Source organism: Epinephelus lanceolatus, chromosome 6 (genome assembly GCF_041903045.1).
Source record: "Epinephelus lanceolatus isolate andai-2023 chromosome 6, ASM4190304v1, whole genome shotgun sequence".
Classification (NCBI taxonomy): Eukaryota; Metazoa; Chordata; class Actinopteri; order Perciformes; family Serranidae; genus Epinephelus; species Epinephelus lanceolatus.
In genome coordinates, this window is record NC_135739.1 from 31,962,104 (window position 1) to 32,086,932 (window position 124,829).

The 124,829-nt window shown below is 40.4% G+C and overlaps 1 protein-coding gene across 1 annotated transcript; it reads right to left on the reverse strand.

The window, feature by feature from the left end:
* Window positions 1–6,423: 6,423 nt before the first annotated feature.
* Window positions 6,424–120,963, reverse strand: LOC117253907 (ephrin type-B receptor 1-like). The gene is made up of 20 exons (XM_033621770.2): window positions 120,718–120,963; window positions 74,849–74,913; window positions 73,867–74,157; window positions 72,782–73,000; window positions 72,491–72,671; window positions 61,070–61,225; window positions 53,305–53,567; window positions 49,433–49,508; window positions 47,977–48,101; window positions 35,709–35,874; window positions 35,399–35,504; window positions 33,172–33,233; window positions 32,867–33,064; window positions 23,368–23,615; window positions 19,794–19,861; window positions 19,078–19,225; window positions 17,213–17,362; window positions 10,346–10,542; window positions 10,076–10,234; window positions 6,424–6,929 (listed from the first exon to the last, which is right to left on the reverse strand). The coding sequence occupies exons 1-20, from the start codon at window positions 120,809–120,811 to the stop codon at window positions 6,818–6,820; spliced, it is 3,084 nt and encodes a 1,027-aa protein (XP_033477661.2). The 5' UTR covers window positions 120,812–120,963; the 3' UTR covers window positions 6,424–6,817.
* Window positions 120,964–124,829: the final 3,866 nt, after the last annotated feature.

Here is a 124,829-nt window from a genome sequence, read left to right on the forward strand (position 1 = left end):
TGTATAATAGATATGACTTTCTAAAGACTTGGTATTTCACCTGGATGGGTGGGTTTTGCAGGACACAACAGTGGACACTGAGTGCACTTTTAAACTTTTTGTTATAACCTGTGTGCACCTTTGTAAAAATACAGAACAAAAATCCTGAATCATTTTGGGTTGATGAAAATGAGAAATTAGATGGTGGGGCTAGTTTTATTTCTAAAGCTTGTAAAATTAGGCAAACTAGACTGAACAGTACACACAGGTTTTACGATGCACGTCAAATATGACAGCATACTGGACATGCTATTCATGTTGTCCCATAATATGTATTTTAGGTCTCACATGTCTATGTGGAAACTGATAGTCTGCCATGTAAGCTTGTTTGCTAGCTTGATAGCTATAACTGCGCTCTAGTGTGCTCACCTGTGTGTGTGTGTGTGTGTGTGTGTGTGTGTGTGTGTGTGGGCATCGGGGCGAAACTCGAAACGCGATACAGAGGGCAGAGGACAATTGTAAACGTGCGACCATGTAGAGACAGACATGACATGCCCTGGTGCAAATAAGATAAATAACATAAGGCTATTTAGTTTGTTTAATAAAAGGACAAGGTATAGACCTGTTCTATAGGCCCGGATATGAACGTCTGAAGCACCAAATAGGCTAATATAACGGTAGTTTCTAAAGAAAACAAAGGAACAAGCCCCCAGACCCCCCTACAGGCTTATTTATTTGTTGCTGTTGCATTACTCTTGCTAGCCTAGAATTTGATAATAATCACACGCAATAATTCAAACCCTTCATTCCAAATTATTATAATGTAATGTAATCAATAAGGTCTACTGATGTGAAAATGCATATATTTTTCTAGTCAAATAATGTGAACATTTTCTGCAGGTGGGTCAAATCCTTCATAATGTATAGAATACCCTTCATCTTGAGCTTACCTGCTCATCAACTGATTACCAAAGCCGATCGACTTGATTGATTTGTCTTCTTTATTGACAAACAGTGCATCGTAAATGTAAGACTCAGAAAGTTAACAGCTACAAACTCACACACGCACAATGTACAAACATTTTACTGCACACCGAACAGCACACACACATTATATTACACACACGCGCGCGCACACACACACACACACACACACACACACACACACAAAGATGCATGGGCGTGCGCATACTCACATTATATTACAGCATTATAATACATTACAGTGGGATGCTCTGACTATATGAGCAGGAACACCTAACAGTATCGTAGGTAAACAGAGAAAGGCAGACTACAGCTGATTACTGAGCTGTTTTTCTTTCTTTTTTTTTTAAGAGCAACCAATACACATTAAATACATACTGAAAAGTATGGCAAGCAATAGGAAAGGAAATAAATTAAACAAATAAATAATTAAGAAAAGAGAAAAACAAACTTTTCTGCATGTCCAGAAGTGTTACAGCCAGACTGTTTTAGTTCAGGTTAGTTTGATAAAATATTGTGAATGACTGGACACATGGACCAAAGGCTAAAATGAGATAACAAACCCTTATTTTCTGGGTAGAGATGACCTTTTACTTTGACAGTCTGGGATAAATACTCCCCTGAAAACCCACAACAACACATTTCAGGGTTTTTTGCATGAAAGTGATCATTGCCAATACATCATCAAGAGATACAAGTTAAAATGTTTGTGAAAATAGTGCATCTAAGAATAAATTGAGAGCTGAACTTGCTTGCTTTTAAACTGTTAGTCAGTGGAGATGCAGACTGGAAGCAGAGTGAGTTGTACAGGGAGGTTGTGGGCATTAGGAGAAGAAAGAGGACAGCCGAGTAGAGCAGGGAGAGAGAGGGAGAGAAAAAGAGAAAAAGTAATCTCTCCACACCCAGCCTCATTTTTATTCAAACGCGAGTGTCGAGCTTTGCCTCTCACGCCCCCCCCCCCTTATTTCTCTCGCTTCTTCTGTTATACTTCCATTCTCCTCTTGCCCCTTCTATTACCTATTCCCTTTCACTTTTTCCCTCTCATCTTCAGCCTCACCTACAGTAACCATTACACCAAAGCAACAGGAGAGGAGAGAAGCAGCCGAGTCGATCCAGCCTCGAGAAAAAATAACTGCAATTAAAAGATAAACCCACCCTAAAGCACTCGGAGGTCTTTCTTGTGACACGCCTTGCAATTCTGGGCCCTTTTCTTGTATTTTAGTGAATTTCTCCTGTCTCAGTGGTTAGTTGGCCGAACACAACATGCCATCATGTTGATATATATCCAGCACAGTTACAGTGAAGACTGAACGGAGTTCTCTATCTGAAGCATCTGTAGTAAATGTCAGGTTTTGGTGTCAGTCCCTCAGAGTCAAGACAGTGAGGGCTTTTGTCTGCCACAGTCATTTGAACCGCCATTCAACACTGACAAATTCATCACAGCCGTCCCTATTGACAGTAGTCCCGGCAGACCAGAATGCACTGCAGCTGCATAATGTTGGGTTTTTACAAAGAAGAGACTGTGGTCACAGATATATGCCAACCTTTTCTCAGAGCAGCATGTTTTCGCAACACTAAAGTATCATGAAACACATTACAAAAGTAAATAAAATATCCAACAAAAAGAGAAACCTTAAGGGTTATTTGTGGCTGGGTCTTTTCTTTAGAGGGGGAATCCACTTTAAAATAGTAGCTGTGTCCCAAATCATACTATATAGAGTGGCAGCAGCTCCTGGTGATGCAAGTAAAAGTCCCATTCATTTTTCCCACAGACAAGAGGGGCCGTTTACACTAAGTCACTTCATGCATTAGAAACATTTCGAATATTGTTTAAAGAAAAATTTGAAATATGAATAAAGGATGCGAAAAACCACAGACTGTAAAATAAAAATGGATGACATGACAGTTCCCCCAAAGTGAAGCCAAAACTGTTTGCTCTCCCCCTGGTGGCTGGCTGCAGTACAAGCCGTACGGATCCGCCGTTAGCGGATCGGATATAGGCCAAACTAATCGATCAAAGTACCAAAGACCGTTTAATTTTGTTATTTTAGGTACTTCTTATCACGCTGATGTGTTCAAGTGTTCTTTTTTCTAATAAGTTTGGTTTTAATTAGTTATATGATACTATAAAAACGGGGTTCCATGTCATGATTGATGGCTGTGTGCGCTGATCCAGTGCTTGCAATCAATGGCGCTGCTTGTGATTGGTCGGACTGCAGGAACTCAATACCACGGAGATCACTTCTGCATGGTCTCTGGTTTCAAATGACGTGACCAGTGCAAGATGGCCGAAATATTTTGGCTTCATTTTGTACAGTGGGCGAAAGCAGACACACCATCATCCATTTTAAATCCACTGGAATCGCAGTATGGAATTGGGACACAGCTCATGTCTTAGGGAAACACTGAATCTTTAATACAGTGACTGGCAGATGTTTCCACTGATCACATTAACAGAGTTAACCAACAAAAGTTGGGTTTACTTTGGATGATTAAAAAACTGTTTATGTGTGTGGAATAGTCAAGTATTGTAATTTCAGTGGTTGCTCTTTTATTAGAAGCTTGGCGGTTTGCAGTTTTCAACACAAGAGCCTTTGGAAAAAAGAGAAACATTAAAAAAGCCTGATGTCAAAACTCCCTACTTTAAATAAAAAGGATTAAAAATGCAATTTAGCCTTGAACTAGAAGCTACCCAGACATTCAGCACTGATATAATCAGAAAGCGTATTAATTCTGGCTACTGTTCATTACCTAAAAGTGTGTCTCTCTGTTTTTTTTGTATAAGAGTCTTGTTCACATACACAAATAGAAAACTCTCAAAGGATTTAGTGATGTGTACGTCTCTTTTAGGGGCTGGATTTAGAGTGGATTTAACTTTTAATAAGCACTTCAGAAAACTAACATCAAACAGTTTTCTCCATGAACTCTTAAGCACTTCATCTTGTAATAATCGCTCTATATAGTGCATGGTTTACCAATAAACCATCCCATATTATGCAGGAATGTGGACAAAACTCACATCTGTTGTGTTCCTGAGTTATCCTCTCTGTGCTGTGTATTTGTGCTCAAACCAAGACATGTCGCAGTATTAATACAAGACGTGCTGTAGATCATTTATTCCTTCATTGTCTTTTCACAAACACTGACACAGAAACGTGAAATGCCTCTGAAAGCTCACAACTAACCTTGTTAACTGGAAGAAAGAAAAAAAAAGGATAGACACATCACACTTAGCTACATGTTACATAATGTATTAAGAAGACTGTCTGTGCTGACAGCTTTCAATTCTTCTGCATGACATATTTTTTAGATACCGTTCAATATGAGCTTTTAGGCGCACTCATCGGCTCACTCATTGTTAAACCCCCGAGTCAGTGCTCAAACTGTTTTTCCACAGGCATCTATTTACAACGAATTATGCCTCTGAACCACTGACACACTCCCAGTTGATCTCAATACTTCCTGATAAAATGTTCAATAAGCTATCGTTGCCAGGCAACAAATGCAATTCCGGTTCGTGCCGGCGGAGCAGACTTTTGCCAAAAAAGTGGGAATGTTTGGAGGTTTAGAAATGGTCGCGGACCTCTCAACGTTCATAAATGAAAGAGTTTGGGCCGCCCCAGCAGTGGAGAGCAGCGGTGCGAGACAAACACAAACACATCGTCCTGTAGGACATGTCAGCAGTAAAACGTGTTGAAAGCGAACGACTAAACACTGTCACTTCTGTCATTGTGAGCACGGCTCGAAGGGGATGACAAGTAAAATCTCGACATCCAATCAGCGCTGCAGACTGGTAATCCTCGGGATGTGGGGGCACACGCATGACCAGAGGTTTGGGCTAAAGGCAGAGCGAGGCATGCTGTTGTTTCACAGCTGGTAATCTGCTCAGTGCTGAGATAAAAGAGATCTCCCAGTGCTTCTCCACCAGTGTGCCCCAGAGTGAGATCAGGCCTTCTTGATATCACATTTTGTGAGGACTAGTGAGTCAGACATCACATTCCCGCACCAAAACATGATAAATATGCCGGCAATTTCCTTCTTGACCCCTCCAGCATTTGGTATTTTTACTATCTCTTCTTGTTAGATCTCTTCTCTGACGTGTCTGAAGAATCAGTCTTTGTTGCTTGTAAATCAGTGTTGCGTAACGCCTGACACTGAAAAGGTTGCTGTCCACAGATGTGAACGTGGATAGGTCACTATATGTCATCTCATCTGCAAACTGACACAACAGTATTAATCACTGATGTCAATAGGGAGGAAATGTGGCTGTCAAAACAGACAACAATGACATGTCCGGCAGCCAGTGAATAAAAATGAATTGATACAAAGGCCCCTGCCTGCCTGCCTGCTGTAGAGTGATGATTACCATCTGGATGGCAGCCATACAGTTTTGACAGAAATGAGATTTGCTTCATGCGTGGACAGTACATGAGCATTGGATTTCTGCTTTGTTCATGCGTTATATTAATGCCTGACTGGCAGTCAGCTTTAGGATTTGCAGCCAAATCACAAGAACGTTGGATGAGAATACCTTCTCTGCCTTTTGAGATTCTCTGGCCACTGCTGTGTGTTCACAACAGGTGCGTCTCAGCAGCTGGTAATGACTCCATATCTACAGTCTCCTATGCTGTTTTGTCCTTCTCCTATACTTTCAAGTCTGCAGCTGCTTCCCAGCTTGAAAAGAAAAATACTTATTACACTGCAATGGTTTAATATTTCTTTATCTGATTTTGTTTCAGTTTTCTACTCGGTAATTGCCTTTACTCAGAGGGCATACGTGCTGATTGTAAAACATCATCCATTATGAGTAACCTCTGAATTAAGTATTTTAAGTAGGCCAGGCTTTGCCAGCTCTCTGCTTGAAAGAGTATATCTTTTCACGGCTGCATGGAAAGTACAAAAAAAAATAGAATTATGAAACCTTTTCTTCCATTTTGTTTGAGTCTGTAGTCCACAGCACTTTAAAGTCTGCTCCAGTGATGAGTCAGGCAGAGGAAGATAATCATAGAGAGCTCAAAAAATACTCCAGTGACAATTTTTCGATGCTGTTGGCAAAAGTGAAAGCAAATGAGCAAATAGGAAATAAAACATCCCATATCATACTATGTACAGACTCTTCAATATGAAGATGGATTCACAAAGTCCCATTAAACTGTTGGCTCTTGTCTGGATCCAAATGGTAGCAATTTTCACCAACACACTCAAGTAGTCTCAACAAAACATACTGGAGATAACAGCCTGCGATGGGTTCCCAGGGACACTGTTTGACAGACCTTTAGTCAGGCTTTTAGTCCAGTTTCCTTCATATAAATGTCTGGTCGGTTGGTTTCCTCTCCACAGTAGCATGTTTGTGTGATTTATCCTTACATACCAGGCCATGTCGTCCTTGACTCAAATAGTCAAACTGGTAAAAACTGGTTTATGGATTTCAATGATGGAAGTTATCTTGCAGGCAGATTTCAGGGGAGAGGGGGTGGGGGGTTGTGATTGTACCCGTTATAGTCAAATAGAAAAGTCCAGACACTATTTTTCTTGTTTTGCAGTCACAAATCATGTCTGCCTTGTTTTTCCTCTTACGATGAATTCCCTCCAAGAGGCCATTTACTTTCAATCAATTTGCTAAATGGTGTGAAAGAAGTCTGTCCAATGACTGAAGGAGGGACCCGGTGACTGCTGAGGCCACACAGACACACAAATGGCCACAGCGAGGATTAAAAACATGTAAAGTGGTTTGGATCTCCTAGAGCGGCGAACTGAAGTGTATGAGGGTAAAACAGACGTGTAAAGATGACAGCCTGCTCATTCAGACTGTACACTTGTCAAATATTTCACACTGTGTCACTCCCCTGTGAGGTTACACAGATTCAGTAGGAGACTGGTCATCAATGTTGTGCCTCATCGACTGAACACTGGTCAGGATTTTCTTCTGGTGTCCGGCTAAAGACACTCCGATCCTCTGAAGATCTCTGGAAAAACACAGAAAGAGAGAACACGCAGGAGGTCTCATTATCTTCGTCAGAGGAATCTCATATTACCACGGCTACTTTGAAACAGGGCATATGCAGGTTTTTAACATCAATAAATTCACATGAGGGGTGCTTGAATTGGAATCACAAAAGGCTCTAAATTAGCACAGCAAGAACACGCAGCATATATGGGTAAGTGCTGTTTTTGACTGGTTTGATTAAATAATGACAAAGTAGTAGCCCAGGTTTTGCTAATCATTTTTGGAGAGGAAAGTACAGATTTCCCATAATTCCTTCTCAGCTTTATAACTTTTTTGTAATTTCGTGGGTAAACTGCTTTTCAAGAGCTGTATACAGCATTCAGAGCATTAATACAGCAACAAACAACTATTTCCTATGGAAAGATATAGTGGAGTAACGGCATCCTGAACAGAGAATAAAGTCCTTTTGGTAGTGTGTGTATGTTAGTGCATGCAAGTCCCTGTAAGTGTATCCCACAGGCTAGCTAATCGCCGCTGCTCCACACTGTGCTTATATGACAGTTACTGCTGATAACACTGTTGCGACCCAGAGGTTGTCCTGAAAGTGTAGAGCTGTTAGAACTGTGTCTGAAATGTCTGAAAATAAAGGCGACCTCAGGTTGTGTCAATCACGTTTGCACACTGACTCCGAAAGTTTGGTCTGTCATTTAAGTTTTTGGAGCAGGTTCCATTTTCTGCATATTTTTCTGCATCCATCAAAAGCCTTGAAGGTTGTTTCACCAAGAAGCAGTGAAGAAAATATGGCGTAACCTACAGTATACATACACCGATCAGCCAAAAAAATTTGAACCACTGTCGGGTGAAGTGAGTAACATTGATCATCTTGTTACAACGCAATGTTCTCCTGGGGAACCTTTGGTCCAGAAATTCATGTGGATGCCACTTGACATGCTCCACCAACCTGAACACCTCTGGAGATCAGGTATCTCTCCTGGCAGCAGCACTCCCTGATGGCAGGGGCCCCCAAGCAGGAGAATGCACCATGCTACACTGCAGAAACTGCTCAGGAATGGCCGAGGATTGTGAGAAAGAGCAAAAGGCATCAACCTGGCCTCCAAATTCCCAAGACCCCAATCTGATTGAGCATACATGGGATGTACTGGTACCCCAGAAGTACCCCCAATCCACGGTGGGGCCTCCCATGTCAAGGCATGGATGCATGACCTCTGGAGGGTGTCCTGTGGTGTCTGGCACAGGGGCATTGGCCTGTCAGTTGCGAGGTGGGGTACCAGCACGTCCCAAGACGCTCAGTGAGATTGGTGTGTGGGAGATTTGGAGGCCAGGTCGACACCTTGAGGCCTTTGTCACGTTCCTCAGGCAATTCCTGAGCAGTTTTTGCAGTGTGACAAGATTTCAAAATTAAACTTATAAGACTTAAATAACTAGGCATGCAAATAAGTACAAAAATACAAGAAACGGCAATAAATAACAATAATAATAATAATAATAATAATAATAATAATAATAATGATAATAATAAGTCAAGTGGCATCCACATGAATGGTTTCCCAGCAGAACATTGCACTGTAACAAAATGATCAATGTTACTCACTTCACCCACCACTGGATTTAATGCTTTGGCTGATTGGTGTGCATCTACAACAACAGAGAGGAACAGGGCACACAGTATCATTTCATAACTCTGTTGACCTACTTTAAACAGGTCAGATACTAATATCATTGATAAACCCATTCGGGTGGATGATAATGAAGAGGAAGTGGAGTGCACACAGACAAAGAGAGAGACAGCAACAGTGAGGAGACAAAGAGGGAGGACAGCTCAGCCCCTTAATGTAGCAGATGCGCCAAATGCAAGATACAGGGAGTGACAGCCAAATAGGTAACGTGAGAGGTGAGAAGCAAGGGAGGGAATGTGTCTTTTCATTTTTCTGTGCGTGACTTTTTTTTCCAGATAACTAATTAGCACCGTTAGCACCTTTAGTACCGTTATCTCGTAGCTGCCCGCACAGCCACCTCCATGTTAGTGAGCCGCGTGCAGACAACCTGAATCAACTCAAAGATTAAAATGAGCACAGAAAAGTCTTATTTTTCATATTTAAATGTAAAGTTAGAAACTGTATGTTTTGCAGGCACACTGAAAAACATCATATACATCCTTTCACATGAGCAGATGACTCCTTACAAGATGTCACATGTAACATTTAACACACAAAACACAGCATGAATTTGTTTCGCAGTTTAGTTTCAAATTATTAAAAACTGTGTCCCTGTATAGCAGAGCCACATCCATGAGCTGCGTTTTAAATAAAGTTCACTGGCACCTAGCCCATTCTGTGTGGCTCTATCTGCTGTCTCCACTCAGGCACTATGTTAAAGTACACTTAATTAATCCCTGTGGGGAAACTCATCCTCTATGTTTGACCCACAGAGCAGTGGATAGGGACCAGCTCCAGGTCTGAGGCTGGTGCCTCGGTCAAAAATAATGGCAGGAGCAGAAGCCACATTTTGTAGCTCTCACACAGAAGGAGTGATGCTAATTTGCCTCCTTTAAAGGCTTGCTTGGGCAGGAAAAGCACCATTTGACCCATTCTTAAAATAGCTGACAACAAAATACATACTTACAGTGCATTATACTAAGTAAATGAAGCTAAAACTCCCAGAATGCCTCACATTGGCAGATGGTGAAGAGAGTGAAATGCAGATTAAAAAGTTCCCACTTCCAACACTTTCACTGGAGTAAGAAACAGAAGAAACCACAAACAAAACAGCTGGTATGTCAAGTACGGGAAATCTATGCATCACAGCATCACTAATGTTGGAGGAAAAATATTTACTATTTTGATAATGGTTTAAATTGTTAACAACAATTACAGTTTATTTGACAGTGATATATTGATGTTCTTTATTTGTACTCAAAGTATTTTATATCATGATAAAAAGAGAAAGAGGGGCCGGAAGTAAGGAAGTCTGGGAGATTGTTCAGAGAGACAGACAGGCGTACACATGGACCAGCAGTCAGCCAACCAGCCGCCCTGCCAGTTGTCCAACTAACAAGACACTAACTTGGCAGGTGAGCAGTGTGAGACGTAGGCAGGGAGAGACAGACGTACAAAAACACAGAGGCAGTTAAACGGGTAGACTTACTCGGCTGTGATTTGTGTGACGAGCGGCAAAGAAGTGAAGCCCGAGCCCAGGAAGGAGTCTCGATACTGGGTCATCTTCAACGCAGCCAGCCAATCTTCCACGGAGCTCACCCTGCTCAGGTCCGGAGCTCCACGGTCTAACAAGGGATGATGGGAAGGACTGCAGACAATGGAAACAATAGGAGAGACGGAGAGAAAAATATAACTGTTTGTTTCACTGACACAGGGAGAGTGTGTTTGTGTATGTAAATGAGTTTGTATCTCTCCTCACCCTGGGGCAACATTGTTGGTGCCGGCCTTGAGAGATGTAGGGTTGCGTATCATTTTGTCCAACATGCTGACAATATCGGGGAACTTTGGCCGTGCGTTCCTGTCTTTCTGCCAGCAGTCTAGCATCAGCTGGTGCAGCACTACTGGACAGTCCATGGGAGCTGGCAGCCTGAAGTCCTGTTCGATGGCATTTATCACCTGGGACACAGTGAGAGAGGACAGGAGGGGAAAGAGGCAAGAAACAAACAAACAGAGAATTAATAGCCGACTCTCTGCTCACTGTGTCTGCTTTACAGCCAACAACTTTACTGTCTGGGTCAGTCTCTAATCGTTGTTGTTGTTGTCAGACACAGCAGGCAGATGTTTTCAGAAAAAATCTATCTGTGAACTTCCTGCTCAGCAAACAGCAGATAGTAAAAGTTTGAGACTAGCTGGTGAACATAGTGGAGCATTTAGCAGCTAAAAATACAGTATTTCCATCTGGGATTGGAGGAGACCAAAATAGAGCTAAAAATAGGGTCATTATTGGACTTACAGATTCACATCTGAAATAAACGCTAATGTTCTGTCATTTCTGCTGGATGTATAAATAGGTAACTGTTTGCTGACACATTCATCATATGAACTTCATGGGGTGATAATATGTCATTGTTGTGTTGCAGCCAGTGACTGTATATAAAAACGTACAACACGTTTCCACTTCCTCCCACAGAATGAAGCTGAAATTTTAGATACAGCCATTGTCATTTTGCGCTGGTGATGTCATTTGGAGCCAGAGTTTGACACAATCAGCTGACAATCATGACCCCCTTTTTATAACATCATCATCATCATCAGCAGCAGCAGCGTAATAAAAACTACCGAAAATGACAGACACCATCTACGAGAAAACGTTATTTGACATGTACTTTGCTCTTTTAGTTTGGCCCATGTCTTAACATGAAGGGGGCGGGGTTTATGACCTATAATGTAGCGATCCACTTTTGCATCACTTTTGAGGAGCTGTTATTTTGTCCATCTTTATAAACTGCCTATGGTGGCAGCTCGTTCTGCTGCCTCCAGACGACTCACTGCTTTATTCATTATACTATTAAAGACACAGTGAAATGGCAGTTAAAACACCTTACAGCCTCTTGTTATATTATATTATTATACTTATATTATATATTCTTGTAGCATCCCTAATGTGACAGAGCTCTAGAGGTAATGGAATATGTGGGCGGTGCATCATTTTGAAAGGGATTTGATCAAATCATTTGAGTATTTCATTGCTGTAAAGTGATTTAGTGTGCACAGAGTCTCTAGAGAGCCACTACAGTTTGAAACTGGGTTCAGTTGTACAGGAGTGTTTGCCTCCACCCACACCTCCATCACCCACATTGTTGGATGAGGAGGCAGAGAGAGAGAGGGAGAAATGAATAAATTCCAGCCACTTAGACTGCATCCATGGCGGTTTTGGAAATGCAAACACCATATTTGCACACTGATATCCAAACATTCCACTGTGACCCATGATATTGTTCTGCGAGCTGCTACAGCCCATACGTTAATAAGGTAAAGTGTGATGGGATGTCATCACAACTGTATATACAGAAAGAGAAAATACAAGTATTTTCAAATACAAATCTGACATATATAGGACACACTATGAGAACTTCTTTTCTGTGCAGGTTTAAACAAACCCACTTTTCTAATAGGGCAAATGGTAGTTATACATGACAGAGGGAAGAAAATATTTTGAAAGAAATTTATTTTTTGTGATCAGACATCAGTAAATTGCACACAGCATGGTGCTGGTCTATGATGCTCAGGATATCAAAGGGATGAAAGATCCAAATTTGAGTCCAGCTTTCTCGCTGCTGTTTAGGGGACACTTTGTATTTTGCTCGCAAGTTTTGATTTGTGACTTCTTCTTGGCAGAGAAGAGCTCTCTGTTACAGCTCCTTTGTGATTTTGAAAGGTGTATTTCTGCAGAGGAGTCTTGCCTCGTTCAGCTTTAATTAAAACCACAAAAAAGGAAAAACTTGGATTAGTTAAGAGGATTCAATTTCCATTTGAGAACTTCATCCTGACACAGCGTGCAGTCACACAGAATATCCGGATATTCATCGCTAAGCAGCGGTGACGCCTGCTGCAGTCTCTGATGTTGAGGCAGGTAGTTTTACACAGAGGAGCTTTTGATTTCATTATGCAGATATTGAGAATGATAAGGATCTGTCGAGGTTTTATGTGAAAACTTTCAGGCAGGAATTTTCTATCGCAGAGATGTTGTGCTAAATACGCTGGCATACCTTTGAGTGCAGAATGTAATTATCCAGAACATCACAGAATTCAAAAACTCCTTTGACTGAAAGAGTAACTAGCTGCGTTGCCACCAAAAAAAAACAATCAAAGAAAGGAAAAAAGTTCCATGATCATTATCTCAAATTATTCGGCCTCCTGTGCTAGGGATGTGTGAATCATTTTTTAAATGTCTCCCCAACTTTAATTATGATAGTTGCAAATGTTTAAAACTCACATTGTTGTCTGACCTGATGGTTCAAACCACAAGTAGGCTATAACATGTACTGTGTTTGTAAAGACTTCAGATATATCTATCTGCCAGATATTTTCACACATCGCATATCCAGCTATTGTTATCTTTCTCTTTCTCAGCCCAGTGATTATTTTTCATGTAAACACATCCTTTGTAACATCAGGAATCAGAGGGGATTAAACATTTTGTTGTGACAACAGTCTGGAAGCTGGAAGAGTGTGAGCATCAGTACCATTTGAATGTAACCATGATGAATAATAGGGAAAAATACTGAAGGTTATTTGCTTTCTGGGCAAGAGCTATATGAGAAGATCAATGCCACTTTCTCTGTACTATTCATTCATTCATTCATTCATGAATCTCTCTGTACTAGGCTTGGGCAATATGACGAGATTATAGTTAAACACAATATTGGTTTGCCATTATAATGCTCCTCACACGATATTTAATTATGCAACACATGTTTTTTGCTTTCTTTATGCTTCACTGCATTGTTGTAACTGTTAGCATATGTGTCACGCTTTAGGTAATTACTGATGTAGCCCTAACTCCAGCAGGAGAGGTGTCTCATTAGCAAAGGGAATGCAAATGGGCCTATTTTCTGATCCTTTGGTTTTAAACCTTACAAAAAAGGAGAGCCAGAGAACATGAACTTTGTGATTTGTAAGCTGTGTGATAACAAGTCGAGACTAAAGACAGAAACACAAGAAATCTCCATGCCCATCTTAAAAGTTATCACCTAACTGAATTCACAAGTCTGCCACAAACAACAAAATACAAACGTGACAGTCAACGGTGGCGTGACTGCACGAGGGCAGTTAGACTTGTTATTGAATAACTTCACCAGCTGACTGATCTGATTTGCCATACCTTTGTCTAAAAGTAGTACTTACTGCAAATACATCGTGGCCACTTTATGGCCATTTAGGGGTACTGCAGCATACGCGTCTCAAGTCCATAGAAATTATACCTATGTGCATCTCTCTCCTCGCCTTTTTATTGGACAATAATTTCATATATTTTTGTTTTTCTTAAATCAATATGGTTAGTAGGAGAATTTCAATATCGCCTGACCCTATTCTGTATAGTAAGTATGTAGCTACCGCCAGCAGCTGGCTACCTTAACTTAGCACAAACACTGGCAGTCACATGAGGTTGTCACACAAACAGAGGACATGCCAGGAAATCACTGCAACCAACCAAGAATTAGTCCTGCACAAAAACTCCAATTAAACCACATTTGTATTTTTCACACTTACGATTTTGTACGAACAAGATGTAACGTGTTAATTTGTGAGTCTTAGAGGTGCTGTTAGGCGGCTTTAGTCAACTTTGAAGTCTTTGTGCTAAGCTAACAGGCTGCTGGTTGCCGGTAGGTCTTCATTTTCTCATCTAAATTGGCAAAAAAGCATTTTCTTTAAATTAATTTAGTTACAATAGTTAACAATCCAGAAGTCACAGATGGTTTAGGTGCCTTCTTGTAAAATGATCAACCTTTATTTAAAGGGTGGCTCCATTATTTTATTAATTTATTTGTTTTTAGGTTTTTACATCACTCTCTATCTTTCCAATAGTGTTCCTGATGTATTCAAGTCCAAAAATTCAAATTTTGGTCAAAGTATGAATGTTTTAGCCTTAAAATGATATTTTCCTGAGCCCTTATAAAAAACTTTTTTCCCACATGATGTGACATAGGCTTGACATTGTTGTTGGCATGACACTGTTGCTACATATACACAATGTTAATACAGTTCCGTAAGCGAACCTGGGGGTAAAAGTGCTGCAGCTGATGTCAGTGCTTTCTGATAAGGATTAAGGGGGAGTTTCAATTTGAAAAACACAAAAAAATGCTGATGGACCTGCCCTTTCCATAATATACGTTAAATTTCCTCCCTGCTATGTGACATTGTTTCATAATTTTACATAATTTTTAATGTTTTTTTTTTATTTGTGTCTCTTCCATTTAATACCATACCATTCCCTCAGTTTTCCCCATTGTGTTCCCACCATTCCCCATCAGCTGACCTCTATATCCCCCTGCACACCTGCTCATTACCTTCCTGAGTTTACCTGCCCTGTAGCCTCAGTGCTCTGCCAGGTTTCCTGTTGTGCCGTCCTGCCAAAGCATTCCATTTTTTTTTTCTTATTTTCCTGCCTTACTGCATGACCTCTGCCTGTGTCTGGACTTTTGCCCGCCATGTTTTTCCCTTTTGGATTTGTATGTTTCTCTCTGCATTTATTGTAGACCCAGTAAACATTGTTTTCACTCCACCTGTTTCCCCTGTAATTCAAGCTTTTGAGTCCCTCCAAATCTGAGCCGTTGCACTGTGTCTTGAGTTTTGGTGCTGCTGCTAGCTTTTTTTAAAGACGCATTCTACCTTCAACAAAGCAGATGTGCCATATAATTCCTTGAAATAATATTTCAACATGTTTTTTTCAGCCCTTCCTGTAAAATTTGAAGTTACTAGCCCGTGTCAGTGTACTTGTAAGCCTTTCTAACGGTAAGCTGAGGGGATGCGGTGCTCCTACTACTGTAAATTCAGCGCCGGGGATTTGTCTGCTCGCTGGGTGAACTCTACTTGACCCCAACACACTTCTCAGGCTTTGTGCCGCATAAATTCTCTCTAAGCACCGCTGTCAATCAAAATAGCAGCGAGTGTAGTAAAACATCACAGGTCTCTTTCATGATTAATTCATGTCGAACACAGCACCTGTGGTGGCTCCGCTGACAATTTCACTGTTCCGTGTTCTTTGAAATCGCATGTGTGCATGTGTGTGTGTGTGTGCCTTTATACATGTCAGCCTGCATGTGTGTGGTTCAGCATGTGTGAGTTAAGGGTGTGAGGTTCATGCATAGTTAATGCCCCAACAGACCCTCGTTAGCTATAGTGGTAACACACACTTTCTCCATCATTATACACTGTCTGTGCCATTATAAAACTGTCTCCGTCATTATACTGACTCTCTGTCATTACTGCTGCATAGACTGCTTCTATTGCTGCGGAGCAACCGGAGGGGGAATGAGGGTGAGGCTGCAAGGGAGGAGGTGAGGAGAGACAGCAAGAGGGAGGTAAGAGACGTAGAGGGGGGAGTAGTGTGAAATAAGGGGAAAGAGATGGTTAAGGTGATGTAGGTTAAAGTGATACACAGAGAAAAGCTTCTCTACTGATTTATTTTTATAGATGAACATGTGTGTCTGTCTCACAGCTGGAAAGACATCTTACTACTGATTACCTCCTCATCATCGGAACAGCCAACCAGGTATAGAAAACTTCACATATAGTCCAAGTTAATGAGGTCTAAAGCAGGTTACATATTGCTGGGGTGGAGCTGTGTTTTTGAAAAATGTAGTCTTGGAATTTTATATTTTCCAGTTGACAGACACAACTGAAGCCAGTCAGCAAAGATCTGAAGATTTCCAGCAACAAAATTTATGTTAAAGTTTAAACTCAAGACAAAATAGAGGCTTATAGAATTCCCAAGCTCCTCTGTGTCAAAGCTATTGGATATATAGTTTCCGAAAGTAGAAATCGGGATTTAAAGCCTCTGCGCTTTGAAGTGGGTTTTAGTGCCAAAACTAACTATAATCTGAGTATCACATTTCTTCTCGGAATAGAAACCTAAAAATAAAAATGTCAGCAATCCGATCTTCTGGAACCTCCTTTTTCATGTACTGTACGTGATCCCCGTTAGGTTTAAACAGTAAAATTGAATACTCAGTCTAAAGAAAGGATGAGTACTTTTTATGATAAATTTTAGCACATGAACAGCAGAGAAATGTGCACTTCTTTTTAAAAACCTGCCAATCATTTCTAGCCTAACAAAAACATGGATAAATGTAACTTCAAACCACTTATTAACATCATTTTGATGCCAGCACGGAGAAAAAAAAAAATGCTGCAGCAAACTGATCATACTGTGCAGGTAATTGGAATAAAGTCGTCAAGACAATGAAATATTCCCCGAAGAAAAGATCAGCCAGAAAACAGAAGCCTGATGCCTTTTGGTCGGATGTTTCAGGGAACAAACATTTCTGTGACACTTAAATTGATGTCCTCACTTTCCGTGTGTTTTCCAAGACATGCAGACACCCCGCTGTGAGAGACGGCAAAGGAAACAAACAAGCCTACCCCCAACCCAAACACACACAGGCAGACACACTCCAGAAAGACAGTGAGCGACAAAAAAAAATGGGTAAACGTATGCAATCCCATACAGTCACGGACATCAAAGAGAACACAAGGAACAAGAGACAGACTGTCTGTCTATTCCTTTATTACTCCCTCTCCCTCTCACACACAGACACACACACACAAGCATGCAGTGACTCACATCTTGGTTGCTCATGTCCCAGTAAGGCCTCTCTCCGTATGACATCACCTCCCAAGTGACGATCCCATAACTCCACACATCTGAAGCCGACGTAAACTTCCTGTAGGCGATCGCCTCCGGAGCTGTCCACCGCACTGGGATTTTACCTCCCTGTGAGACAGAAAGAAGAAAGGGAAGAAGAGTGTGGGGGATAAATGATGGAAAGAAAGGAAAGAAAGGAATATTTTGCTGAACAGTTCAAATCGCGACATGAAGGCGTACATCTTTATTACAAAGGCCATAGGCAGCATATATCTGCAAGAGTACGCCATAAACATAAAGGTGAGGGTGAGGACTGACTATTAACGTAATGGTCATTACAGTCCTTACTGGGTACATGTATCTGTATACTGTATGCCACCTCATACTGTCTGCAATGGTAGAAAGATAGTTAACAGTGCTGAAAGACAATTAGGCCTACACCTGTCTTTGCTTGTATCCTGTAAAGAATGAATCTTATAATGAGAATAACAACAATTAGGAAAACTGTTTTGTCATTTTCTATCATACTGTATGTTATTTCAGTGTCTGTCTTACTTTCTGCATGACCTGTCTTACACACTGTCCCTTTTTTCATACACCAGAATACTTTGATTGCTTTGATTGAAGCTATTATTTGCTTCAATCACTGAACTCTGGCGTATATTTGGTACAGGTGTCTGTATGAGAGAGAAACAGAGGGTCACGACGCTCGTTTTACACAACTCCAGGACTACAGCCGCTGGCGTACTGACATAACACCTCTTTGTTGCTTGTGTCTAAGGTTTTAAACACTCTGGAGCCACCTTATCTAGCAGAACTACTGTATCTTCATACTCCAGTTACAGCACTGGGGTCGACCAATCAGATGCTCCTGATGTTCCCAGAAGGGGGCACAAAAACAGCAGCGACCAAGCCATTGCAGCTTACCTATTCAAATAAAAATTGCTCTGACAACAGCAACCTTTAAGTCGCAACTGAAGACGTTCCTCTTTTTGTTAGCGTATGATTGACTCGAGCTTGACACCGTACGTAAATTGATTTCATCTTCAGTTTTGCTGCAGTTTGCTCTGCTACGTTCACATCTTCTTCTGTTCCTATTGTTTGTTTGCTTCTGTGTACATCTGTTTTATTGTATTTCATGACTGTTTAGCACTTTTTTCAACTTTGGTTGTTTTTAAATGTGCTCTCAAAATGAAGTTTGACTTTACTTAACTGTTTATCTAATTAAGACAACATTTGCAATTTAGATAAAGAATCTAACCAAGCTAGCAATGTGTAGCATGTCCATATTAACACAAGTTTCTATCTGTATCGCAGATCTAAGCAGCTTAGCAACTTAGCGTGCTCAAGCAGGTGGCCAACAACACTGTGGGTTTTAAGTGGTTTTATACATCAAAATAAAATCTATAAAATAAACTGCTTTGCATCAATGGCAACCTGCTGTATAACTGAGACTGGTGTTTATTTGTAATAATGTGTAGCCACACTAGGTAGGTAGTTTCACGGTACATAAACACCTGTGTCATATTTAACAGATTTCTCCTTTGAAACTTTCAGTTATCACACAAATTCAACAGCATTATATCATTATTTTTATTATCATAATTATAATTACTGTGACTTAACTTTCACCCTGATTTGATTTGTTTTGTTTTGAGCATATATTATGTTACATTTTGTGCATCACCCTGTTTTTCTTTGTCTCTCCTTGTGTATTTTATCTGTGTTTCTACCGTGTTGTATCAATACTAAAACTAAATAAAATTGCAGCATCAGTGTGTCCTCTTGAGTGTGTATTTATTTGCTCTTGCATGTTTCCTGTATGTGTGTGTGTGAGTCCTCACCAGTGAGCTTGTGTAGGTGGGGTCAGAGGTGTCCTCCTCCAGATATCGTGATAATCCAAAGTCAGACACCTTACACACCAAGTTACTGTTAACCAGGATGTTCCGAGCAGCCAGGTCGCGGTGAACATAACTCATTTCCGCCAGGTACCTGTAACATCAACAGGATTTACTGTGTGGATGTGTGTGTGTGCCTGTTATCCATTGCCAGATACCTGGGCTACTATAAAAAGCTGATGGGATTTAGTGTGTGTGTGTGTGTGTGTGTTATCGCTGCCAGCTACCTTTGATAAAATAGAAATAGGATTTAATGTCTGTGTACATGTACACGTCGGTGTGTTATCACAGCCAGATACATGCAATAAAACACAGATAGGATCTTGTGAGTGTGTGTGTGTAGGCAGTGTTTCAAGCTGCCAAGCAGACAAGTTGTGGTTCTCTTAACTTGAATAAATAGAGTTTGTGTTTGTTTGTGTGCGTGCGTGTGTGTGAGAGAAAGATATCTCAAGCTGTTGATGCCTGATTGTGTAAAACACACCACCAAACAGACAGTATTGGATATCACAACATGAAGTCTCAGTGTGGTAGAATTGGTATTGTTACATAAAAATCTAATTTCACACAACAATCACTAAAACATCTGAAAAATTCTCCTCTTCATCTTTATAATAAAAATGGATTTCTGTAGCAGGAGTGTGTGTGCGTTTGTGTGCGTGTACCTCATCCCAGACGCGATGCCCCTCAGCATACCAACCAGCTGGATCACTGGGAACTGCCCATCATTTTGCTGCAAAACCACAAACCGTGACAGGATTATTTTTATTTTTCTCTTATCAGACCTTTTCACTTTAGTTATTTCGAGGAAGTCAAAGATATGTCAGTATTTCACAGGAAATGTCATGGCAGATGCTATAACAAAGTTAAGAAAAAAGTACCTTTTATCAAACCAGATGACAGTTACATTTTATAAAATGTGGCTGCGATGTGATGGAGATGATGTGAGAAAATAAAGCACAGACACACAGTCTGATGAGTGCTGGTGTTGCATGTTTTAACTTATTCGATTCTCTTGATTATCAATTTTTTATTGATATTACAGACCTTGGTCTTAGGTTAGGGTTAAAACAGAATATAATAGAAAAAAATAGAAATCTTTTTTGTCCACTCTCACAGAAATGTGTTGTCTGCTTCACAGACATACTGTACATACATTTAAACACATCCCCTGCCATCTATTAGAACAAATCAGATGAGGACAATGCATATTTAATTAATAGGCCAATCGGTTGGGATTAAAGCTCGAACTATCAAGGATTCATACAAATCTTAAAATATAAATCATAAAAAACAATAGCACTCACTAATAGCTATTTAGTAAGATGACAGATGATAGAATAAAAGATCTTCAAGATATTTGTCATTGCTTTAGTACCATATATAGTGGTGCAGGGATGACTTTATTTTTTTAAGATCAACATGGAAGTCGACAAAAAGCCAATGGGATGTTTCGATTAGATTTTGGATTATTGCAAAAAAAAAAAAATTGAGCATAGTGTTAGTTCAGGAGGGACATCATGTCAAGCTCAGCTCACATCCCAGATCAGCTGATCTCAAACAGCCCAATCAACTGATGGAGTCAGCTGATAGATCACATGATTTCTTTCTAATCAACCAATTGGTGAATCTCATTCAGGGCGCCCTATTTAAACTGCTCTGGCCTGCCTACTGTCGCTGCTTCCTCTGCAAGCTGCTTTGCAACCAGCCTCCACCCCAGCTCCTCCCTTTCGTGCTGTGTCTGACTTATCAATGTCATTTCTGTTTGTCATTGATGCTGGCTCTGTTCGGTTCCCTGGGGGTCTTTGTTGCTGCTCTCCCTGCCTTAGGCTTTCCTTGTAGGCACGTGGAGGGGCAGGGAGGTTTGCTCTCTCTGCCTTAAGGCTTGCCACGTAGGCACATGGAAGAGCAAAAGTGCTAACTAACTTCCGTGTTTTAGGACTCATTCCTGAGTAGGTAAAGCTGCATCTGGAGCAGCTGCGTGACCCACACACCAGCTTCATTGCTTGTCCACCATCAGTATGTGATCAGCTCCAGAAACAATCTTTGCATTGCCTTCTTAAGAATGTAGTCTGAGTGTTCATTAAAATTTAAGTTGGTGTCTACAATCATTCTTAATATTTAAACCTTAAGGAGTGAGTATGCTTCAAAGTGCTTGAAAGATCATTAAGCAGTGTCTAAATCCGCCCTCCCAGACTTGGAGGGCTTTGTCTGATAATTTTGTAACAGGCACCACATCTTTGTCGCCTTAGTTTGAGCACTCATGTTGCATGTCCATAGATTGTCCCATACAGAAGAAGAAGCTAATCAGTTAATCAGATATTTCATCTTTAAATTAAATGAAGCAGATTGACCAATGCCATACACAAGTGGCTGTAAAACAGGCTTGTACAGTTAAGAAAGTAAGAATTAATTACGCTGTTTTCCCCCTTTGGAGAGCAGCTCAGTTAACCAAAGATGTTTTTAAGATGGAATAATTAAACAGGGACTGATTCTGCGTCAGGCTCTTTGATAATATTCACAGATGGGCTTTTGCCGTCCCAAAGATGTGCAGTATGTGATAAGAAGTAAAAGTGGTTCATCCTATAATTGCAATGAATTAAATCAGATTATTAGGAGGAGATGTTTTCATTATAATGAAATATTTTCTGATAATTTTTGAAAGCATCTCCTTAATGTGCACAAGCAGACATAAGATTCCTGAGCTGAATATGAAAAATCTACAGAAAAACACATAGTTTCAGGAGCTGGAGGCTTGTTGTTGTTATGAGACATGTTGACGAAACTCAGAACCTTTTTGCTATTTCACTCTTTTCACCTTTGGGCCAGACAGTCTCTGTCTCTTATAAACATCACTGACATCCCTGCTGACATAGTTGCAGTCGAAGGTGTTTGTGTGTCTTTTAATTCACTTTGTGCATCAAACCGTGCCTTTGATGCTCCTCTAGCCTAATCCTCTGCCAGCAAAACCTTCTTCTAGGTACACACAAATGCACACACACATTGATCCTCTGGGTCTTGCGTCTGCAAGATGGTCACGCTAGGACAGCAACACCAGTGAGATCGATCATTGTGTGTGTGTGCGTGTGTGTGTGTGTGTGTATGAGTCAGCGGATGATTTCTGAGTCAAAAGGGGTCACGCTGTGAGAACCAAACATCAAAGAGTTTCTCTTTCTGTCTTTAGAGGCGCCTCGAAAAGGAGGGCAGGATCAAAGAGACGGACAGACTGACAGACAGACAGACATGCTGGCAGGATGAGGAGGAAAGAGCACAGGAAGGAAAAGAGAGGAGAAAAAGAAGAGCAGGAGGTTGTTTCTGTCTTTGTGTCTCTTTTTCCACAAAACTCCCACTCCTCCCCTCTCCATCTGTTGTGTATATACGGACTGTAGGCACATGCATTACCACATACAGTATGTACAGTGTGCTTTGTGACATTGGTCTCCTAATTGTTTACTGACATTATTTCCTTCCACAGCTTTTGTTTGTGTGCAAAACTGAACCTGTCCTACTTTTAGTCAAGGAGTGTTACTGACTGTCAAAGTGCTGCTCATAAGTTGACAAAACAATCTCAGCTCATTCTGGTGCTTTCAACCAAACCATACAATTCAATCTGCTGATGAGGATCATGTGGTACAGCAAAATAAGAGTGCTACTGCATTTTAAAAGGCCCTGATAATATCTTTTTTCATCAGCATCTTACTTTGAATCACAGGAAACTAAATCAACAGACTATTTTACACCAGATTTTTGCATTAACAATGGGAGAATCATGTGCACTAATTACAAATCTGTCCTATAATTTTGGTATAAAAATAGGTGAAGCTGGGTTGAATAAAGGCAATATCACATACTTCAGTGCACAAATCAGGATTTAGCAACATCTGAATTACATCTGTTGAAAGTCGGTGGGCTACTTTTGTCAATCAAATCTAATCACACTACACTGTGTTGCTTTTATGATACTTATTATTATCATTATTATTATTAATTAGAAGTAGTAGTAATCATATAGCTTTACAAAATAGTATGGCTGTACAGCTTTAACCCTAAAATGTCTGTGTTGATATCATTGCTTGTGGTCATTATAGAAGTATAGTATGCAGCATTCCTGCACTTCCATCGCATCTGCCCAACATTAACACTGTTGATAATTCTGAAAGTTACATTAAGTGTAGTATAACAGCATTAAGTAGCTACACCTGCATGTGTCTGTGTGTACAGAATGCATGTGTTCTTTACCCTGAGAAACGAGTCAAGCGCTCCGTTTTCCATGAACTCTGTGATGATCATCGTAGGTCTGCTCTTGGTGACCACGCCCTCCAGTCTGATGATGTTTGGCTGATCAAATTGGCCCATGATTGACGCCTCAGACAGGAAGTCCCTCCTCTGCCTCTCAGAGTAGCCAACCTTCAGGGTCTTGATGGCCACAGGAATTTCTTTTTTCCCAACAGGCTTCAGGCGACCTTTGTACACCTCCCCAAACTCGCCTGAAAAAGGAGATCACTTAAATTTAAAGGGTACAGTATACATTTAAGGCTCTTCAGAAAACACTATGAGCCTCAGCAGGGAAAAACAAGTGCATTTTTGGGGATGGTTGTCTTTTTAATGCTCCTTCGAATTCAGAGCCCTTAAATAAATGATTACATTATAAAAGGGGTGAATAAATAATTGGATTTTAATCACATTTTATGTTGTAGAAATGGGTCACCTGTGAAATCAGATGGGCTGGAGTTCATACCATTTGGCCTGCATGCATTATTAAAAATCCTACATCAATCAGACAAGAAGGAGCATATTGTCCTTTGCAGCAGCTGAGTTGGGCAGTGGCGAGAGGGGCAGGGCGTGTTAAACACATAAACACTCTCTCAGTCGTGGGAGCTACCCTCTGCACACTCAGCCTCATACTGATGGCCTTTCAGCAGCTTTGCTCGAGCAGATTGAGGTCAAGGGCTTTGCTCAAGGGGACACTGGAGGTTTTTTTGGAGACCAAAAGAACAACAAAAATTGAATCCCCTCAATAGCTCCTCTCAGGGGTAAAGAAAGGTTTGTAGCAGAGGTGGCAAACAAGATAAAAGGGACAATGCCATTATTATTGTGAAGGTATTTGGCTTGGCATGCCATACCTTAACTTTCATCTGGTGGTTTAAACAAAGGCGGCCAGGTGGCCTCATGGGTAAAGAGACTGTATTGAAACATGAAGTTAATATGTTTAATCCCTACCTGCAGTTTAATTAGCCATATAGGCTTAAATATTTTTTAGCTTTCTCTCTATATAAAAGAAGTGTACAGACTCTGGGTCTGAAAAGTTAAGCCTTTGTAAGTGTACATGTAAACATGCATTCTTTCTAACAGCCAGTAGGGGGCAACTCCACAGGTTGCAGACAAAAATCAGATTGTATAGAAGTCTACTTGGATTTATTACCTCAGTAAACATTTTTGTAATAAGTTTATATGCTCAACTGCTAGTTTTAAGTCTTCTTAATTACAGCATGATGTTCACTTTGTATATCATATTCCAATTTAGAGTTAAACAGACCCTAAAGCAGGGTACGTTTTATAGCATGGATCAAATCAGGCATGCGACATCTCAGTCAGATTCTTCCCTTGCTCCTCCACAGCTCCACTCTCTTGTTCAAATATGGTAACTTAAAAAAAAAAAAAAACACTCAAAAAACAAAAAAAAAAAACCCAAGATGGAAACAGCCAAAATGCCTGTTCCTGTGCCCTGTTGTTGGGTAGGTAGGTTACTCAGCATTAGCTACCTGACAAGAAATAAAAATGAATAACTACATGATCACAGTTATTTTGTCAAACTTTAAAAATCCGTCAGAGACACAGAAGAATTTAGGGTTGGGTTATGCTCAATCAGAACTGTGCGACTAAAATAAATGCCCACCCTGAACAGTAGAGCCAAAAATAAACAGCCATTCATAGGGGGGAGGTGATATCATTCAAACCCTGGCTCCCGTTTTACCTCCACCTGCCTGGTGTGAAGTTGGTGTGAATGTTGGATCACTGGTTTCCAAAGTTACAGAAATGTCCAGACCCCCTACCCCAGCTAGCTATTCGACCATCTGTCGAGCACTTCTGATGGAGTATGCTGGCCCTTTTTATACAAGCTGTTTTAAGTAAGTAAGTAAGTAAGTAGTACTTGGAAAGAGTAAACTGATTGCCACATGCAAAATTGGTGTTGTACCCCTTTAATCCAAGGGTTTTACTGCCTTAATGGATTTGATTTCCTAATAACATCATATTTATTTATCAGCCATTATGGTGTTCCAAAAAGCAGTGCTGTACTCGAGCAGGTGTTCATTACCATTTGGTTTTTTAACTGACATTGTATGCTGCGCAGTTAAAAGTGAGACATGTTCAAGTTGGATGAGTCAGTACAGTGTCCCAGAATGTAGCATGTTCAAAAGAGAAGACACACAGTGTGGAGGAGACAAATGCAGCCCTGTGCAAAAAAAGTTATTCTATTTCAGGATACTCCAACTCTCCAACATTCCCTTTCATAGATTTTTGGGGGGAAGAACTGTGAGAACAAATTGAGAGTATCAGGAGGATACCGTCGTCATATGTATTTGCTTGACCTTTGAATTGGTCTATCATGGTTAGTTACAATATCAACATTATGAACTGTCTTGAACTTGTTCAATGTACAGACACAGATGTCTTTTGTCAAAATAAATGCGGCCATATGCTGCTTGGGGACATGAAAATTGAATATCGCTTCAAAATAAAAGTCCTCATCTCAGAGATATAAATCATGTGTGAATAATGGATGAGTGATGGGAATTGGATGACAGGCTGTGTCGTCCTGTCTCACTGTGATCTCTGCTCCACATCTCACTGCTCATTAAAAACCATCTACTGTCAGTGCTGTAAACCAGCTGAAGAAGAGATGGATGGAGGGCAAAAAGGGAAGGAGAATGGAAAGAGAGGATGAGGGGAGGAAGGAGAGATGGGAAGGGGTGTGCAGAAATAAAAGAATGAAGGATGGAAATGAGACAGCATTGATAATAAGGGGGAAGAGGGGGAGGAAGTATGGAAGGATGGACGGAGACGGACGAAAGCAGCAATTTTCGAGGCAGGATCAGGTGACATGTCACTTCCTCTTTTTCTAAAGTAGAGGTGGTCAAGGAGAAGATGGAGCATTAGGAGAAATAGTCATTGATTTTGCTCTGACAGCGTGTCTTAAATCAACAGTATATTTAAATACAGTGCAAGTAAATAAACCGGCCTGTCGTGTGAGACTTTATTACCCCTTTCCATTGTGAATTAAAGTGTTTCAGGACTTCAAGTGCTTTTAATGAATGACTCTTCTTACAGTGTGGATGATAGTAATAATGAAAGAGGAAAGGAGAGGGGTGTTTTCACAGAGAGAGGAAAAAGGAGTGAGGTGAGATATTTTTATCATCTCCTTAGGGTGCTTCCTTCTTTTATCTTCCCTCCATAATCTGTTGTTCAGCTTTTCTCTCCCCTTGGTTCTTTGTTTTAGCATTTCTCTATACGCAAACAAACTCTAAAACTCCAGAGGGGCTGAATCACAGAGAGAGATGAAGATAGGAGGAAGTATCAAAGAAATACAGAAAGAAAAACAAAAAGAGAAAGTCGGAGAGAGGGGAGAGCTGTGGATAAATTTTTACTTTCTACCACGGCAGAATGGGAGAGATTCAACCGTTTAAGGGCTCAAAGTCCGGCCACATCTCATATCACCGTGGCTCAACTCTTCCCTGCCCTCCCCGTGGTTTTCATCCCTCCTCTGTCACCTCTGGCTGAGGTGAGAAACCCTCCCCTGAGAGAAATAAAGCGAGAAAGGCAGGGATTACGGAAAGCCTCTCAGAGTGGCTCAACAGACCAAAGCCGAGAGCACATACTCTCAGCGGTGAGAGTCTCAATCTGGTTCATGACCTTTATCACCCAGAGCTCCATGGCCATTTGGGTTTAATTGGTTTTGGTCAGAGGAAAAAAAAAAGTTCCTCCATCTATTATAGTTTGAAGTATAAGACAAATATCACTAATTAATCTGCACAAAATAATAAATTATTGTAAATTAGAAAAAAAATGTAAACTGGTCACATAAAAACATGAATGCACAGACAGATGATGGCAATGGGGTTGGGTGATATGAGAATACACACCATGAAGCAACATAAATTTGGCCGTACCTTATATTGTGCTAACTATCCTTTTGACATTGTTCTGATTTTTGCATCATTGTGATGAACTTTGATCTGCCACTTTGGTTTAGACAAAAACAGTGGGTCATTTCGGTCATCATTCTCTCATCTGTTAACAATTTTTTAAATTGATTTTTCTGTGGATTTTATCTGTATTGCTAACCCATGACCCAGTTAGGGGGCTCCTGGCCAACAATTTTGCTGTTGGAGCCCCTTGATCCCCTATTTACTGCCCTTTGTGTAAAGTGTATGTACTGTCACCTTCAAATCCCCATTGAGCCTGGCGTATAATTACCTGCTGGAATAATACTTAAAGTCCCTGAGAAATGGAAATTAGAAGGTTTTCAGCTTCTGCACTGTGATGTATGTTCCAGGCAAACAGAATATTTGAACAGTGTACAATTACAACAGGGATTTTGATAAAATCCTTTGCATTTGATTGGACCGCTAAAAAGTGGGCTTAGACTTTATTGTGATACAGCAGATTCTGCTAAGTGGATGGTTGACTTCACACACACTCAACTTGCTGTTACATCAGGGGAAGGATGATGGCGAGATGAATGAGTTACACCACAGCCACATTGTTTTGGAAATGAAAACAAAGGTTTTGCCCACTGAACTCCAAACACACATCTCTTCCTATCGCTCTCTGTATTGCTCTGTTAGCTACCACAACCCACAAACAGTGAGATGCAGTTTTATATGACCGGTGTGGCTAGCTGGTCGCCGAAAGTCTCATTTGATTGGATGAACTTTTGTAAACGTGCCTGAGTGCAGGATGAGTCATCCAACGTTATGAGCACAATATGAACTAATAGAGAGTTCTCAGAACTAGATTTTGTCACTAAAAGATGTCCAAAAATGAAATAATAATGCTGGACCTGTATATTATACTGTAAAAGTACATATAACCAACAAATTTACAATCGACCTTTGTGATGGTCAGTGTTGGGTAAGGGTTACTTTAAAAGTAATCAAAGTACGTTACTACGTTACTTTTTAAAAAAGTAACCAGTTACTTTACTGCATTACTCCCTGAGTAAAGTAACTCAATTACTTTAAAAGTACTTCCAACGTTACTCCTTGAGAAAAGTAACTCAAGCACTTTTAAAGTACTTTTGAGTATTCTACATTTCCTATTGGGCAATGGACCACAGGGCGCTAAGCCTACATTTTTTTGTCTCCAAAATTAAAGTTATGGACCACTTGCCCTTCACTGAGATCCAATTCTCCCATCACAGCCGTCACTTTGACCAGTAGAAACACAGAGCGATCTGCTGCCGTAGACAACTGTATGACAACAACACCCCAGCATTTTTAATGTTTCCTCTAGGGATGTTACCACACAGAGTAAAAGGGGGAAATGATGGTGTGAAACAGCAGAGGCACTTTGTCAACCCGCTGAGTTAACGTTACTGTCATTAGCATCAAGCTAGCAAACAATGTTACATCCTCACGGTCGGACATAAAGTAATAACATTAACAAATAGCGGCGGGGCTTTTACTCACCACAACCGCAGAGGCTCCCAGCTTCATGTGAAACAGACTACATTATAGACGGTCCGTTATTTATTAATCCCTCTGTGTGTTTATATGTTTACTTTTTATCCGCTCTGTTGTCTTTGTAAAGTTAACATATCACACCGTCATTTCAAACTCAACAGTTGTTTCAAATTAAAAGCCCCTTATAACCTCGGCTGAGAGAATCCCTCCATTTTCTAAATAGGCTTTTATTCTGAAACATTTGTCAGAACTTCCTGTGGAAGATACAGTAGCTTGACAGTTTAGTATGGCGCTTCAAATGTAGCTCCTGCCATCTGCTGATGCTTTTAGGTGACTACAATAACATGTCAGCTGGCACATGATCAGACACAGTTCTGGCAGTGACTCAAATAATAGTGAAAGTAATAAAAATAGGACAAGAATAACCCGATGACATCACACACGCCGTGAAAGACGACCGGGGATAATTGGTGAGTACAAGCGTGCAGCGTGTACCAGGCATAATGAAAGTCCTGAGTCTGAAATATGTCTGTCAGCGAGTCCTACTCCACCTATTTAGACTCCTACATAGACAACGGCAGCATTTCTCGGACCACGTAGCGAGCCACAAGCTCCGTGGCTTCTTTCAGACTGATAGGTTTAACGTTATCTCCGTTATTAGAACCAAACGGCAGCCGTTGCTGTTTCGGAGCTGAAGGACCAGCGTTCTAAAAGTAACGGAAGTAACTGATGTCTTGTTTGAAAATGTACTTAAGTATTTGTTTACTCAAAAAGCAAACTATAGGTTACTGGTTACTGTAAAAAGTAATCAAAGTACTCTAACGCGTTACTTTGTAACGCATTATACCCAACTCTGGTGATGGTCCAACAAGCTGTCAGAGTAAGCATGGAGCCCACACTGTAACTAACTGGACTGAAGAAAATTTATCACATTTTTGGAAAACTGAAACAGTGATTCCAGAGAGAAGCAGACAGAGGGGTCTACAGTCTGTGTTTGAAGGATATATCCAGGATGTCAAACTGACTCAGCAGCAACAACAGGTTAAAAAGACAAAGATAGTTAGAAGCTAAAGCTGAACTATAGGCTACAGATCACAGTGTAAAAGTGAACCACCACATCACTGCTGATCGCCACAGAAGACAATGAATATAAAGGGAAACTTTGCTGATAGTGAACCAGTTGCCAGCACCCGCACCTCCACGACCGAATGGGCAGGCATGTCTGGGGGAAGTCAATCAACGTTCATCTGCGGACACTGCGATGACACACAGCTGGTTGAATATCAGCAGGGTCGGTCTTTATGTTATAATCATTAAAAAGCAAAAGCAGCATGTGTATACATTCAGTAAGGCTATATCTTCAATAGCTAGCTAGCTAACCCTACACTTTTCAGGGTTTGATTTTGGTTTTGGAACAGGGAAGCAATGTATTTATTTTTTTAACCTCTTCAGGTAACGAGTATCATTAATACGCAACGTAACCCAGGCACAACATTTAGCTCCAAATCCACAAAACCAGCCTGGAAATTAAGGAAATCCAAAACAATTACAGTCAATGGAGCACAGCTGTGTTGTTGTCAGACCCTGGTCTAATGTTACGTTTTGATGGGCCACTCTGGGTCCGGGGGTGGTACTTAGCAAAGCGTCAATTAAAGGAGCTATATGTAAGAAATCTAAAGCAAATAGTCATAAAATCCTCCTAATATGTCACAGAGACTAAGGAATAATGTTCATATAACATACTGATCTCACCGACAACAATAGTACAGCCAGAATATTCACATTTAAAAAAAAAATTTACAGTTCGCAAATCATGTTTAAGTTTTGAATTTGTGTTTTGGCCTGTTGCGCCACCCACCGCTGTCTACCAGTCACACAGTCAGTAGAGTCTCAGCATCAGTTAAAGTTACGACTGAGCTACAGCAGCACAGCAAGCAGCATTAGCAGTGTCCCAGTACATAGCATTAGCAGTCTCCTCCGCTGTATCCCGGCAGCAGCATTAGCAGCAGAGAAGCCGGACTTGATCTAACGGTCCGCTGGAAAACGTGGCCCTGCCACGGCAGCCACCCATGGGCAAACAGATCAGTCTCCAGCGTGCCGCTGTCCAACAACCTCGAATCTGTAGGGGAGGGGGGGCGGACATGACTCGAACACTTGAATTTGAGTGCAGTAACCGTTTTGGCCACATTCTTACATACAGCGCCTTTAATTCAATTATTAAAAAACAAAATATGTATTGGACATGCAGTTAATCTGGGACTTTTGGAGGCCTGGGACAGTTGACCAGGTTGCTGAAAAAAGCCATACAGCTACCCCTGGCCAGATTACGCTATTACTGCTACATAAAAATTAGCCTACTGTCATATTTACTGGAACTATATCCACTATATCCACACAGTAGTACATGAGACATAGTCTGTAAAAAAAAATCATGTCCCTCTGCCTCCTAGCACTTCTAATGGCATTTGCGAGAACCTGCCACGGCTGAAGGAAAACAACCAAAGTTGAAGAGTATTCAATGTAGCTGTCAATCATATCAGTCACTGCTCGTGAACTGTGGTCAAACTGTCACAGTAGGCACCGCTGATCAAATATGAATCAAGACTCTGTTACTGCATCACTTATTTCTCACCACAAATGTTTTCAGAAACATATTTCACTTTACTGTTTAGCTGTAAAATGAGAAAGTTCGTCCAGCTGGTGAGCGGTGCTCTGATTTGGCTTGACTGTTTTCAACACAGCAGCTGATTCACAAACTTTCTAATAGAGCCTTGAGGCAGTTCTGTGCTGTGACCTTGACCATTCAGTTGGCAGCGTTGAGCTTTCATGAAGAAGAGATCAAACTTAAATGCAGAGATGACAAGCAGCCTTTGTCTTTGAGACCTTGAATAGGTTATTTATTCCTAATTTTGATGCAAAAATCTGCATCAAGCATTAATATCACCTACAGAGCTTGAGGTTCTGCTTAGGTACTGTGTGTTTTCAACAGCTTTTTTAGGCAAATGAAATAATGAACAAATGTGAGGGCCACTTCTGCCTTTTTCATAGAGTTTTAGATATCTAAGTGCATTTTTCTTTTTATGTGCAGATCTACAATTTATGGCTGGGTTGGATGCTGATGGCTGGATGTTTCCCTGGTTTTATATTGTGCTGTTATTGGATGTACACTGCATTTTGTGAACCTATTTATGACTTTGTGTTGTGGCTCTTAGCATACGTTTTACATATCTTTATGTTTTATGTATTCTGTTAAGGTCTAAATGTCTCTTATGCTAAAATCTGTGTGTTTTGTGTCTCATCTTACCTGGATGCCGTTGGGGCAATACAGCTAAAAAGAAATGGTTGACGACGTTGCAAGGAATCAGTGGTAAAATAAGGTATTTCATCTCAGCATCTGTAAAATGTGTCTTTATTTTTTGTTTCTTCTTTCCATCTTTTTCTCTTTCTTTCCACCCAGCTGACAGCTAAAACTCTACTCCCCCCTGCCCCCCAAAAAATTTCAGAGGATGCTCTGGGACACCATTTCATATCCAACTTTCTCTATTTGCCAAACATCACACAGCGTTTTTACAGTTCAGCTCAGATAGCCAAAGAGAATGCACGAAGACAGTTTTAATTTATTCCTGTGAAAGTTTTCAGCATGAATAAAACATCTCTCCTGACTTCAAAGGAAAAAAATAAAGCAAAAATAATAAATTGGCATTGCACGTTTCCAGATCTCTCTCATTGACACAGACGTCTGGCACAGTTGAAGAACTTGATTAATTTACTGTAGAGTATCTGTTGTTTCAAGTGACAGTTGGTCTCATTAAAGGAAACTAAGGTTTACTTTTCTAGCGTTCCCTTTTGAAGCAGTTTAGAGTAGATATGAACATGGACTGTGAGTTTTTTTTTCATCACACTCTTGTACAAATAGAATGCACAGTGACACTGAAGACATGTTAAAAAGATGATGGAGTTTCATTTGTTGAGTTTTTAACATGTTACAGACAACATGAAGGAGAGAAGAAGAACAAGCTGAGGGTCAAAGACACTAAGTCTATGAGAATCTCTACCTGATCCAATGACTTCCTCTATTTTGACACACGAGGGGTCGATTTCCTTTGCAAACTCCCGCACAGCCTCGTTGGGGTCCTCGTAGGTGAAGGGGTCGATGTAGATCTTGACCCCCGGTGAACTGTGACCCTCAGACAGGGTGGGAAAGGTCACAGTCGGGGTGGGACCACTGAACATGTCTGGTCTCAGAGTCACTTCTAAGGAGAAAATTAGAGAGTGTAAATATAAAAACTGTTTTGGAAGTTTGGTGCATGAAAGCACATATTAAAGTAGAGCTCATTTAAAGTTTCAGAACTGGTCGTACCTCCTCCTCCATTGTACTGCTGCAGCTTGTCACCATACACGCTCTCCTTCAACTGCCTTCTTCTGCAGACAGAAACACAAACAGGGAGAATTTGGGGGAAAGAGGCAAGCAGACAGAAATGTTACACAGAAGTTAGGAAAGTTAGAAATGCTAATTGGTTGTCTTCTCTTCAGCTGAGCTGAGGTAAAATAAATAGTCTTCTTGAATGTCGAAAAAAGTCTGCCTTGGAGAAGGGAAAAGTCTTTCAGGAATTCATTAGTATTATATGGCTGGTTATTGTTCTGTGTTGTCAGCTCTTGTTTCCTGCTTTCATCTGAGACTGGAACCAAAGAAATGCACTCTGTAATATTTCAATACGTCAACTGATCTTCACAATAGACACCTGACACTGCACACAGGAGAGACAGAGTGTCGCTTGCTATTTCTGGGAGGTCACAGGGTCACAGAAACTTCAGGAATTTCAGAAAGTCCAGATCTATTTTAAAACTGTTATCAGTAATAAATCATTTTTGTCCGAAGCTATGTATAATTAACATATAATTAAAATGTTGTTTCCTACAAATTATAGCAAATTACCACGTTTAGCAAGCTTTGAAACTCTGTCGCTTACAAAGGATATTCTGTCTCCATTAAATTATACATTTTTAGTGTAATGTCAGTAAGTAAGTCTTAAAAATGCTAAAAAATGCACCAGACTCCCTCAAGATGTTGTAAAAGAAACTATAAATGATAATGTAAAAATGTATTCTTGAGCCTGGAAACATTACTTTTGACATAAAAAGCTTGACTAAACTTACCACCTGTCCACTACATCTCACAGTGTTCGTCACCAGGTACAGTTTGCTCAGTTGTCATGGTGATGGCTCAGTTATCATCACGTGACCAAAGTATGGGGCCTCACATGATAACAGATGATCATATGGAGGGAGGGGATCGTAAACCTGTTGTCATGTGACTGAGGTTCAAAACTGCAAAGTTGCTGCAAAGAAGTTAAACGTTTGAGTTCTTGTCGAACCATGTGACTGTGGCGAGGCGTGAAAGTTTTGTGTTTCACCATGAAACAGGAAGAGGTTTGTAACTCCAAGGTTCACGGACCAATCACTCCCAAACTTCATATTTGATGGCAATCCTGACCTGAAGACATCTACATGCCAATGTTTAGTTGCAGTTGTAGCGCCACCTACTGGCAACAGGAAATGTCATGTTTTAGACTTAAAAGTACATCTCCTTCAAAGATGACCAGATTCTGCATGAGAGCCATAAGACGTAGAGGATGCTATATTGTGAAAACTGTGAGTTTTGTCAAAGGGTGTTTCCACGGTGGCGTGGTGTATTTCAATGCTTCAACGATACACTAAAAGCTGTTGTAACTTCACTCCACATGCGCATATCTCTTCAAAATTTGATGATAGTCCAGTTCATGAAAACAATAGAGGAATTTTGAATCATAGTCAGAGCGCCACCTACTGGCAACAGAAAATTTCTATATTTTGATGTCCTCCTGACATGATGAAGCTCACAGTATTCGTCACCAGGTACAATTTGCTCAGTTGTCATGGAAATGGCAGTTATCATCACATGACCAACGTGTGGAGCTTAACATGATAACAAATGATCATATGGGGGGAGGGGGTCGTGAACCTGTTATCATGTGATTGAGGTTCCACACTGTGAGGTGTGTTTGAAAGCTGTGAAAAATTCTTGTGAATGAAATTTCAATCAACGCCTTAGTTCCAGTCAGACATTTATGTAAATGGTAGCTGAATTCCATTTAACTGCAGCTTCAGAGTCCTGGTATTGTGCGTGCTGCTAGCTCACTGTCACACTGTCACTGCTTACCGACAGAGATATTATGACACAGTACTTTTACTGTAATGACAATCAAAATCTCTGCAGTATAAAAAAGTGTTTATACTGCAAAACATTCGATTTTTACCACTTTTTTATTCTATTCCATTTTATTTTATTTTATCATTAATTTTATATCTAATTTTCACACACGACAAAAGAAATCTTATTTATACAGCTACATTTCCAGATTAAAAAAAGGAAAAAAATTAGCTTATTGAAACCTATCAAATCAGAGCATGTTCAATGCCTTGTTAAGGATGTTTTGATTGGACAATTCCGCATATGTAACAAATGCATATTCCTGTAATACACATGAATGCAGCATGTGCGTGTGCGTGTGTGTGTGTGTGTGTGTGTGTGTGTGCCTGTGCGTTACCTGGTACAGATGATGGCGATAGCTACCAATGAGACAATACACACTCCTCCTACTAAAGAGCCTGCAATCAGGGAGAGCTGCTGTCCTAGCTCTGACTTGTACTCATCTGCAGAAACACACACACACACACACACACACACACACACACAAAGTAGAGCAAAATTTAATTACTTCACAGCCAGATTCTCACTCTTGCTCAACCTCTCACATTCCCCCTCTCAGTCCTGCACTCTCTTTCCTCTCCACCTTAAACCCCCACCAACACACACACCTCCACACACTCCAGCCAGCCAGCCAACCACCCACTTACCGTCGGTGAGCGTTTGAAAGAGCATGTCCTTGCTGTAGGCTCCGTAGCCAGCCACGGTGCGGGCCCTCACCTGGACCACGTAGCCGGTCCCAGGCCTCAGACCCTCCAGAACAACATTGGGTGTTTCGCTCTGGACCACTGAACTGTTCAGCAGTGACGACTGGGACTGAGGAGGAGGTTGAGAGAGAGATGAATATGTTTCACAGTGAGCCAAGTCAGACGATAACACTTCTTCAGTCACAGACTAAGAGAGACTAAATTTAGTACTCAGTTTTGGCCTTCAGCTCAGACAAGATTAATTCTTCCAACGTTCCAGTCCAAACTGAGACATTCAACGTTTTCAAACCGTGACTCCTGGCAGGATGTTGCAATGCAACATCTTGAGTTTGAATTCATCTTGTCATTCATCTATCTTGTCTCACCATGCCAGTCTCAATCACATGCCTCATCTTTTCCCTTTCCCAACAATAAAAACAAAAACAATTCAAACTACATATTGTTTCTGTGCTACACACACTTGAATTAACCGTCTGTTTGTCTCTGTTTATCAATTCACACCTTAAAGGGACAGTTCACCAACATTACTAAAGTCATTTTCACACACACTGGGTGCTCTTAGCGTCATCTACAACATCTCCCTGAGTTCATTGTCTGTGAAGCAGCTCCAGACTTTACACTTGATGACATCACAAATTTGCACCTCTGACACAAACTCCACAACTCCAACACAAAACTGTTTAAATGCCTTTAAGCAGCTTATGTTTAATTAAATGTCACAATAGAGAACTCTCCAACATTGTCATGAAAAAAAAAAAAGACTTTAATGCATGTATTGCTGTTTGCCTTCCCTAGTGTCGTTACTGTATGTGTAATACTCCCATAGGTCTACTGCACTGTTAGACCTTTTCTTTAGTGCATCTATACTAATAGTGTCTATTACTTTTCCCATTTCATTATTACCTGACGCTTTTGGCAATATTGTCTCTGTTAGACTCATGCCAATAAAACATACTGAATTGAAAACTGAAATTGAATTGAGAGTGAGAGGGAGGGAAGTGGACTGAAAATTGGACACAATATAAAAACATTCTTTGATCTGTAAGTCCAGTGTTACTATATAAGTCTCTGGTTTATCAGTAAAGTGTATGAACTACACTGCAGACTTAAGTCTGTAACAGTGACAGACAGAGTGACATCTGTGTCCTCTGCAGGTTAATAACATTACATCAACAGGTCTTATAGAGTTACGTCTGATGTATGAAAATTATAGGAGCACATTTTTAAAAAAATATTTATCAGCTATTTTATGAAAAAATAATGATTCTGCTAAATGTAAAAATGTTAAATATTGCGTCAAAAAATTAAGCAGGCTGACAATCCGTCAATCCTTAGTCAGCAGTTTGCTCTGTTGCATCTGTTACCACACCCAACAGTGATGGTGTAGTCACATAGCCAGGAGTACTGTTATATCACAGCTGTAAAGTTAGCATTTCTTTTAACATTTATAAAAAAAAAGAAAACTCAGCAGCAAGGCATCTTTGTCAGTTATTCTGGATAATCCACCAACCTCTGTGAGAACAGATTTGACTGGAACTACTATACCGAATAAGTTGTCCTAGTTAAAGCAAGTTCAGAAGACATACTGGGTCATTGTTTCTGGAGAGACACATCACCGTTAAATTTTACAAATGTCATTTTACAGTGTTTTGTGTAGCACATACAGAATACAATTTATTCCCATTTTACTGGAGTAGTGACAGAAAGAAGGGAAAAGGGGGCATAATTCAAAGCTGTGGCACATAAAATTACTCTCAATGCAAGACACCAATAGATGAAAGATAGAGTTTTGTTTTTCTTTCACTTTGTCCACAAGTGCCTGCTCAAAAGTCTCTTCAGTCCCTTTCTCTTTGATTTCTGGCTCTTTTTCCCACCACTTCGACCCATTCTTTCCTCCATCTCCTTCAAATATAAAGTGATAATGCAGTTAATTAGCTATTGCCCACAGAGACAGGTCTGCCAGAGCATTTGGACCTCTTTCCGCCCCATCTTCCTCCTGAGGTGAATTAGGCATCAGACCTATCAGGCCTATCTTATAAACCCAAGGCTACAACCTTTTAGCTCTATCTTTTGTACGCCTTCCCTTCTACGCTTCCTCTTACCCATTTCTTTCAGATAAAAAGGTTTTTGCTGCGGCAAGATCGAAACGGTCCAGGGGGAACGACAAATATGGTGTGGAGATGGCATGAAAGGACGGGGGAGGGAATCATGCCGTGAGGATGAAGGAGGTGGAGGGGTCGACGGCAGAGCGGTGGGGAGAGGGAGAGAGATGACGGTGATGAGGAGAGTTCAGGAGGGAAAAGACCAGAAGAAAGCGAGGGCTGGGGGTGGAAAGAGAAGGGAGGATGGAGAGCGAGAGCAGTCAAAAGATGACATGCACATGAATAAAAAGGGGTTAAAGATGATTGAATTTTTATTCATATTATCATTGCAGTTCTTAATAACAAATACCTGCTCCTCACTTGATGGTCTTAAACACCTTATGTTGTTGCTTGAGGCTATCTGTCTTGTTTCTATTATGCAATGTCTTGTGTAATGCATGTTGTTCCTGTGTACCCACAGTATTTTCATATGCTATATTTAATGTCAACTGGCTCTAGTTTATTTCAGTTCAATACTGATATACTGTACTAGGAGCATTCAGACTCCTACTGTCATAATTATGACACGACACATGGACGACTACAGAGTTTGAGGTGTTAAAAGCTGTGAGAGAATATGATTGAGCTATATTTGGAAGTGGACACAGAAATGGGGGTATTATGTCAGAGTGGGTTTTAGATTTGGAGGTGTGTGTGTGTATGTGTGTGTGTGTTGGGGGGGAGCTCTATGCTCACCACAGTGAAAAGGTTAGGGGGCAACCCATCTGGGAAGGTCTGGGAGCTAGAGATAAGTAGGGGGGAAAAATCCTGCCTCCCTGTGCCATATCAAATTTACAACATTAAAACCTCATTATCTATAGAGTGGCTATGAAGGGAGAGGGAAGGGGGGGAGAGGGGGGTGGAGTAGATGGAGGGAAGGAAGGTGGAGAAAAGGAGGTAAAGTACAGCTGTCTGCTAAGAAAAACCTGTCCTCCCTCTCTCAAGGCTTATCAAACCGCTCCCCGAGGACTTCTTCACTTGAAGCTAAAATTAGTCACTTTATGGGGCTGGCTTGTCTCCAGTGTAAAGTACAGTATTTCTCCCTTCTTAAGATGAGCATCAAGGAAGAAGAGTGAAACGAAGAAACAATGAGAGAAGAAACTGCCAGCTTTTGATTCTGGGTCTTAATTGGCCTCCATGTTAAATAATGTTAGCGCAAAGGCAGCGGCGAGTAAGGCCGGCTTACTGTAAAGTCGCTGCCCTGATTTTGACAAAATAAGTGTTTTATCTGTGACTGTCAGACTGCAGCTACAGTACATGTCTCAGAGACTGCAGTTCCTCTCACTCTGTCCTAAAACTCACTCTAATTGCTCTCCGAGAGTCAGAATCACAACTTGCTCTTTCCGCTGCTGCTGTTTTCTATCTTTCCCTGGAACTACGCTTCCACCCAAACCGTGGGAAGTAGCACCTTCACAGCCAGGTGCAGCACCCCCGCCACTTGAGCGGGGGTGAGATGTATTTGTATTGTTGATTTTTTTTTTTTATGTTACCTGCAACATCTTTTGTTTTTTAAATGATCTCTGGCAGCATGAGCCTTCCAGATGATTCCCTGAAATATTCTGTGCATTATGCTACAGATTCAGAGCAGCATGAACATGATGTTAAATTTTAAATGCAGTTTTCAAGCAACACCTGAACTTAAAAAGTGTGACTATCGTGGTGGTGGTGACGCTGTGCTGCCAGTGCATTGATCTTTATGCCATTGCCATTGTCATACTGGCATGTTGTTTGCCAGCCACAGTATCATATGGTGTTGTCAAAATGTGATTTACAATTGTTGTAGCCATTAAAAAAAGGGTTTAACTTTGCTTATATGTCATATTATATATCATTTTGTTATTGCATCTGTTTATTATAGCTTTGGGTTGCATTTATTTGAATGAATGAATGAATGAATGTTTATAACACTATAAGGACTTGGTGCATAGGGCATGTATGGCCCCACCTGTAGCTGGTAGCGGTTTCAGAAAATGTTGGGCAGCTGAAGTCTTGGTTAAGATAAAGTCTTTTGATTATTGTTTGACTCATTTTTGTGACATTTCTCGTTTTCTTTATTTATGATGTTAATTGAGAACAATGTTTGGAAGATGTTTGAGTCAGTTGAATAAATGAATTTAATTTTAAAGTGACAGGGAGTATGTCTTCAGTGCCTGCGGCTTTAACAAGGAAAGGGTCACAACATTGTTGTAATGAACCCATACCTTGTTTTTTTGGCGTTAAGTGATAGGTTTGTCTAACGTTCCAATATATGTTCTTGCTCAAGTAAAATGTCTTTTTTTTTGTTTGTTTGCTCCAGTGGCTTTTAATGTACGTGATCATTCCCACAAGCCCTTACACCACCACAACAACATTATTTTTCAGTGCCCTCTAAAACTTCTGTTTCATATGAGTATTTTCTGATCTGCCAGGTCTATAGTTGAGGTTAGGGACAGATAAGAAACTCTGTTGTTGACTGTTGGTAAGAGACCGCATGTAAACTGTGGTTTCTGCTGACAAAGTCGGACACTTTTTACAGCCAACTTTCCACCTGAGCTCCTTCCTAAAAGGTTTTGCAGCATTAAAACAACATCACACTATTTCTTCTGTTGCTTGTAAGAGATGACAGTGACTGCTTGCATGATCGCAAAAGGTTATTTGTCAGGAAAACTTCACCATATAGATATGCACAGCTTCTTCTTTGAGCACACATGAACCACATTCTGATGATGGCATAAATGCATTTCACTAATTGGAGAGCAAATCTTTTTGATCTTTTTGAATCACGTTTCACGATAGAAAATCAGCATGGAGAGTTACAACACATCTTTCATTATATTGACATTTTACTGATTAGATACTGTGTCTGAGTGTGTTGACAATTTGTGTAGCATTTATAAATGTAAGAAATATAACAAGAAAGAGTCTGGTTTGAATATATTGTGCAAAAATAAAACAGTGAGGTAATAAGGGCAGGACTTCTGTAGCATACCTAGATTATACTATGCGCTATGTCAGCGGTGTGTTTCATTTAGTTATAGGATTTACATATTAACACATAGCACATACTGAACTAAGAGAAGCAATAAGAACCACAATAATAAAAACGACACACTCTCTTTCCCTTGTGCAACACAGTGAAATTATAGCCATACACTATGCTGTGCTGGAAAATTGGAATCTGTGAGCAAGCCCTCTGGAGTCATGGACTTTAGGACTGAGTCTTTTCATCAAAGAGAATAGATAAGAAAGGGAGTTGACAACAGTCTTGAGCATTTACAGTGTGTTGTTATGATTGTATCTCAGAACTTTAGTGAGTTATGGAAGCAGCAACTCACTGACAGTATGTATTAAGAGGGGGGAAAAAATGAACACAAAGACTAGCAGCGGTATCCCTCCAAAAAAGCCAAAAACTATTTTCTTCAGTTTTATGAAAAAGGATTGGAAGATGGCAGGAAATCAAATGTGGGCTGTGAATGAGGAGGCATGTTGTTCTTTTTGGTGTATCTCACACAATCCCTTGTAGGTGCTTTGCTCTTTGTTTTTAATCTGTCTGCAGTGAAAGTCTCTGAATCTGTTTTTGCAGCTGCTGGCTCAGCTTCAGAAAAGATGAGGATATTCTTATGTTTTGCTCTGGGTGATAGATACGCTTTTAATTTAACTTTCAGTCTCCAAATGCATTGCTTCCCACTGACTGAATTACAAAGAAGACAAGATATGCAGATGCAGTTTGTCCTTTCTTTGGAGTTTTTTTCTGTCCTGGAGCAGCAGTCTTTGATGGGAAAGCAATCAGGTCCTGCACGTTTCACCCCTGAATCAGGGGCCCTCATTGCAGCCCCGGGTTTGACATTTTTTATGCAGGCTTGTTCGATCACTGGGCTCTGGCAGCAAAGTGTTTTGTGCCTCAGTCTCCTGGTTCATACACGTTAGAACCTTGTCTACCACAGGACAGCTGGAGGCTTGATTGCTTCAGTCAGACAGCCTCACAGAGGAGAGTGGTTGGAGTTGCGATTTCAGCAGCATCCACTACTGAATAAATTGGTGCTTTGGTCTTCTGGTCTTTAAGTGATTCAGCTAGGGAGATAGAAAAATCCTCCAGTGCTCTCAAAATGTTGACATACACAGCGAAAAGCAGAGGAGTGACATTTTTTATCATCACATTCACTCTTTATTCTCTTTTGCAAAACACTGGAAACAAGCCCTTAGAGAGAGAGTGAAGTGCTCAAACACGTGCGGGGAGATCCGCGTAGAGGCGCTACTCCTTCACATACAAAGGAGCCAGTTGAGGTGTTTGGGCATCTGATAAGGATGCCACCTGGGTGCTCATCTTGGAGGCTTTCTGGGCATGACAAACTGGTGGGAGCCCCTGGGGATTGTATATCTCATCTGGCTTGTGAAAGCCTTGGGATCCCCAGGAAGAACTGGAAGACATTGTTGAGAGGGGGGAGTTTCGGACTACTTTGACCGAGGCGGTAGAAAAATAGATAATTGGATGGAGAAGCAGTGGAAGTGCCTCTTGCACAGCGATTCAGCATGGGTAGGATAAAGCAAACTTCCAGAGAGTTTAGTTCAAGGACATACTGGCACCTCTCAAAAAGCACAGTCATCAATAGAGCTGCTAATCACTGGCATTGTCAAAGAGAATACAAATAATCATTACGGATATCTCGTTTCTTTTCAGCCTCAACAGCCTGAGTCATACAGATCCTAAACATCCAAGCCTGGATGAATGGATGGTTTACTGCAGAGATATGTAGTCTCTGTGATAGTAGGGCATTCAGGACTACTGCATTTTAGTAGTCATCAACTACTCCAAAAAAAGTAGTCAACTAGTCGATTAATCGCAGGATATACCATATATTTTTCCTTCAAATATACGTAACAATGATCGGCTATCGTCAAAAAGGTCTCAAATACAACCAGTAATGTAGACGGAACCCACCTGGGGGTAGTCCTCAATTGGCTATGAGAGGCTGTTCACAAATGAGCTGCAATTTGATTGGATGATTCGACTTGTCTGAGCTGGAAATACTTAAGCTGCGATAACAACATGACTGTTTTCTTGTCGGGATAGCAGAAGTCTTTCTTTCCCTAGATAACCTAAATTCTGTTTATGTAACGTGGCAGAATGTAACGTAGAAAATGATTCTTTAAAAAAAGAAATCAATGTCCAACCAGGGCCGTCGCAACTGGACAGGCAAACTAGGCAATTGCCTAGGGCCCCGAGCTGGACGGGGCCCCCCAGAGACGGCTGACATTGGTCCATATCAATGACAATATGAATGGAACCCCTATAGACACTGCAGCAACGACAACACGTCGGAATCCCCCCTAATCCCAGCTATGACATTAGCTGTGTTGCCATGGTTGTGTACACAGAACACTGTACCTGCAATAAGTTAGTGCCAACGACAATGTTAATTTCTCCCATTAGTAATGCATTTGTTGTCAAATGCTAACATTAATGAAACCAACATCAATTCTGCTGTCAGTAGAACATCTTATTCTGTCCAAACTGTAACTAATTTGTATTTAGAAGAGGAAGATAATATGTTAACATGAAGCATTGAAGTTGTTACTGTTGTTCATTAATTATTTCATACAGATCTTAAATGTTGAGTGTTTGTGAAGCACACACACAGTTCTGTACTTGCATGAAGATACTAAAGCAAACTCACCAAATATAATTGAGCTTTTTTTTTTCTCAAGGTGCTTTGTTGAAATATTTTGGTCCACAACAGCATACATCTACAGTTGCCTCAACAGATGAAGGTAGGAGAAAGTTATTCTAAATTCACAGTGACTTAAGAAATAAGAATAACTAAGAATAAGAATAACTTCATTGAGCCTCAGAGGGATCTGCTCTCCAGTTTAAATCTGTCATGATATTATTTCATTTAAAATGACTACACAAATATTTGTCTTACACAATGAGTTACTGTATTTATTTTTGTATTTTGTTGTTATTGTTTTCTTTGAAAGGAAGCATGTTATGTGTTTTTGTTATTTAAATAATGTAAGGCAATTTTGCTTTGTTTTTCTATTTTTCTATAAATAAAGGATTTGTTACAAACGCTTCATGTCCTCTCAGTGTCGGAGACGGGTGCCGGCGGGGGGAGGGGCCTCCAAGGTGCCTCTTGCCTAGGGCCCCCAGAGGGTCTTGAAACAGCCCTGTGTCCGACAAAACCAATGTCCTCTTTCAGATGTTAGAAGACCATTGCAATTGATAACTATGACCCATCAACACTGACTACCCACAGCGCCCCCAGCTGCATATCTGCGGTAAATGCATTCCTACTGCTTTATTAAGGCACCATGCTAAAACCACAGATGAATTACTAGTCAGTAACACTGCACAGTGTCAACTAGTGGTTTTGATTGACTATTCGACTATTCTGTGAGAACGGTATACAGTGCTGGAGGCAACGCCTTGTTCATTCTTGTGAAAGTTGCTCAGTAAAAAGATTTACCTGAAAAATTACCCGCATCTTTCACATCCTGGGGCCCACAGAGCAAGCACACAAGAGACTTTCGCCAGCCGAGAGGCTAACTTCCAGTTTAGCCCTCACATAACTTGCAATACAATTATACAATACAATACAGTAGCCCAATACAACACATACAGTTATTTAGTCACACGGCTCTTCTCGACTATTGAAAAGTTATCAGACCAAATGGATCAAATTCTGATTATGAAATTATTCATTTCGCAGGGGCTGTGACACTCAAAAAATGTTATCACTGATTTAAAGACATCTCTTTTACAATGTAAGTCTATGGGAAATAGTCTTTTTGGGCCCAATAGCATCAAAGCCTGGTGCTGTTCCTAGGGGCTTGTGTGAAACCCCTCTGCAGCCGTGAGTTTCTCTCTTTGGGAGGAAAGACTCTATCCTTCATGAATAAAGGTAACTTTCTGTGATTTCATCTGGCAAATATCAAAACAGCAATGTCCACAGAGCCACATCCACATTGAGCTGAGGAGATGAATCTCGGAAATGATCCCACTCAACAAACAATACAGCAATATTGCTGGCTGCAGTCCACAAACAGTGTAACAATCCTCCCCGCGGACACAGCATGTGCAACCATTGCCATGAACAGCATAAAGATAAAGACTGCAACCAGGCTGTAAAAATGTGTCCTGGTATCACTGAGAAAATAAATAACACTTGATGTGATTATAGTCACATAAAACAGCTATAAACCATGTAGCTTCGTCTCCTGAAGGCATCAAAATATTAAATAATTCAACTGCGACAGAAGTACATTTTTTGGTCTAATTTATATTTGTCTAAATCACTGTCTGCGATTGTCTGAGGTTCTGTTTCTTCGAGCGATTAAAGTGAGGAGTGGCCTGCACAAGACACACAAGATGAGCTACTTGACCAATTAAACGGTTTTAATTGGATCTTCCAGAGCCCACAGATCTTAATTAGATTCCATTTTGTGTGCTACAGCTTATGAAACTGTGGCAACTCAAACTACATTAGTTGTTCATGGAGGAAACACACACAGCTTTGTTGAACTCCATAAATCAGTAAACCTTTCTTTCACAGTTTCATTGGAGCAATGCAGCTTTACAGTTTGACAGGATCCCACTGTAGCCACTCATTAATGAACGGATGCCCGTCTTTGCTGCATGACTACGATCAACAATGGATGTGTGCTGGAATAAAGAGAGGCTCTCCATCACTGTAAAACCTTGTCAGTATGACTACAGGCTCCATGAAATATGCATTGTGGCTCTGAGATCAATCCCAACTTATTAGGGAATAATATGGTATAAAAGATGATGCATGAACCCAACTCTTTAATAGACATTGAGCCCAAGTGAGAGAGAAAATACATCAATTTCAGGAATTATAAGTCTGAGAAATATGTTGACACGTTTCTGCTTTTAGCTGTCATTCATTAATCATCATGTACATAATGAGCAGCATTCACAACACCCCAGCCCCTTAACTAATAACAACAATAATGATTTCTTTTTTTTTTTTTTTTATCAATTATTAGTACTTACGTTAAGTGACAGGATATAATGAATAATAACACAGGGAATATTACAAGAGCATTATTGAGTGATTATTTTGAAAAGGAAAAAAACGTAAGTGAATGGATACATTAAAAACACACATTGCAAGCACACCATATTGTCATGTGTCACTGTTTTGTATGGGCATGTGCGATGGAGCAGTGGACATTGCTGTAATTAGTTAATCTTTTTTTTTTTTAAATTTGTTCAAATAGCTGAAGAAATATCTCATAATATGAACACCTGAATTATGGCAGGTGCCTCAGAGGGCAGCCACTTAAACACAAGTGAGAATGACGCAAGAAGAAGTCTTGCTTTTAGGTCAACTCCAGTTGGGACATTGTGCTGTCAGGTATGAAAAACTTTGGCATGCTCTTGCATTGCTGTGTTATAATGCCTGTATCTAATTATTTTGGGGAGTTTGGGTTATTTTATGGATGAAAAAATGCATTCATTTAAGTTTGAATCGTTGTCTTTTGTCCCCACTGACCTAACAGCCTTTGTTTCTAGTCCAGTGACTGAAGGTTCGTCTCTGCAAAATATGACAGCAACAGATGCTTTGAGTACAGCAATATGGGTAGCTAAAGTAAAACTTTGCATACACAAACAAAACACATAGATACATAAAGGAGGTACAAGAGCATCAAAACCCAACATCCTGCATCTAAGGAGATGGATGAGAGGGGGCAGAGTTCCTCTGTGTTTTTTGGCAGGGGTGGTGTTCAAAGCCACTGAGGAATGCACGCTGTGTTGTTTCACATGGTTCCCAGCTATAGGATGCCTCTTTAAACCAGCACCAGCCTTCCTGTGTGCTGCAGGGAGAAACACTTTCTTAAACTCCAAAGACTGGCAGCCAATCATCATGCGGAAGTGGGCATAGTTTCATCTAAAGTGAGACAGTTAGCTTAGTTTAACATAAAGACTGGATACAGAGGGATTAATATTCAATAGATATGAGAGTGGTATCGTTCTTCTTATCCAAATCTCAGCAACATATAAATTTATTTTGTTTTTTTCCCCCAATGTGATAAGCTATTATTTTAAAGGTGAAGTGTGTAAGATTTAGGGGAGATTTGTCAGAGTTAAACAATGAATTGAAGATTGCAACCAGCTAAATCTTCCCCCGGCTAGAATTCTGTCAGTGTTGATTGTTTAGGAGTGTTCTTACTGGGAGCCAAATTATCCCCAGAGGTCATTTCCTCTCCAAAATAAACAGACCAGATTTGTCGATGAAGATTCTCAGTCATCCAGGTCATGGTAATCATAAGCATTATATTGTAGCCAACTGGACTTGCTTGTGTTTCTTGAAGACGTTTTGCCTCTCATCTAAGAAGCTTCTTCAGCTCTAAATGACTGGTACGGAGCTGCAGGCTTAAAACCCTGTGTGGGAGTTAACCCTTGCAGAGTATAGAAACTTTGTTGTACAACACGGCAATCTCAATAAATGAGGACCCGCTCCCTTTTTAGATACAAATGGCTCGTTCTATGGTAAGGAGAACACAATTCTTATTTTCAGGTAATTATACACTAAAGAAAACACACTTATTATATTATATTCCATTTCTGCCAATATAGCCCCCTAAATCCTACACACTGGACCTTTAAGTAAAGATTTCTTTTTCTAATTAATTCAATGGCAATGTGTATGTTTTCTTAATGTGTTTTATTCACCAACTGACCAATGTTTTTGTGGTTCTCTGACTGGTTAATTGTCCCATTTATCTGTGCATAAATAATGAACTGTTGTGACCTCATATGCTTGTCGAAGATGGCGTAGACATAAAAATTGTGGATCAACTTATCAGCAACAAGCGTTACAACAACTTATTATGAGCTAAGTAGTTTAGAGGCAGTGAGACTGTTGCTGCCACTCAGTGAGTGCTGATAATAGATGACTTAGATGAAGTTGATATTGATTTGCCCATTTTATTGACTCTAATGGATTACTGTCTGTGACCATAACACCAAAAAGCACAAAGGCAAACACACACACACACACACACACATGCACACACGCACACACACACGCGAACACTCACAGACATTAATCATCCCACTCTACCTTGTCAAAGTATCGTATCTCGTAGTCGAGGATAATTCCGTTGGGCTGCTCGGGCGGTGGCCATGACAACGAGAAGCTGCGGCTCGTTGAGCTCACTTGGTGCATTATGGGAACTACTGAGGGAGCTGTTAAAAAACACACATACGCACACACGAGTACACACAATCAATTAGGCAGTTAAAAGATCCGCTAGCATGCTTAAACTCCATAAATATGGAAATATAGTGTGTAATGTAATGACATATTGCCAAGGATTATTTACACCCAAAGGAGAAAAATGTTTCCTCATCCAGGCTCATGAAAACAAATTACTGCACTTGTCACTGATGGGGAAGCAAGAGTTATGTCTGTAATGCATTTTTACTCATAATTTTAGGAACCACAAGCTCTTGGCTATAATGTATTTCTTGGTTTTGCCTCCCGGATCTCTTTATGAGATGGTTTTCATCACATTCGTACTTCATTTAATAGCGTACAGTGAAGAGAGGAAGGCATCAAGACACGGAGATTAATGCCACACCAGTAACTAGTATCAAATTGATGTAAGTTATATTGAGGACGTATGGATCTTTCACAGCTGAGTCATCAGGACATCATATAGTTGCCACAATCCTCAGTAAATGCTGTGATATCTCATGAGCCAAATATTTCCTGTAGTCATAATTTGACAGTGTGAGCGGGCTGTCACCTGAAAACCTCACAGTCATTTTTAATATCGCCACAATTGACATTTTACAGGGTTCTCTATATGTCGAGTGAGTTTCATATCCTAAGGTCCCATGAATACGCTAAACCTATTGCATAATTTAAACCCCTCCCCAGTGCAGTCAACCTGAAAATAAATCAGTTTTTGTTGAGTCCTAAAAGATTTCAGGGATAAGAGAGTTTTGCATCCGGCAGCAGTAACAAATGTGCTCAGAAAGCGGCAGGGTGACAATGGATCATGTTTCGATTAGGAATGAGCCTGGGTTGCCGTAGATGAGGTAAATGATGTGTTTTCCATCAGAGCAAAGCGGCTTTTAAATCTAAATTTGGGTAGCGGTGGAAATATCACTTGTGTCTGTCTCTATAAAGTATTGATGGAGCAGTAACTCAGCTCACTTTATAGTCTCTAAGAATTACACTGTCAGAGACGGAGAGAGGGGAGGGCACGGAGAGGGGATAAAGGCAAGAAAAAGGGAACAGAGACAGAGAGAGGCAGAGGGAAAAGAGGAAAACAGGATGAAAGCTGCGGATGTGCAGGAAAGACAGAGGAGAGGGGAGCGAAAGGGAGACAGAGGGAGAGCGATGACAAGCTTATAACATGTTTTATGAATTAAAAAGCTGTAGCTCAATTTCCTTTATCCCCCTAGCCATCCCTCCCTCGCATAATCCACTGTGCCCCAGGGCATGCTTACACACACATACACAGATGTTTTCACACACATGCACACAGCTTCTGCACTTCCACACTCACCAGCCTGATTGGTTGTAATGTTGATTGACAGTTGCTGGGCGGGGTAAGGGCTCTTGTTGGAGACTCCGTTGACTGCCTGTGGAGTAAAAAGTGTAATGATCAGCTATTCCACCTCACAGACGTTAACTCTCTTAGTTACTGTTGCTAGGCCTGTCAAGCTTTCTGTTCTCACAAAGCACATGTGCAGTTTACACTATTAGCAGTGGCAGGTTAGATGCACAAAAGACTTAAACCTGATTTATGAAGGCTGCACAACACTTTTGATGGGCGCTCCACAGAAATGATGTATTTTTGACAAAAAAGACATTGTTATATTTTGTCGCGCAATATGAATGGGTAGTCACATTGCATCACACTAACATTTGACTGAACAATTTGGTATATAACTGTAACTTCAGATAACTTGGAGATTTCAAAAAATTCCAAAAGCATGACTCTCAGTCCATGTCCTGCATTTGTTGGACCAAAACATATACACCCTGTAGCTCCCTTGTGTGGTTTAATGGATGCACTGACCCCCTCCTTTCCTTGCGCAGCTGCTGTCTTTTGAGTAGAAGTGAGTTTAAAATCTCTTTCTCTTTAATTAACTCACTTAGCAGAAATCAAGACAAAAAACAAACAGCTGTCAGAAGAAGATGGGTACATTTTTTTTGTCAAATCCATCCATCCATCCATCTTCTAACCGCTTCATCCTCTTGAGGGTCGCGGGGGGGCTGGAGCCTATCCCAGCTGACATTGGGCGAGAGGCAGGGTACACCCTGGACAGGTCGCCAGACTATCGCAGGGCTGACACATAGAGACAGACAACCATTCACGCTCACATTCACACCTACGGACAATTTGGAGTCACCAATTAACCTAATCCCCAATCTGCATGTCTTTGGACTGTGGGAGGAAGCCGGAGTGCCCGGAGAGAACCCACGCTGACACGGAGAGAACATGCAAACTCCGCACAGAAGGGCTCCCACACCCGGGATCGAACCGGGAACCCTCTTGCTGTGAGGCAACAGTGCTAATCACCACACTACCGTGCCGCCCTTTTGTCAAATCATAAATTGAAAATGTTGCACAGCTGTTGAATTACTGTCGAGCAACACCCATCAAAAGAGCTGTGCACCCTACCATAAATTAGACTTTGGTAATTCTTAAAACAATAGGCACTTGATTTCCAACAGAGGTAGAAAAAGCAGTTCCCTTTCGGTTGGTACACACGGACGCACTCCCCATACATACATGTTATACCGTAGTTCCATCCCTCAGAGAACGTTGGTTATATTAAAAACCTCCAGGCTCCTTGTTTCTAGCCAGCAACTAATTTTACCAGCTAAATTAACACTTAGTTGGTTGAAAACTCATAGACTGACTTTTTAGTATTTCCTGCCAACTCATTTTAAAAGGAGAACTCTGTAAATGGATGTTTAATATGCATTCAAAAGAAACATACATAGGGCTAAAGGCAAAAAACGTGCAACTTCTACAAGTGATGATCCATGTAGGAGACATGGAAATAAAGAAACAGCATTGTTCTTGTATTTCAGCACGATAAAGTAAATGTAAATTATTACAAATTGATATTTCCTTCTATCATAAACCTGTTTGGCTGCTTAGCTTACATACTGAAAGTCTGGTATGGGTTGCCGGGGTGTTAAAGAGCAAGACAAAGCTGCTGATGTTACACCTACACTCTGATACAATAGCAGTCCAGGTCACACGGTGGGGAAATATGTCTTGTAGGTAGTAGGCTAGTTAGCTGGACATGCCAACTAGTGTAGGTTAAATTAGAGCAAATCAACACACTGCTTTCCCTACACTCTTGTGTTTTTGGATTCTATTATGATAAAAAAAATACACCAGCCTCCAAATTATATAGGGTCATCACTCTGACTACAGCCATGCAGAATTCTAGCTGCTAAGCTGTGATTGGACGATCACTGTTCATGGGAGGGACTCAATAAAAAGTCAATTATCAGCAATAATGTGATGGTTTTCATTTCACTGCAAAAACGCTGCCACGGTCTTCATGAAACTGTAAAGTCTCACCGTCTCTCTCTTCTCACCAACACAAAGACGCAATTAACAGGTTCCAAGTGCGTTTTAAAGACCACCTAATTAGCTGCCACATATTGTTTGTCATGAGCTCGGTTAATCATTTTGACGGTTGGAACAATGTCTTCAGTCACAGCAAATCATTAAACAAAGGCGTGGTAATTAGTGACGCTAGCTTAATGGCTTATTCGGAGCTCGGATTCTACATTGCTTTGTTTATTTCTTTGTCATTTCACATTTTATTTTGTGTTTTCCCTTTTCTTGAGCTTCTGAAGATTCAAAAAATATCAGTTTTGTCAAAATATAAAAAAAACATACTTACGTTTCACCAGTGAGTATTTCATAAACACATTAATAATTCTATAATCTAATCATGCAAGTCAAGGTGACACACCACTTTAATGTTACTGTTTATTTTGTTTAAATAGCTGTTAGTGTATCCCCTTGGTGGATAATTTAATTTTGGGAAGCTGGACTGATATCTCAATGGATATTCAGCTCTGTGTTTAATGGTGGCTGCTTTCAGTAAACACATCAAATTACAATCAATGCATTAACAATCAGGTCAGTGTTTTGGTCACTCATTCATACATCATTATTGATCTGTCCGTCCCACAACAGACTGCTTTCAAAATGGATCTGTTCACACACCAGGCCACACTATTGAGTAGATCTAGAAAAGAATCATGAGCTACTGTACATGCTGTAATCCTACAAAAATCCTCTTTTATTATTAATAGGTCCACTGAACTGTGACGTTTACCAGAAGGAGAACTGTTCATATTTTAAGTGCAAGATTGGGCGAGATTTCAAAATCAGGGACTGAATAGAGACGATAAAGTAACACGCTTCCTTCCTTTAACAATTACAACGCTGGTGACCTTGATTTAGACACCCAGCCTTGATGGTTACAGTGTGGCAGCTGATAGTAGAAGATTGAAGGTCCACCATCGCGCTGGCTTTATGAGCATCAGGGTGGCCTTGTGTTTTGAGAGAGCATTGATATAACTGGAAATTGTGCATAAAAGCCTCAGTGTCAGCAAGCATCTACTGTGTGTAGCCTCTGTATCCTTGGGCACCAGGGCGAATATCTGGCAACTATTTGCATTTTAAAATAACAGTTGACAACACACTAAGCACCAAGGTTGTTTTTAGTATATTTTAGCATAAAATCTAACTACTCCTTTGAGAGGTAATTTTATATTTTGATGATTATCCAGCTTTGTAAAAGTTACATTTTAACGTAAGTGGTGTGAAAATATTAAAGGACTTCTCCACTGATATAACTGCCATCTGTTGCCTTACAAGGTGGTTTTGTAAGGTTTGGTACTTGCTTCTTCGTGGAGGGCGGAAGCTGTAAATATCCTGGATTCACAACAGTTCCAATGCATTTCACTGACGACCCTCAGCCAGGGCAGAGTCTCTTTGCCAATACTGTTCCTGCTGCGTCGCTTTAGAGCTTTGAGGAGGCAAGAGTGTTGTGAAGAACTGAGTATGTAGCTATAAAGTTGTGAAGAAAAATACAGATCAACAGAAGAGGTGTGAATAATGCTGCGGGAAGAGTTTGAGAAGTTTCTTAAAGGTCTTTGATACATGTCGACACATTTTCTTGCTGTGATTCTGGGTAGCCATCCGTGTCCTTTGCATCTGTTGTGAATCCAAACCTAACTACAGAAGAGGCAAGTTAACTTTCAACACACCTTATAAGCCTAAAGGGAGTAAGCGAGATACTTAAAATAAAGATTTCCATTTGAGTGTTCCTTTCACAACACCGAGCAGCATGCATGAATAAATAAAAGGCGCTTCTCTCTGCCCAATGAACAAACCTGTATTTCGAAGGTGTATGATGTGTGGGCCCGCAGCTTGCTGATCTCCACCCTTGTTTCCTTCAACCCTTGCTTGCCTGGAACAAACACCACGCTGTCGTCACATGGCTGACACGCCCGACGCTCGCTGCTGTGGCACCGGCGGCACAAGACATTATATGACAGGTCGTCACGGTGCCCGGTGTCACGAGGTGGGTGCCACTCCAGCTGCACTGATGTCTGGTTGACAACTGAGACCACGTTGCGAGGAGCAGAAGGGACACCTAGAGGGAGATGATTGGCGGTTAAAGGATTGACACTGAAAGCACATGTTTCCTGTGTCTGCTCGAGGGTCTGTCAATTTAAAGCAAATCACTACTTCACACCTGGACGCAATCAAACTTCATTATGGTAAGCACTTGAGAAAATAATTTGGTTTTCCATTAAGCAGTGCCTACTAATGGATTATATATGGCTACTTTTTTATTATCGCAGGATATCTGGCATTTTATAGCTAAGAAAGCTGTCGGATGTGCAGAATATCAGTGTGTGTGTGTGCAATAAACTGTCTGGAAATGTTTCAGCTGATATAATATTACAGTTACTAGGCCAGGCCAAGATGTCTCACACTGTCAGTAACATAAATGTGTGATGGGATGGCGCCATATCAGATTTACTGGTTTGTTTGTACAGAAGCTAGAGTATCACTGTGCTGTTACCCACAGTCTTTTCCATAAACAAGTCTGACCTATTACGGAAATGATGTAAAATACAACCATAGAACAGTTTGTGTCCTGTGGCTCAGATATAGGAATACAGGGTGTATTAACTGGGGCTGCCAAAGGAGGCAAAAAACATTGACTTAAGAAGTCTACCGGTACTAACTTCAGAAACAGCTGAGGTACAACTTTACACCTCTATGTCTTTAAATTCCACAGGGAAATATGTATCAAAAGGCAGTATAGTTACTAGCAATTATTTATGATTATACTGCTTTCTAAGACTTGACATTAGAGCAAACACAGTTAGAGACTGATCACAGACTATCACAGGGCTGACACATACAGTAGAGACAGACAACCATTCACACTCATATTCACACCGGACAATTTAGAGTCACCAATTAACCTGCATGTCTTGGGATTGTGGGAGGAAGCCAGAGTACCCAGAGAAGACCCACAGGGATACGTACAAACTCTGCACAGAAGGGCTCCCCTAACAAGGTTCGAACCCCCCACCCTGGGTTTGACAATGCTAACCACAGCACCACTATGCCTCCTTTTTTAAACATTTTTTTAAATGTATCTTATTAAATTGTTTGTCAATTTTTTTTACCACCTGAGTGGTTTAGATAGTTAACCACATCTGCCATCATTGAGCTTCTCAGCCTACTGGTGTGCACTATCTATAAATATGGACATGGTTTCAACTTCACACACATTCTGACCTGACGAAGATCCAAGTAGAATTTCTCCATTCAAGTTTTGTGGCATTGATTAAGTGTGCAGCTGTTACTTTTTTCCTCCAAGTGATTAATCTTTCATATTTTAATTCCAAATTTAAAATGCCAAAATTCAGAGGCTCTGGCATATCAACTGTGAATATCTGCTGGTCTTTGTCCTCTATGATAGACAACTTAATATCTTTGGGTTATGAATGATTTTTTTGGACAAAATGAGTGTCTGAATGTTTCAACTTGGGCTTTGGGAAATTGTGATCCATATTTTTCACATTTCTCTGACATTTTATGCACCAAACATTGATCAATAATGAAAATACTAATTAGCTGCAGTCTTAGTTTACATGCAAAATATAAGGTCAATTTGCTGAAGCTGAATACTTCTTACACCCATGGGATCTGCAACAGGAAAGAACATTCTGTCCCATCCTATTTTGGGTATTTGAGGAACTTCTGCTTCACCCTGTTTGCCAGGATTATATTTTTGCATTAGAGTTCAGACAGTGGTACACACTCCTGGCTACAGAAAAAGTTAAGAACCAAATCTTAGCTTAGAGTGCTCTAAGCTAAGATTTGCCTTTTTGCAGACTGACCAGTGAATATGAGGATGATTACTTTACTTTTACTTTACAGATATCAACTCAGGGTTGTCAGTTTTCAGAGTTTAAACATTGGTTTCTTTTTGCCTCCATGCATAGTTTCCAAGTGCAGTTTCCAACCAGTATTGCTTGTACAGATGTAGGTAATTCAGCCAACCCTGTCTCTAACAGTCAGGGGGTGACCTAACAGCTCACCTCCTGCCAGAGAATCTTTTTGTCTGTCACTCTTCGCTCACTCACTCAGTTTCTCTCTCTTGCTGGCTCCCCTCTTTTCTGTCAGCTCATCTCTTTGATCATGGGGAGAAACTCTGGCTTTTAGGGTGTTATAGTGAGTCTTAGACGAACACCCAGAGTTTTCACAAGGTTAAACCTAGCGGGTTCACTTTTCCTTGACTGTTCACACACATCACAAACCAACTACACACACAAAAGCCTACACCCACGCGACATGTTGGAGCAAAAAAATGGATATTCAACCTTGGCATATGTTAAATTGTGAGAAACGTCTGAGATGGTCCTGAACGCATATGTGTGTATCACACCCATGCTGCAAGTGCTAACAATCAGTGACAGGTTGGAAATCAAAGTAGCATCATCTTATAAACATTTCTACTCAAAGAGAGGATGCGTCAGAAACTGTGCATTCATGATTATACACACACACAGTGACTGAAGTAGATATTCACTAAATCTTACTTTGGATCCACAGATGGATTATTGAACATTCCTACCAAATACAGGCCCAGAGGCCAAGTGTCAAGGACCCCACTGGCCATCACCTTCAAAATGTCTCAAATTAACACACATTGGCCTGGAAGATACTTAAAATTACCACAAGAGTCACAAAAAGACCACAAAGAGAGGCAAAGGAACACAAAATAACTACGAAAACCGGCACAACAACCATATAAAGACACAAAGCAACTACAAAGAGACAAAAATGACTACAAGGTGGCACAAAATGACCTCAAACAGACACCAAATGATTTTAAAGAGACACAAAATGACTATGAAAAGACACAAAATAACCACAAAGATGCCCTAAATGCCTACAGTGTGACACAAAATGGCAGAAAAAAGACCCAAAATTACCTGAACCAGACACCAAATGATTTTAAAGAGACACAAAACGCCTATAAAAAGACACAAAACAACCACAAGGAGACACAAAATGACCAAAAAAGACCCACAATTACCTCAAAAAGACAACAAATGATTATAAAGTGACACAAAATGACTATAAAAAGACACAAAAATAACCACAAAGACACACAAAATGCCTACAAGGTGACACAAAATGACTGAAAAAAGACCCCAAAGTACCTGAAATGGACACCAAATGATTTTAGAGAGACACAAAACACCTATAAAAAGACACAAAACAACCACAAGGAGACACAAAATGACCAAAAAAAGACCTACAATTACCTCAGAAAGACAACAAATGATTATAAAGTGACACAAATGAGACTCAAATGACATAAAAGGAACAAATTACCTCAAAGAGACAGAGAAAGATCAAAAAAGATGGAAAGGAACTGCAAAGAGACACAGAATATTTACAAAAATAGGCTTAACAACCACAGTGACACACAACATCACTAAAAAGAGACACAAAACAGCCAGAAGACACAAAATAACAACAAAGTGACACAAAATGACCAATAAAGACAGAGAGTTACCTCAAGAAGGCACAAACATACCTCAAGAAGACATACATTTACCTCAGAGAGACATAAACTGATTTTAAAGAGACACAAAATGACTACAAAAAGGCAGAAACCAACCACAAGAAACAAAATCACATAAAATGCATAACGACTACAAAGACATGCAAAACATCTGTAGGAGAGGTTGTGGGGCCTTTTGCATATCTGTGCCCAGGGGCCCACTGTCTCATAATCTGCACATGTTTAGATCTGGATATCATAAATACAAAATCTTTTATACTGTCAGACACCCACAGAGATCACAGCACATAAACATTATGACACAAAAATGAAAGAAAAGGGGCAATAATCACATTCTAAATTGACCACTTTTACTGCTGCGACAATAAAAACTGCTCCACTTCAAAGAGTTATCTGTGCTGTGCACTTCCTCACTGTGTTATAAGTGGCTTTTGTAGAATCAATCTGACCTGTACACAAAAACAAACGCTCAACAAAAGCTCCACACACATACACCCACACCTTCTCCGTACCTATGCAGCCCATGAGGCATAGGTACGGAGAAGGTGTGGGTGCACCTATGCAGCCCATGAGGCATGTTGAGGGAATGATTTTCTGTCAGGCACCTATCCGCACACTGCATGCTCACTCTTCCATTTCACTGATGTGATTTTATATCTGATTGAGTTTATACCAAATAAAAATAAGCTGAAGCTCCTCCATATATTGAAGTTCTATCACACTGTTTTTCAGAGTTTTCACTCTTCTTTTTTTATTGCTGTTATGTTTGAAATAACAAACAAACTTGTGACTCAATTTGTTTTTGCCCTTGAATTGAAAGTACCAAGGTAATTCACAGAGCTGTGTAGGCTGAGTAGGTTGACACCTGACACCTTTTCACTGGGAAAGTAGATTTTTTTTCTTCTGTCAGCATCAATTTGAGAGTGTGCTGTTGCTGTTTGAGGTGAGGCTTTTCATGTCTTTTCTCTGTTGTCAGAATAGGTTAACCCCATAAATTGTTCCATAAACACTGTGGCAAAAATCATTTTCATTTCTTCAAATCATTTCAACAGATGATCAGTAGCAACACGGTTTGATTGCAATACAAGTAAAGGAATAAAAACAATCACACATATTGCAGCATGTAGCCCCAGCCATATGAGTTTTTAGTGTGAGGCATGAAATGAGCTGGATTACATCTGTGGGTGTCAAATCACTTTATTTATTGCCTCTATGGATGTTTTCATGGATCATGTTGTCACTAGTTTACAACAACATTGATTATGCCTCTCAGGCTACTTTCACACCAACCCTTTGGTGCATTTGACCTTTTGGTTCGATTTATATAGACCGGAGAGGAAGCTATCCATCGAACTGTAGGGCAAACAGAACAACTGAACAAATACGGCCTGAAAAGTTTGTTTGTTTGTTTGTTTGTTTGATGGTAATCCAAGAATAAACGGTAACACATTACTTGAAGGTATCTACATAAGGGTGACATGACACTGTCATAACTATGACATGACACTGTCATGAACTTGTCATAAACATTATGTACATGTCATAAAGGTTTATGACTGCTGTCATTCAGTGTCATTTGGTTTTTGCAACGACAAGTTGACATTGTTTGGGTTGTCTTGATTATGACAACTTGACATTAATTAAAGTTACATTAACAGAAGTTGTCTTTGTCATGACAAGTTGACATTAAATTTGTTTGGGATGTCCTTATAATGACAACTTGACATTAACATGAAGATATCTTCTGGTAATGTCATCCTGGTTAATGTCAAGTTGTCATAATCAAGACAATCCAAACAATGTCAACTTGTCGGAACAAAAACCGAATGACACTTAATGACAGCGGTCATTAATGTTTATGACATGTACATAATGCTTATGACAGGTTCATGACTGTGTCATGTCATAGTTATGACAGTGTCATGTCACCCTTATGTAGATACTCTCAAGTAAAGTGTTACCGAATAAACTCTATCTGCTGATTGGTCACTATCAAGAAAGGGATCTATACCGCATAGGCTATACTTCTGGTAACCATGGTAACACATTTGTATGTCAGTAGGTGAATCCAGGGATCAACCCCGATACATCAGGAAGTGAAAAAGTTAAAGCTAATCCATGTATTTTAGCAGTTTCTTGTCAAAAGCTGAGTGAATCATGGATGCCAACAACTATTCCCCCTTACTATGTTGGTACAACATATCTCTTTTTCATCCTGCCTCTACCCATCTGAGGTCCAGCTGGGGTTTTGACTTTTAACATGAAGAATCAATTATTTCTTCCTAAGCTCTTTTTGACCATCATATAGCATAAATAAACACATAAGAAGCAATACAGTGCTGCCTGACTTGCTGTCAGTCACCAGAATTTAATTTCCCTGAGGGCCCATATAGTGCAGGAGAACAACTATAGATGTTTCAATACCATCTTTTCCTTCCTAATTCTGATTACAGTAGTTGCCAGTGGCTGCACAGGGCAGCTTGCTGTGTAGGCTACTGTTTTATAGTGATGAAAAATTGATTTCCAGGAAAACTGCTGTCAAATCCGTGCGTGAAACTACCTTAAAGCTTAACAAAAAATTGGATCTGTACTTAGACTTTTGTACTTGCCGATACCCAATCCAGCATTATAGGCGGTATCAAAGGCATTTCGGAAACTAGTATTGGTGGCAGAACAACTTTAACAACAACAACATATGACTTCATGTTAACATCTGTTGGTTCATTTGTAATTAGGGCTGCAATGATTAGTCGACTAATCGATGACGAATCGACTATTAAAATAATCAGTGACTATTTTAGTAGTCGACTAATTGATGTGAGTCATTTTTCATATTAAAGTACTATAAAAGTACCCCAAAATACTCTTATTGCAGCTTCTTACGTTTAAATATTGGCAGCTTTACACACTCTCCCATGACAGTGAACTAAAACCCTTTGGCGTGAGTACGAAACAAGACATTAGATGACATAATTTGGGGGTTTGGGAGACACAGAATGACATTTTTCAACATTTTAACACATTTTTCGATAAAATGATTAGTCGACTAATCGAAGAAATAATCGACAGATTAGTCGACAGTGAAAATAATCGTTAGTTGCAGCCCTATTTGTAATCATCCATTACTAACACAAAACAAGCTAGAAGTAAAAGGCAGCAATGTACCATTGTTTACCCTTGGTCTTCACCAACTGAACCAAACTACAGGTGTGGTAAAACATCCAAACTGTTTGCAACTGAATGAGTTTGTATAAAATTAGTCAACACTGGAAGCTCAACCCTGACAAAAACACAAACTACAAGGAAGAGATGATAACCAGCTCTGAAGATGAAAACAGGGTTAAAAGTAGGGCTTCACCAACATTCACTGTCATGATTCCTACAATCACACTGCAAGAAAACTGTTTTATTTTCACAGTTTTTGGGTTATCTTCATATATTCTTCTGACAGAATGTTGCAAATTCATTCATGAATGTACAACAGTAAAATAATGATCAGCCCATGAATGAACCAGAGCTTTTTTAGCCTCGGAAAAAGCATGAAGTTATATCCAGGTCACAAGGACGTGCGCAAATGCACACACAGACACAGACATACACACTCTCACATACACACAGTTTCACAATTTGAGACTAGTTACAGAGACAGTCCAAAAATGATTCATGTCTCAACCTACTTACACCATCTCTCTGTGGAACGGAGAGGCAGCATTTTCCAAACTCTGCGCCTCGCCTTGCATAGCAATATAGCCTCTTCGACATGCTAAACACATATTCACTTCAATGGAAAGCCTGAGGAGTGTGGCAGTGTTATTACTTACTGCTCCCCAAATCCCCAAACAAGGACAGGAACAGTGCGGCACACTTGCTCTGAATGAGGTGCATGAAATTAATGTTGGGATGATAAATCAAAGGAAATATTGGCCTTTAATTCAATGATGAGATACTGGACTGTCGGTGATGTCAACCACTATGTTTGTGTGTGTGTGTGTGTGTGGTTGTGTGTGTGTGTGTGAGACAGAGAGAGACTGACTTACTGGTACACACGTCCTCTGGTTTGTCCATGTCTCCGCGGTAATAGCCGTTGCGACAACCGCAGAGGGTGGCGGCCTCGATGGTGGAGCGACTGTTGAGCGGACACTGCTGACATAATCCTGCCCCCTGGAACGACTTAAAGGTGCCCTGAGGGCAAGCTAAAGGAAAGGAAAGAGAGAGAGGGGGGAGAAACACATAAAAAACCAAGACACAACTCAGCCTCTTGAACATGAATGAAACACGACCAATAAGCTATCTGTGCGCCTTTTGTTTGTCTTGATTGCGAGACATTTGGCAAACTTTGTTTTAGAAAGACGCCACACCAGTGGAGTTATTACTGGTAGTATGAGGTTGACAAAGCACAGAGGGGGATTTTCTGGGGATAGAAGCACATTATTTTGTTCAGACAAGACACACAAAAACATTTTGTGTACTTCCACACACGCTGATTATCTATGGTGTAGATTATGGTTTCATTTCTCTGGTTCCTTTATCTGGGTCACAGTTGTTTCTGTCCATAAATATTAACTGAATTATTCTTTATGATACGAAACACAAATAGGAATTCTTAAATACGATGTCCCGCTTTATCCAGCTTTTATTCGTCAAGGCACGGCTCGTACTGACCAGGCTTGTTATTTGGCTTTTATATACATGTGTGGACTTTAATCATTTGCACTGCCGTCCTCTTGGGATAAAACAAGCCCAGTATTGGAGTTTAGAGTCAGTGTGCCACTTCTGTAGTGAAATTAAGGCAATGCCTGTCTCACATCCCTGTTTCAGTTCGTTAAAAGAACAGTGTGTAAGGTTTAGGGAAATTTAGGTGTCTAGTGGTGATGATAGCAGATTGCAACCAGCTGAAACTTATCCCACTTAGAATTCCATCTGTGTTCATTGTTCAGGAGGTTTTAAGCAAGAGTCGAGTTATCTGCAGAGGTCTCTTCCTCTCCAAAGCAAACAGCCCAGGTGAATAAAGACCAGTAAAAACCACGCTGTTTGGCACGTCGCAGATGGGCTGCTCACCCAGCACCTGCTAATGTGTGCTCACCTTCTTTCTCTGATAACTAAATGTATGCTAATCTGATTTCTGATCCAGATGTTCAGAAGGTTTTTACTGTGAGCTGAATTATCCGCTGAGGTTTCCTACTCTCCAAACAAACAAACCTGGTGATTTAAAACAGTGAAATAAACCCTGTTTGACACTGTTTAGCATGTTGAAGACAGGGCCGTTGCGAGCTCACCTGTTTTCTCCAATAACTTATGATAAAGATGTTAAGAAGGTTTTTCCAGGAGCAGAATTATCTGCAGAGGTCTTTTCCTCTCCAGTAAACAAATAGAAACGCAGAATAAAGTACTTCCACATTAAAAAAAACGGTGTTTTCCAATGCTGCTTGTCATGAGGGTCTGCTACCCACAGTGGCCAATACCAAAAGACAAATGACTTCATCAAGAGCAAATGTAGCAAATGTAGAAACATGGCAGTGCAAAATGGTGATCTCAGTGGACAAGGACCATCCTTATGTAGATATAAATAGCTTATTCTCAGGTAGAAAACACAACAATTCTTATGTTATATTCATACTTATTACATTACTAGTCCATACCCATTGGTAGCTTTGTCACCTTCTACCTATGCCAATCTTCAATGCCTATGTGCAGTTTCACATAGATTGACCACATCAGTGAGTAGAAAAACGTGGGACAGACAGAATGACTGACTGACAGAATGACCCACTGACAGTTTCCGTGATTATGTACAGCATACCATACCATGACTTAGTCATACCAAAAATTAGAAGAAAAAAACAACAACATTCGGCCACAGGGGGAGCCACAGCGATCAGTCGCATTTTAGCTATTTTTAAGCATTTTTCTGTTGTTATAGCGCCACCCAGTTGTCAATTAGAGTTAAATTTCTCCAGTCACCTTGAGGCGTCCTGTTCTACATATCTACCAAGTTTAGTAAAAATGGATATGGCGGTTAGGCCTAGATAAGAAATTAGCTCTCTAGCGCCCCCATTTTGTTTGATGGGGTCAATAATGGAGGGGTCCCCTCAGATTATGTGTGGTCATATGTCTACAAAGTTGCGTGCTGATTGGTGAAACCCTTGAGATGTTATACACCTTTATGTGATGAGCCACGCCCTCCGCAATATTCATTGCCTTATAGAAGCTCAGTTTTAGTAAGTTTTCCAACTTTTGCCAAGAGGGAACTTTAGATATTGGTCCCTAGATTATGTTCACCGAGTTTCATGCAGATCGGTCAAACTTCCTAGGAAGAGATCGATTTTAAGTGTTTTTCAAAAAAGTCAAAATGGCGGAAAATCTATATAACCGGAAGTTATGGGTTCTTGAGGCAAATTTGTTCCTCATGAGGAGAGGCATCTCTGTGCAAAGTTTCATGTCTCTACAACATACGGGGCATGAGATATGCCCAGTCAAAGTTTGCAATTTCAATCGGTTGCTATAGCACCCCCCTTTGGCCAATTGATGTAATATTGCTTCATTTGCATTCTCCCATGACCCTCTACCACTGTGCCAAATTTCACATGGATTGACCAAGTCAGTGAGGAGAAAAACATGGGACAAACACACTGACACACACACAGACAGAGTTTTTGTCATTATATAGTAAAATAATCCATTCCTGCCAATATTTACCCCTTAAATCTGACACACTGGACCTTTAAATGTGAGTGCCACAGCAAGTCTTGTATGTGCCCCTCTACAGCCTTACATTTGTGAAGGAACAGCAACCATTTTTAAAGCAATTACACATCCCTGAGTCTTTCCCTTCCCCGGACCATGTGCATTTAATACCAGTCTGTTACAAGCAAATCTATTAGCTGCGCAAACTCATAGGCTTTTAAGCACTGGTCAGTTATAAATATGTGTTGTGCATTGTTTCCCAGGAAATCTTCGGGAAACATTAATGCAATTTCACCAAAAACAAACAGTAAAGTAACTAATAGTGCTCACTTAGAACCATTCCTACACTTTCTCAGTACTGCCCATTCACACCAATCCACTGTCTGTATTTTTATCTAAAGACACTGAGTTTCTGTGATGCCACAGATGTATGCATCATTCCCCTTTTTTCCAGCTGGTCTGGTGAAAGTAGTGTTGCATTTTTAATTTTTGGCATTAATTTTTCAATAGCAGTAAAGCTAGACCTTTGCCTGAACATAATGTCATACACTAAAATCATGGCTGCTACTACTTTTGTCAATATATTTTACAGGCTCTTTGACCAAAATCAGCACAGTGTGTTAGTAATAGCTGCTGATGCAGAACAGTCATGTCTCTGCTGCCTCAAAGATGTTTTTGAAACACAAACAGGGCTGCCTAACTGTGTGTTTACTGGGAACATTAGTTTAACCTTTATTTTACTAGAAGAGCCTCTTGAGATCAGACTATCTCCTTTTCAAGGAGGTCTTTGCCAAAATAGTAGCACAGTGTACACATAATATACAAAGCACAGCATTAATGAAATCTGTAAAAGCTCTCAGAGAAGCTGCTATAATTTTCTACTCTCTCAAGTAAAACCCAAGGACAGCTCAACAACACTGTATCTAATCAGGTGCGGGAAGAGTTCATGCTCATGTTTCAGGCTGGAGTGCTTAATATTAGGAGCCTTGTTTAAAGCATTTTGATAGTGGCTCATGTTTCCCATTAAACATTCGAAAGCAGGTTAGCAACTGAACTCTTCAAAGCTCCAATTTGTGCAGGAACACCGCTACCACAGCTGCACTACTACGGCTGAATGTGTGACTGACAGAGTACTAAAAAAAAAAGGTCTTACATCTAGTTTGAAGCTGAAGAAATTAAGATTTACTAAACAAATTAAATGTAACATCATGACACTGTGAGACATCTTAAGTTAAAAATATTGCATGTTGCGTCAGAGTACTTTGTATCCCAGAAGGACACCTGCTTTTAATTCACACGTGGGATTTCATAAGTGCCTTTTGGGTGAGGGCAAACACATTCTAAATTATGACTACAAGTAAAATAAAAAACGCCAAACAGGGAAACAGAGAGGTGTGAAATGAGAAATTAGACTGAAACGAAAGCTCTGCCAAAAGGCTGAAGGAAAACCAAATGAGGGTTTTAAATGTTACTTTTTTTCCAGTTTTGATTAATCTTTAGCACTTTGTTTTCCCTTCCTCCGCTGTAATGAATGTTCACTTTATCTCGGAGATGCTTCAGATGCTTGTAAGACCAAAATGCAAATGTTACACAGATTTATGGTGGAAGACGGAGGAGGACCGCACGAGCAGGCTTTTACAGAGTCCGTACAAACTGCAAGTCCAAATGATAACATGAATTAAGTGAAAAAAGTAAATGAGACAAAGTGCCAGCGAGTTAAGAGCCTCAGAGTGTCACTTAATCAAATGTTCAAGGGTTTAAGGGTCAGGCAGGTTTTGTTTAAGAGCGAAAAAACAAAGCAAAAATGGAGACAAACAAGAGAAAAGACAAAGTAATTTAGAAGTAGAGAATAAGGGGAACAATGAAACTGCTGGGGTTTTTTCCTCCCCTCTCAATATCCCTATTTCTGCAGCACTGTTCTATGGTGTTCACTCTCCTGAAATGTTATACTGTTATTTCTTGGTTTTGCTGATGCTTTTGTTCTAAGGTGATTTACAATGCTGTTCTTTGGCCCCATGTTTTACTGCATATTACATCGTACATGAACCCCAGAGCTTGAAAAATATACTCTGATCTCACATATGAAGTACACTTCATATCATACAGCAGGACTTGATCAAGCTTGTATTAAATGTGAATGCCTGTATACATCGCTGGCCCCAAATGATAGCATGGTATAACTGTTTCGCCACTTCACAATTATGTAAGATCAGTGAACTGCACATTTTGCTCTGAGTGTCCTCTCCTCATGGTGTGCTGTGAAGTAGGTTGTGAGTCCTGGTTTCTGGAGGAGACCAATTTTATTTTTGCTGGTGCCACTTAGAAACTGGGGGTGGCCTAAAGAGCAATTACACAAGAATGTATTTCTTTGACTGCAAAGATCAGGCAGTTAGAACAGGATGCAAACCACCAAATGAGTGCTGAGGCGTATGGCTGAGATCTATTGTGAGTTTCATCTTGTTGTTCAGCTGTTTAGGCTCCCTCTCCCTACTTTCATAGCATCATTTTTGGGGCACAGCAGGCAGTAACTCTAAAGTTCAACTGTACACTACCTGCTCAGCACCAAACGGCAGACAGTGACAGTTAGCGGCTAACTGGTGAACTTAATGGGACATTTAGCAGCTTAAGAGTCTGATAATTCGTTTAGGAGTTGCTAGAAACCAAAAACAGAGCTACAGAGTGACTGTTGGTCTCACATTCACCAAATGGACAGAAACAAGACTCAAATGAATGATAATGCTGCTCCTTAAAAGCAACTGTTTGCTAACATATTATCCTCACAACTTTATGTGGTGAAAATATGTCAGTGTTTGCCCCCTGAGTGCGGTTCTTTTAGGCAGGTTTGAACACAGCAATTGTGCTCGGGTGTGCACCAAAACAACCAGATCGAGACCTTCTTGATGAGGTAGTCTCTGTGTGGTTACAAACAAACTCTGGTGCGGTTTGTTTGTGGTGAGAACATGTTCTGACCACAATCCGAAACAACTGCAGTCGCATTACGCAATTTTTGGGTTAAACCAGGATGAGCATGTTACAGTTACGGAGGATTATCACCACCTCCATTGAGACTGCAGCCGAGATAGCGTGTGTATTCCCCCAATGCCAGTTTGTGCATATTCAATACGTACCTTGGAACGTAGTGCAAGCACTGGTTTCTTGTAGGACCGGTCGGAGTGAGAACTATATTCGGTTTATGGAAGCTAACGCTTTGGCTAACAACCGCTGCATGTGGAGGCCGCAAATTTGGAAAAATTGTCCAATATGAGGTAAGTTGTGCTAAGATAAAAATACGTACCAGCTTATTGTTTGCTTCTACAGCTGACATATTGGAATAGACTTCATGTGACTGATATTCTTTACGTTATTTGAAGATTTCTGTTCCGCGAATTCGCTACGGCTACATTCGGCCATAATGGCAGCATATAAATAATGCTGTATTTAGATGGATGTCAGCACTCATGCATTTTCTTTGGGAAATGCCTTTCTAGGAAATTTCTATAATCATTATAAAAATAGTACTATGCGCCTCCTCCTGTACTGCCTTAATATGCACATTCAACGCCTTATTTTCAAACTGTATGGTTTGCCTAAAATGATCAATGCAGGCAATAAAGCACACAATGTCCAGCGCTAAAATCAACCTACCCAGTTGTCCCTCCATTGTGATATTAGAAAGTGTTGCATTTATCTTGCAAGTGTACGCTTCTTTAACATTTTGTTTACTTCCTGGATTTTTCCTGCATGGAACTTCTGACCAATCAAGAGCAGCTTTCTCACGCAAGGCATTTGATCTGGTCTGCTTGTAAATGCTGCCTTGAGAACACGAACCAACTCTAGGCAATTATGCAACTTTGTGACAAAGTTAGTCCCTGATTCGGACCAAAGCAAGACAACTCTAGGTCCAAAAGCACCCTAAGAGTAAAAAGCTGTGGGGCGTACCTGTAGCTTAGGGGTCAAGACACTGACCATGAACTTCAATGTCCCTAGTTTGACTCCATCCAGGGACCTAAGTTGCAGCTGTATCTTCCTCATTTCCTGTCATCTTTCTATAGTCTGTATTAAAGGCATAAAAATGCCTCCAAAACACTTAAAAGAGTAAAAAGCTGTGAAGGCTGCGTGTGAAAGACTCTAGTGCTCTTTACATGCAACTGGATAAACTGACCAGTAGTGCACTCCTTTGAGAGCCTTGTGCACTTTAAAGCTGTTGCAGAATATATGTATTCCTTGATATATAATAGTCATTACTATTTCTCAAACATTCAAACTATCCTCAGTAAGTTTTTTCCACTGCTTCACTCAGCTTCTCTTTTCATCAGACACTTTCTCTCTCCTTATTTTCCGTGTCTGTCTATGTCACTCTCCCTTTTTGTTGGTTTCTTTATATTCAGATATCTACCTTTCTTTGAAGTCGTCTCTTAAGGAGCATCAATGGCTTGTGCCTCCCTTTGTGTGTGTGTGTGTGTGTGTGTGTGTGTGTGTGTGTGTCCATGTGTTTATCTTGAATAGGCAGATAGACATCTGGCTTGTCAAGGTCATTTATTGTACAACCTTGCTCATACACATGGGGTGTGTCACCATGGCAACAAGTCTTGCTCTCTCTCTCTATTAGTTATCTCTAGATACCCTCTCTATAGTTATCTCTCTCTCTCTCTCTCTCTGTGTCCAGCTGTCTAAGGATTTCTAACTCCTAACACTGCATGTACATGTTGTCTGTGAGTCACTTAAATGTAATATTTTTATAGGAGAAATAGCAGTGGGATTTTATTAAAATCTGATTAAGCACTGATATCTGCATTCAATATTATACTATTTAATTAATAAATAAATATAGGATCATTTTAATATAAAGTGTCACTTTGATCAATTTTACATGGATTAACACATGGATTAACATGGATTAACCTGGATTACCATTTGTTTGGTGGCACTGAGTTTAAATAGTGTACTGTTGTTTAAATTCAGCTCTTTGGAGACAAAGATTCTTTGAGAACTAGTTGAACATTTGTTATTAAAATGTCAGATTTTAGATACTTAATATCATTTCATGGCAATACATAGATAGTTTAGATGCATTTGCAGTAATTCTTGTAGTGCTGTGTACCTGATTGGGTGTGGATAGAATGGATAGAAATTAAAATGCCTTTGAGAATGAACTGACGCAGCTCATACAACAGAAAATCCATCATGCCAATGTGACAAATCTAAGAACAGACGGTGATGAGGAAACAGAACGAAAATGCAAAAGATAGGAGAGATAGAAATGAAAGCATAAAGAATGAGTTAAAAAGGGGACAAAGAGAGAGAGAAAAAGATGGTTCCTTTGTTTTCCTCTGTGCCTTTAGCCAGCTGTGTGGAGTCATACAGCGACCATGTGGATGACAATTGTATAAAGTTGGCATACAGGCTCACTGATCAATTATTAAAGACTTGCATTAGTGTGCATGTGTGTGTGTGTGTGTGTGAGTGGTAAAGGCTGCAGGTTTAAAAAAACTCTTAGAGCGTTGTCGGGGTCCACAGCAGGGGTAGTTTGTGTGTATTCAGTGGTTGCGCTGACATTTGTAGTGTGGCGCATTTGAAGTAAGGGTCTATTTGAATATGTTTACTTTATACACACACACACACACACACACACACACACATGCACAAGCACAGTACTTTGATGTTGAGCCAGTTTTGCCGGATGGTTTGTACAATATGCTGGTTTGGTGCAAAATAAACACCATCTCTGTGGCCTGACACACACACACACACACACACACACACAAAGACAACCATCTGTTCTAATAGTGAGTCCAGTTTCCTGCCAAGTTGTTATCAGCTGATTGGCAGAAGAGCACACCAAAAGGATGCCAGCTCTGTGGAGACAGACGGGACAGGCTCTGTCCCACGACATCTTAAATCAGTGTTTAAGCACAAAAGCTTTGACTGAAACACACAAGGCAGGTGTACGTAGACATGCCATTACATAAACTGTCAAGTCACGTCAACAGTCTCTCTTTGGACTGCAACCATTCAGACTTTTTGGTAAGGCCTGGGATTTTCAACAACAAAAACACTGAATGAAAAAAAAAAATTACACCCAGATACAAAAACCAAAAAAATCAATATAGTGTCCATTAGTTATATTACTGACATCATACTAATTACTCAGTTCAAACACAGAAACAAAGCTGCTTCTAACCAATTATATGGCAGTCTTTTCGGAACAGACAGCTCATTTCCCAAAATAGGTACTGAAGGATTGGTTGAGTAGCTAAAAACATCACATTGTTCTGATGTTGGAAATTGGATGGGAGAGAAAAACGCTCCCTTTGAGGAAACACTTTCATGACGGCACTGAGACCAACAGCCTTAGCAGTTACAAAAAGCTGACCTGTAAAGGGCTACTGTGGATAAAATGCTTAACAAGAATTTGGTGGTATGGAGATACTTTGGCTACTTGAAGCCCCCTTTGGCCACACAGTGGTTGAGACAAACTCAAAAAGAGCTAAGCTAACGTTAAAATCTGACATGAAACAGATATGTGATGAGGAAGGAAAACCTGCGCAATCAAAGACAGGAAATACCAAGATAATTTCACATATGTGCAAGGTGCATGTGCAGTCTTACCAGTACTGAGACAGGGCTTTCAGAGAAACACCAACAAACTGTAACATTAGTATGTGTTTCCCTTGTTGATCACACTTGCTGTCATCTTTTTAATGGCAAACGACATGGTGCAAATAGGTGCCGTCAAAATTTAGGGACCTAATTAACTATCACAATTGGCCAAAGATACAGCTCCCTGGCTGTAAACTTATTTGATGCAACGACTGCAATGATTAACGATTATTTGTCAACTATTAAATTTATCACTAACCAATTTAATAATCAATTAATGGGCTTGATTTATTGACAAAGTCAGAATTCTCCAACTACAGCTTTCTGGTTTCTTCACTCCTCTGACAGTTAACAGAATATCTTTGGGTTGTGGACAAAACAAGACATTCAAGGACGTCATCTTGGGCTTTAGGAAACACTGATCAACATATTCACCTCATTCTGACATTTTATAGAACAAACAACTAACTGATTAATTGAGAAAGTAATTGACAGATTAATCAATTGTGGTGATAATAGTTGCAGCCCTAAAACTTCTAAGGATTCATGCTGACGAGTCTTTGCCATTTTTCTGGTTGTGAATCTCCTGCCTCACCTTAAAACTCATCAGAAATAGTGATTTAATTTATATTCTCATAAATATTGATATTAACTAACATTGCAGAGATTTACTTACTAGTCATGATTTTCAAAGGCAACATTTCAAAGCTTAATATCTTTGTAGAGATCCACAGCAAACGGCTGGGATGACACAATGATTCCAAATTTCAACATGATATCTTAAGCAATGCCGATCAACATAACTGCAATGCTGTCAGACCTAATCATCGTCTTCCATGAATCTTGTCTGGCTTACCTTCTACCCGCTCAAATATTATATGGCGAAAAAGTATTTCTCTGCAAAAGAGACACTGACACCAAAGGCAAAGCTAACATTTAATGTATTTCACTGGAGATGGATAGAATACTATTCATCAGTCCCTTCTGTGTTCGCTATCTCTTTTATCTCTCACAGTTTTTTACCTTTCTGTCCTTGGTTTGTCCTTTTTTTAAACTTTCTTGCCAGTCCATCTCTCCAGAGGGCTCTCCTGTTTTACTTTCTTTGTTTCTTCCTTCTTTCCTTCCCTCCTTTTTTACCCTCCCTCCACCCTTTCAGTTGCCCCTCTATCTCCTAGACACTCTCCGGCAGTTCAGGACTAATTTCCAGTGGACTAATCTGGCTGGAACACGCTAAACTAATTAACATGGGATGAGGCGGCCTCACTTATCATTTCACCATATGTACATACATCACACACACATGCTCGCACATCCCCACACACCCTCTCCTTCATACCCATACATGCACACACACACACACACAAGTGGATGAGACTCTCCAGGGAGAATAAGAAATGATGGGTACTACTTCGGAGAGGAAATGGGGAAGGAGGCCAGATATAAAAAGGAGGTAAAAGAGATAGACGAGCTATTTCTGTGCCATGTTCACCCAAGTCTGCTTCTACTAATATTAACATATGGAACATCGTGGGCTGCACCCTTGGGCAAAAATACATCCGAAAACGTATACATGCATGCAATTACACAGCTAGGACTGCCAGAAATGACACACTTTCCTCTTCTGCACACAATAAAACATTTGCATTTTCTACAGAATTGACTCAGCACAGTAGCCCAGCTATGTTGTTGTTTTGTAGATCAAGCCAGGACTTAAATATGGCACATTTTTCATAGTGGATGGAAAACAAAGAGTATTGATATGCACACATTTTGTTCAAAGGATAATTTCAATGCAATATTTCTAACAGGCTTGCATAAATATAAAAATTAAGGTTAGAACTATTTGGTTCTAGCATGCATGAAGATACTTCTTTGTTGTCTGCTTTTTGAGTTATTGTTGGCTGCAAAAGCATTCTTTCTATGTTTGATTATAAACATGTTTGCTGGATATTGATTTGCCGTCATACCATCTTGTTAGCTTTGGCCACAAAACAATATGCAAATTGTGTGCAGCATGCAATGGTGTTTGCTGTTGCCAAGATATCAGAACATAAAAGAGAATGAACCAAGTCTATACGGCATTGTCTTTGATATGCTGTGATGCAGTGTAGTATCTGCAGAAGCATTTCTTTCTTCATTTTTTTATGAGCACAGTTTGAACAAGCACAGCTTACCTCGACACACGTTGCCATTGTCTGGTTCATAACCCGACCTGCAGCTGCAGCTGCCGATGGGTACCATCCACTCTCCGTCACCGTTACAGTAAAGCTTTATGGGCACGTCTACTTCCTCAGCGTTGGGGATACAACTTCCTCTAGCGATGACTAATGAGGTGGACTCTGCTCCAGTCAGTGTCTGCACAGAATCAGAAACATAAAAAGTGTCTTGTTGAACGTCTGTTTACATGATACACCACAATGAGGAAAACAGCTCACAAAAGAGCTTCAGTTAGTTCTGGTCCATACCTCTGGGAAAAAAGCAAAGTTCTGCACCACGCTGGGGCATTTCTTGTAGAATACTCTCACAGCCAGGAGAGACATGCAAGCGCCCAGATCCTGGAAGGCCAAGTGGAAGCCTCTGCCTTTGGACAACGGCCCAAAACTCCGAACTTCTGTGTTAACCTTCATTAGCCTCCCTCCAAAATCAACCTGGGAGAAACTCTCATCTGCAGCAATGGTGTCCACCTGACAGAGAATTCAGACAAAGTGAAGGATAGAAAAGGCAAAATAAAGCAAGAGGAATGAAAGCCAAAAAGACTCTTAGGTTCCTCTGTCCTTGTTGTTTGATTCTCACTTCAAATTCATCAAGTAATGTTTGAATCACCTGTAATACACTTGTGACTATGTACCAGAACATTTTATTACTGTGGGTTGGAATTTAGTCATAATTTGCTTTTTCCCCAGTGGGCCTTGATGGCGGCCCCAGAGGACGCTACTCAGACATTCCCGACACTTGGATGGTTTCCAATCCTCTGATTCATCAACACAAACAGTGCAAAACCACACTGAAATTTGATTCAATTTAGTTAATTGAAAAGCTGCAAATATATAAGACTGTGTATACGTGACATTTTTAGGAGAGAAGTGGACTATGAATTTCAAAGTGCACTGGGGAAAAACACATCAATCACTGAGCGTTAAATTCTAACCGTGTGAGGTTAGAAATTTGTAGACTTTGGTCAATAAACTCAGCTCTGATGTGGTGTTTTCATCTAAATTGCTGTGTCCTAGTGTGCTGTGAGAACATTGCCTCTCCAAATTGACAACTTTTCATAGGCTACGGAAAACAAAAACCCTGCTATCAGCCTTGTGCAATTTTCAGATGAAAATAGGTTCTCTGCACTTAGCACTCCCATTTAACGTGACAAATTGATAAATGAAAATCAAAATTTAACCAATAGCCATGGCCTATTCCAACGGAATTGTTGTCTTTGTGTTGAGTAACAATGAGAATGCCATCAACATTTTACTCTCAAATGCTTATTTATAGTGTGACAATACTTCCAGAACCAGCAGCTCTTCACACTTTGCTTTTTTCCTGGACCCATTACCTTAAGAAAAGGGGCATTGGCCCAGTACTCCACTCCTTTGATGCCCTCTGACACGGTCCTTTCAGTCTCCAGGTAGTACAGGTTGAACGTCTCTTTGCAGGAGCCCAGGACGCTGGGGATGGAGGCACAGTCTCGTACGGTGAAGCGGATCTCCACATAGATGCGCTGGGCTGCCCGCCGATCGATGTAAGTCGTGAGCAGCCAGTTGTTCTGGCTTGGCTCAAACACGTTGCACACCTGGTACGTCCTGATGGTGTTGAGGTTCTCATCGTAGCCACTCACCTCCTCCCACTGGGGAAATGTGTGTGTGTGTGTGTGTGTGTGTGTGTGTGTGTGTGTGTGTGTGTGTGTGTGTGTGTGTGTGTGAGAGAGAGAGTAAGGGGCAGGGGGTATGGATGAGGGGGGTGGAAGTATGGGAAGAGAGGAGAGGAGAGGCCAAAATGATTAATGGGTTTACCAAGACCTGACACAAATTAAACTTTCTCTTTCCCTCCCTCCCATTTTGTGTGTCTCTCTCTTTTCCCACCTCCCCACTCTGCTCCCTCATTCCCTTTTTTTCCTCTCCTCTACCTTGTTCTTTTCTGAAGAGGGACAACCATTCATCACAATTAGAGCAGCTCACCTCAAACCCACACATACACAGCAGACCATTGTAACCGGCTAGTAGCTCAGCCAATATTTAAAAAGAAGAGTACAAGACGGGAGGAAGACCCTATACTATTTTATTCTATTTGATTTTACTCTAATGTATTAATTTGTCTCTCGCAGACTCTTGTGAGCCATACCTCCCTGATCCCTTGGAATCCATTCTATTCTGCATCAATAGCAGTTAATTGGTGTCACCTTGCAACTGTAATTAGGATTTTGACAGACTCCTTAATGGAGCACTGTAAAGTGTACTCAAACTGCTTTCCCCAAGGGTACACACACAAGCATACACCTACGCACACATGCACAGTACACCTCTGCACATTGTTCTTACTCCATTGGCAGGGAACGATATCCAGCCAAGCTCAGCTGTCGCCGTCCTTGTATCCATCACTGTCTCTGTCAGACAAAAAGAGAGGCAGACAGAGAGAGAAAGAGAGAGGTGAAAAAGAGGGAGCTGCAGGAAGAGGACAGGTATGAGTTTAATTAACAGTCAGCTCAGATGCCAACTTTAGTACTGCATAGTGATGCGTGTCATTCATATTCATAAAATCCCACTTTACACTGTTTCCTGTAATGCCTCTCCCCTCTCGTCTTTCCCCCACCTGCTCATAAAAGAGATAATAGCCACAAATGAACCTAAACAAATAAAAAATCCTATTGCTATGCCAACAAAGTATAACCAAAACAACAATGATAGAAGACAATGACAACAAAGATAATACAATTATAGACAATGGCAGCATTTCCTGCTTAGTTATTATACATTTGATAATGGCTATTTCCAAGGCACCACGCTACCATTCAGTGTTATCATCTGTGCACATACAACTATATCACTTAGCTGTTACTACAGTACATAATCAAATAGTATGTTGAAGTACTGCTGCATTCTAAAAATAGTAATAACTTTAATTAATACTTTATGAATAAGATTGCAGTGATGGCTCATGACACTGTAAATGATCTTGTTTTTGGATTGAATGCATACACTTTGGTAATAGAAAGTGGAAAGCATGAATCTCACAAGAGCACCCCTGTCTCATAGACCTTTTTTTTCCTAGGACAGTGAAGGCATGACCCATTCTTCTCTCTCTGATTGGTTCTAGTACTCGTTACTCTCATTAGTTGGGTTGGGTGAGATTGGCAAGGGTAAAAATATCAGGGTAAGCCAATCAGAGGCAGAGTAACGCAGTGTAGGACGGGTCATGCCTTCGCCTTCCTGGGCTACTCTGCCAACTAGTCAAGCAATTACAGTTTACATCCATGTCAGTCCAGACTTCATATGTAGCCATGGCAGTTGCTTCAAATATAGATGTTGCTGCAAAGAAGCTAATAATTCTAAAACATGGAGGCTTCAAACATCTTCAACCCAGCAACAAAGAAGATCTATACAGTATATATAGTTTTAAGGCAGACACCTATGATCAGTGTAATCAATTCAGAATGCAACCAAGTAATGATGGCCAGGAAATATTTTTACAGAACAAAATTATGTCACAGTGAAGTTGACCTTTGACTTTTGGGATATAAATTACAATTATGTCATCATTTTATCTATAAGACATTAATGTAAAATTTTGTCGAAATTAGTGTATGAATTGTAGAGTTATGGCCAAAAACAAAAATGTTTTGTGAGGTCACAGTGACCTTGGACCACCAAACTTTGTCTGTGAGTCCATGTATATGTTTGTGCCAATTTTGAAGAAATTTCCGAACAGTGACATAGTGTTCATGAGAATGGAAGTTACAGTGAGGTCACAGTGACCTTGACCTTTGACCACCAAAACTTAATTGGTTCTTTAAGTCCAGGTGGACGTTTGTGCCAAATTTGAGGAACATTTCCTCAGGGCATTCTTGGGATATTTCAGTCATGAGAATGGGACGGACGGACAATCCTAAAACATAATGCTTCCGACCGTGGCTGTCAATGACACAGAGGCATAAAAACCTGCCGTACAGCGTGACGTACCTAAACAGGCAATATGACAATATACTATGAACTAATACACATTTCTTAACCATTAGACATTTTTATTTTCTATTCAGAACATGATAACAACATATTGCCCACTCTGATGATGCCTGATATTTGATTTTTTGCCAAAATCCAAAATGCCAATATGTAACAACTCATTTGACCGATATTAATAATAATAATATCAATATTGATATATCCACTTTTTCCCTACCTAATTTTAGTGATCATCAAGTCTCTTCTGTAGTGGGATTAACATCACATTATGCATGCATACTCTTATCGTGATGGCCCACTAGTAGATGTAGACATGAAATACAATGATTCTGAATGTATGTATTCATTCATTATGCAAAATCAGACAAAGCATGTTGGCCGATTCTGATCAAATTTGAAATTGTAATCTCTTACACTAATCATTACAGACATACCTGATCACATTGGTTAATGGGTTAAAGGCAGTTATGGTAATTAAGAATCACCTACAGGTGAAATCAGTCAGCGGCAGCGATAGCAATAAGAAAGACAACTCCATTATGTGAATATGTGTAGATAGCACTTAGCTGATCTGGGTGCCACTAATGACTGCATGTCCCCACCATAACCTACACTATCGGCTCTATCTGCTACAGTAACCTCACATATTGCCTGTCTCATTTATTAAATCACAGCCAGGTGATGTACTGACACAATCCTGTACATCACAAAACTAATTGTGCTCTCTCAGATAGCTACAAAGATGTATGACAGCACAGCAAAGCTACTTGACAGCAAAACCGCAGATGGCAACATTCACTGTAAAAGTAAAACAATTCATATTAGACACCCTGCTGCGTTAATGGTGAAATATTGCCATGTGAGCTGCCCTGAGAACTATTTTCTGCACATTTCTGCCTGGTATGTGCAAAGCCTGGCAGGCTGGGAAATTGTAAAATGAGAGCAATTTCATGAGGAAAAAAGTGATTTACGGTAACATGTCCATGCATGCAAATGTTGGTATAGTACAGAAAGTGGTGGTAAAACCACATGCTATCAAACATTTAGGATGACAGAGTTATGGAAGACACTTTTTATTACTATTGCTGGTAGTAGTAGTGCAGACAGTAAAGCAAACATTCAGAATCTTAAAATGCTTATGAAATGCTGCTTCCCCTGTAACTACACCTGTTAAAATAATAACATTTTGGCCACCAAAAATAATGTTTCAACCACACAGAAGGCTAAAAAACATCATTTCCCCTTTTTGTTTCAGGCTTTGCTCAGACGGTTTCTTAGCTCGATGCTCGTTATGACTGAACTAAACTGTTGTGTGCAAAATTAACAGCGAGGGGACAGTCTGAGATGCTCAAGCCGACATAAGTTAGTTGGCATGCTGACAACACAGACCCTAACACAGAGCCCTTTGTAATAAAACATGGTGAGAAGATTCGACGACATCACACCACGAGGCAGCCGCAGGCAAACAACCCCCCTTGATTCTTGACATGCTCTCCTCCTCTTGCACTCTTTCATTCTGTCACCCTGCCTCTCATTATCTCCACCCCTCCTCCTCCTCACATCCTCTCCACCTTCATCCTCTCCTTCACTCTACCTCCCTGTCTTTTATCTCCCCCCCCTCTACCTTGGGTGCTTCTTTTTTTGTCAGCGAGCGAGCCTAATTACAGCAGAACCCAGTTTTCAGCTCTCCCTTGGGAGTGAAGGTCGTCTGGGAAAATGAAATGCTTGTCACGCGAAAATGTAGTCGACTATCAAAATCTTGGACCAAAGCTTATTCAAACGGTGACAATTGTCACTATCTAATTTGTAGCTTCAGTGCATTTAGTGGCATGTTGTCAACAAAGGTTTTCAAACACTGATCCACAGCAGAATATAGACCCAGTTTATTTCTGCCTTGCATATTTTGCCTGTTCAGATGTCTTTGAAGTTTGGGTAAAAAAAAAAAAATGAGGCTAAAAAGAAAAATGGTAATATAGAGAGAAATCCACAATGTTGACAGAGGAGATGTTGGAATAGCTCGTGTAGTCTTACAAGCTATACCTTCCAGCAAACTCGGGGTGCAAAAAGGGGTTTGATTCAAGGCTTCGCTTAAAGAATAGAACAATGGTTGTGCACTGTCATTCTCCACCGTACCACCATATTTCTACTTCACAAAAACAGGGTGTTAAAGACATATTCTCAGGAAATTTTAGCATACAATACACAAACTTTGCTGGTAATACATTTATAGAAAATGGACTGCGCCATCATGCCCAGGAACTCTTGGGAGACCTCTGTAATTCATCATTTTATGTTATTACATCTCGCTCACAGCTTGAGCTTTATGACCAAGTGCTGAGAGAGTAACGTTGGTGAAAACACACACACAAAAATCTTTAATATACATTCAATGTTTTATTACATGTTGAACAAATATTAATGAATAAGAAAATTATTTTTTTCCAAATGTGTGATCATCTATCTGGGCTGTGACTAATGATAATTTTCGAGTAAAATTTTAATGATCATTTTCTGGATTCATTCATTTTATTTAATCTTGTGAAATTAGAATAGAATAGAATAGAATAGAATAGAATAGAAATAGAAATTAAAAATTTCTTGTGTTCTGGTCATTACAGCAGCACCAAATATAAAAGCCTTCATAGAAGTTTCAAACTTAGAAAAGAAAAATGCTCTTCATAATAAAAATATTCTTCATAATAACTCAAAGCCCAAGGTAGCATCCTAAACTGCTTGTTTTGGCAACCAACTGAAATGCTGTCATATTGGACAAAGAAAAAAATCAATTCCGCACATTTGAGAAGCTTGAAATAGCAAATGTTTGGCATTTTTAGCTAAAAAATTACTGACAGTTAATTTATTATCAAAATATTGTCAGCCTCTTTCGATCAAAAATCAGTAGGGGTGTAAATCACAAGTTTCATCCCAATAGGATATTTTATCAATTCTCTGGACAAGCATACAATTTTTTGCTGATATCACAAAGCCTGCCACGATACAATTTCAATTCGATTCGGTTCAATTCAGGGACCTGCGATCGATAAGAGACAGTATCAGCAAGTATCCTCACTGTCAGTTTCTTGGCTGCTTGTCGTTGTCTGCCTGACACTAGGCTACTAAAACTGTTCAAATGTTTAGGAGGAGGTGCACTTGCACAGAAACAGTCAGCAAGATGTCATGGGACTTTAAAAATAAAGGCACATCTTAAAGATGACAATTAGAGTTGGGTCAGTGTCTGGGTTTGCTGGTCTCACTTCGAGCTCAAACCAGTTTTGATTTTATGTAAAGCAGCTGAACCAGCATTTGTCATTATGACACTTTCTGGCAAATTAAAAAGTAGCCTTCATCAGCAACCTGTGCTGACAGCGTCACAGCGCTAAATCTAACTTATATTGCATTAGTAATAAGCAACATGACACCGTGATTAACATAATGTTATGCTTATTTGTTTATAAATGGACTAACAGCTGTGAGCTGAGCACAGCAACATGAAGGGGCATAACATTTCACCAAGGTGGGAGAGAAATTATTACAATTGTATATGTTTACTACAAAGTTCACGTGTTTTATTGTATAATGAGAGGAGACACTTCAGTCTTAGTCTTTCAAGAAAACTAAAACTGTACCAATATGGCAACATTTTGGAAATGAAGCTTATAACAGAGGTGTCCTAATTAGCTGCAAGTGATGCAGTGCGCCATTTACAGCCAAACCTTTGTCGGACACCCTGTTTCTATTTATTTCTTTTGCTGGATTTGAAAGCCCTGCAATTGATGAGGAAATCGCTGATTAATAAAGTTGAACTGAGAAATAATTTTTACAATGCCTCCTCATTTCACAACAAAAAAACTAAATACAGTGGCTGCTGGCTGGAGGAAGATCACCAGGGGTCTAAATGTTTCTGGTAAGCTAAATGACCAGCACTAATAATAGGCTACCCATAGGCTGCTCTCTGCTGGCTGTACTGTGTGTTCCAGCTCATATCACAATATAAAACATGTGCTTTCCGTGTAAAAAGCATAAACATAGGAAGATAGCAAGTACTAACCCATTTTTTAAGAGGCAACATCTCCAATATGATCTCAAGGTCAGAGCTGATATTCATATGACATAACAAAAGTGCATATTGAACAGATTCAGTGTGGACATAGAGCTCCGATATTATGCGATGCAACGTGATAGTCAGACGCACTTTAGGACACAGTATCATTATGTTCCACTCGGGAGCGGCTGCTGAGGCAAGTGAGACGAGAACTTATGGTAAAATTCGGTATACCGGTTCAGTGTTTGGCTAATGCAGGATTCAGCCCTTTCCATGACTTTTCAAGGACCCATAATATGTTTTTTTTCTTTCCCCACTTGCCTGACTAGCAGGCCTACATGAAGGGAAAAACAGAAAGCAGCGAGAAAATGAAGAAACATACAGTACATGTAAACCTTGTTACACATCAGCGCATATTAGAGCTACGTCACGTCGTCAGCTCCACAAAATACATTTGCCCTTATGTTACATTATGCGGAGGGTTATTCATGGGAGATTACTGTAGCCATTTCATTACACACAACAAAATTATGACCATTTAATGATTTTTACAAATTCCATGACTTTTCCAGGCCTGGAAAATTTGACTGTCAAATTCCATGACTTTTCCAGGTTTTCCATGACTGTGGGAACCCTGTAAATATCAAACGTGCTTGAATTTTTTTTCACAGGCCCAACCTTATTGATGCTATGTATTGATGTTTTCACTTTGCATTAAATGATATAGGATTGTTGATCACTGAATTGATATATCAATCTAGACTGATGTTTCGTTACGCTCCTAATGATTAATTGACTAATTATTTTAATTCTCTCCATATATTGCCCATCATTTTTCCAGGTGTATGAGAACAACATAACTAACCCATATCAGCAAACGTGCCTTGCAAATTCTGCCTTTTTAAAGAGAAGAGGTCTATGCAGGGCTTATTAGAGTGCATCTACTCATCAGTCTAATTAACAGTGCGCAGCACACACCTCTCCGTGCATAATAGGGTATACTCTCCGATCAGCCTAATTACTTTTGACATATTGGAGGCTGTGATAGCAGTGTGCCCACCTCCCCCGCAGTGTTGCACCTCCTCAACCAATGCTACACCACTGAACAAAACCAAAGCCATTTTATGGCAGAAGAAACAGCAGGTAAATCTCGGCGATATTGTAGCAGTCAAAGAGGCTGTTAAATCCTTGTTGTGGCCCAAGAGGGAGAAATAAAAGTATTTCCATCACAGACGCTGAATTAGAAGCAATTTTACTGTTTCACTGCCTCGCCTCCTCCCGTTCCTTTTTTCTGTGTGTGTGTGTGTGTGTGTGTGTGTGTGTGTGTGTGTGTGTGTGATGTATAAGTACAGGTGGTCAAATGGCAAGTGAGGTCGGTTCATCCTATGCTAATTAGCCTAGTGTGTTCTAACCAGATTAGTTTACTGCTCAAAGACTGCAAATTAGTGCAGATTTATATGCTTCTAAATGTGTGTGTGTGTGTGTGTGTGTGTGTGTATTGTATATAACTGTATGTGCCTCTGAGAGAAAGCTAGAAAGGACGCCTGGGAGCATCATACGCGTGGTTAAGGAAGCACAACAAAATAACACGCAGACATGCACATACACACCCTCCGAACACACGCTAAAAGCCCTCCTGGAGTTAAAGACGTCATGCCGCCCGCAGAGACAGACGTTGACCAATCAGGCATTGAAGTGAAATGGCACAGCAACACGGAAGGACAACTCCGTCAAGAGCACACACACATTCAGACGCAGATGTGCAATTGCAGGAATCAAGTATACGTAGGCTATACAGATACATGTGTACGCTCTCACACACACAAACATAAACTCTGCAGGACTCATGCTGAGCAGCTGTTCTTTGAATCCAACCTCGCATTAACCCAAAATCAATTATAAAGACATTATGAGGAAGGGCACACTGCTCTGAGAATCTGAAAAACTCTCCCACACATGTAACCTGGGTGAACATTTACCTCTCCACAGGAAATGATGTAATTAAAATTAAACACTAGGATGAACTGCTAAACAAAAAGGAGGGTCTGATTATTAGAAGAAAAGAATTAAAGCAAGTATATAATAAGTCTTGTTAAGGTTTACCTCCTGTCTAGAATGTGTTTCCCATATAAGGCCCACAGGAGCTCCGGTAGACTCATTATACTCTTGTGTCTCAGTACTGCTATTTATCTGTTCCCTTCAGCTAAAACTTTGGCTTGTACACAGCCTGCAAAGTCTTACCTGATAATTTTCACATTCAACATCAATCTGAAGTACTGGCTAATGGGCTGACCCTGTTGTCTTAAAACAGTCTGCTCAGCAGTTCAAAAACACATTGTATCAGCAAAAAAATAGACATAACTATGCAACAACAGTAGATTTACACGAGCAGCTGTGGATGTTGTGGACAAAATCACAATTCTGCTACAGAAGCATGACACCTGCATGTCATAAATTAAAGAGACAGTTTGGTTTCAGGGGAGATTTTCTTTGTTATCCACTTACCCAGAGTGAAACTAACACATGCTGATTCTGTTTTAGGTGCAATCTGAAGATACACTAAATGGTACATTACTGGATGACTGTGGGGTCAGTAGCAGCTTCACTTCAAAAGTACTTTCGAAGTACAATACCTTACTGTGTGGATAGTTAGTCTTATGTGAGACAGCTTTTCTAAAAGAGTGGCCAAAATAGAAGTAACATTGGCTGGAATATTCCAATTTGTAGTCCCTTGTATGAGTGAAACTCCCCCAGAAAGGCTTCAGATATGGTCTTGACTGGTCTTGAAATATAATCCCAAGTCCACTTTATCCGAGACGAAGACAAGGCCGAGTAAAAATGTGGCTGAGTCAGAGACGAGACCTTCAAAAAGTAGTTGATGGGTCTCACGTCAAGACCAATCTTGGGTAGTACAACACTCCCGTTTACAAAATGTTGTTCATCAGTTACTGTGCATGACGTGGACAGCCCTTTAGCATTGGATCAAATTTTTTGCATCATCCATTACATTTTCCCATAGTCCACTGGGCTTTGTGACTAGTCCAGTCCAGTGTTGGAAAACAAAACAAAACCATGTCTTTAGGCTTCCGCTGACAATGACTGAGAGAACCATAGGTCCTGCTGTATCACATTTATCCTCCGCTAACTTTCCCTGCTCGTAGTGCTATGAATTTTCTTCTTGATTTCTCCTCCTCTGTGTGCGACACAAACAAATTTTGTAGAAAACATCATAAAATTAAAAGCAAACAGCATCCAGCTAATCAGTGTCTTTCCACCTTGGTGGGACCTTAAGGGCCGTCCACACCAAGAGCGATAACTATAACAATAACTGTAAATATATTGTTTCCTTCTAACTCAACTGGATGACAGAGACTACAACTAACGACAAACATTGGCGAATGATACTAGCAGGATCACTTACAGAACGATTCGATGAATGATAAAAACAATGACAGCCAATCACTTCCCAAGCTGCACTCCAGCTGTGACTAAGGCAGGCTGAGGCCGAGTCAAGACCAAGACCAGACCAGTGCAAGTCCCACATTGCATGACACAGTTAAGATAAAATGTGTAACATGCAAACCACAGGCACTGCTCAACTGATGTTAAAAATCAACATTCCCAAAAAGACATGCACAAAAAACAAATGAAGATTCCTCGTCATTCACCTCTTTTATTGCCAGACTGTTTATGTGTGTATTTCTGAGTGCACCATGAGAGATGTCTTCATAAAATAATCAGAAGATGAATTTTATGTGTTAGAATTTGCTTTCTGTGCGCAAATAAATACAAACACAAAGGAGCTAAATCAACTTCACCATCTTGACTCAGCACTGTTTTTTTACACAGGCAATTAAGTGATGTTCCTGCGGTTGTGGTTTTGACCTGGTCTTGAAATTAAATCCAGAGTCTTCTTTTTCTGAGACCAAGACAAAGCCAAATTAAATGTGGTTAAGTCAGAGACGAGACCTTCAAAAAGTGGTCTCAAGACCAACCTTGAGTACTACAACACAGCCGTTCACAAAATGTTGTTCATTAGTGTGGGTGCTCATATCATTACCATTATAGTTACTGTTCATGATGTGGACAGCCCTTTAGCATTTGATCAAATTTTTTGCATCATCCACTACATTTTCCCATAGTCCACTGGGCTTTGTGACTAGTCCATTAGGTGTTGAAAACAAAACAAAGCCATGTCTTTAGGCCTCTGCTGACAATAACTGAGAGAACCATAGGTCCTGCAGTATCACATTTATCAGTCCCTCATCCTCCGCTAACTTTCCCTGCTAATACTGGTATTAATTTCCTTCTTGATTTCTCCTCCTCTGTGTGCTACACAAAACAAATTAGACACATGGGGCTCTTGGTCCTCATGTATTAATAGCTAATCTCTGTTTATTTGCTTTCACACACTGCAGGGATCTCTGTACTCGGGCATGCCACCATATGTAGCAGTTCCAGGAAAGGCCAACCTGCAGCCTGACAGTATATTAGTGCTGATGATAAACACAAAGGACTATTAGTCCTTTAGTTAGAGCCATTAGTTACACTTTTGGGGCAATTAAGAGGTTATTCAAATGATAAATCTCATAGACATGCTTCCCAGTTAAATGTCTTCCTCTGTACTTTTATTTGATTTCCTAAATGACCTGTGTTGACAAATCTCGCTGCTTATTTGTGGCAGTCCTCTGGCTTTGTTCCCATTATCCTTAGAGGCGATGCCTCTAAAGGTTTGTGTCGAGAGCAAAACACTGATGATAAAATATTTTTGTATCAAAGTTCCAGTTGAAGTTGCCAAATTTCTTTTCGTGGTGTTCAGCTTTTGCTTTTCATTTCCTAGCTGCTAAATTAGATGAAATACGCCTCTTCAAGCATTTTTGGTTTCAGCTACTGTCAGCCCCACTCTTATTTATGCACATTTAAACTCCTTTTATTAAGAGTGGTAATTCAAGCACCTCCGTCCCTGCTAAAATAGTACACTACAGCACATGGATCATTGTGAACAGAGCAGTTAAGGTGAACACCATGCAATACATTATGCAGTTACATCATACTGTTACAGTAAAACAGGCAATAATGGGTTTGAAGAAAGTACTTAAATAACCTAATAGGAGGAAAGCATTCTGATTCATCTTGATTTTTTAGTACAAATCAATGGCTGAATTGGTCATTTGATAAAAGCCTACTGTAGTCATGTATTGATTTACTTCTTACTTATGAACCATGGAGCTGTAGATTATAAAAATAATCATATGAAGACTTCATATAAACTTCTTTGTAGATAACACCTATTGATTTTACAAGTGAGCCTATATCAGTGTTTCACATGCATCTTACTGTAATAACACTTTCACTATCACTTAATATCAGTAAGTAGTAATGTGATACCCCCTCCCCCGCAGTATATTCTCCAAACTTTTCAAAGTTTAAACTCCCCGGCTGATTACTGCACTTACATGACAGCAACATGCGCCAGTGCAGCATGCTGATACTGTGGTGTTGTTATCTCTGCCAGACATAAGGTGGGGGGAATCACACCTTCCAGTGTGTGTGTGTGTGTGTGTGTGTGTGTGTGAGCTAATCCCACATACTACCAGACCAAGCAGCCTGATATTTTGTGCGCATATTCATGACTATAGGCTCAAGAACATCTCGTGGTTGCACTGATTCATTGTTGAAAAGCCTGTTTCATACTCAGTGACTGCTGACTGCTCGCTCCTCTTAACCAGCCAGTAGGGGCTGCAAGTCATCAAAATAAATCACATAGCAAAAGCACAGAGAAAAAAGCATACCCAGACATTGTTTCGGCTAAAAAAAAAAAAAAAAGACATATAAAGAGAACTGGATGCAGTGTTGGAGGCAGGGCACCGTTTATCCCTATGAAAGCTGTTCAGTGAACCATGAAGCCATAACAGTTCGACTTCATGGGTGTAAAATAACCTGGATCTTCAGCATCATCGGGCCAATCAGGCAAGCACTCTAAAGACTTTGGCAGTGGGGAAGCTAACCTCCACCTACTTCTAGTTTGGCACTCAGCTAACTTGAATGGGGATAACATGATTTCACTGTCAGCTCTTCTAGACTTTCAAAATGCTATGCTATTTTGGGCCCAATAGCATCATGTGGCAGACTTGGACGTTGTACTTACACGGTTTGTCACTATGTCACATTGGCTTTAAAGACCAGCAACCTTCCTGGGGGCCTGGCTAAAAACAAGAAGCCTTGCCTTTTGTTGCAGGCCACATGTTGGCCTTTGTTGTGGCTCAAAAACTGGCCTCTATAGAAAAGTTTGGTCTCATTTTGCACCAGAGCATCTGAAGATTCCACACCTAATATGTTATGATCCACTAGAACATGGTAAGACAGGAGATAAGAAAACAAAACAGAGAACACTTTCCTAGCTGTGTAAGTGTGACATGTTGTGTGATATAAGAGGGTGATATGATGTTATGTGACTATGTGATGTTGATGGATCTGTGCTGTTGCACACTGTATCGTCAAAGATTCCACCAGCTGTTGAACTGAACCGAGTTAAAGCTGCACTAATCAAAATTTAATATTAAAGTAACAATGGAGCAAATGACCATAACAAGAAGTTGCTCACAGTGACAAACCCACAGACAGTTATTGCCTGACTCAGCAGTCATCCTCAGCTCTGTGGAGCATTCTAGCATCTTTCGGCTCATTTCTTTTGGGTTTACAGCCAGCAAATTTCCTGTTTTGGTTCGCTCTCATCGTCATTTTTTTTTTTTTTTCAGCTGCGGCAGACAGCTGTTTTCAGCAAAAATGCTTGAATAACCTCACTGTATACAACCAGCCTAGCACGGAACAGCAGATAATGCTACTATTAATGCTACTAGCTGATGAACACATTGAAGCACAAAGGTTTTCCCCTCAGGAATTGGTGAAGGTCAGACAGAGCTAAAAGGAGAGTAAAACTGTACTTACACTCATCAAGTGTTAACCACAATGGCTATGAATGGATGCAATGTTGCTCACCATGTGCCAAATGTTTCAATAGATAGCACTTTTGCTAACACATTCATCATATCAACTTTATGTCAGCGTTGTGTTTACAGCTTCTTCAGCTCCACGCAAGTGGCAAAAAACATTTTTCTGATATTATTCATATACAATATCTCCTAAAACAAGGAAAACTTGTGAACCTCCCATAACACCAACCCAAAGCACCAGCAGCCAGCATGAACAAATGACTACCAGACAACAGGTGGTGAACAGATAATAAATGGACACAGATTTAAAGGACATCCATCCATCACACTCATTGTAGACGTTTTCAGGCCAAGTGTGCCCACAAAGCAGCGTGGTCTCACAGCAACGGATCTGTAGGATCAGACGTGTGCACAAGTAGAACCGATGCCTTGAGGTATCAGGTTGTTTTTCTCATTGCTGACACGTTGTTGTTGTGAATGGAAGCTGGGAGTGGCGCAGGGACGCTGTGTTAAAAAGAACAACCGAGCTGTCACACATGAGCACTTATCTGTGTCACGGTTTCTTATTGAACAAGCATTACACACGGAATACACACACGCACACACACTTTCAGTCTCAGACTTTGTGGTCCCTGTCTTTGTTTCTTTCTCTGTCTCGTTCTTTGTGTCTCCCTCACCCTCTGATTTCACCTCTCCTCTTGTTCCCCTCTCGCATCTGTTGTTAACAGCCTTGACCTAGAAAATTTGTGGTGTCATGACTCCACTTGATGAAAGAGGACGTGCTCGTCACTGTTGGAAAACATATCATCGCTCTCCTACAGAAACCTATCTAAAGAGGCCGTTACATCCCCCAGATGCCTGTGCATTTAAACAATTTACAGCGTTCTCCATCGCTTCTGTCAAAAAAATCTAAATTGAGAAATGCTGGCCCATGACTCCTATAATGTTGAATTTCTTTACAATAGTATAGCTTGATGACTTGTCACTAAGACATATTATATGTTAGATAATTCAATACAACACAGGGCAGACCTGTCAACAAAATACATAGTCTTTAAAGAAGCAGGGCAGGTTTGTGGCTTTAAAGCACAGAAGATGTATCGTGGTTCTCCAGAATATGATTGCTTGTCACAGTAGAGGCTTGTCACTATAAATACAACTGCAACATATTGAGTTTTTAGACGACAGGGTGTGCTAGTCACTGTAAAAATAAATAAATAACTAACTTATTGTCTTTTAGAAAATAGGAATGGCACAACAATAAAGCGAGAACATATTGGGTTCTTATTTTTAGAACTGAGCCCTGATGAAGCCTGTCTTTCTCTTCCTTTCTCTCTGGAAGAAAACTTAACATGAAACTGCCACTTCCACAAAAAGAAACGTGCACACCAACACACACACACACACACGTGCACACGCTCGCTCAGAGACACAAGCGCGGTGTGAAGCATCCAGTCTGTCAATGTGGCAGAATCCTTTGTGCCTTTGTGACTAACACAAGGGGAACAGGCCTCTAACTGACATGCTCTTTTTTTTTTTTTTTTTAAGCAGAGCGACGCCTGTAGATGCCACATTAGACATCGTCACACGCCGGATCATTTGTTAACGTGAATGTTCATTGCATTGATAGGACGGGTAATTCGGAGAGCTACATGAGTTGGCACTGCTGAGGCTGAAATACAGTAGCCTCTGTAGGCACAATTAAAAGTTTATGTTCTCCCTATGGAGCATATGGTGAATAGGATGGGCAGCCATTTGTCCTCGTTTGTTAAATGGGTATATGAGGAGACAAAGTTTAAAATCCAGGGAGGGATGTGTGGTGGGGTTTGAGGCCGATGGATATATGCTTTGTTAGTTTGCTTGATTTCTGTTGTCAGGTCTGAATAAAGTGTCTTCCATGTGCATGACCACTTGGGCTGGGTTGTACCAACAAGGACTAATTTAATCTAAGATTAGTCCTAATCAGAGATTCACAAAACAAGGTTTAAAAATGAGTAAATCCAGACTCAAAATTAAGCTGAGCTCTGTTGCGCATTTAAAAACTAACTTCTGTTCAGTAAATTCAAGTTTTTAAAAAGATTAAATAGAGTTAAATCAAAATGGAGGTGCTTGTTTACCCAAAGTAAAATAAACTGAAGTTGCATTAATTCTCAGCTGCTCTTCACATTGTTTGCCAGCTAGCTAAATGTCAGTTAGGTAGCCTAATGTTATGGCTCGGCACAGAAGAATTTCTCCTCCTTTGACAAAATCTTGCTGGCTGACTTGATGGGGCAATATGGTCAATTAATAGGAGATAAAGAAAAATACGGACAACAGCACAGTAAAACAAAAGCACAGGAAGAACAGGAAAAACGAGACTGCCTGGCAGCAACTGGCAGACGGTTTTAACTTATCTTTCTTTCACTGCCATGTTTGACAGTCGGTCCAGTCTTCCTGTTCAGCTCCATAACTGCTTCCTTGCTGAACCAGTGTCTTGAGAGAAACCAAGCAGCATCATAAAGCTCATTTGGGTTGAGTTTGTCCCTTAACTTTCTCCAAGAAACTTCTTTTACTTAATCCATGTCAAAAAGGCAGTCATTTTAAAAGTTAAAACCCCTCAGGTGTAAGTTAAAGTTATTACTGGATCACAATTTAGAAAAGTTAGAAAAGTTTTGGTGCAACAGAATTAACTTAAATGTAAGTTTATAGTAAACTTAAACAATGATTTAATTGGGTTTAAAGATGAATCCCATGGAGCAACCCAGCCTTGAAGTAAGATGTCAGTTGGATGTGACATGCAGATGGTACGTGGATTTGTAATTGACAGTTTGGAACGTATCAGCATAAATCTAGAGGCTCTAAAACCAGGTGAGAGAGGGAACAGCTGTTGAACTGATCGTAAAGGACCATTTAATTAATGCTGAGACAGATGTACCAATCCCGATATTGGCCTTATTTAGAGGATTGGGTATTGCCCAGATATGATGTGCAAGTGCTTCACAATGAATGCATTTCAATGTGAAGTGTGATTTTTGGTTAGCATTAGCACAAAGCACAGAAACAGCCTTATGTTTCTTAACCTGACTGATCCAAATGAATTCCCTGCAGCATGGAAGCGTTGTAAAGATCCGGGAGACAAATATGGCAGCGGTTAGGATTGGTGCTCAGTATCAGCAGATATCAGCATGAGTTGAGGTTTTTGCAGTGGCATCAGGAGAGAATTCAGTCAGATAAAATAAAACTTTGCTGTCTGTTCACATGGAAATTTGTCCTGCATCCACACGGATGTCAAAAGAGCAACATAAAACACATTAAGAAATCTGTGAGGTCACCCTCCAGCAGTCATCAAAAAGAAAAGATGCACTATGCAACCTTTGAGAAAAAGATCGTTGCATCAACTGACGCTTGTTATTTGATGTTTATCTGCAGTTTTGCATTGCACTGTAAAAGTGATGAATGCACCCCTCTGCGTGTGATATAGTAGGTTGGGAGGTTAGTCGAAAGCTTTAAGGGTCAAAGATAAAGCTGAATGGGTATCTCAGTGATTTTATATTGCACTTCCATAAAGTTGGAGAACTCACAAGAGACAGATTAAAAAGGAAAGGCTCCAGAAATGTTGAATCCCATAATACAGCCAATAGCATTTTTTGGTTTGATTATAAGGCAGTAGTGGACTTCAAGTGAACTTGTACTGGCATCTGTTTGATAGTCAGGAACTGTCACTTTTAATATGACATCTAGAGTACACTGTAAATGAGACAACTTTAACTGTCACGAAACTCACAAACTCACAAAACTACACGGCAAAATCCAGTAGGGCTTTAAGAGCATCAAGAGATTTCCAGTGTTTTCGCTGTGTGCGTCTCAGAGCTGCCAGTCAGAAATGAAAGATGAGTGGGACACGCAATCAGACGAGGCAGAACTGAGAGCTACACACTGAAGCATTACAGCTCCGAACGCCAACATTTAATCTCCAAGCCCCAAACATCAAAGCCCTAATCCCCCACATTTTTCATCAAATCAATCTTAAGTAAATATACTTCCAGTCTGTATTTCTTTTGCATTTTGACATGTAAACTGACAATAATTTAGAAGCCCACGGGAGTCCATCAAAGTGGGGCGTTAAAATAATTTTATATGTGACTTGCGCTCAGAAAAAGCCTGATGGAAAAGGACCCGGTAACTGAATAGAACTCAGCTGAAAGGAAATGGGCCACGGTGTGTATTGTGTGTCTAAGTACATCTACACTGCATCTCAAACGGTGACAAGCTCATCCTATTCACAAAGAATACACCCACAGCAGCATTACAGCCTCTTAAGTTTATATAAGTGCAATGAGAAGGCAATGTGGAGACTGAAGAAAAAAAGAACTAAAAAATACACATCTCCAGTGCACTGAAGGCTGCAACAAGCCAACATTACCAAATGAGCCTGCAATCATAAATCTCTGTATGAAGAAACTTAATTTAAATTGCTCTAAATGAGGTCCAGTTCTTCATATAACTTATTTTTTTAACAAACATTGGACTTGGCCAAATAATACATTCCAAATTACACTCTGCTATTGTAACTAATAATTATTTCAATTTTTTAATCAACTGGCCAATTATTCTCTCAGTTCACTGATTTATTAATTTGGTCTTGAAAATGTGAGAAAAAGTTAAAAATAAATAAATAAATAAAATCCCAGGTTGACAAGTTGCTTTTGTCCAACTAACAGCCCAAATAAGAAATTTAATTTTATTATTAAAATGCACACTGGCATGAAAGCAGTGAATTTTTGGCACATTAACTGTTACCAATTATTTTTCTCGAAAACAAACTTAGTTAACTAAAAACTAAAGAATAGGAACTGCATGTAAAATTTAGGGGGTTTTATTTGCATGTACGGGTGAGGACTGCAGATTGCAACCAACTGAAACTTCTCCTGGTTAGAATTCCTTTAGTGTTCATTATTCAGGAGGTTTTAACCAGGAGCTGAATTCTCTGTAGAGGTCACTTCCTCTCCAAAACAAATGGACCAGTTTATTAAAACTGGTAAAAACACTGAATAAATCGGTTTCATGTTACAAATCAGTGTTTCTCCAGTGCTGTTTGGCACGTCGCTACAGCCCGCTAGCCCCACACCTAATCCATGCTCACCTTTTTACTGATCCAGATGTTCAGAGTGTTTTGTTTAGGTTATTAAAACCAGTAACAACACTGAATAAAGCAGTTTCAGCTTAAAAAAAATGTGTTTCTCCGATGCTGCTTGTCGTGGAGGGGCTTCTAACTACGGTGGCCAATGCAAAAAGGCAAGTGACCCTAGTTAGAGTCAGGGTTTGGTTTTTCTGCTCCAGGCCACTGTAGGGCTGGGCTATATAACGACTATGTATGATATATCGATATATTTTCAAGCAAGATATAAATTTAGACAACACCGTTCATAGGTTTACAGTTTGTAGTCAATTTAGGGTCGAGTTGCATTAGCCATAGTGCAGTGACCATCTCTCCTCTCTCACTCTCCACGCAACTCTGCCTCAGTCACTTACTCACAAGTTCTCCAGCAACACTTTTTAGAGCCACAGCCTGACGTGCATCTCCCCAGAAATGAAACTACACGTCGCAGCGACAGAGACTTCCTGTCTATTTTTGTAAGTTGGAAGCTTTTATTTACTTTAATTTCACAGATAAGAAACAATACATTGTGAAGACAGTAAAGCCTCCACAAAATAGAATTTTAAGTCTTGTGTGTGATTTATCCTGGCTTCATACGTGTAGAGGAAATCTCTGCTCATCGCTAGGCTAATTTATACAATGTAAAATGCCATAGGCTTGTGCTAATAATGTTAGCATGTTAAATTAGTTTGGAAAATGTTTTGAGTATAAGACAGTTTATTTTTGTCGGTGAACCCTGTGAGCTGTAATGGAGCATATTTTTATAATGTTACCTTTGTTAAATATTGCTGTTGTCCCTGGCTTTATATGAGTAGAGGACATCTCCGCCAGTTGCTAGGCTAATATGTACAGTGTAAAATGCCATAGGCTTGTGCTAATAATAACATGTTGTATTTGTGGGGGAAATGTGTGAAGATAAAGACAAGTGCTTTGTCTGTGAATGCTGCGAATTATAATGAAGCTGATTTGTGTACTTGGGTTTGAAATGGTTGCTATAAAGCCATGTTTAATGTGTGTTCTGAATCAACTAAACTTTGATATAATTTTCATTTAGAAGTGCTTGTGACATCTCAAATGTGGCGTTGACTTGCAACTGAACATGTGGCCCATTTCGTAGATAATACCGAGATATATATTGTGTATCGTCAGTCAGCCTGAAAATACAGAGATATGAGCCCTAGGCTACTGCAGAAACATGGCAGTGCTACATGGTGATCTCCTTGGGCAAAGACCAACACCATATTGATATATGCAGCTCAGTCTCAGGAAACAAAAACACAACTACTGTCAGGTGACTCTACAATAAAGAAAACATACTATTCTATTTTTGCCAATAAACCCCAAAATCCTACACACTAGACCTTTAAGCTGTAAAAAAAAAAAAAAAAAAACCTAAACAGAGCTTTGATGTACATGTATTCATTCTATTTTGATTAACATGTTATGTATGCAATGTGTTTGAGTTCAGGCACTAAAATGCCACAACACTGAAAATCATATCTTTTTATGATGTCAACATCAACTTATGCTGTCAAAGATAGCAGAGCATTTATGTCACACTTGTTAGGCTGTCATTGAGTTGTGTTTTGTGTCTTATTCATCAGTTGACATACAGTATTTGACTCTTGCCCTACCATTCATGTCTAGCACCAGCACTGTCTCTTAAAAATTATGTTTGTATATTACTGAACTGTTTCCATAATTACATAGTGGTGACAATGTAATGGCTGCCTAGATTAAAAATTAATGAAACACTACATTTATGTACCACACTAGAGTCGCAGGAAGGGCATTGGAGGGTGGACATGCAAACTGCAGGACTATGATACCGCAATCTGGAATTTGAGTGCAGACTCCTGTCTTAGGTTTAGGCAGGTGGGTCAAAGAGTACAGACAACACTGGGGCGTCGGTAGCACAGTGGATAGTGCCGGCGCCCCATGTACAATGGCGATACTTTGCCGCAGCGGTCGCAGGTTCGACTCCGGCTTACAGCCATTTGCTGCATGTCACCACTAACATGACACCCACTCTCTCTCTCTCCCCCATTTCACTCTATCCTGAACATTAAAGGCAAAAAGTCTGAAAAATCTTTAAAAAAAAAAAGAGTCAAAGAGTACAGACAACGCCCGCCCAAAGCCCAGTGGAGGCTCAAGCAAGGTCTGTGCACCAGTGGTTTTGCTGGAATGGGTATGGATAATGGATCCAATTTAGATAATGTTGTCCCCTTTCCATAATTCCCACTGGCAGTTCTGGGTAAAGGTAACAAAATCGTTTTGTTGAAGGTGAGGGGAAGATCATGATTTCAGTGAAGTGGGGAAAAAAAGGTAATATTAGAAAAAAAAAATTGCTGATCTGTTCAGTATCAATATTTTTGCAACCTGCCAGGTACGTTAATTATCAAAGTTTCCTCATTATGTTAATAGGATACATAATTTCAATCTGTTGTAATAAACCTCATTTCTGGGAGACAGGTGTGCCAGCAAAAGCATGAAAGCAGAAAGAATTTTGGTGTCCATTGTTAATTACTGCTGAAGCATGTTGTTTGTTGGATGATAAGACCACTCAAAGAGGACAAACAAAGACCTGTGAACTGTCATCAGTGTTCCTGTGTCAATATTATCGCCATTCTCTGACATCCTGACACCAGCTGACAACGACAACATGACCACCATCTTTTTCTTTCCCATTCTTTCCCTTTTTCAGTGTCTTGTAGGTTGCCAGGTTACATAGAAGACATAGTATGGTTTATGAATTGAGGTGAACAATCTTATTGTCATCTGCCAAACTGTAAAACAAATACAGTGATGTGTGAATGCTATCAAAAAACTGCCTTTAAAGTTCAGAAAATCTGCATTGGTTTTTGCAGAAGAAACAACAAGCACACTGCACATGCTGAAATTCCAAGTAAAAAGCAAAGACTTGGCGGGTATGTTGTTGGTATCCAGCAGTGAAATGTCAAGGTAATTTGAACATGAATATATAATTTACTGACATTGTACACCAGGACAAGTGTGACTTGACAAGCCAATCAATATTCTTCAAAATCAAAGCTCACCACCAAGCAGATGTACTAGTGTTAAATTTTATACCATCCCCCACCATGCAGATGGGATATAAGAAGATAATTAAAAACAAGCAGACTCCAGCTTTAAGCATTATATTGTGAACCTTGCTTTTCCTTGCTTGGCATAAAAGAGGTTGTCTAATCATCTAATTTGTATTCTATTAAGACAGACCATTAGTCACAGATCTGTTTATCACATGTCAGCATGTGTCTCCGCTTGTCTCCCCGGAGACAACCAGAGAGAGACAGAAATGAACAAAGAGAGAAAGAGAGAGAGATATCAGCTGACCACATGCCACCATGCCTCTGCTGGATCTCCCCTGACAGTCTCAATCTATCAGCGGGTCAATCTGTGGACAGGCGTTCTGCAGAAGCCAGCCTGGAAGACATCCGCTAGCTCACGGCGACACCTTATGCTAACTCGGAGTGTGTGGCATGGCAAAGAGACACATGCTCACCCAGTATGGGAGTTGGTCATGTCAGCGTGGAGCCGCACGCTATACCAGACTCACTGTAGACCCCAATGTGGAGGTGGAGTGGCTGCTGGCACGACCCCTGAGAGGAAGAAACCTTTGCAGCAGCACTGGGTTATCCATATTACTGCATGTTACTGATGTATATAGAAAGTCTATTTAAACAATCAAAACTGATTGCGTCAAAAGGTTCAATAAATTAAAAAAAAAAACAAAAAAAACAGTCTCTGCGGACATGCATACAGAGCTTTTGAGCGCTCTTAAAATTGTGACACGTATACAATGGAAGCAAGTAAACCTCTTTGTGGTGCTTACACTGAAAAATATCCCACAGCTAAAACAAACAATTAGGAAACCATTTTGATGACCAATTTACCATTTAAGTCATTTTTTAACCAAATTTGTCAGCTTCTCAAATATGAGAATTTGCGTTTGCGTTTTTGTTTTTGTTTTTTTGTTTGTTTTCAATGGTAACTGAATATTTTGGGGGCGTTAGATGGTTTAACCACATAAAAACAAGATATTTGAAGACATAATCTTGGGCATGAGTCATTTGTGAGGCTAATTTTTCACTATTTTCTGGCATTTTATAGACAAAACATTATCAGTTAATTCAAAAACCAGTTGGTAGCCAGAATAATCATTACTTGCAGCCCTGCAACATGTTTCTTGTAGTGATGTGTCGGTCGCAAACTAAATAGAGCCGGCTCTTTGAAGTGAACGACGGGAGCCGGCTCCTGATTGGGAGCCGCTTTGTTTATTTGTTGTTTTTTTTTCTGTTCAAGCCGCACATGATTGGTCAGTATGTGTGGTGTGGTCTGTGCGTCTGCGGTGAGCAGAAGGGAAAGGGGCGGGGGTTACAGACACAAGCAAGCGAACCTGCTATGAAGGTGCCAGTGTGTCTGCTGCAACTGCTGCTGCAGTTTTAGTTATATTCTGTTGTGTGATTCTGTAAGCTTCTCTATGTTGTTTCACCGTAAATAGTTAAGCCCAACTTGCAGGTTGGAGACCACTGGGAATAAATGTGTAGGAAAATGATGTAGAAACTCGATTAAAACAAAAAATGTAAACATACACATACACACACTACAGTGACTTTTGGGGTCGTTTTTGTGAGAGAATTTTGCTTCCGCATATAAAAACCCATTAACTGGAAGTGACGTAGCGTAAGGGAGTCCGGCCGAGTTTGATTGAGTGTAACATTAATAAACATGGATCACAGTACTAGTTTTGAGATTGAAGAGGTTGAAAATGTACATTCACGACGGCCCACATGCTTATAATTATGAGCCTGCTAGGTGTCCAAGAGACCAGGAACAGATCAGGGTTAGGAGAAATAACGGCCACAGGAGAGAAATAGAGCTGTGGTGTGAGGAGAACCAGTGGAGAACTGGGCAGGTGTCTTGGTGAGCGACCAGCGTTAGCTAACGACAGCTAACGATGTCTAACGCTGTGTTCACATCACAACATTAAGTTTGCCATCACGTATTAGGTTATAACAAAGCTACCAATAGTTCTGCCAGTATTAGATAACTAATGCTACTTACCCATAACAGAAACTAATGCGCAAATATCAGCTTGTATCAGACGTATCTTGCTATGCGTGTTATAACTCCGCATTACGGTGTATTGATGTCTGCAGGGGAGAGAGAGAGAGATACGAAGATTTTCTGATAATGTTTTGTATGATAGGTGCTTGTGCGGGAACTGCCAGCCCATGTCCTCAGCTGTGGAGAGTATGTGCTGCAGGGAGGTGGATGCCTTCTGGGCTCTGGTGGAGAATCTGACCCCCAGACCAGACATAACATGCCTCACACTGCCCGTCAACCCTCACGCTGCCCGCTCCCCTCTCAAACACGGAAGTCTCCCTCTCCGCGGAGCCCGCCCGCCCTCACACATACCCCCGGCTCGTGGCCTCGCACATACCCCCGAGGCTCGGGTCTCCGTGCGGGGCCGTGGGGCTCGGGCTCGGGTCTCCTGAGCCTCAGGGGTATGTGCGAGGGCGGGCGGGCTCCTCCAGGAACATAATCCTCCTGTCCAAAATGAGCACTGCACACACACGACCACGTTTTTGGTCACAGATTAAGCTGTGAAAAAGCGCCTCTTCACCTGCACAAAATGCACCCAGGCACGAAAACTAACTCCACTCCTTTTTCTGTCAGGAAAACGGTGGACTCGATGTCCTGACAGACTCGAGTTTGTGCAACCTGCACAAACACAATAATCGAGTCCCTCTCGTGACATAGTCTCAGGTGATGTTGAAAAAAAAAAGCGTTTTTAGAAGAGGAGCTAAAAAGAGCCACTTTTTCTTCTGAATTTGTGCCCTTATGTTGTGTAAACCATAATAAATTCTGAATTAACTTCTCATATGGTAATTTTCAGACAGGGTTATGTATATATTTTTTAAAGAAATGTAACCTGCAAGTTGCACTTTAAGATAGTTAAGTGTTTAATAGTAAAAAGCTAAAAGTTTGAAATAGTTAGTAGTTAAGTTTTTTTGTACTTTATAATTTTTTTTTTTGTAGCACTCTGTAGAGTATATAAAGCCATATAAATAATAAACATTTGATATAATGTATATTTTTACATTAGTAATTTATTTTACACATAATTTTACATTATTGTTGGTAATAAATTAATTTAAACAACCAAAATCTGAGGAGCCACTTGGGAACCGAAAGAGCCGGCTCTTTTTAGTGAGCTGAGCCAAAAGAACCGGCTCTCTAAAAAGAGCCGTAATTCCCATCGCTAGTTTCTTGAATCAGTGTCCTTATCAGAAAGAAATATATACTGTAAAACAAAAACTGTTTATAGCCAAATCATGCAAGATTTACCCTTTGCAGATCTATTTTGGCAAAGAATGCCACCTTTAGTAACTTTACCTTTATCAACAGAAGATCGAGAGATGTCTACTGCTAAGCAAACTTTTTTTCGATTAGTAACCAGCTCTTTCCAACGGACGCTAAAAGACAAAACCCAGCAAAGCAGCCACAGCCTGTTCCCCCTGCTGCCTTCTGGCAAGTGACACAGGGCTTTGCGCTGCTGTACCACCAGACTACAGAGAGCAGCTTCTTTCCCTCTTCAACTCCACCTCATCCTCCGCACACCACCATAAATAAATCACTTGGAACTTTCTGTTATGCTGGGTTTGCACATTACCATACCACTGCCTTTTGCACTACCCTTATTCCAACTACATACTAAAATACTATACTACTACCCACTAAAATACTCACATTACACTGATATTGCACATTCTGTACATACTTTCTCTTTACATGTCAAGATATATACGTATATGCAGATGTATATAAGGAACTATATATGTTGCTTTATTATTCTAATTGAAATATTGGCATATACTGTACTGTATTTTCTGTGTGTATAGCATGAAGGGGCTACAACTTGCATTTCATTGTGCAAACCTGTTTTGTAAAATGGAAATTAGACTTTGAAACTCTGAATGGTGCACTCCTAAAATTTCATTTCATTTCATTATAAAATTTCATTAATTTAATTTAATCGCTTTGGTCTGCAAACTATTACACATCATATTCCAACATGACAACACAGTAGAAAACAGCAACCTTTTACAGACAGCAAATATGTTGCATGAAGCTACAGTTTATTAGGCCAACCCACAATAGACAGCCGAAGCCCTAACGTCACATCCAGGTTGGATTCTTGTCTCTGTAACTCACTGCAATCTCTCATTTCGAATTCCTTTCATCGGTCTTTATAGAAAATACAGCATGTTCCCGGGGTATACTGTTTATGTTTGAAATTGGCATCCACTACCACATCCACTTGCTGTGAGAATTTGAAATTTCTGTGACATTTAGCCTGCAGTGATCTAGGGATTATGGTAAATAGTGTCAAAAAAATCATATCCATATCTAGACATATGTGAACCACATGCTGTAGTGTTGAATAAGGCTATGTTCCAAATTGGCTCTCCCTAACCAACCTATTTGACAAATGTAATCAGAATCTAGACATTGTATTAATGTAATCATGACATTGGCTACGGTTACATGATGACTTCTCATTCGGAATGAAATAAATCTGAATGAAATCATTCGGAATTAAAGTTTTTCCAGGTAGTTTACATGGGAAATATTCATTCCGAATGAGGGTTTACATGGGAGATCAGTTCAATCGCCTTTATTCAGGTCTGTGCAAGGTTTGGGGCAGGGAAGGTTTCTGATTGGATAGGGGGCGGGGCGGATGTTACGTGTTTACGTTTACCGGAAGAAAACACTGTAGTCCTCGCTCCGGATAACAAGATGCTTGACGACGCCATTCTTAGTGCCTTTTTCGGGCTTGTTTTGCTTATATTCTTGAAGCAGCAGTACGACAACAACCTTGTTCTGCTAATGCTTCGTCTGTTGAGGAGGAGAAGGGAGGTAGAAGGTCGAAGAAGGGAGGTAGAAGACCATGCTGTGGCGAATGGAAACCGGTGAGTGCAACAAGTCCGACTGCTCTATCTCAGCCCGTTGCTATGCAGCCCGTTGCTATGCGCGCTATATACGTCATCGCGCCAGAAGGGCAAGGAAACGAGCATGCGCAGAAAGACCGGAATGAACTTAAAGAGGAATGAGTGTATACATGCACACAAAATTCTTTCATTCAGAATGATGAACGGAATAAACCACCCCCTTTAATCGGATTTAATTTTCAATCGGAATGACCGTTTACATGACCACTTTTAATCGGAATGGCCTTTCATTCCGATTAAAAGTGGAATTAAACTGTGCATGTAAACGTACTGAGTGTTATATTTTTTAAAAACTATAGCAATGACCACATAACTCCAAAGATAGCGGAAGAATCCAAGAAGAGAGGGACAGCTCGCCCCTTTAACGTTATACTGGCAGTTAATAAATTATATTGTAAATTAAATTAAACTGCTTCTGTGAAACAGGGAGTTGCAAACAATTCCACATTCAATTTGATCATCACTCTTCCAAACAGGGAAATGGCTGTTTTTGATTGCTGTATGAAACGCTTTAACATGTGCCATTTTATACCTCCTGTAACTCATTTAAATGCTGAGAGGCCACTTTTACACATTTTCGAGAGTTGCTGCAAAATCAAGAGCAAGCACTGAACAGACATGAAAAACTCTTCAAAATCCATTTCCCTGTTCATAAACCCACCACTTTTTGTGTCACAGAGGTGAAGAGATCAGATTGAGACAAGAGGTGTAATTTAAGCAGCTGAGTTCACCGAAAGGTCGCCTGTACCGTGACATGCCACGGCTATTTTCTGAGTCAGTGAGGATGATTATGTAAATTCTGCGTGCAAGGTAAGGTAAACCAAGCATAACTAAACAATTTCAGCAATGTGGGAGATATGTTTGGCTGTGGGAGGGGAGTTTTAAGTTGGAGGTAGAAACCTGAGGAGGGTTGGTTGCTGAGGGGGAAGTTTGGGGTAGGATGGAGGGGTGTTAGGGGATGGAAGGAGAGACAGGGGTAAAATTTGAGTTTGGTTAAATTCAGAGTAAAGCTACAAAGCCTTCAGAAATGTCTGAGTTTACCCTTTTTGTCTTTTTCTACTGGTTTTAGTTCATCTATCAGCAGTGTTTCTATGTCACTTTGATGGGTACCACGCTCATCATCTCTGCCTTAGACGTGTAGGTTTGAAGCGTATACCTTTATATGTGTGTATGTGTGAGGGTTGTCAAATTCAAGTGTTGGTGTCTAGTCAACCGCAATGCTTTGCTTGAGTGCATTTATACACACACACACACACACACACAGTTAGACCTGCTGTCATAGAGATGTGCCCGTGTCTCCTCCAGGATCTACCCTGAGGGCTGCAACACAACAGCTGCATCCAACTCCACTTTTTTCCTTTGTGAAGCTCAGCTTCCCTCCCTCCCCATTGCGACCTCTGCCCCCGTCACTGCTGTTTTTTACTTTCTGTGGGTCTTGAAGCACAGTTTCTCAGTGTTCATGTGTAAATTGGGTCCTCAACTGAGTGTTACTCCTTGCTGTGGCTTTCCTATGCCCCCTATAATAGATACAGTACACTCAGAGAAGCAGTGTAGAAGTGATGTACGAGTTGGACTCCTCCATTATCTAACTGATACCATGTTTGACTATTGTGACAAAAATCCTGCCAAGAGAATAGTTAAATATTTTATCAATGTCACCACTGCATGGCAAGATTATTTTTGTCTGTGAGACTGCTTAGTTTTTAACAAAATGAATACTGAATTTGTTTACAGCTTGTTCACAGCTCTCTCCTACTGCAGCTTCCATATCAGGTTGGGGCCACCAAATAATTATTCCCATTTGTTTTTCATTTGTCTTCAGCATCTTGGCAAAAATCATACTGAAAATATTGTGACATTTAGACTGAGCAACATTATTTTTCTAAATGAGCATCTCAGCCAAAATACTGGAAGGTTTGGGTGTGTATTTTGTAGTGTGTTTGAGTACAAGTGAAGAAGTACAGCTCATAAGCCTGTTTGCTAGTGGTGAGTGAACAACACAAACAGAGTGACTTGAAAGAGTCGGTCCTCTCATCACCAGTGCACGGCACCAGGGGGTCATCCCTATGTTCCTCGGGTTCTATGTTCCCCATTTAACCCTGCAAAAAAGGTTCTATGTTCCCCGCTTACACAAAAAAGGTTCTATGTTTCCCAGGTTCTATGTTTCCCAGGTTCTATGTTTCCCTCTCACTAAAAAAAAGGTTCTATGTTCCCCGCTTATCCAAAAAAGGCAGGAAACATAGCAGTTGCATTAATATGTTGTTTTAACATCTCTAAACGCACACAACGGAACATAATGGGGAGAGATTACAATAAGCTGTTAATGCAGCATTTTTTTCGGGAACCCTGTTCAGTAAATCCACCATGATTATTTATTAGTTTTGTGATAAAAATAAATGCGTCTATGTTGTTGATCACGGATGTTGATATCAACTGTTCAGTTTGGTCCTTCGACCAATCAGATACTCAGATTTCTTCCTCTCTTGTTTTTATGACAGTAGCGTCAGGAACAGCCAAAGACCACCTGTGGCAAGATAGTTATCTACCAGTGTTCGTAAACAAAAGAATATTGATCATGGCCGAAATAAATATAAATAATTATGTGCAGTTAATGCGTTTCCCCGTTTGCTTATGGGTACAGAGAAACATGTATGAAACATGAAACTGAACAGTTGATATCAACATCCGTGATCAACAACATAGACGCATTTATTTTAATCACAAAACGAATAAATAATCATGGTGGATTTACTGAACAGAGCTCCCGAAAAAACGCTGCACTTAACAGCTTATTTATCTTTATTTCGGCCATGATAATTATTCTTTTCTTACCAGTTGGTCTTTGGCTGCTTGAAGAAATCTGCACTGACTGAAACACTGCATTTAACAGCTGGATTAAAAAACCTTCTGTAAAGGATATAATTGCCCAGATTGCCCACCATAGATCGCCCAAAGGGTAAGTTTCTGATTGTAATTTCTCCCCATTATGTTCCGTTGTGTGTGTTTAGAGATGTTAAAACAACATATTAATGCAACTGCTATGTTTCCTGCCTTTTTTGGATATGCGGGGAACATATCAGCACATTTTTTTAGTAAGAGGGAAACATAGAACCTTTTTTGTGTAAGCGGGGAACATAGAACCTTTTTTGCACGGTTAAGTGGGGAACATAGAACTCGGGGAACATAGATACGCTCCCCGGCACCAGCTCTGTAGGTTGAGAAGCCGCAGAGGCACCAACAGTGGCAGTAGCTCAAGTGCATATAGTGTGATGATCTGTGTTTATTGGTGTCCTTGTTTTCAGTTGAACAAGGTGGAGAAAATTTCTCCACCTCATAACTTATGTTCAAGTGACTGCTATCACTATCCACGCTAATATCCATGTTATTGGTTTGACATGTACACATAACGGCGATCTGGTTGCCATGATAATGCATTTGTCCGCCTGTTAACCACACCCCCATGCTCTGTTTTAGAAAGAATATTAAAGGGACAGTTCATCCCAAAATCAAAAAAACATATTTTTTCTTACTTGTATTGCTATATATGAATCTAGACTGTTTTGGGGTGAGTTGCCGAGTGTTGGAGATACCGGCTCTAGAGATGTCTGCCTTCTCTCCAGTATAATGGTACTGGATGGCACTCAGCTCGTGGTGCTAAAAGCACCAAAGAAATCCATTTGAAAAACTCAACAGCAGTGTCTCTTTACTCAAGATTATCCATAGACATTGTTGTAAGCAGTTTCATGTTGAAACTATTTTCTTTCTACCAACCTACACCTGCCAACTGTATCACAGCGCAGAAGGAAGTGTGCATCTACTGCTGGCTCACCTGGCACTACTGAGCTAGCTAACGTTACAGTCAAGACGGACGCCAAATCTGAAGAGCAAGAGTCTATCATCCATAAGAAGATGTATGCTTCATTTTATTACAGTGTGCATAACTCTCACTAATTTTAAGTCAACATTATACATTTATTTACATGTATAGTAAACTAGAAAGACATATCAGTTCATGTACATATGATGATAGCTGCTACATATGAATTTAAAATTGGTGTCACTGGAGGTGTGACTCGTTATTATTAATTTGAGATCACCATCATACTCAAGTCAATATGCATGCCTCTTGGTACAGCGATTGTTGACACTCCCTCAGGTACATCTATCTGCATTGAGAGCTCCTGTTAGAGATGAATCTCTGAGTGAAAGTGATATCACCTCTGCAAAGAAAAGATACATTGCTACTGTGCTGATGTGGCGCCTGAAAAAAAGAATAAAACTTCCCCAACAAGGAATGAGCAGTGTTGTAATCACTTGGGTATATTCTGCTCAAGACCGCATGACCTGGCAGAGTGCACCAAAGAGGTCGGTGTTCCAGTGAAGGGGATTTCATACAAAAGATCAACTGCACTGTACATTAGTGTGTGTACTCCTCACCACGACCCAAATAAAAAATTCATTTTCTCATTCTGAGGTGAAGAAATGTGTTCCAGCTCTGAAGTGTCCAGGCGGACTGGTGGCTTAAGGCAGTACATTGTATGTTTGCAGTATAGCTGGATGTTTGCAATGTGAATATTGAACCTGGCTCATGGCCAACAGGATGTTGCATGCCCTGTGCCCCACATCTCTTCTCTCTATGATCTAAGACAATCATAAAAGAATAATACTGTAAAAGCGTAAGTATTTCTGATGGGTGAAAGCCTCACACAACTGTAGATGCTGATGGAAAGAGGTTGCTATATTTGGCTTATTTGTGTATACGTATGTGTTCACAGCTTTATAATTTGAATTCAGCAGCAGTCAGAAATTGCCAGTCTGGATTACAACCCTGCTAACAGCTACTCAAACACTAAGAGCTTGTTAAAATGGCTCCCTTGTGGGAGGGACCTGACACTTATTGGCTATCTGCTCTATATATCAAACTGTAGAGGGCTAACTACTGGGTTCATCGTCACTGTATTTATGTCTTTTTCTTTGCTTTAACTCATTTTCTATCCTCCTCCATCCCTCTTTTGCTCTTTCCATCTCTCCGGAGATTTGCTATCATAACTGATGTCACGCAGAGTAAAACTGTCAAACTAAAATTGCCCCCGTCGCTCCCCTGCCTGTCTGCTCTGCCCTGGTTTTTGCTTTGCCCCTGTTGTGATGAAAATTTAGTGAGGAGAATAAGAAAAGAAAAAATGTAACCACAAGAAAGCCTGAAATGTGGGGTCATGATAGTGCACTGTTAAAGCATATGACATTTTGCCAGACAAAAAAACGACACTCGGAGTACACGTGTTGGACCTGAACAATAATCTTTCTTTTTCCTGCGGTCAGTTTCCTTCTGTTCCTGAGCAGTACCGCTGAATGCCCCACTGCTCCAGCAGAGCAGCTTAGCAGCCAACAGAACAGAAGCCTGTGGCTGTAAAAGGCAGGTGTGGATGAAACCGAGCAAGTGTGAAGCTGCTGTAAAAGAGCACGGGCACTTGGTCAACCTACCGTGAGTTGATAAAGTTTGAACTGAAATAGAAATACCAGAAAATGTTACCTGTACTCTGTGCAAGTAGAGAGCCACGGCTATGAAGTGGTGTTTTGTTTTGTTTTGTTTTATTTACTAGAAATAAAAAGCCAAATTATTTCTGACAGCTGCTGAAAATGTAAGATTTTCAGGGCCAAGACAATTAGTTTATCAACTGATAATGGTTTTGACAGTAAGTCAATCATTCAGGTCATTTATCAAGAAAAACATCAGACATTTGCTGGTTTCTTAGATTTAAGGATCTTAAACACTCACTGTAAACAAAATATTTTCAGTAAGTGTTGTTGACTTAATGATTGAAGGAAAGGTTCAAAATTTTCAACTCCAAAAACTAGGGATGCACTAATTTATCGGCTAGACCTTGGTATCGACCACCATTCACCTATCTGCAAATAAGGTGGTGTTCACAAATGGTGGTGGCTGATGTTTTCCTGTTGTGTCACATCAATTTTGCACAGGCGAAAAAGCACGGCTCCAGACTAACGGCCTCAAACTTAAATTAATGAGCAGGTACAAGAAGAATACAGTGACTGCTTGGCAAATGGGCTCTGTGATCTCACTCACTGTTGTGTGACGAGATGGCTAGTAGCAGCTGGCGAGCCAACGTTCTGTTGTCCCAGGGACAACAGAAAACGTGTTTGGGACAAAACAGCTAAATAGTTATGTTAACATCGGTATTGGCAGAGAATTTCAAAATCGATGCATCCCTATAAAAACAAGGGTCAGGTGCCCATATGAATACTGAAAAGGTTCTTCTTACTCTAAGTATCCCTCGTCTCCATACCAGCCATTAGAAGATCACTTCCTAATGCACTTACAATGTAAGTGATGGGAAATAAAATCCAGTCCTCTCACTGTGCAAAAATTGTATTTTAAAGTTTATCCAAATCTAATAAAAGGGTTCAATTAAGACAAATCCAGTGGACATCTTCTAAAGCTACAGTCTTTTTTATACTTCTATTGCAGCTCAAGGGAAACACAAAGAGGGAATTTAATGCTAAGAAGACTGTAATTCAGAAAGGTATCAACTTGATTTGTCTGACTCAGACTCCTGATGCCTCATATTAATTTCAGTTAAAGTTTTGATTTTTTTTTTCTACTGAACAAGGGTTGTGGATTACAGTGGAAGCACATTTCGAAAAAAACGGGTATGTATCACAAGAAAAAATGATTACAGCAAAAAGAGCCTCTTTTATATAGGCATCTATTCTACAATAGACTCGAAAACTTGTGAACTTCTCCTTTAGTACATTCACTGAACACATTTATACTGTTTAACATTACTCTCAAATCATAACTGATTGAAATTTCTGATGGGGCACTTTCTGCCCGCAACCTTTTCACAGTAAGGCGAATTCGCTGATGTGTGTTGTCTCACCCATTATGTCCTCTCCCCCCTTTTCTTTTGCTTCAACAGTGACACAGTCCTTAATTTCCAGCATGGCTATCTGTGAGACCATATGCCCACAGCAGGAACCCTGAAGAGGCTGGCAGAGGGCCCACTCTCAACCAGCAAATAAATAATGGGCCATTATGTTCAATCATGCTGAGCTATAAAGGTCTAAAGCTAGGAGCTGCAGTATGCAGCATGCAGAGGGAAGAATGGAAAAGCACAGAATAGAAGGGTGTCATTTTAAAGGAGCTGTATGCCACATTTACAGCATATCTATGATCCAGCTCTCAACAAGGAGGTGGCTGAGATGGTGGCTAGCAGCTAATGGTGCTAACAGCGGGAGCAGTGCTAACTGCAGCAACAGTGCTGACAGGGCTAACATTACTACGTGGGGGAGGGGACTAGAGGGTGGGAGCTACACTTTGTCTACATTATCAGCAGTAACCACCAGTGATTAGTGATTAGTGGAATACACACATGGGGACTCACAGGCACTTAGGCGGAAGCTACAGCATAGGATCTGCGTCGACATGGAGCCTACGCTGTAACCTACCCCATAGCCTGATGTGCACCATCCCAGAAATGTAACCACATGTTGCGGCGACACAGACCTCCTGTCTATTTTTGTAAGCTGAAACCATTTCCCTCAGTAGAAATGAAGTTTTTATTTACTTTCATTTCACAGATAAGAACCACTGAATTGTGAAGACAGGAAAGCCTCCACTAAAATAGCATTTTAAGTCTTGTGTGTAATTTATCCTTCAGGGATTTATACTTTGGGATTTATCCTGGCTTCATATGAGCAGAGGAAATCTCCACTCATGACTAGGCTAAATTATACAATGTAAAATGCCAAAGGCTTGTGCTAATAATGTTAGCATGTTGTATTTGTTTGGAAAAGGTGCTTGGCATGACAGTTGTTTTGTTGGTGAACCTTGTGCATTGTAACGGAGCCAAATTATGTATCGTTACCTTTGTTAAATGTTGCTGTTGTCTCTGGTTTTATATGAGAAGTGGAAAATACCGCTAGCTGCTAGGTCAGTTTATACAATGTAAAATACCATAAGCTTGTGCTAATAATGTTAGCATGTTATATTTGTTTGGAAAACACGTTTAGTATAAGACAGGTAGGATCTGCCGCACAAGTATAAGTCCTGCTTAACATACATGAATAGGCGGGCTATCTACCACAACAAAGAACAGAGAACCTATGATTACAACACATACAGGGGGGGGCGTGACTTTATTCTCTGCTCAGGACACCATTTCTCCACTATATCTTTACATAGCAATTTTTTTTTGCTGCTTATGCTTTGAATGACATAAACAGCTCCTTTATTGCTGCTACAATACTACTATGAATAGCCCAAGTCCAAGTCCAAGTGGACGTTTGTGCCAAATTTGAAGCCATTTCCTCAAGTAATTCCTGAAATACTGGTTCATGAGAATGAGGCAGATGAAAGGTCACAGTGAACCTGACCTTTTACCACCAAATTCTGATCAGCTAGTCTTTGAGTCCATGTAGATGTTTGTGCAAAATTAGAGCAATTTCCTCTTTCTTGGGATACTGCCTTCATAAGAATGGGAAGGACAGACAACCCGAAAACATATTGCATTCTGGCTATGGCTGTCTCTGAGGCAGAGGACAGTCTCTGGGAACATACGATTGGTATTTTCCAATATATTCTGACATCGATAAACTTTCAACAAATAATTTATGGATTAAACAATAATGAAAGTCATAGTTGCAGCACTCTTGCAAACACACTTTTGCACTTAAACTAGGTTTGACCTTATTATTATTGGACACAATTGTGATATTCATGTTAAAAAAAAGTATTGCACAACATTTTGTAAATTGCATGCCAGCACTGCACAAGAAAACACATTTAACATGTGTTTCTTTGGTGCACCACCGATCCTGTGCCATCACTACAGGAAAAGTAAGACATGCAATCCACAGCAATCTTTGCTTCTTTTTATTTATATTTAAAAGCAGTGCATGCATATTCCAAATTCTCTCGTTCCTCCTGTATTTTTCTTCTCTACGACCAGTAGGTAGAAAAGCCAGCGAGAGGCCTGAGGTCAAGGTAAAATAAGGTGTTTTTTTTTTTATTGGTGAAATCTACCGCAATGAGTGAAGAGAAATTATTTTGCCTTTCCCTGAAACAAAGGGTAATTGATGCTATCGCTTACCTTGCATGTTGAAGGGAGAAAACCGAACAACTCAAAGAGCATGCCATTGCCGTCTGTCTAATACAGCGGTGTATTGATGTGACTCTTTGAGCTGCAAATTAGTTGAAGTGACAGCATAATGGACCCAAGTGAAAGGAAAGGGAGAATTTGAGGTGAAAACAAAGGATCCGTTCATTCCTTTTATGCCCACCAGTGCTCTGTATCAATTATAGTTTCATATCAGGGAAATATAATCTATTTAGACTGGTTTGTTATGCAAATAACCCGAGGAGTTTGGGTGGTGAAGTGTTTTATAATGTGCAAGCCTTCTGCTTCTCTCGGCTGCTAAAATCAATTTACGCTTTTTTAAACATGTCAGCGATGGCAGCTGTGGAGGAGAAATAGTGATTGTAGTTAAATGTTTGTATTAAAGGTGCTTTAGATGCTGATTGACTGCTGTTGATATGAACGGTATATTCACTGAGCAGGTTGTATACAGAGGGGACGGCTCGTGTTGTTTCACAACACTTTCTAGATGTCTATAAGCCTTTAGTATTCCCCTCAGAGGTCAGGCACCAGCACAGATTTTCCATGTCAAGCTTTAAGCTGCTATAATCCCCTCAGCTATACTGTGAAGTTTAGGGTCTCTCAGCTCATTGTTTTGGTTTGGTTTTGTTCTTCTTCAGCAAAAAGCCCTGATAAACCAACCATACATTACCTGCAGAGCACCAAATGACAGACAAAGTCAGCAACTCCAGTATCTGATGAACACTGTGGAGCACTGAGAAGCTAAAAAGCCAGATATGGAGTAGAGCAGGAATGAGTCATATGAAAACCCGGAAATGAGTTAGCATTTTAGCAGTCTGGGTTCTCTCATCTCATAGTCAGTGGATCTTTTTAAAAAGGTTTTTGGTTACATGCCTGAAATAAGGTCTGTGTGTTTTGTTTTGTTTTTTCGATAAAATATGTTAGTAAAAACCTCACTCGTACATTTTGAAGCCTTTGGGTGTTTCAAAAAAGACAGTTGCTAACAAGTGACTGAATGAGACCACAGAACAGCCTTGTTGTGGTGGCAATGTCATGCAACGGTGGTGCAATTTGATTCTAGCCTAACGTTAGCTTTTTATTTATGGCTATTGCATTTACGCTTCAAATATCATAAAAATGGTGTTTATTTATGGAAATGATCTTGATTTTAAAAAAAAACAAAAAACTTTTGTTTAACACAGAGCTTATTTTCTGCATTAATACAGAGTCCAACGAAAAAATCCCAAATGGCTTTTTTGACGAGGGAACCAGGGCAACACTAACTTTCCTGTTGGCCTACAAATAAAGGTCATCACCACACCACTCTGTTTCCTTCAGGAGTGACTATTGGACTCATATTCATCACTGTGCTATTGCACAATAGTGCATTCTCTGCATTTTAGGATCAATTAAGGGTTTGAAGAATTTAACATGATCTAAACATATAGCATCTATAAAATAATGCTGTGCATGGGCATCTTCTAGCCTGGGACTCATTTACAATACTGCATGCACAAAATGCCATCTAAGGTCTGTGTGTATACTATATGTATGTAATTCAGTGGCACAGTGCTGGTTTTTGTCTGGAGGACTTGGCTGCCATGAGATGTTTACTTTCAACTCTTAGATTTTGAACTCACTTGGACAATGAAATATAAATAACACAGTGTCAGCCTGGCCTCGCATAGCCAGACAGCCTGAATATTTGATTATTTGGTCTATGCATTGCAGGGACTGTGTCTTAGTACTATTAATGTAGTGCTGAAAGGAAAATGTTCAGACACTGTGAAACTTGAATGGACTCCGAGACTTAAGGACTGGCATCTAGACTTGTGATTTGCAAATGAGGACTTGGTTGACTTAAGGCCATGACATTTTACATACCAAAGATCTAGTGACAACAAAGGCCGACTGTTGTGTCACCGTCACCTCACACTGCCTGTGCCTCCACCAAAAAGTTGCACTTGATCACTCGACATAGTCAACAGCCAACGACCAACTAGCACACACGTTCTGTGCTTGTGTGAGAGGAAATAACTCTCCATACGAGCTGTGTTAGTCTGTATGTGTCATTCAAAAAGTGGACACAGGAGACAGACATTGCAGTTTTAAGATGCTAGTTAGCACATTAACAACATAACCAGATGTTTAAAGAACAAATGATATGTATCATGCGCTAGCAAATAAAACAATTAACCATTACTGCTGAAGAGCTCAATGGCTCAAGAAATAATCTTACCTAATATAATGTCTCGATCTCACACCTTCTTCTTCCAATTCAACATTCTGAATCGGCTGAAAAAAGCCGACAAGGGCCAACTAGTGCCAACACCATAACAAAAACTAGGGTGACAGAAACTCACCGACAGCCCAACATGGCCCTTTGTCTTGCCAGAAAGGACTTGAGACTAGACTTGGGTCTTCTAGACTAATCTTTTAAAAACACTTAAAAGATTAGCTACAGCTACAGTTACAGTGTAAATTATTTTAGATCTTGTTGAACAGAAATGCAGCCAAATGTATCCATTTAAAAAATGATATTCTTCCTCCGTAACTGGCGTGACTCATCACAACAAGTTCTTCCTTGAATATAAGAAGAGGATTGTTGAGTTGTGTGAAAATTCACAGCCAAGGTGTGAAGATTCATAGTTAAGGATATATTTTCACACTAATAGAAGTTATTAAACACATCTCAGTAAACATTGAGCATGTTTTGGTGGAAATGACTTCCTGAACCACTGAAAGCTGTGATATTGAAGTCTGATAGCCTGTGGGTATAGAGAAAGCATAGTATCTAATACCAGAGTGACTGATCTAAAATTGCCTCTTGATGCCCAATTCGCCGTGGGAAACACAGCACCAAAGCCCAGGACTCTGAGCGTCACAGCAAAAGGTAAATATTCCCACAGGTTCCAAGTACCTTACGGAGGAAAATTTATTCTGAAACAATTTGAATGCTACGTGGAAATAAATATTTTATACTGAAGGGAGGCCCTGAGGAAAAATAGACTGGGAAACACTGGAGTAAAAGCCTCAGGACCGGTGAGAAGGATCTTCTTCCAGGCTCCTACTTTTCCCCAGTTCAACTATCTGTCTGTCACATTGATAACCTGTCACCAGATGAATATAGAAACCACATCTTTAAAACATGAGCTTGCAGAGCATGGTGCAGGGTACAGTATGTATGTGTGGCGGCAGCGCTTGTACGTGCAGTGTGTCATCTATAGCAATAAGTGTGTGATTGGTTTCCCTGAGGAGATCATTTGTTCATCATTAGTTGCACACACACACACAAACACATTTTGCATACAACAAAGTCACAAATTACTGCTTGTCATGTTTAGACCAGCATCTAAAAACAGGATCTACGATGTTTAACCTTTAGCATTCCCACAGGATGACAGATGGGGCATGGCATGTATGTGTTTAGGCTCCAGGGAAAAGGACCAAAATAGTTTGCATGTAGGAGCAGAAATGATATGTACAGTTCATATTGTACATGTAGCCACGCCTCAGCAGCACACAAATTCAGCATTTCTAAATTAGGCTCCAACAACAGTCGTAGCTCTTGCATGAAAAAGTCGAAAGAAATTAACTCCTCGACCCCTCGACACTCAACACTGACACAAATCAGCAATTTCAAGTGACAGAGCCTGCTGCTGACTGGGCGTTTGGTTCAGGCACAGATGACTTTGCCACCCCTCCCAAGGCTTGTTTGTGGGATATGTAGCACTTATACCCAACAATATCCGCTGGGTCAGGGTTTGCATTGACTTTCAAAATTACAGGGTCAAATGCTGGATTACTGTACCGCATTTCAGGCTTTCTGAAAAGGTGTAAATCCTGAGGGAATGTAAAGGTCACTGTATTTGTGCAGCAATTTCAGCTACATAGAAGACAGCAAACAGCCAGAGTCATAGTGATGTATTCCCTATACACTCATGAGAGCAGACTTTTCTAGTATTTTGGCCCAAATCTGCAAAGACTGCTTTCAAAAAGCTTCTGATGGGTACTTTTGTAAACAACCAATGTGATCAAGACAAAAATATTTCAAATCTAGTAACGTACTCACTTCACACAGAGCAATTGGCAGGGTTTGGTGGAAAAAAATTTTCAAAAGAAACTGAAAAACGCAGAAAGAGGAAGAATAAACACTTATGCCTGACTGATGCTTACTTAAAATGGAAGGTACTGTTATTATGGATTTGTAAATATGAAATCATACATTAACTGATATTCATTTTTTAACATAAACAAATAATTTTTGAAAAAAACTGAGAATTGAGTGAAACTTTAAAACAGCTATGTACGACATTCAGAATCTGGGCCGGGATTGCCTGCACATGGTTCTCACCTCTAATGTCATAAGCAAACACGGAGGTGGCTGAGCTATAATGCCGGTGGCAAGTACTTGTCGCACTAGTGGTGCAAACAGCACTAACAAAGGCATCAATATCACTTAATGACACAAGAAAAAGAGGCTGCATCTAACTAAACTGAATTTACAAACTAACAAACTATAGCCTACTGAAGTAGAGCTGAAACGATTACTCAAAGCAGAAAAACAAAATTAAAAAAACAAACAGGAAATTAATGTGCAACCACTATGATAACTGATTGTTTAATAATTGATCAGTGATTTCAGTCATACTAAAAATGCTCTGGGTCCAGCTCTCCAAATATGAGGATTTGCTGCTTTACTTTACAGTCACATGCAACAGGAAACTGAAAATCTTTGGGTTTTGGAAGGATGTTTGAATAAATAATATGAAGACACTTCCTTCAGATCTGGGAAGTTATAACTGGTATTTTTCAGACATGTCATTATTTGATGAATCAAGAATTAAAAATCAGATTAATTGATAATGAACATGTTTGTTAGTTGCGGCCCAATACTTAACAATTACAAACATTAAATGAAGTTATGTGATTTGGACAAGCCTGTTTATGTACATAATAAGTTTTTGATTAGAGTACAAATAGCCTGTCATTAGTAATTTATCATTATCTATTAAATCACACTTGATTTCACAACTTTGGTTTCTTCGTGTGCAATGACATCTACAGGGAGGCTTTCTTCCAACCATTACATGCTGTAGTCTACAGAATAGAGCTGAAACTATTAGTTGATTAATCAACTAGTCAGTGGATGGAAATTACCAGGTCTCCCACACCTTCTTAGACATTAAATTCAAGGTCTATTCAAGGACTTTCCAGGCCTGATTCCTTAAATGTAAGGAAACTACTGTTAACTACTTTTGCAACACTGAGAATTTTTATGGGACCTAGCAGGATTTACAGAAGCTTGCAGGCAACAAAGATATGTAGAAATTCAAGCACTTTCAATGAACCATGTCTATTTTCAAAAAAGTTCAAGGCCTTGAATTTTACCTCAAGTTCACAAACTTTGAAGGATTGCAAGGGTCCATAGGAATCCTAAACTAATCCTAAACTGTATATCAGGCATAAAAACTATATGATTAAGTCAACTTACATTCTTTGAAACTGTTAAAAGCATTTTTCCCAGTTCTATGCTATTCTGTTAAACAAACAATCTATTTAACACCCTGTGCGTAGAATTTAGGGAATAGGCAGAAATAGTATACAATATCCATGACTATGTTTTCATTTGTTTATAATCACCTGAAAATAAGAATGGTTGTGTTTTTGTAACCTTAGAATGATCCATTTGTGTCTACACACATGGTGCTTCTCAAAGACAAGGATGCTTCCTTAGAAGAATGGGTCCTTCCAAGTTCGGTCCAAGAAAGACTCAGAAAAACTCCTTCATAGCATGCGGTGAACATTGGAACAGGCTAATTGTGTCCAAAGAATTGTGGGTACTTCATGCCCACTTAAGGATATGTACATGCATCCTTGAACATTCTCTGAAGGAAGGACTTGGTCCATGGTAGAATTCAAAGGATCCTTGACATTGCAATGGTCTTTTGGCTGGATTGAATGATGTAGCCTTTGAAGGATCCTTCCTTGACTTTAAGAAGCACCAACAGAGCGGTCTCTCTTCCACTGCATCCACCATGTTCTTTCAACAGTAGCCCAGGATGGAAAAACCAAACACTGGCTATTAACAGTGCCATTCATTCAAGAAAATAATGTGCAGCAGAGCATGTAAGCAGAGCATGGCAAGCTTGAATGAAGGATTCTGGACAGATTGGATTTTTTAAAAAGTGGAAGCATCCGCTTCATTCTCCAGCTCGATCGCACTCTAATTTTTTTCTCCGGTGCCACTCAAACCAGAGTTCAAAGCACGGCAAACTCAAAATGCATGTGTGCATTGAGCACACCCATTATTTTCTGTAACAAATCAGCTGGAAAGAGCTCAACAATGGAGCTAACAAAGTCCTTTCAAAAGAAAACAGAGCTCACTCAGAGCAGGTGACTCCAATCAAAAATGATTTCTCAAAACAAATCTTTGGCTGTTCTGCGCTACAGTTACTTGTTACTTAAAGGCCAACATATATGCTGATATTAATATATCTGTAAGAAGTAGGGCTACAACAGTTTGATACGACACAGTAGCATCACACTTCAGTATGTTTTTGATGCAGCAAAAAAAGCAGAAATGTCAGAAAGATTTCCTTGATTTTTTTTAAAATGTTATATGTATGAAAACTAACATAACTTGGGCTTTTTTGTACAAAGCAGGAAGTACAGTCTGGCTGAAAAGGGCTCCTTAAAGTCTGGATGAAGCAAAATAAGTGATTTCTTTCTAAATACATTACAAATGTTAGACAATACTTGTTGAAAACATGTAAAATAACTGCTTTTCATCATTTCTGTATTCAGGATTTTTTGGGTTGACCTAAAAGCATGCTTGATGATGCACTGGAATCATCATTACCATGTTACTAGTAACATTCGAGTGCGTAGCATCAGTGTTGTTTCAATTTGCCACTGTGTGTGAGCAGCGAGTTCCCTCTATCCCACAAGCTCTAGCTCTTCCTGTCTAACAAATACATGAATAAACATCTTTAATGCTACAGCTGTATCAACACAAGCTAAACAGCTGTCACTAATGTACCTGTCAGTCTTTCTGACCCAATCTTCTACACGACCCGACAGCAGTTACTTACTTGGGTGTGTACTTTGTGATAACGTAAGCTGCTGCTGAGAGGCTATAGCCCAGGCCTCCAGGCAGTGCACTGCGCTTTGAAGCCAATTTTCATAGTGGCCAAACAGTGGTACTGTAATTTCAGGGGTCTGTCACATGATGCACTGCAGCCAGAAAGGACTTTTTCCCATTGAATAACATGGCAAAAGAGCTGTCTGTAAATTAGTGGATACATTTGTTTTTTGAGTCTCATAACCGCAGTGAAATGACTTGTTTCATTATCAGGATTTGATCCATTCGGTCCAGTAACATTTGGAAAATCTATAAGAGCTGCAAGATCAAATCTTTTTATCCCCACTGAAGTTAGCGGAGTGCTAAAACAAAAGTTAGCTGTATGGCCAGCGGAAGTTAGCTGCTTGGTGGCACTCAGCATAGCTCAACCGGCCATAAGTTTAGTGAGCTTGCTCTTTGGGCCACACAGTGCAAAGGTAGCACCGATAATATCTGGATCATCTGGGTGATTTTATACACAGCAGTTGAACCATTTCTGCTTCATGCATTACTGATAAAAGGGGCCCCACATTCAATGCTGTATCCAGTTCTCCTAATATGTCCATGCAATAGCTACGCAGCAGTTCCCTGTTTCGGATGGTGTGTGTGCTGCACAACCATGGACTGTGTGTGCTGCTGGCTTGGCTGCTTAAGAGAGTCTGTTCCTGTGCAGCGGCTCGTGCTTCAGCTTGGGGTTTGTGTATGTTGCTATGCTACTGGGTCAGCTTCTAAGAGAGTCCATAGCTGTTTGGTGGATTGTTCTTTGGATCGCTGTGTTTTTATCCACCACTCTCTCTCGCCATCGCCCTCATAATTCACAGCAAAACAGAAGTGGCTACCAGTGTGTCTCACTGGAGAAGAATGTTTTGGTTTGATGGTGGGACGGGCAGATAAGGCGTTGTTCCGTCACGTGGGCTACCTTGTTGAGCACAGCAGCAATGAGAACATATTACTCAGCATGGTTTAAGCTGTATATTTTCTTTTCCAAATGTGACAGGATAGTTCAACAAATCATTTGGTTTGCAATATATATCGAACCGAAGTCTCGTACCAAACGGTTCAATACAAATACCTCTATTGCTACACCCCGAGTGAGAAGCAATATCACAATGTATCGGTCAGGCTCTAGAAAAAAAAAGTCTCAAAGTTTACAGAGAAGAAGTGTGATGGTGTACACAGAGAAGAGATAATAGCAGTGACTGTGTCAGCAGTGGGTCTATTTTACACCAACAGACTCAGATCAGCTTATGTCAGTTCATTAAGCACCTACTTACCATGAAAAGGCCACCGTGACCACAAAACAACCCACCACCCACACTGTACCTATTTGTCTCTTCTCTCCATCTTAACCTCCTACCTCTCCCTCTCTCCCACACACACACACAGTTCTGTTTAATCAAAATAGACCTGCCCTTCAACACATTTACATGTCTCATAATGGGGGAGACTCACTACGGAGCCCGTCATTACGCGCACCATTAAAACACAGCAGTAGACTAATCTAGCGCTTCCATACGGGACAGCAGCAGCGGCAGGAGGAGGAGGAACAGGAGGAGACGCGGTAGAGGACATGGGAGTAGAGGCTGATGGAGAGAATCTGTAGGAGGAGCAGGAGAGGCAGCAAAAGGGAGGTGAAGAAGAGAAAGCCAGACAGGTGGAGGACTTGGCAGAAGATGAAGGAGAATAACAAGAGGAGGAGGAGAAGGAGAAGGAGAAGGGGGGTCTTGAGGAGCAGCAGCAGTGGCAAGAGCAGTAGGAGATGCTTGGGGAGAAGTAGCAAGAAGAACAGGAAGGAGGGATGTCAGAGGGATAGGAGCAAGGGATGCAGCAGGTGGAGCAGGAAGTGATGCATGGGGAGAAACAGCAGGAGGAGATACTTAGAGAGAGGAAGAAAATGGAGCAAGGAGGTCATGCTCAGAGAGGAAGTGATGCTTGAGGAAGAGCAGCAGGAGTAGAATTTCATGCTACAGTTGGAGAGGTGCAGTATTAGTGTGTGATGTGTGGGGAGGAGAGGAAAAAGCAGCAGGGGGCCATGCTTGAAGAGGAAGAGGAGAAAGCGGGAGAGGTGCAGTACCAGTAGTTGATGTTTGGGAGTAATGTATAGGGGGATACAATAAGTGAACACCAGAAGGATCAGTTGGCACTGCTCAAAGAGGAGCAGCAGGAGGTAACATTTGTGGAAAGACAACAAGAGATTCTAGGGGACGAGCAGCAAGACCGCCAGCTGGAGACGCTTGGAGAGGGGCAACAAGAGAGGCAGTAAGTTATGCTTGGGGAGGAGTACAAGGCAGAGCAGTCGTGTTTGCTGCAAGGCGAAAGAGGAGCATGTGTATCTTAAGAAAGAGGAGAAGTAGAAGAGCAGGAGTAGGATTTGATGCTTGGAAAGGAGGAGCAGGAGGTGGTGCTTGGGAAGAAGAAGCAGCAGAAAGGGCGATAGGTAATTGGCTTGGGGAGGAACAGCAGCAGATACAGCAGTCAGAAAGAGAGCAGCAGGAGGTGATGCATGTGGAGGAGAAGGGGCTGACTGTATGAGAAGCATTAGGTGGTAATGCATTGGGAGATGCAGCAGGAGGTCATACTCATACATGTGGTGAGGTGCAGCAAGAGAGGCAGGAGGTGCTCTTTGGGGAGAGGCAAAGGAGGAGGGGGAGGAGAACGAGCAGAGAGAGCAGCAGGAGTAAAATCTGATGCTTGGAGAGGAGCAGTGCCACCAGAGGACGCTTAAAGACAGATTAAGAGGAGGAGCAACGGGTAATACTAATACTGACAGAAGCAGCAGCAGTAACATGCTCAGAGAAGAGGAGCAGCAGCAGGTGATGCTTGTGGAGAAGCAGGGGCTGAATCTGCGTGAGGAGCAGCAGGAGCATCAGCTGGTAATGCTTTGGGAGAGGTAGCAGGAGATCATTCTCGGAGAGGTGCGACAAAAGAGGCAGAAGGTGGCGTTTGGAACGGAGCGTGGGGGAAATGATGCTTCAGGAGGAGAAACAGCAGGAGGAGCAGGAGGTGATGTTGGGGAGGAGCAGGGGGTGGGGAAGCAGGGGAGGTGGCAACAGCTACATGAAGTGACTGGGCACCTGCGAGCTATAATTATGATTCACTTTGCCGCTCCAGGTGAGCACCAGCGAGTGTGTTAATGGCATTACTACAGTGCACTCAGGAGGGAGAAACACATTCATGTTTGGTACTAAACACCAAACAATACAGGATACAGCATGTACACATCATAGGACACTGCAAAGCTTTCAGTGCAATTCATAGGTGAATAGCCTCTATCATCATAATAATACAGTGCTCTTTGATTAAACAATGGAACTGGAATAAACACGACCATGTTATTTCATGCCTGGCAGAATTTTGCATGCATATTATTGATATTACATTATTGTATTTTTCAGAAGCACAGAAGCACAAAGCCTGCAGGTTATTTTTTCTGCTATTTCTTATTTTGTATAATGTGGGCTGTGACACCTGAGCAGGAGACATTATCTTTAACCTCCAAAAAGGCTCAGCTGCATTCCTGTTCTGTCCAAAAATCCACTGCTGAAATGTTAATTAACTCTCATATTAAACCCCAAACACTAGCTGACAAACAGAAACTTGCTGAGAAATCCTAAAGCTTTAAAAATCACTTAAATATCACAGTTTAAGTTTCTGTCAGAAAGCTGTTTAAAGCTCTACACAAAGTTAAACTGTAAGTCTAAAAGATTATTACAGGGATAATAAAAAGCAGGTCATCTGACAGGAGCTTTTACCACATGAATTCAAGCTCTCACCCTGCACCACCGGCACAGTGCAAAACGTCCCCCTCTTTGCAATCCTACCTTCCACTGCGCACACCGGAGTAACCACACAGAGAAGCACCGCAGCCCAAGTGGCCAGCATGGCCACACTGACTCCCCGCCTGTCGGCTCCCATTATCCGGCTGTCAGTGTAAAAAAAAATCCCACAGAAACACGCTGTATTCCTCTGGTAAACAGTCACATCTCAGCACTTCAGTTTGTGTGTGAGTGTGTGTATGAGTGTGTGTATGAGTGTGTGTGCTGCACCGGCACAGTCAGCGGGGACTGGAGCGGATACACTGCTGGTGGATCTCCGCTCTCTCGCCTCTCACACCTTTCTGTCCAATCAGGGAGGAGGATGGCGGATCGTAAACCAATCACCCGTTCTTTTCCACCTGACCCAAGCTGAATGCCCAATGGTCAGGTCTCCCCACCGCCCTCCCCGGCATGGTGGCTAGTGTGACGGGACAGTGACACCCAGCGGTCACATTGCAGTATAACAACTAAACTGTTATTTAGAGAGAGGCTGATGTTGATCCCCTCAAGGGCAGGTGCAGGTGTGCAAGGCTCGTGCCTCTTAATGACAGGATGGGAAGGAGTTGTGAACTTTAAGCATGGTGGCAGTGGCAATAAGACCTACATACAAGAAGTAAACAGCAGAGGTGTGTACTCAAGGCACATGACATGGATTTGAGTCAGACTGGAGTCACAAATTTAATGACTTTTGACCACACAAGATCAAACAAGACTTGCACCTTGACTTGCACCTAAACACTAATGACTTGTGACTTCACTTGGACTTGAGCCTTTCGACTTAAAAATACTGGATACATTCCCCCAAGCCCACAGATTAAAAAGTATGTTGTTTAAAAAGTGTAAAACGAATCAATTCATTTCCTGAGTCATCTAATGTTAATGCTATTCATTGCCAGCAAGTCAACATAATGTGCAAAATGTACAAATTACAAAACTTCCACGAAACTTGTTTTAACAAAGCATTAATGATTTTTGTAAATTTAATATATGATCACTTTGTTGTTAAAATTGCAATATCATTGGTGAGGAGCCTTTTATGACCTGTTTAGGACTCAAAACTCCAAGTTTAGGACTTGGCACTTCTCAGTCTTGACTTTGGACTTGACTCAGGATTTGAGAACAAAGACTTGAGACTTACTTGTGACCTGCAAAACAATGAAATGGTCCCACTTGTGGTAAACTGACAAGTTAAATACTAATTCAGAACTTCAGTCAACTTGCTACACAAGTCCTTCAAAATAAAAGCACCATAACAGTTCTACACCTCTTTGGTACAGTACGCTTTATCAGACATTTTGGGCTGTCTTCCCTTCACCAGAGTTGAGGTTTTTCCAGTTTCCTAATATATGGCAGAGGCAATCAATGTGTCAATGTGTTCAGCTGCCCGTATTATCACCCAAACTCCTTCCATAGAGCACATCACTCCTGTTCTTCAACATCTTCACTGGCTCCCTGTCAAACAACGTATCGACTTCAAGATTTTGCTGCTCACCTTTGAGGCCCTTCATAGCCTAGCCCCATTGTATCTTTCTGAACTCCTTCATATTCACACTCCTTCCCGTACTCTAAGATCCTCTTCCGCTATCCAACTCGCCACACCATCTGCTCGCTTGTCCACCATGGGAGCTAGAGCCTTCAGCTGCTCCGGCCCCCGACTTTGGAGCTCTCTCCGACAAGATATCTGCAATACTGACTCTCTCTCCACCTTCAAATCCCATCTTAAAACACATTTATTTATTTTGTCTCCTGACATTTATTTTGTCTTGCCTGTTGTTGTTGCTGTTATTTTTTTGCATTGCTTGTTTTTAAACTGTGAGTGTAAGGTGTCCTTGAGTGCCTTGAAAGGCACCTTTAAATAAAATTCATTATTATTATTATTATTATTATTATTATATTGTGACTGACTGATCACCATAGGCAATAAATACACAAAATATCACTACTACATCAAATATTCTATTTGTTTCTCTCTCTCTCTCTCTCTCTCTCTATATATATATATATATATGTATATATTATATTATATTATATTATATTATATTATATAGTATCTATTAATCAATGGACTGAAAACATTTAAATGAAACATGCAACAACTTCAGGCACCATCCCAATAGTGGCAAGGTAGAAGAAAATTTCCAAGAAAATGGAAAGTGTTGCTTGGGAAAGGGATGTCTGAGGTACCTTGCTTGGCCTGCTGCCCCTGCAACCCAGATAAGCAGATGAAAATGGATGGATGGATGGATGGATGGATGGATGAAATGACTAAACTTGACCAGTCACTGCAAATGAATCAACCAGTGTTACTGTAATAGGCTCCGGCTGATCAACATTATTGTAACTCTTTATTTTGCTAAGCGCAGTACTGCCACGGGTGTTTTCAGTATTTGGGGCTAATTAGACCTCCGATCAGGTTGAAGGTGGGTGATTATGGTGAGGTCATCAGAATTCATCTCCAAGTAAAATGACACAGGTGCACATAATCCCACCCGAAACACGCCAAACACGTCGATGAAATCTGTACATGCCTGCAAGGTCCTGAACAGGCAAAAATAAGTGAGGACACCTGTTCAGATGCATCATGGGTGTGCTGAGCTTCTAAAGGCTTGTTGAAACAGAGCAGGACATCCTATGTACTGTACAGTATTGCTAATAATTAAACAGAGACTAACCAGTCATCGCTCATGCAGAGAGACACTGCAACACTCCAGATTAGATTCTTTGTATTTTCGGACTTTCATCTGTGCAAATTTATCACTTAGATCTTATTGTTCATGTTCTCCACAGGCATATAAAGCTCCTACACACCTATGGTCCACCCAAAGAAATGTTTTCACTTATTCTGACTATAAAGACCTCTTGTCAGATGTGTATGTGCAGGCCGTGCTTGATTGACTTCAGGTAGTTTTGCAGTACCCATTTGAATGAGACAGCTTAATTACTTTTAGTGGCCTTTAGCACAGCCGCTACTTTGATACATCATAATGAGAAAAACATTGGCGTAATAAACAACATTAATAATAGCTGCAATCTATTTAGCTTCACCTTTGATGACTTCAGCACGACTCCGCCAAACTTCAACCTGAGAGTTCTAATCAGCCACTGCAAGGGAAAACACCTGTGTGTGTGTGCTGGGTCTTTAGTTATGTAACCTCCCACTCTGTGTGAAACATTTTAACCTTTAACACTCATTACCTGTTTGGAGTCGGTCCACCTGAATAAAAGAATGAACTATTTTTGATCAGGAAACTCTTGTGATTCATTTTGACATGAAGTTTTTAACATTTTTTTTTTTTTTACTTCAGATTGGCAGCTCTTTTTGAAAGTGATTACAATAACCCCCCAAAAGATCCATCAATACACATAATACATGTTAATTTCTATGTAACTTTTAAAACCCCTTGCAGTCACTGAAAGTTCTCCATATTCCCAGCACCCCACAGGCAGAACAGTGGGTGCTGGCAAAAGGTTAATTACTGAAACACAGCAGTATTTCCTCCTGGGTGACATTAAATACGGTTTCTTTATGGGTGTCATTATAAAAATTGAATGTTTCCAGTAAGTTACACTCATTCTGTCACAACTGACTCAGCTTTTAGAGCCACAGACAATCCCTGGCTTCATGTCACCTTACATAAAAAAAAGGTTTCAATGGGTTTCCACATAGTGAGGTATTCAGATTTTAAATTCAGGATAAAATGCATCTGTATTAAATTGGTACTCAGCACTAGCAGGGAGAAAAAGTTGGATAGGTGCCTTCACTGTAGCAGTATTACGGAGCAAGTGAATAGGAGGCACAAAAAAAGTTTTTTTGGCCCTCTGCAACAATGGTCTAAAAGTTTTAATGACAACTGCAGTTTGAAAACTCAGATACATTTCAGCCCCTGATGGCCTTGGATGAATTTTCTCTTCAAGTTTCTGTCCTGTCTCCCGCCTCCTTCATCTCATGCTGCTTCCTGTCTCTTACTCTGTCTGTATAAAGGGGAAAAAAGCTGCTCGACAACACGACAGGACAGATCATTGCTGTGACACTGCAGTTTCCAGCCCTGACAGTCAAGTTGCAGTCCCTCAACATGACATTTAAAGTGTCCATAGCTTTCATGACACCACACCATGTA

Bases quoted from the DNA above. Each gene is read 5' to 3' on its own strand.
- LOC117253907 (XM_033621770.2), bottom strand. From the start codon at position 120,811: ATGGGAGCCGACAGGCGGGGAGTCAGTGTGGCCATGCTGGCCACTTGG. The intron at 72,672-72,781 runs GTATGGACCAGA...GATTCTGTGCAG, and splicing joins ACTTTGCTTTTTTCCCAGAG to ACACTGACTGGAGCAGAGTC. The intron at 10,543-17,212 runs GTGAGTCACTGC...ACTGTGTCCCAG, and splicing joins GGGACATGAGCAACCAAGAT to GTGATAAATGCCATCGAACA.